A 144,179-nucleotide genomic window follows, 5' to 3' on the forward strand; every position below is an offset into this window, starting at 1 on the left:
CGTTTAGAATCAACTCAGAACAAGTCTGGGAGTTGCATCCCAGGTTCCTAACATAACTGAAAAAAGCCTTATGATTGTCTTTGGTGTCCTGTGCAATTTTTCTCTCGAAGCTGGCCTTGGAGGATTTTATGAGGGATTGTAATTTTTTTGCTAGTACTGATCAGCAATGCCTTCCCTATTAGGGATTTTGCTCTATTGTGTAGTAGCTTCCTCCTTCTGTTGTACAGTTTATTTATGGCAGAGGTCCACCAGACTGGACACCTGCCTTTTTGATGATTGGGTCTTTGTTTTGTTTGGGATAGCATGATCCATGCATTCCTGGAGATGTCCGTAGAATGCGTTTATATAGGATTCTGCAGTTTGGGCCGTAGTTTCCACTGGCCCTGGGGCCTTGAAGGATTCTTTGGTTTTGAGAAGTGAGAAGTTCGCTTTTGAGAAGTTTTTCACTGTGGTTTTCTGGGCTGGGTGTGGGGTTGGGATGTGGATATCCAGTGAAATTAATTTATGGTCTGATCTTACCAATAAGGGATATACTTCTGGTGTGGAGCATAGAGTCCCCATGTTGGTAATGATCAGGTCTAGTATGTTGTCCCCTCTTGTGGGAGTGGTGACTAGTTGTTCCATAGCATTTGAGTTTATAATTTCCAGGAACCTTTGGGCTAAGGTGCTGGGGCTTGAGTAGTGCTCCCAGTCAATGTTAGGGTAGTTGAAGTCACCCAATATAATGGTGTTCGGAGAGATCTTCATGTTCTCCAATGTTTTCAGGAAAGCCGAGTGGGACTCCTGACTTTGAGGGGGTGGTCTGTAAGATGCTATAAACTGAAAAGCAGTCTTGCCCACTGTTAGTTGCACATGGATGGTCTCCGATACTTCGTGCAATGCCACTAACCTGGAGGTGTGGATATCCTTGATAAATATGGAAACTCCCCCTCCTTTTGTGGTTCGGTCCAGGTTTTGGGGCTGAAAAGCATGATATGAGGTATAGCCTGGTAGTGCTGGGGTGCTCTCTGGAGCCTTGAACCAGGTTTCTGTCACTGCACAGATATCAATGTTCTCCATACTGAGGAGAGCTTCGAGTGCATGCATCTTGAGGTTAAGACTTCTGGCGTTAAGCAGCATTACCCTTACTTTCTTGTTCCTTGTGCTGTCTATGGGGGTGGGTTTGACCTTTGAGCCTTGCCTAAAAAAGGCACTATGGGGGTGGCAAGAGCCTTTGCCAATATCTGTTTGCCCAGTGGTGACAGGTGCAAGCCGTCCCTAGTGAAGCAACGTGGCTTGTCGAGCATGTCATCCCAAGCTGACAGACACTGGATCCCCTTTGAATGACACCAAAATTTTAGCCAATTGTTAAAATCGATCATTTTGTCTTTGTACTGTGGCATCATTCTAGGTGAGGGTAAGATGCTGCTCAAGGTCAGGGTCATACCAGCCTGGGCTACATGATCAGAGAGCTCCTCTATGTCTCTTTTCATGTAGTCCAGGGAGGTACGTCTCAGGTCATTCACACCAGCATGTACAATGACTGAGTCATATTTGTATTTGCTTTGGAGTGACCTGAGTGCTTGTGTTATGTGGCGGATCCTAGCACCCGACAGGCAGCTCACCGTGACCTTCTCTTATTTCCACGAAGGCATAAATGTTTTGTTCCTAGGTATTTTCATATGCATTTTACTGATAATGTAACTTTGTTATTGTTATCTTATCATCTGTTTTGGAGCTTTTCTCCTTGGGTTTTCACAGAAAATGGGCTCCCAGCCCAGTGGACTAAACCAGTTAAAAAAGACAAACAAATAAATAAATAATACATGGGACATGTGTGTGCTTGACTATGCCAAGCTCTGCCTCTGGCAGTCTTCATGTATTACACAGGAAATGCACATGCTCATGGGAAAACCATTGCTGCAAGCATGACTGTCAGTCTTTGATGGAGAGTTTAAGACCAGGAAAAGATAAATCCTGGGATTCAGTAAATGCCATGTAAGCTTTGCGTGAAGCCTGCATGGAGTTTACATGTGTCGCAGGGATGAGCAGTGAGCAGCAGTGCTAATTACATATTCAGGCTGTGCAGGGCATTTAAATGTAAATAAGCACGTTTTTGTGGCTGGCAGCAGTGTTGAGGGCCAGGAAGACTTGTAAAGCAACACAGATAGCAAACCTGTTTACATCCAAGCACAGTCAGCGTGTTTGCTTGGAATGCCACCGGGGCTTAAGATACAGTTCTCATAGCTCTCAATCTCTTAGTGCAAGAAATCTGGACAAAAGCCAAACATAAAGGGGGGACAATGACCCAGACATAGGGACAGATTTTACAGATTTACTCTTTTAAACTTATAAATGTGCTAGAATAACAACATTTTGTGTTAAGATACATTTTCTGAAGGATTTGAAGTCTGAAACTTAAATGTATGTAATTATTTAGTGATACCAGTCCTGAGATCATCCTAATAATATGGCAGAAAAACACAAATTTTATAAGGAACAGACCAAAAGCTATAAGGCAAAATCTGGACATTAAGTGAATATCTGGACAGTTGAGAGGCATGATAGTTATGTATATGGTCCAAACACAGTATAGAACAGTGTATACAGTGCAGAGTGTTGTGAAATCCCATTCCTGGCATTCTGTATCGAAGTTGTGTAAATGATCTGTAGGGGTACATGGGCTGCCATGTAAAATAAACACTCAGGGGAAGTGTGTATATTGAATAGGGACACACAGGTGAATTGTAGGAATGAACACAGGGAAACAGTACAGGTGAAACTACCTAATGTATAGTAGATGAAAGCATCTGAATGGAAGACAGTTGTAGCAGCAACCCCAAGCACATATCAGTTCGGTACAGTAAGGACTGCACAGTAAAAATGCATATTGTGTGACTGTCACACAAGGTGACATAACAATGAGGAGGATGTCTGTGTAAGATAAGCATCCTTACATGAACAATGAAGAGGACACCTATTAGGAATGTAATATACAATTCGAGTAGGGTGCATATTGTGAATCTGAGCAAACTGATTTGTCTGACTATGAGTGCAATCTCAGCAGAGTTTTCCAGTAAGTGGGACACAGGTAGAGGGTCATGGACAACATTAAAAGCATGAACAATTATGGACAATATCAGAATAATACCAACAGTAATCAAATGCCTCTGACATAGCATATGTGAGTTAGAGTGATCAGAGATGGTTCTGCACAAACTCACTTGTACAACTATTATTACATGTCTGCACTCTATGAGAGTAATCATGCACACTGTCCTGACAATGTAACATCTGCTGGAAGTATTTGGAGGGACACTGCTATACCTGTATGTGATATTATGAGCAATACTGGCTAGTTGACTGGTGTGCATAGCAGATATATATGGCACAATCCACACTATCAAACAGCTATGTATATATTGTGTGCATCACCGGAACAGGTACCACACATGCATCTAATGTAACAACTTGATGGGGGTTCTGCACCATCAGACAGTAATGTTTATGCCACAAACAGAATACTTAGGCATGGCAAGTTGTATCACAGCTTACTGTGGCAAAGATGGTACACTTCAGTTACACATCAATGGAAGATGTGTAGTGAAGTACATGAAAAGGCGTGCATTGTACTCAGTTATTGGTATGATGAAAGATGTGAACTATAGCATGTAATGTGGATGTCCTGCACATACACAGTAGTTGAGTTATATATAAGGGAGTATTCAGCACTATGGCCACATGCTGGTGGACATTGCGCAGAACATCTACCCCAGGAAATAGGTCACATACCTATTGGTCTGATTATAGGAAGTGAGGTCTACATTATACTTGGGATGTGTCTTTGTTTTCATGATGTAACAAATTCCCCCACATTTTTATGCCATTGCCAGTGTTGTCATGGCCGTTGCAGCAATATTTGGTGTGTGTTGCTATTGTCTGGATTATACTAATAGCATAGTTGAAGTCAATGATTTCCCACAATCTGTAGTCCTGTTTTGAAACAGGATGTATATGTCATTTGTGAAGTATGTAACTTAAATAATGGACAGGAAGGGGCCTAGTAGACAGCCCTGATGTACAGACCTCATCAATGAACCTGAACTATAGGTAACATCACAGATTTCAACATATTTAGATGCCATGTATGTGATACAGTGGTCACCCCACTTGATGACTTAGGTGTTTATGGCCACATCTGACAATGTTGAGTGAAATCATCAGTGTGGATTTGTGTCAAATACCTTGGGCTTGTCAAGTTCTTTCAGATGTACAGATAAGATGTGGCATCAACTCACACAGGTCTGTTGCACACAGCTGGGATATTACTAGTATCCATGTAGAGAAAGTACATGATGACATGCTGGTCTACATCACAGATGAGGAGAGTCAGGATGTGTCTATACATGCATGCACTGGTTGCTGTCCCTCCAGCTCACATGGATGCATGTTGATGTACACCCTTTTACAGGACGGTATGTTGAAGTGTGTATTCAACCATGTCAGGAAGGTGTCTGTGCTGAGTTATATCTGTGATGTTGTCACAAATCATTGATTCTGTGTGATGGGCCTGTATGAAGGTAATACAGTGCATACTGCCTATCTTGATCTGGCCTAGGGTTTGGAAAAAATCCCCTATGCAGATATCATTAAGAAACTCTCCCATCTGGGGAGTAACCCTTATGTCACCAGATAGGCAATCAACTAGCTCACTGACAGAAAAAATACTGTGAAAGTTGGTGAATCAACCTGTACAAGTTGAGCTGTCACCTCTGGCATACCACAGGGATCTCTGCTTGGCCCTGTATTGTTTGGAATCAATTTCTTGCCAGTTCAGGCTAAAGTATATGGCCTTTGGTATAAATCATTTGCTGATTCTTGCATACTGGGTGCAATCATTGAGTCCAACTCTGATAATAACATCCTACAGGAGGGGCTAAAAAAGGCAAATGAGTGGTGACAAAGCCAAACAGTCTACAAGTAAATGCAACATTTGTCTTTATTCTGTACTTCTGGAAAGTGGAATTCCCTGCTAATTGCAGCATTTACAACAGTTCCACTATGCTGAAACCTAGTGATGCAAGCACTGAGAACACATGTAGACAGCAATCTGAACTTCAACCACAAAATATCCATACTGGTATTGAAAGCCTATGCTGTGCATATCATAAGTCACTTCATTGAAATCAGGTTTGAGAATTATATTACAGCACTGTACTTGAAATTCATTAGAACACTAATAGAGTATAATGCTCTCTTTTGCACATAACTCATCAGACACACACACCAGCTGGAGAGACCACAGGGTTTTTTCACCAGGAAAACACAGGGTGTAAAAAACATGCCATGATCTATGTGGATAAACTGATAGCCATGTCACTGTAATCTGTATTGTATAGGATGAGTTGACTTTTGCCTGGCTTCCAGGAGAGTCTCTGATCCTACCCTGGTGGCAATAGTGCATATCCACAAATCAGATATAGCTAATGACATCAACAGTGTCTGGTGAGGAAAATATGGTAATAATAGTGTCCCACATGCTGGTGTAAAAGGCTCTCTGTAATGTCAAGCAAGTGTATAAACAGACACACACACACACACACCCACACACACACACACACACACACACACACACACACACACACACACACACACACACACACACACACACACGCATGCACGCACACACACACACACACACACACACACACACACACACACACACACACACACACACACACACACACACACACGCACAATCAGACACACCCAGTTGAGTGCAGTATGAACAGAACCCCTACTATATACTGTAAGTACACAGACTACAGACCTCTCTAAGGCAAGCATCATAACTTAAGTCTGATGTGGACTGTCTCAGACAACACTTTACAGCTGATGACATCAGCCGTGTCTGGTGAAGAGAATATGGCAATAACACTGTCACACATGCTGGAGTATAAACACACACACACACACACACACACACACACACACACACACACACACACACACACACACACACACACACACACACACACACACACACACCAGTTGACTGCAGTGAGAACAAATCCCCTACCTAAGTACACAGACTACAGAACCTTGTATTTAAGGCAAGTACCACAGCTCAAGTCTAAAATTTACAAGGCTGAAGGACAACTTATTGTGGATGTCATCAGCAGTGCATGTTGGAGAAAAGATGTTAGGAGGTCTGCATGAAATGGATGTGTAGACATGTTCAAGTGTCAAAATACTGTCAATTCATTGCACTAGATTGGTAACTGTAAGATGCACACTTTTGCTTTTCTGGTTAGACACACACACACACACACACACACACACACACACACACACACACACACACACACACACACACACACACACACACACAGTTGATTGCAGTGAGAACAAAACCCCCTACCTAAGTATGCAGACTACAGAGCTCAGTACTTTACAAACTGCCACTGCACAAGTTTGACTTTTACAAGGCTGAAAGACAACTTATAGTGGATGACATCAGCACTGAATTTAATAGAGAAGATGTTGGGAGGCCTACATACCTTCATAGCTTCATAGGTTAATAGGAGGACACCATACTAATGGCTCTAGGATCCTTACAAGACTAGCTGTGCAAATATCCAAGTACCATTATTGAGCATAGCTAAATGGTCATTGTTAGCAGAGTGATTTTGTGATCAGCATCGACTGTCCCTGTCCATGAGGGACATAGGTGCCACCTCTGGGATGAATTTATGATCACCCATCCAGTTGTTAAGGTTGTGCTTGAATAGGGTCATTGATCAGCACTGCTTCACATGCAATGGGAAGAACAGAAGAGTAGCAATCTCTGGGAGATATTCCCCAGCATGTACTGTTTATGTCACAGGCTAGATTGAGATCCATGGAGCCAGTTATTCTTGTCCCATTTGATTTGCAGATGTCCAGTATTTTCACTAGGGCAGGGTCTGAGACTGTTCTGTAGGCCAGGCACAGGTTGCCTCTCAGCAGCTTTTATAATGCTAAGTACAGTGACAGGGCTTTCAGTCTTTCCATGTATGTCATGATTTGTAGGCCATGGATTCTCCTGGTCAGAAACCTCTATGGTTTCTCCAGTTGCAAATGATGTCTAATGAGGTACATACAGAAGGGAGCATTGTACTAAATTCATGGTCTGATAAGGGTCAAGTACAGTGGAGCTATGAAATCTCTGGTCTTGGATGCAATGCCTTTATTTTGAGGTGCGCAATGTGGAATGCATATCTTACCAATATGGATGCGTAGTGAGTGAAGTTTAGATTGCTTGTGATCTGTGTCATCACTGTCCATTTACTCTGCTTGCAGCTAGAATGCTTGACATCTTCTCCTATGTACCATTAGGGGCAGCAGCCTCTCCATCTGGTGTAGGCGTACATCAATGGTGCCATCCACAACCCTATGCACCAACCCTGGCATCTCCCAGCAGGACAAAAAATACTTGTGTTTAGAGACCAATTGCCAAACAGTTACCAAAACTTAAAAAGACGAAAGCACTTGTGAGGGCAACCTCCAAAAGATAGAGCCAAAGTGCAAGCCAAATTCTTTATTAATCCATAGTAAAAACAGTCCAAAAATGATACTCACTTGAATTAATCCATACATAGACACCTTAACTTCTTCATCGCATTTTCGTCCACATTTGAACTTCATCAGATGTATGCAAAACCCCTCAACCATCATGTCTTGATATGCAAAGTTAAATTAAAATAAACCAATCTCATTTTTGTTTTAATAAATTAATTAAAATCAATCCTATTATTTAAAAACACACTTCTTAATTTTGTAAAAAAATGTATATAAATATATTCAAAACATTTTAAAATACATATAAAATATATGTAAAATGTACTTGGTTTGTGCAAACCAAACTATTGTTGTGCCCATTTGCAAACAAACATAAATATCATAACTTCAAACAATAGTTTTAAATACCTAAAAAACATGCATATAAATTCATGCATATAAATTCACAATTCCACAGCAGGGAGCTCTATCTAGTGGCCATACTGCCATTTACAACTTTGCTGCTCTAAGCTTCAATACTGGGGCTAGGGAGACTGCATCATTAAGACTAGGAGATTTTGTGCCTTCTAATATTATTTGCCAAAAATAAAGTTCTCTATACTCTAATCTAGTCTCCCATATCACCCCTCTCTGTTCTTTTTGTATTACTTCCAACACAAAAAATTTGAAAGTAGTTGTGTGACAAGTCGTGTAGTGCTTACATAATGCATTGTTTTCATTCTTATTTATAATATCATATGTGTGTTTATAAATTCTCATTTTTAATTTTCTCTCCATCTTCCCAATATAGAATGAAGTGCATTCACCACACAATGCTAAGTACACTACCCCACAGGTATTAACAGTTGGCAAAATTTGTACTACTTATAGACCTGTTCCCACTTTCCAAATCTACACTGTTACCTGTCTTGACAAAGGGGCACTGTGGCACCCCCACATTTGTATGTCCATTTCTTTCTACTTTGTATCACAATATTTCTACTGCTATTTTCCAAAATATTCTTAATAGTGATATTCCTTCTATAAATGCATTTCAAGGGTTTGTTAAGGATAACTTCAAGCTTTGAAATTTCCTTAAATTTATTCCATTCATTCTCTATGGTACATCTAATGACCCCTGTATCTCCAGTGTAATCCATAATATAGGCTTCCTCAAAATTGATATTGCTGGGATCTGAACGCTTTCCCTCTCCATCATCAGTAACTTCAAAATGGTGTACTTCTTCCCCTAATATGGGTGCAAACCTTGTTTTCTTACCTTCAACCACTTCCTGCTTAATTTCATTTAATAAATTGTCAGGATAGCCTCTTTCTCTGAACATGTTTATTAATAAGGCACATTCCTCTATGAAATCTAATTCCTTGGAGATCATCCATCTAATCCTTACAAACTGCCCTTTCACCAGTCTCCTCTTCTGATGAAAGGGATCACCACTAGTGTAGTAAAGGTAGGAATTCAAATAAGTATTTTTCCTATATACCTTTGATGTAAAACTACCATGGTCCTTACTAATAGTTATGTCTAAATAGGTCATACGGTCATTGTCTATATTATATGTAAATATTAGGAAGGAGATTGTACCTACTAGGTAATCCAAAAACTGTAAAAACTTTTCCTCAGTATCTTTCCAAAAGAGGCAAATGTCATCTAGGTATCATTTGTATAGGAACCAGCACTCAGTGTACTTAGTGTTGAATACATATTTTTTCTCCCACCAACAAAGAATAATATTGGCGTGGGTGGGGGCACACCTTATCCCCATTGCTACGCCCTTTAACTGCAGATAAAACTCTGGAAAACACTGTGAAGTTAAGGCATTTATGTGTGGATTAATTCAAGTGAGGATAATTTTTTGGACTGTTTTTACTATGGATTAATAAAGAGGTTGGCATACACATTGGCTCTATCTTTTGGAGGTTGCCCTCACAAGTGCTTTGATCTTTTTAAGTTTTGGTAACTGTTTGGCACTTGTTCTCTAAACACAAGTGTTTTTTTGGTCTACAAACTGAGATGTAAGGTCAACCCAAACAGAGCTAAGGGTGGAGAAATGGGCCAGATCAAAAAGATGACTGGCCAACTGTCGCAGTTGGTTGAGTTACTCATGCCCACTTGTTAATCAATTATTACATTAGCTTCCAGTCATCCTGGGAACCAGGGAATGCAGGCAAATGGCCGAGAAAGGCGTAATGGCAGTTTGCAAGTAAATTCTGAAGGAGAGGAACATGTGGAGGCAAGGGGAATTGAAGTGGACAAGGAATATGAAGGATTTCCTAATATTTTGCTTGGCAACATGACGGAAAGAGATGGTGGAGGGGATGAGAACATTTCAGTTTGTCCGAAAACTAACACAACACAAGGTGACTGTAATATTACTTCTATGCAATCTAAATTTGACTTTAAAGCTGTCATCAACAAAAAATATACTATATAACAGACACTCAGAGGAAGATGGTAGCTATGTCAATAACTTGGACAAACTTCATTTTTGTTTATAGAAATACAAAGCAATAGATTTGGATAATGTATATTTAAGGGAATGTTTGAACTTAAAGATAGTGCCTAAGGGCTTATGTGTAGGCAAATACCCCAACAAAGTAAATGAATTTTCTGAATTTCATCATGAATTGATACAGGCTTTTGATAGGTTTGGCTTTGATATTGTTAGAGATATTATAAAACAAAATGAGAGGGAAATTGAAATTTTGTTCAGAGAACTTGAACAAACCAATAAAAATTATCCGAATGATTTAATGTTTACAGTGAAAAGTGAAAAATGTAAGTATTATGAAATACTGGAAAAGGTTGACTCGAAATGTAAAAACATTTTTAATAGAAAAATGAGAAAATTGGATAGGGACCTAAAAGATTATAGGACATAGACAGCTTACCCTAAACCTAGGACTCACCAAAATATGGCCAGAAAATGGGAACCAGGGTATTATGCCCAGAATAGTTTTATACAGGGGGAGGATTATGAAGAAGGACACAACACACATAAGCTGCGAGACCCTTCAGAGTATCCACCTCTCTGAAGATTGACGAGGATAAAAAACAGGGAACTGGTGTATTACAACCACAACAGGGGCAACGAAAACCCCAGGAACAACAACTGGAACTGGCGGTGAGGACACAAGGGCAGGAGAGAATAATTGCGCAGGACACTAAATATAGTTTTAAAGGGTTCAATATTTATAACTATAGTAATGTGCAGATTAGAGAACACCATTTCAGTTATTCCTTAAAGGTTTCAAATTCATTCCTAAAAGAAAGGCAGATATTAGTAAAACAGTTATAGATTTGAAGCTCTTATTAAGGAAAAATAATTTGGAACTGTGGTTTAGAGGGCAAAAGAAAACTATCAATAAGCAAGAGGCACTTTGTAGAAAGAGCACCTTTAACCTACCATTTCATCCACAGTTAAAAGATTTAGAAATGATAATGGAAAGGGAACTAAGAAAAGGTGTAGAACAAAACAAAGTGGTTCCTAATTTGTCAAAAGAAGAGAGGTTAATTTTGGATGAGCTGAAAAAAGATAAATCTATTAGGGTAATGAGGCCAGACAAAGGGGGAGGGACAGTATTTTATATGAATCTAAAATGAAGGACATATTGAATGATGAAAACAAATACATTAGGGCATCACTTAATGAACTAAATATTGCCAACAGGAAAATGTCATTACTTTTAAATTATTTGTTGCTAGAGAGGACCATTAGTATTGAAATCTTTAGATACTTTCAGAATAATAAACCAAGAGTCTTTTCTATATTTGAGATTCCAAATGTTCACAAGGAATGTTTGGATCCCCCTTTGAGACCTATTGTCTCATCAGACGCTTCTATTACTGCCCCTTTGGCCAAATTCCTTGATACAAAATTGAAGGCCTTATCCAATAAAGTAAGTGCAGTGTTAAAAGATTCATGGGACATGTTGAGAAATGTCAAACACAATTTATATGATGAAAATATATTATTCATAACTATTAATGTTATTGACCTTTTCACCTCTATACCACACAAGGAAGGTATGCAATGGTTCAAGGAGGATCTGGTAGATTATGGGAAACTCAATGTGAATGATTTTAAAGCCTGCCTTACACTTATGGATGTAGTTTTAAAAACAGCTACATATTTTATGAAGGGAAGTTTTATCAGCAGTTAAATGGCATAGCAATGGGGGCAAGGTGTGCCCCCACCTATGCCAATATCATTCTTTCTTGGTGGGAGAAAAAATATGTATTCAACATGAAGTACACTGAGTGCTAGTCACTATACAAATGATATCTAGATGACATTTGCCTCTTTTGGAAAGATACTGAGGAAAAGTTTTTAGAGTTTTTGGATTACCTAGAAGGTACAACCTCCTTCCTAAGATTTACATATAATATAGACCATGACCACGTGAATTATTTAGACATAACTATTAGTAAGTACCATGGTAGTCTTACATCAAAGTTATATTGGAAGAATACTTATTCGAATTCCTACCTTTACTACACTAGTGGTCATCCCTTTCACCAGAAGAGGAGTCTGGTGAAAGGGCAGTTTGTAAGGATTAGTCGGATGACCTCCAAGGAAGTAGATTTTATACAGGAATGTGCCTGATTAATTAAAATGTTCAGAGAAAGAGGCTAGCATGACAATTTATTAAATAAAATTAAGCAGAAAGTGGTCGAAGGTAGGAAAACAAGGTTTGCACCAATATTAGGGGAATAAGTACACCCTTCTGAAGTTACTGATGATGGAGAGAGAAAGCGTTCAGATCCCAGCAATAACAATTTTGAGGAAGGCTATATTATGGATTACACGGGTGATGCAGGGGTCATTCGATGTACCATAGAGAATGAATGGAATAAATTTAAGGAAATGAAGGTTTTACCTTGAAGGTATCTTTAACAAACCCTTGAAATTTATTTATAGAAGGGATGTCAATATTAAGAATATTTTGGAAAATAGCAACAGAAATACTGCGACACAAAGTAGAAAGAAAGGGACATATAAATGTGAGGGGTGCCCCTTTGTCAGGACAGGTAACAGTGTAGATTTGGAAAGTAGGAACAGGACTATAAGTAGTACAAGTTTTGCCAGCTGTAATACATGTGGGGTAGTGTACTTAGCATTGTGTGGTGAATGTACTTCATTCTATATTGGGAAGATGGAGAGAAAATTAAAAATGAGAACATGTGAACACATACGATATTAAGAATAAGAATGAAAATAATGCATTATAGAGGCACTACACGACTCATCACACAACTACTTTCCAATTTTTTGTTTTGGAAGTAATACCAAAAGAACAGAGATGGGGGCTATGGGAAACTAGATTGGAGTAGAGAGAACTTTATTGGCAAATAATATTAGAAGCCACAAAATCTCCTTGTCTTAATGACGCAGTCTCCCTAGTGCCACTATTGAAGCTTAGAGCAGCAATGTTGTAGTTGGCAGTACGGCCACTAGATAGAGCTCCCCATTGTGGAATTATGAGTTTATATGCATACTTTTTACATATTTACAACTATTGTTTGAAGTTATGATATTTATGTTTGTTTGCAACTGGGCACAACAATAGTTGGTTTGCACAAACCAAGTACATTTTACATATATTTTATATGTATTTTAAAATATTTTGAATATCTTTATATACATTTTTTACAAAATTAAGGAGTGTGTTTTTAAATAATAGGATTGATTTTAATTAATTTATTAAAAAGAAAATGGGATTGGTTGGTTTTAATTGAACTTTGTATATCAAGACATGATGGTTGAGGGGTTTTGCATACATCTGATGAAGTTCAAATGTGGACGAAAACACGGTGAAGAAGTTAAGATGTTTATGTCTGGATTAATTCAAGTGAGGATCATTTTTTGGACTGTTTTTACTGTAGATTAATAAAGAATTTGGCTTACATTTTGGCTCTATCTTTTGGAGGTTGCACTCACAAGTGCTTTGGTCTTTTTAAATCTCCCATCAGGTGGTGAAATCTCCACCTGCGCTACTGCTCCTGGAGGGAACCATAACGCCAGCTTCTAGGCAGTTCTGAGGGTGCAGGTAGTGAAGGGGCAGCAGAAGCAGTGCTGCCAGGTTGGGTCTCAGACATGCTGGGCATCAGTACTGAAGTCAGTGGATTGGGGCATACTGATCCACTGGGGCTGGGCTAGCTCACTGTACTGTGTAGCATTCAGTAATTTAATACACATGGATGATATGGAGATATTTTGACAAAAAAATAATAGAAAATAAAAAAAGAGATAAGGGCTGGGGTGAGAGGGGAAAAAAAAAAGTTAAAATTAGTGCCATCATATTTGACATACAATGCATTACCATAATTATACAACTATTTTATCTGAAGTATTACATTTAAGTATACATTACACTATAACTACGGATTGCTGAAATTATTCCTTGAAATATGCATTTATTGCACATATGCATATTTCAGTTATACAGATTACAGTTGACAGCAGGGCATTTATGACATATATATAGAGTTATTTTAATGTGAATATAATTAAAGAAATAGCAGTATAGTTGCGACTAGTGGTATTTAAACCCACAACCTCTGACTACAGTGTTACATTGGACTTGTGAAGTTGGATTGTGCTACAGACTAATGGCATGCAAACTTGTTGCAGTTACATTTAGGATATGCATGCTCAACTTGCTACAACTGTATAAAAAATAAAAATCTATATTTAACTTTTAAAGCTACAATAATACTTTTTTATGCCGCATACATACCACTTCCTTCCCTTATTCTCTCCATTCTTGCAGCATGAGCCCGTCTGTTGAACTCTAGTTGAGCGTTAGCTGGAGAAAGAACAGAAAAGAACAGAAGAGCATTATGCATACCAGTCTTGCCTATATTTAGCCTTCTAATTATTACAAATACTCTCTTGTTATATTTATACAGCTGTGGGATGCCCACAATTTCAAATTCAGTCAACCAACGGTTGAGAGTATCCCTTTTGAACCTCTGTAAGTCAGTAAAATCATCCCTACACTGTTCTCCAGTGTGTGGGATGCCAGTAGCACTGGAAACAGCCTGAGCCAAACTACTCCATGCCTCAGACCTGAACTGGCAGCCAGACTAGCCCTCCTGCAAAAGCCTTTGGCTGTGGCACTTTACCAGGAGTCCAATAAATATCCTGGACTCCTGACAACCCCACCTCTGTGTGCTAACCTAGCCAGCTTCCTCACTAACTCCAGACATGTCTAACACACGAATTAGAGTAATGACAACTAATGCCTTCCCCTCAATTCCAGTTATCTCTTTTACTGGGAGTGAGCAAACCCAAGCAATGATGCCAACCATGTTTGTATGATATTAAGTGGACAGCAACAATGCCAAGCAGGGATGAAATAAATATTTGAAATAGGAAGGTTAATCTGACACTTGACCTTAGTTTGAGGGGTGTCTGTTAATATAGCTTGGAAATATATATTGAAAATAGGAAGGTAACTGTTAGGTGAGTTAATTTTTCAGGCAGGCAGTAACAGCATAAAAGTCATGACCTGACACATTTGTTTTTGGCTTTATACTCAGATAAAATTGATTTTAAAGCATGGAATTCAAGCCTAGACATAAGGGACAAAATATTTTCTTCCACAGAGTTGATTTTCTATCTTTGCCACAGAAGAAGTACTGCTCAGACGTAGTCAGGAATCATTCATAAATATAGCTGACAGTTTGAGGTGTTGCACAACTATGCATGTGACCTGACAGGGTTCTTGCATATCGATCCATTTGTGTATGTGACTTATGTAAATGTGAAGGCCATGCAAGTCCAGATAGCAGAATTATATTTATATAATTACAGTTGACAGTGTATCCATGGTCATACATCTGAATACACAAAAATGGTGTATTATCCCTCATGCATATCATTCATAACAGCACCAGTATCTAAAGTGTTATGAGATGTAATATAATGGAAAGTGGAACAACAGTAAAAATGTCTATAATATCCTGCATTAGAAGCCAGGACCATATAATATCCTGCATTAGAAGCCAGGACCATGTGTATGGCAGTCCCATACTTACACCATCTATGGAGCAGGCTCCCCATCCATGTGATGCAGAGTTCCTCTCTAACTCAATTCATGCGCAACTTGGACAACTGGATGGAAAATCAGAAATTCATCCCTGGTTTGACACCTATGTCTCTAATGGACACAGGTAACCTGCAAATGGTTCATCTCCCAGGCCCATGCTTACACTTATCAAGGGTATCATAACTTATCAGAGATTTGGGATGCATGACTAGGCATAACAAAGACCCTTGTGGTCATTAGCTTAGTAAACACCTATGGACCTGTTGCCACAAGAATGTGGAAATAACACTTGTCTGTTTTTCATTTAATTGCTATAAACTGCTGTGTCATAACAGTAAAAAGCGGTTGCACACCCTGTACTACAACCCAGGACCATCTGTACTCCAGCCCTACATTTACACATGCTGCCACAGGACTAGTTACTGACATTTCCATAATTTTCTACTAATTTTTAAGTTCTCTGTGTTAACTGCCATACAGCGCCACTTAGCATTTTTGTGCGGTGTCCAACAGAACTATCTAAATGCATCTGTTTTCAGTTATTGGTTGTCTGTTTCCTGTCTGCAGGTATTGGATGACTTCAGGTGTTGGGGGAACATTGCTAACCAACTTGAAATGGGTTTGTGCACTGCTAAGTGTTGTGCAAATGAGATAAGCACAGCCAAACTTGACATTCATTTTCTCCACTTCCCTTATTTGCACTAGCTGCACACCACACAAACACTGGCAAAAAATAAATAAATATAAGGAAAAATAGTTGAAATGATGAAAAGCAATCTATGAAATAAGCACTACAAAATGTTTGTTAGTACACATGAAATATTTCTACATAGTTCTGAATTTGAACACTCACTCCAATGAATCTTCAGAACAGAGTAAGGGTGCTTTATCCTTCTTTGTCACATAAACAGCTTTGCAAGAGGGAACTGAAATCATTCTGCATACAACAAACTGCAACATCATCCACAGTAATCTACATAATGTTATTTGTACACAAATTAATTTTGGATGTAGTGCACTGAGTAATCAAACAACCATTTATGACTATTGCTTGCAAAAACTAATCTTTGTCTCAGCTATCTGTTTTTTTTTTTTTTTGCTTCTTGTCTCATCTGACCAGTAATCTGGGACATGCAGTCTGTAAGGCATTCTATATCATTGTCCTTAAAATGTATGAGGATATTAAATGGCAATGATATGCAGCTATCAACAAATGAAGGGAGGTTCACTGTTAATGAACAGAACCTGTGAATTGTGTGCTGCTTACTACATTGTCAACCTTGATAAAACTATATACTTTGTAAGTATAACCTGACACACCCACTGGAGGTAGGGCAGCCTAAATAGCTGTTGTGATTTTCTTCTCCCTACCAGTAATCATTCACAGTTGCAATCCATTAGCAAAAAATACTGAGGGAGTGCCTGTACTATGTTTACATCTGATACACAGAGCCAATTATTTGGGATTCAGCAATTCTAATTCGAGTCCACACCTCATTTGCATCTTCACCATGCTAACAGCCTTGAATCTATACCATAAGCTAAGGAACCTGAAGGTGAGGAGACTTGTTTATGTGGAGAACACATAAGAGGTTATTACTTTGGGATATATCTTCACAGAAGACTTCTGAACTAGAGAAGGCACACTTGCATTTTTCAACTATATAGATGCTGAAATATCATTAAGAAAAAATCTGTTACAAAATGTGTCATTTGCCTGCTCTCTTGGGGATAGGGGAGAATGCTGCATTTCTGCTTTGGCACAGAGAATGATATGCTGCTATTGTTATTCTCCCTTGTTTTGCATCCAGCATTGCTTTGTGTGTGAATGCAGTATGCTGCAACCACACAATTCCTGTTGTTCATATTTCAAATATCTAGACAGTTTTATATTTCTCCACTGGGGAATATTGAAATGCTACATTTTCTATTTTATGTGGGAACAGATATTTTTAGTATGTGACACTTATGTGTATTATCCTTCTGTTGTGTTTTAAGACACCTACAACAATGGAACCCAGGCATCTCAATCCCCAAAAACACCTTTCATTGACCCTGGGAATGAGGTAATTGTGGAAGCTTTTAGCCAGCATGATGCCTTTTTACCTGAGAGGAGGATGTGAAGACATGTCAGGCAGAATGCAAATTTGGCAGCAGATAGTTGCAGATGTGAATGCATTAGGTAGTCACAGTAGGATATATGATCAGGTATATCATGGGGCCACTGACATGATGTCACCTGCACAAAGGAGAGTAGCTGCAGCGACCAATGATTGGATGGGTACCAGAGGGGCCTCTAAAGACACCACTAACAGCAAATGCAGAGTTCCTGTCCACTGTTATGGATCCAGACAGCTCTCTGAAAAGTGCAGACCAGCATGCCCTTCACATTGGTGCTACTGTTACAGGGACAGCAACATTTTTCCCCAGAAGGAGCTTCCAGGTACGCTTATGTGTCTCAGTTGTTAAATACACTTATATAGCAAAATATTTACATCAATACATTAATTCTGTTTAACAAGAAATTGGTTGGGGGGATTGTATATTTCTACAGTTAAGAACACAGTCTGATTGATTATACAAGGTCTTAGGTTGGACTTGTCATCCAAGTTCTTGTTGAACGTATAGTTAATGGACATATAAAGGGAAAACGTTTTACCCCTTGTGTTACTGTAAATTGTGCTAATGCTGTCCTTACCTTTTGCTTAACTTTTTATAGAACCATCCAGCATAGGGAGCCTACAATCATCTGAACATGTTAAGCCAAACATTTGTATGTCAGTACTGATGAGAAGTTCAAAGAAATATTTAGTTTGTGATGTTGCTGTCGGACCTGTTGTGTATATTGCTGTGCTGTCCATAATAGTGACACCAGTGTTAGTTTGTTAGCATATACTGGACTATACTAGTGTAGGCATTCATTTTTACCTGTGTTTGTTGGTTATTATCACAAGTGATCCTGAGAGTGGAAGTGTGGGACTTCTACCACCTGATGTCAGAGTATCAGCAGACTCTGATGATGGTGGTGGCCAAAATGAGTCACAGTCTAGGGATGTAGAGGATGAATCTGACACTAAGGTTGACATACAGCCATCAACTGTAATTCCTTCAGTCACAGCCTGTAGGCCTAGGCCTACCCATTCCAGTGAGCTCAGATATTGGACAGATGGATGGTGAGACAATTGATCAGGGAAGTGTGGTCACTATGGCTCCAGTGCTTGTTGATTCTGACCATAGCTAAAGTGTGGGGAAGGTGCCATGCAGGAGGCTTGCTAGGGGTGTTCAGTGGATGCCTGCTGACCATCATCCTCCTGACTCTGGTGTCTCTTCCTGTGCCACTCAGCATATGTTTGGGGCCATCATTTACTTGCTTACACTGCCAAGTAACAATATCATGGAGGTACAGACATGTTTCCATAGGTTCTCCAGAGAAATGCTTATGGTTGGAGATGTAGCATAGGGTGACATGCATAACTGCCTCCACTGTGTTTCAGAATCAATGGATTGGATGAATGACACATTGGAACAGGCAGTGTCTGTGAAGGAATGTCTGTTGAGAGGGGAAACAACATCTCTGTGGGTGTAATCAGGTGCAACATCTGCTGTTAGCTGATGTGGCCATGTCCGATGCCTCCGCCATGTTGCAGATTCAATGTATTGGATGAATGACACATTGGAACAGGCAGTGTCTGTGACGGAATGTCTGTTGGGAGGGGAAACATCTTTGTGGGTATAATCAGATGCAACATCTGCTGTTAGCTGATGTGGCCATGTCCGATTCTGCTTCCATAGTGGCAGAACTTCCAGTACTCCATCAGAGGTTAATCTGTCCACACCCAAGTGGCTGGCCAAGGGGTCATGGTCCTGGTCATCCTCATGAGGGGAGCTCATCAGAAGCATCAGTGTCATTCAGGTAGCAGCAGTGCATCTGACCATGGGTGTGGACATGTCAGTGCAACATCTGGCAGAGCCAGTTCTTGTGGTTGGGTACGACAATGATGATCTGCCACTGCTACCATGCATGGCTCACACCTGTCCGATATACCAAGACATAGAGCTAGCACAGAGCTTGGCTGTGTTCATGCAGACACTCACACACCAGTTTCACTTGGAGGTCCCATACAGATACACACACAACAGTTACATAGTTCAGCTGTGAGGCTTAAAGCTCCTTTTTTTCTTGCTGGTTATTTGTTAGTTAATCCAAATGTCTGCTTGCTTCTCTTTCTTACTCACACACACTCACCAACCTTTTGTGTCAGCTTAGCCCCCCCCACACACACACACACACACAACACCCTGTGCAAGTGATAATAACTGTGCCATATCCCCAGCTTCTGTCTTTTGGATTCAGGAATACATAACATTTGCGTTTGATGCTCAGGGTGCATAGCTGACTTAGTACTTAGTAAATCTGCATTTGTGATGTTGAATTGGAATTTGTACCTTTGACTTATGTTGATCTTAGAAAGTTAGACAGTTGATAGTATCAAACATTTTTGCATCTGTATTGTTAATGATCTTGGGAGGGTTGTGAAGTCTGAAACTGAAGTGTGTCTCATTACTTTCTAACTTCTCTCTTTAATGATTTTCCATTACAAATGTATGGTGCTAAACTGAGGATATTCATTTATCTTCAGTACTTTTGAAAGGCATTACTGTGTGAATATTTGATGCCTGAGGCCTACTACTTGATAATAGACACACATAAGTCTCTTCTGTCACATGTTAAAGTCATTTCTGTACAAATCACCCATCTTTTACTTGCTTACACTGCTAAGTAACAATATTCAATTATATGCCATATATTTGTATTATTACACAATACACTCCAGGATCAACACTTAACTTGTAAATCCAGCAGTTCCAACAGTTTTTATTCAGGGCTGACTCTATGTGATGTTAGCATTACATTGCCATTACATGGGTAGGTAAAAGTTGTGGGTGTTACCTTGCATCAATGTTACTATATGTATGTGCATAGGAGGAAGGGTTTAGCCCCTTAGGTAGTGAGTGAGTGGGCTATGCATTGCCTCATAGGAAATGTAAGGGCATACTGGGCATGCCTACATCTGCCTACACCCACAGCAGCTGCTGGTTCCCCCTCTGACTCCTCAGCTGTTTGTGGCTGTGGAGACCTTGCCATTGGTGGTGAGATGTGTGTCCACCCCCTTGTTAATCCTGCTGAAGCTGTTTTCTCAGCATGATGTTGTGTAGCATGACATGCACAATGAATATTTCAGTACATGTAAGTGGATTGTACTGCAGATCTCCCCCAAATGTACTTAGGCACTGGAACCATGACTTCAGCAGCCCAAACACATGCTCTATGATATTTCTGGTTTGAGTGTGTGCCTCATTATGGTGTTCTTCGCTAGGTGTGTGTGTGTGTGTGTGTGTGTGTGTGTGTGTGTGTGTGTGTGTGTGTGTGTGTGTGTGTGTGTGTGTGTGTGTGTGTGTGTGTGTGTGTGTGTGTATGTGTGTGTGTGTGTGTGTGTGTGTGTATTTCTGATGGGTGTCATCAGCCATGGTTCCAGTGCAGAATCAACATCTCCCAGTAAATGGCTCTGTGTGATATCCTCCCAGTGAACATCTGATACAGTTGAGAGGCATGCCAGATGTGTGAGCTGTGGTAATTGCCTGGGTTACCAGCACACATTCAAAATGATTCTCTTGGCATTACACACAACTTGGCAGTTTGAGTGGAAGCCATCTCTATTTATGTAGAGCCTTCCCTGTTCCCCAGGTGCTGCCTTAATTTCCATATACGTGGAATCTATGGCACCCAGTACTTCAGGGTAGTGTGCTACAGGGTAGAACTCCTGCATATTTCTGGTCCTGTCCTCAGGAGTACAAGGAAATTATATGTGGTCTCTGGCATGTTGCAGCATAGGATAGGATTCAGGAACTGAAGGATGATCCTGGATGCTGATGTCTGTGACACCCCCAGCATGTCCCATGTTGTTGGTAACTATAGTTAAAATTATAAAAGTTACACATACCTTTGTCTCCACTAGTATAGGTTCCCATTGGCTTGCCCTGGCTCTGGGTTGAGGATGACAGAGTTTGCAGAGTTCCTGTGGTGTGTCTCTATCCACCCTGTAGTGGTCTACAGTTTCCACATAATGTAGATTGTAATAAGTTAAATGGGGTCTGAAAACACTTCTCCTTCTTGACCATGGTCTACTAGCAGCAGGAGCAGCATACACTTCAGCCTGTTGCACATACACATGAATTAAAGCAACAGCAGCCCCTAACATTGTTTCTGTATAGACTCCTTTCTGTGGCTGTATTCTAATAGGTTTTGGAATTCACAAGGGAAAAGCAGCACTGAGTGCACATGGTTGCCCTATAGCTTGTTGAATAGCTTCTCCATCTTGGATTGGTTGATTAACATACAATTCAGCTGCTTATGTAGTAATTACCTTATTTGTGTGGCTCTACACACTGTGTACAATTGCTTACTGAATCTAAAACAGTGTGCTACCATGTGCACGCTGTGCCACGACATGCACACTGTATAAACGGACCATATAGGCTTTATTAAATCTGGTTGAAAATTCCTAATGCCTACCTATAGGATACCTGCTCTATAAATATCTCATATCCTAGGGATGCAGGAAATGGGTAAACACACTGCAGAAACATAAAACCATACAAAAAAATAACATTTTGCACAACTATTTCAAGCCTTCATGCAGGACTTCTTTGGAGTCCTTCTCTCAGTTTATTTTAAGACTGAGTCCCACTTTATATAACAATGGTGATATCATAACTTATTTGTGACACATTAATTGAATTAAAATTGTTTGTGAGGAAGTTAAATTTAAAACTCTTATTTAAAGATTCACAATACACTAAGGAAAGAACAAATGTTTGTGTTAAGAAAAAGAGTTGTTTCAACCCTCCACTACACCCTCTATTAAATTCTTTTAAAAATGTATGCTCTCAAGAGATTTATCATAAGATTAGTGAGCACAAGTCAAAAGTTTTCAATTTAAGTAAGACAGAGAAGTGTCTTTTGGATAGGTTCAGAGGTAACACCGATATCAGGTTCATGAAACCGGATAAGGGAGGGGGCATGGTAATAGCAAACACAGAGGATTATAACAATAGAATCTTTAGCATGTTGCAAGATGAAACAAAATACAAATGTGTTTCTAGGAACGAAATTAACATTTCTTACAGAAAGATTAGATTACTGTTGGAGGATTCACTATACCAAGGTGCAATTAATGAGGAGGTATTCAATTTTTTGAATGTTGAACATCCTACTATCCCCATAGCCTTTGGTATTCCTAAAACACATAAGGATGTTTATGACCCCCCTTACAGGCTCATAATTTCTGGCCCGAACAGTATTACCTACCCATTAGGAGTATTTATTGACCGTATGGTCAAAGAGGCATTGGTACCTATTGACCATATTTTAATTGACTCATGGGATTTTCTCAGGAGGATTAAGGGACAGTACTACGACAAAAATGTTTGTTTTTCCACCATAGATGTGGTTGACCTTTTTACCTCAATACCACATGACAAGGGGCTTGAGTTCTTTTATGATGTTTTGGTGGAAAAAATGAGTTTGAGTCACAGTATGATTAACTTCATTCTGGAATTTATGGAAGTGATTCTTAAAAACAACTTTTTTTTGTTTTGGTGGTGAATTTTTCCAACAAACAAGGGGTGTAGCTATGGGAAACAGTTGTGCCCCACTGTTTGCCAACCTTGTTATGTTTAAATGGGAAACAGAGTACATTTTTGGGTCACCTTACAATGGAAATTGGTCAATTTACCTCAGATTTTTGGATGATGTTTTTATTTTATGGAAGGGTGGTGACTTACACGATACATTCTTGGACTATTTGAATGGAATTTGTGATTACTTTAAATTCACTGGTGACAGTGTAAATTCTTCCATCAATTATTTGGATGTGAAACTAATGAAAGAAGATAGTATTAACAGTTTCACTTCATGTGTATATCGAAAACCAATATTTTCCAATGACTATTTGGAATTTTCAAGTAGCCACCCCATATTTGTGAAGAGGAACATAGTAAAAGGGCAAATGGTGCGAGTTGCCCGTATGTGTTCAAATTTTGATCTATTCAAACTAGAGGTGGAAAAACTGGTCAACATGTTTGGGGCTCAAGGTTACCCATTGAGTTTTATTAACAACATAAAGGACCAGGTGTGTTTCGAATGGGGTACTAGATTTAAACCACTATTAGGTGAAGATGAGGAGAAGGTTAGTCAAGATATACGTGTAGATACAGATTTTAGACAAACTATGGTATTAACCTATGGTGAGACATCACAGTATGTTAAAAATATAATTAAAAACAACTGGACGATGTTTAAAGGGAATACGGAGTTGCTTAAAAATATTGCTGATAGCCCTCAATTTACATATCAGGTGAATAGGAACCTAAAGAGCCTTTTAGAAAATCCAACATCTGATAAAAGAAGTTTTAGAAGAGGTACTCACAAATGTGGGGCCTGTGATTATTGTAAATTTATTATTGACACTCCCTCTGTTTCACTTGGACCTAACCAAATAATAGTCAACTTTGTGGCAGGTACATGTACCTCTCAGGGCTTAGTATATTTAGCCATTTGTCAGACCTGTGGTCACTTTTATGTTGGAAAAACAGAAAGGCATTTGAGTAGGAGAATATACGAGCACATGTATAGTATTTTGAAAAAGGATGACAACAACGCCCTATACAAACACACTAATGTTAGCCATGCTGACCATTTTTTTAGATTTGGTATTTTGGAAATTGTAGGTAAGAACTTTAGGGGGGGGTGACCGGGGAAATCAGTTACTACGGGCTCAGGTTAGATGGCAGTTGAGGTTAAATGCAACAGTTCCCCCAGGTTTAAACAAACACATCAGCTTAAAACCTTAATTGAGATATCGAGCAACACAGTTTTGATACTGGTTTTAACTTTTCATTTAACCTTGACAACCTCAGTTTTTTTTTTTAAACTTTATTTTTTTTTTAAAAACTTTATTTTTTAGAATAATACATTTTTTATTAGAAAGATTATTTTATTAAAAAGATTTTTACAATTGAATGAATGTTTTATAACATAAATAGTTTTGTTTGGGTAGTTTAAGTTTTTAAGGTTGAAAACACACTGTCACTTTAATTTTGAATTGGTTCTTGTCAATTGATGGTACTAGGTGCATATAAAAATGGTGTTAGTACCTACTATTAATTGTTCTGATGAAGTCTATCAACAAAAGCGCTTGACCTATCCTGTGGATTATTTTACCATTTTGGATTGTTGGATTGCTGACTCGTTTTGTGTACAGTGGATCATTTTATGTGGCCTGAATAAAGGTGTTTGTTATACGGTGGTCGTAGGTTTTTGGCTCAAGGAGTGGTTCATTGATGTTATGAGTCCCACTTTATGTAACAATGGTGATATCATAACTTGCTAGATGTTTGCAAATCCATGGGTTCCACAGTGTTGCTGTGGCAATATTTTCTTTATTGCATCTCTTAAATTAGTTCCACGTTGTGTTACTTTCCATGTGAGGTCTGCATTTACTCACTCTCTATAGTTTTATTTTCCTGTGGTTTCTAATATTACGTACATCCCAAATACAAGCTGATGGACAAAATGTTGAGCCTCTAATTTGCCAACAGGTGTGAACATTTGTCTATTTGTGCGCGTATGCATGCAGGCATGTCTGGCATTTATGAAGGCACATGAGCACATCCTATCCAGGATTAGTTCTGTGTCCATTATATGTTGCTATAGGATCTCCCTCATCACTAATTTTGAAAAAGATAAAATGAATACTTAAAAATGAATGAAAGAATAAATAAATGTACCTTTATGTATACATTAAGTTTTACGACCTCATGCTTTTCACTGACATTCTAACCACTTGACCTATGCAGTGTCTCAGAAGTTAGTCTTTAAAAAGTCAGGCATTCACATAGGTACAATGATTTAGCAGTTGCTGTCAAATTTTCCTCCAACATCTATCCAGTACAGCCAGGATGGATATTATTATCGCATGGTTATGTGACTACTTATTAAAAAATGATATACTTAAAATCATAATACTGAACACAAAATTCTGAAATGTCAAAATGTTGAAACTTTACAATGTTGAATTCAAAAAATACCTAATAACAGCATACAACATGCTACCTACTTACAGTCAGTCAGCACACAGTTAGTCAGTCAACAATAGCACTCTCCTCTTAGTGAAATACAGAAACAAACACTAACATGAGTCTTTCATGCTAGCAGCACAGGAGATTGGGGCGCTGTGCACATGTAGGAAAGTGGCTAGTTTGATTTCAATATTTTATTATTTCAGCATTGTGCACTCGGCATTATAACTTTCAGTTCATTGCTTATCAGTAAGTTGTCATGAACTTGTATTATATACACACACACACATCCTTTGTAGTGTCTTCCGTGCCATGTGGGACAGAAATACCTAATCCACTGCATATATGTGCATTCTCTGAACTTTTTAAGTAATGGGAAGCTGGGTGACCTAAAGTTTAGCTGTGTTTTGTGAATGTGGAACAGTTGTCTGCAAAAGGATACCTTACGTGTAACAAGATGTTCTATAACAATATAATAACAGCTATGAAGGAAAAACTGTGAAGTGTTTTTTCCTGTCTACCTGATGAATCTGGGCATCTTGGGACAATGCAGCAATTGCCTCATGTACACAGACAACCCTCTCCTCCTACCACCCAACACTACGACCTGTGAGAGATGCACTTATATAGCCAAACTGGAAGCAAAGCTCTCTTCACCAACGACTGGCCTAGACAGTCAAGAGGAGAAGGTAAACACTTACACTGCACCACACTCATCACATAGTCCCTCAAAACCTACACCACCAAAACATACACACAGAAGCACAAAACACACAACTACATTGTTGGAGGCTCTCAGTACAAATCTGCCCAAACAACAGAGGCCTCCAAAGCAGAAATGCAAGCAACCTCCACCCCCCCAACACAGCCCAAATGACACATAGCCTACATACTCAGTGTGCCACTCAACTACAGCCCATAAGGCATAACGTACCTAACACTTTAGTCATAGGTGACTCTATAGTCAGGCACACTGATGTTCCACTCACTAGGCTAAACAAGGAAAAAGTTACTGTCAGCTGCCTGTCAGGTGCCAGGATCCACCAAATAACACACATACTCAGGTCACTCCACAACAAGTACAAATAGGATTCTGTCATTATCCATGTTGGTGTGAATGACCTGAGACATACCTCCCTGGACTACATGAAAAGAGACATGGAGGAGCTCTTCGATCTTGTAGCCCAGGCAGGTATGACCCTAGCCCTGAGTAGCATCCTGGCATCACCCAGAATGAAACCACAGTACAAGGACAAAATGATTGACTTTAACAATTGGCTAAGCTTTGGGTGTCATTCTAAGGGAATCCAGTATCTGTCTGCCTGGGGTGACATGATCGGCAGACCACATTGCTTTGCCAGAGATAGCCTGCACCTGTCATCCTTGGAATTATGGATACTGGCAAAGGTTCTTGCCACACCTATAGTGCCTTTTTTAGGCAAGGTTCAAATGACAAATTCACCACTGTAACAGGTACAAGCAAGCAAAATCTGTGGATAATGCTACTCAATGCTAGAAGTCTAAACCTCAAAATGCACTCACTCGTGGCACTCCTTAAAATGGAGAACATTGATATCTGTGCAGTGACAGAGACCTGGTTCATAGCTCCAGAGAGCATCCCTGCATTACCAGGCTATTATTCATGCCACACCTTTTGGCCACCAAACCCGGACCGAAACACTAAAGGTGGAGGTGTGTCCATATTCATTAAGGATATCCACACCTCCAAGCTAGTTGCTCAGCATAATGCATCTGAGATTATCCAAGTTCAACTAATCCTGGGCAAAACCGCAATCCAGATTGTAGCTTGCTACAGAGCCCCCACCATGCCCCAGGATTCCAACTCCTCTTTTCTTGATGCACTGGAAAATATTAAGGTACAACCCAACACTCTAATAATGGGTGATTTCAACTACCCTACCATTAACTGGGAAAACTACTCATTTACCAACTCTTTTACTCAACGTTTTCTGGAAATCATCAATTCCAACTCTTTGGATCAACTTGTCCACACCCCCACCAGGGGTAGCAATATCCTAGACATGGTCATCACCAACATGGGTGACCGGTGTTCCACACCAGAGGTCAGCTCCTCGTTGGTCAGATCCAACCACAAGCTAATCACCCTAGATATCCACATCCCGCTCCCACCCCTATTAGGAAAACAACCATAAAAATTTCTCCAAAGCCAACTTCACGCTTCTTAAGACAGAAGTGGCAAACTTCACGACACCCATGCAGATGTGCAATAAAGGTACAACTGCTGAATCCTACACAAATGCACTTTATAAGCACTTACACGAGTGCATGGATCATGATATCCCTAACAGAACCAAGATGCTATCCTCCAAAAAAAGGAAGCCAATCTGGTGGTCTTCTGCCATAAACAAACTCTACAACAGAAGAAAGAAACTGTTGCAAAAAAGAGTAAAATCCCATGATTGGAGGAACTCCTTTGTCAGCCTCAGTAAGAAGCTGAGATCTCTCATAAAATCCTCCAAAGCTAGTTATGAAAACAAAATTGCCACTGATTCTAAAGACAACCACAAAGCATTCTATAGCTATGTCAAGAATCTCAATGGCAACACTCAGATCTGCTCTGAGTTACAGCACAACAACACTAAATATACAGAACCAACTGATATTGCCAACATCCTGGCAGATAGGTTCAGTGCTAACTTTACCCCCCTCTGACCCCCTAAAGGGCCCATCTTTATACCAGAAGAATGCAAAGTTCCTGTAATAACAGCTGCACAGGTAAAAACATCACTCTCCAAAGCCAAGAACACAGCATCCATGGGACCTGACAACATCCCAGGCTGCCTTCTACATTAACTACAGAATGAACTGGCACCCCACCTAAGTACCATTTTCAATCATAGCCTCACTTCAGACTTTGTGCCCAATGAATGGTGCACCGTGACAGTTATCCCACTCCACAAAGGGGGGGGGCACAACAGACCCCAGGAACTACCACCCCATTAGCCTGATGAGCCTGGTCTGCAAGGCCATGGAATGTATCATCATGGAATTCATAAACAAAGACATTAGAGATCTCCAAACTCTAGACCCCACACAATCTGGGTTTGTAAAAGGCAGATCATGTCTCCTAAACCTGATAGACTTCTTTGAAGTAGTCACCAAAGCCATAGATGAGGGTAAGGTGGTTCACACATCCTACCTAGATCTCGCCAAGGCATTCGACACCATCCCCCACTCTGGAATTATAGATAAACTCACTAAAGTAGGTATAAATCCCTATGTCAAAAGATGGGTTGCCAACTGGCTTACTGACAGAAGCCACACTGTGAAAGTAGCAGACTCCAAATCAGACTTCAGATCAGTGACAAGTGGAGTACCACAGGGTTCAGTCCTGGGTCCTCTCCTGTTTGGTATCTACTTCTCTGAAGTACAGGCTAACACAGAAGGTCTTTGGATAACTAAATTTGCAGATGGCTGCAAACTAGGAGCCATAATTGAAACTCCTAATGATGTGGACATCCTACAAAAGGGCCTCACTGAGACAGATGCCTGGTGTCAAAGACATGGTCTCAAGCTTAATGTCAAAAAGTGCATTGTCATCCCCTTTGGTAAAAACTCTGTACCATGAACTACAACACAGGCGGTAGTCTACTTAACACAGAAAGTGTGATAAGAGACCTTGGGACACAGGTGGACAGTAGTCTCTCCTTTGATAATCACATCGCCACAGTAGTCAGGAAATCCTTCTATGTGGCTCATCTCATGACAAAAGATTTCTCATCCAGAAAAAAAGAGGTCATTATTCCCTTCTACTCATCACTCATTAGACCCATTATAGAGTGCAACGCCCCTTTTGGTATGTACCTCACAGGACATCTGCAAAAACTGGAAAGGCCGCAAAAATACCTCACGGAGAGGATTACTGGCCTTAAACATATGCCTTACTCAGATCGTCTCAAAAAACTCCAGCTTTACTCCATCGCATATCGCCTACTCAGAGGCGATCAATGCCTAACATACAAAGCTATGTCAAACCCAGAGCTGTTAGCTATGCTCCACTTAAAGAAATCCCAATCCCTCTGAGCTACATGCTCTAGGGACCTAAACCTTGTCACCACAATAAACAGAACATGCTGGAGGGATAGATTCCTGTCCCAGAGACTTCCCGTACTCTGGAACAGACTACCTATCTATGTCAAACAGAGCTCCTTATTAGCACTCTTCAAGAAAAATCTTGATGATTGGATGGGTAATAGGAAATTCACCCCGGGGATCACTTCTGTGGTTCTGCTTGACAGGGGTACAGGAAAATAATTTTCTTGGGTGGCAAAAGCCAAGGTACCTTTTTGGCTAGGCTTGTATAGGCCCTAGGGCCAATAGCCTAGTACCTACCTATGAACCTACCTATGAATCTATATAAATTTAACTTCAGCATTTGATTAGGTCATACACAAATCACTGATCATTAAATTAGAACAACTAGGTATTGATGTACTCTTGATAAGATGGATAGCTGCATGGCTTACAAATAAAACATGGCAAGTGTTATATAGCACTTGGACAGGTGAAATTCTTGATTATAATCAGGGTGTCCCACAGGGATCAATCCTAGGCCCATACTTGTTTAGACTGCATCTTTCAGATCTATTTTTTTATCTGAGGTGTTCAACAGTCTGTATGCAGATAACTTGTAAAAGGGTAAACTGATTACATGTTTTACGAATATGGCATGTCTGCAAAAGAACTTGACTAAATTGACCATTTGGGTCAGGGAATAATATGCTGATACAGACATCAAAAACTAAGCATATGAGATTTGTGAGACATAAACTGAAAGGTGAATATTTAATATAGCACGCAGTGATTGAAACTGTAGTTTCATTTAAGGAGCTGTGTTTATGGGTAGATCCAGCTTTGAGTTTTTCTAATATCAACCAATTGGTTAATGATTATTATAGAACTATAGATTGTATATAAAAATGTATAAAGTCCAGAAAATCAGAAACGATGAAGTCATTGTTTGTTAGTTACATTAGATTCAAACCTAAGTACGGAATAACAATATGGAAACCATATACAAAACAAGAATGAGTAAACTGAAAATAGTACAGTAGAAATATACCAAGGGCATACATGGATGTGAAAAGGTAAGTTATAGTGTAGTGATGTCTGTGGTGTATCCTGTTCACAGTGTTGGGTTGTTTGTGAATGCTGTGTTTTATCATGCTATATTTCACCAGTTAGAAGGTATGGTGTCTAATACAGATATTTCATAGGCTCATAGGTTCATAGGTTGGTACTAGGCTATCGGCCCTTGGGCCTACACAAGCATAGTCATAACAATTCCCTGGATATTTCTTCCCACAATATTTACTTCCTTGGACCCCTGTCTAGCAGGGTGACTGACATGATCCCTGGGGTGAATTTCCTATCGCCCATCCAATCATCAAGGTTCCTTTTGAAGAGGCCAAGGAGGCGCTCTGATTGACATGTATGGGCAGTCTATTCCAGAGTATGGGGAGTCTCTGGGTCAGGAACATATCCCTCCAGCATGTTTTGTTCATTGTGATGACAAGGTTTAGATTCCTGGAGCATGTGGCTCTGAGGGATTGGGATTTCTTTAAGTGGAGCATGTCCAACAGCTCAGGGTTTGACATGGCCTTGTATGTTAAGCAGAGATTGCCTCTAAGTAGACGATATGTGGCAACAGAGTATAGCTGGAGTTTTTTTAGATGGTCAGCATAGGGCATCTGCTTTAGGCCTGCGATTCTTTTAGTGAGGCATTTCTGTGGCCTTTCCAGCTGTTGCAGATGTCTTCTGAGGTACATACCAAATGGGGCATTGTACTCTATAATTGGTCTAATGAGGGATGAGTACAGTGGGACAATGACCTCCTTTTTTCTCGATGAAAAGCCCTTAGTGATGAGGTGTGCCACAAAGAAGGATTTCCTGACTGTTGTGGCAATGTGATTATCGAAGGTGAGACTACTGTCCACCTGTATCCCTAAGTCTTTCATCACACTTTCGGTGTTTAGTGTACTGCCACCTATGTTTTTAATTCATGGGTACATGGTTTTTCCCAAAGGGGATAACAAAACATTTCTTGGCATTAAGCTTGAGCCCATGGGTCTGGCACCAAGCATCTGTTTCTGTAAGGCCCTTTTGTAAAATATCCACATCATTTGGGGATTCAATAATGGCTCCCAGTTTGTAGTCATCTGTAAACTTTGTTAGTCAGAGTCCCTAAATGTTGGCCTGTACTTCAGAGAAGTAGATGCCAAACAAGAGCGGTCCCAGGACTGAACCCTGAGGTACTCCACTTGTCACTTGTCTGGAGCTGGATTTGGAGTAGGCTACTTTTAGAGTCTGGGTTCTGTCAGTAAGCCAGTTGGCAATCCATCGAGTGATGTAGGAATTTATGCCCAGCTTAGTAAGTTTATCTATGATTCCAGAGTAAGGGATGGTGTCAAAGGCCTTGGTGAGGTCCAGATAGGCTGTGTGGATGCCTTAACCTTGTCCACAGCTCTGGAGACTGATTTGAAAAAGTCTATCAGGTTCAGAAGACAAGTTTGGCCCTTCACGAACCCAAACAGGGTGGGGTCCAGTATTTGAAGGTTGCCAATGTCTTTGTTTATAAGTTCCATGATAATGCGTTCCATACCCTTGCAGATCAGGCTCATCAGACTGATGGGATGGTAGTTCCCGGGATCTAAAGTGGATCCCCCCTTGTGGAGTGGGATAACTGTAGCTGTGTGCCACTCAGTGGGCATGAAGCCTGAGGTGAGGCTATGATTAAACATGACATTTGGGGAGGTGCCAGTTCATTTTGTAGTTCATGTATTACACAGCCCATGATGTCATCCAGTCCCATGAATGCTGTATTCTTAGCTTTGGAGAGTGTGGTTTCTACCTGTGTGGCTGTGATTACCAGAATTTGGTAATCTTTTGGTATTGAGATGGGCCCTTTCGGGGATGAGGGGGGGTAAAGTTGGCACTAAATCGATCTGCCAGGATATTCGCAATATCCTTGGGATCGGTATATTTAATGCCATTCTGTTGTAGCTCAGGGCAGATCTGAGCATTGCTATTTAAATTCTTGACATAGCTATAGAATGCCTTGTGGTTGCCTTTGGAATTTCTGGCAATTTTATTTTCATAACTAGTTTTGGAGGATTTTATGAGGGATCTCAGCTTCTTACTGAGGCTGGTAAAGGATTTTTTTGCATCCTGGGATTTTCCTCTTTTCTGCAACAATTTCTTCCTTCTGCTGTATAGTTTGTTTTTGGCAGGGGACCACCAGATTGGCTTCCTTTTTTTGGAGGGAGCATCTTGGTTCTATTTGGGATAGCACGATTCATGCACGAGTGGATGTGCTCATACAGTGCCTCAGTGTAGGATTCAGCGGTCAAAATTTCAGATCCCGTCTGCATGGGTGTCATGAAGTTTGTCACTTCTGACTTGAGTAGCATGAAGTTGGCTTTGGAGAAGTTTTTTATAGATGTTTCCTTACTGGGGGGTGGGGGTGGGATGTGGATGTCAGGAGGGATTTGCTTATGGTTAGTCCTGCCCAATGAGGGTGTGACCACTGTTGTGGAGCATCTATCTTCCATGTTGGTAATGACCAGGTCTAGGATATTGGATCCCCTGGTGGGACAATGGATTAGTTGATCCAGGGCATTGGAATTTATGAATTCCAAGAACCGTTGGGAAAAGTTGTTGGTACCTGAGTAGTTTTCCCAGTTAATGACAGGGTAGTAGAAATCACCCAGTATTAGGGTGTTTGGTTGTATTTTAATATTTCCCAATATGTTTAGATAGGTGTAATGAGAATCATGGGGCATGGTGGGGGATCTGTAGCAAGCTACAATTTGGATTGCAGTCTTACCTAGTGTTAGTTGCACCTGGAGAATTTCAGATGCATTGGGTTGGGTAACTAGCCTGGAGGTGTGAATATCCTTGGTGAATATGAACACTCCTCCACCTTTAATGTCTTGGTCTTGGTTTGGTGACCGAAAAGTGTGGTAAGAGTTGTAGCCTGGTATTGCAGGGGTGGTCTTTGAAGCCTTGAACCAGGTCTCAGTTACTACACAGATATTGATGTTCTCCATTTTTAGGGGTGCCTCAAGTGAGTGCATTTTGAGGTTTAGACTTCTAGCATTGAGTAGCATTATCTTCAGATTTTGCATGCTTGTATTTGTTATGGTGGTGGTTTTGTCCTTTGAACCTTGCCTAAAAAAGGCACTATAAGGGTGGCAAGACCTTTAGCCAGTAACCTGAATCCCAGGGGTGACAGGTGCAGACCATCTCTGGAAAAGCATTGTGGTTTGTCGATCATGTCTTCCCAGGCAGACAGATACTGGATCCCCTTTGAATGACACCAGAAGCTTAGCCAATTGTTGAAGTCAATAATTTTGTCTTTATACTGTGGTATCATTCTGAGCAAAGGCAGGATGCTACTCAGGGCTAGGGTCATACCTGCCTGGGCCACATAATCCGAGAGCTCTTCCATGTCTCTTTTCATGTACTCCAGGGAGGTATGTCTCAAGTCATTCACTCCAACATAGACAATGACAGAGTCATATTTGTACTTGTTGTGGAGTGACTTGAGTGCATGCGTTATGTGGCAGATCCTGGCACCCGACAGGCAGCTGACTGTAATTTTCTCCTTTTTCAGCCTGGTGAGTGGGACATCAGTATGCCTGATTATAGAGTCACCTATGACTAAAGTGTTGGGTACATTATCTTGCCTTAGGGGCTGTGGTTGGGTGGCACACAAGTGTTGTGAGCTATGTGTCACTTTAGTTGTGACTGGTGTTTGTTTGCGTTTCAGCTTCGGAGGTCCTTGTTCCTTGGGCAAGTTAATGTTAAGGACCTCCACATATGTGGGTTTAGTGTTGCTATGCGTGGGTGTTGATGGTGTGGGTTTTGAAGGGCTATGTGTTGCTTGAGGTGTAGTGCAGGTGTTAACCTTCTCCTCTTGACTGTCTAGCACAATCTTGGCTGGAGAGAGCTTTGTTTCCAGTTTGGCTATCTAAGTGCATCTCTCACAGGTTGTAGTGTTGGGTGGTAGGAGGAGAGGATTGTCTGTGTAAATGAGACAGTTGCTGCATTGCCCCAGTATGTCCAGATTCACCAGGTGGACATGAGAAATCAACGGAAGCTAACCCTTGGACATGCCTGTTTAGATGCTTTTTTTGTAACATACAAGAGCTGTTTTCCCTTACCTTTCAAGGTACTTTGCAATTATAGGCTGTTTAGTGCCTACGATTAATTTCTCCTTATTGACAAGGAGAGTTGAGTGCTTGTATCAGTTTAAGGTTTTCTAGTGCATTCCAGCAGGTTCTAGAGCAAGTGCTAGTCACAGGAGTTCAGATTTTAGTGCTACTACCGAGAAACCAGCAAAGAAGAGACCTTATTCAGGTATGTTGTGCATTTACAGACAACTAATATTGAAATGTTTGGGTTAATAAAAGGCAGTAGAGAACCATCAGACAACCTATGAAGAAGATTTTATAGAAATGAAAAGTTTCCTAATTGGCTTTATGAGATAGCAGCTGATGCATGGAACAGACTGTCAAGTTACATTAAAGCAAGCACTAGTTTAGATATTTTTAAGAACAGTCTGGACACTTATTATGGGAATAATTGGTATCATATACTGGCAGTCTAGAAGGCTATTATTACCCGTATTCATATATATATATATATATATATATATATATATATATATGTGTGTGTGTAAAGGATGTGAACAAGCTATGTATACATTTAAAAGACATAGACTAGTATCAGATTCATAGCTCACAATTCCCGCACCCTGTCCCTTTCATCCCATTCAGCCAATCTGGTATCTCTCTGAACATTAAGATGAAGAGCAAAAAAAAAAAAGGTCTTCAGAATCGTATATAAACCACTTGCTGTATTAGCTTTGTACTAGCATTGGCTTGTTACAGTTTACAGAACACACAAAGCAATAAAGTCCTGAACAGGAAAACTACGTATGAATTATCAACATTCAGTTCTAAATGCCAGTATTGAACTAAAAACAATCAACATCTGCCAATCTCTCTCCTTAACCCTAGGGCAGCTGTGCCCCTTCTTCCAACCTAGCTATGCCTCTGGCCAGTATTACCTTTAAAGCATTTACAGATAGCTGAAAATATTTTGGACTATTGAAGATACACTTGTCAAGCTATTGATGTTAATAAACTTGTTACGTGCAGTATTTTTGAATGCCTTCTACTCGGTGAAACACAGCATGATGTAACACAGTATTTACAAACATCCCAGCACTGTAAACAGGATACACCACAGACATCATTACACTATGAAAAGTTTGCAAAATCTTAAGCAAAGACAGCAGTCTCTGACTCATGATGGGCTCAGGTAATTTATATTTCTTTGATATATCTTTATGTTACAAAACTCCATTGGAATAGGAAGTCGGTATACAAAAGTATATCCCCTTCTGTTGTCTGAAAATGACTGAAGTCCTCTACTCCATGTACAGCAGAGACTGAGGTCCTTCTTTGCATTTCATATTCACTCTGGCAGTAGGTTTTCTGTACTCCACTTTTGTGCCTTAAGTGCAAATGCTATGTATCGCTCTCATCTACTATATGAAAAATCTGCTTACCAACCACCCTATGACTTTAACTGTGACAGGTGTATACTACAAACTGGTATGTTCCCTGTCAACCATCCAAATAACTAAGCAAAAATAAGTTAACTCAAAGTAGCAGTGTGCTGGAAGAAGGATGTGCCCCATGTAATACATGTTCTTTGTAAAGTGTTGCTCTTTCCTTGTTTTTAATAATGCGTGACCTGGTCCTTCATTCTGACCTTCAGTTGTAGACTGTTTTCTACTGATATGAACAGCAATTTGTTCTCAAGAATCACATTTTGAAGGACTGTGTTATGCAGCAAGCCTGTAGATTACTCAGCTGTGCCCCATACAGGCGATATAGTAAAGTTTCACCTTAATCACTGTTAACTCATTAATGTAAAACAAAGAAGGGTAATACTAATCATCATTTATTAATAATCTGTATGTCACTACTAATCATCATTTATTTGTAATCTTCATGTTAGTACTAATCATCATTTATATATATATATATATATATATATATATATATATATATATATATATATATATATATATATATATGTATAATTTATGTTACTACTACTCACCATATATTTATCTACGTTACCACTAATTGTTATCTGTTTATGCTCTACATATTGCTATTAAAAATCATTTCTTTATAATCTCCATGTCATTACTAATCATCATTTAAAATCTACAGGTTACTGCTAATCACTATTTATATATAGGTGGGAATTCAGTAAAACTTACAAGATAATTTTTACAATGTGTGTGTCACAGCGCGATGTGTACATGGGTGTAGCAAGTTTTAGATTCAGTAAACTCCATGTAACAGCACACAATCACGTGCAAACATGGAAACATTTGTGGAATGTAAATTTTAGGATAATTAGCTTAAAGTTATGCTAATGAAGCACTCAACATGCTTGAGTGATCTAACAACCTATAATGAAACCATGTAGACTCTGTGTACGTGTTGGCAGTGTACTCAGAAAAATTCCAAATATAGGAGTCTGCACAGAAGCAAGGGCAAGTAAAAGTCCTGAACTATTTTCTGGACTGACCCTAAAAGGTAACACCACACGTATTATGGCCTAAGTACACACTGTGGATGCTCGAACATCCCCCCCCAAAAAATGTCACTTTAACTGTCATGACATAAATGCACGTTTGGTCCCAACCCCCCCAAATGAAGAATAAACTTGTATGTTATGCAGGCTGGTAACATGTTCAAAAAGCATGAGACAGAGTATTGTAATGTACTGTAAGCATAATATGTATCACATATTTAGGGAAAGCAATGTTTATTTATTTATTTAATTATTGACGTTTGCTGACTGGGAAAGTCCACTGGGTCAGAGACTCATTTTCAGTGGAGGCCCAGGAAGAAAAGTTCCAAGAACTGTACAAACTTTTTTTTTTTTTACATCATTGTCCAACATAGTATAATACAAAGGAGATAAAATTAAATTTTGATACAGACTGAGCAATACAAGTTTTTTTTTGTTTTTTTTTGTAGACAAACATTACAATAAATGATAAAAAACTGTATCATAATAAACAATATAAAAATTATATAATAAATATGAAAGGTAAGAAAGTTCAAAGAGGGAAAAACAGGCTTGATCTGCCAGTAGGCAGATTAAAGAGTTGGTAGTCGGAAAGTTAGTAAGGGAAATAATCTGAGTCTTTTGAAACTGCTCTTACAAGGGCTAGTAAAGAAGGCTCAGAATGAAACTTGGTATAGTTTTGTATGTATAAGAAGTGTATAGGATGGTAAACTTTATTCAAGGAGGCTTACAGGTATGCATGCATGGGCAGGTATAATGGTTAAGGTAGTGGTTTCTAAGTGAAGATTTAAAAGGTTTTATAGTGTCCAGAAGAGTGATTGAGGAAGGCAGTGCATTCCATAGTTTCGCAATAGAGTATGAGTACAGGCATTGTCTAGCTCGATTGTTGGGTTTTGTTATGCTCATTGCTAGAGTGAAGATTTCTGGGAGGGGTGTAAGGTTCTAGCAAATTCTGGAGGGAATGGCACATTTCAGGATTATAGATCAGTTTGTCGGCAAGAGTTAATTGGGTGTATGTAAAGTAATGGGGGAATTCAAACCAGTTCAATTCTTTTATGGCAAGGCAGTGGTGTGTGTGATTAGGCTGTCTAGTGGCAAATGTTGCTATTTTATAGTAGCATGATTGTAATTTGTTCAGGGATGAAGAGTGAAGGTTGGTGAAAATGAGGCATCCATAGTGGAGGGAAGGAAGTAGCAGAGTGTTTGCCAGTTTTATCCTGGTGGGCTTGTCCATGTAAAGTTTATGTCTATACAGTTTGTCAAGTTTAAAGTTGGTTTTCTTTACTGTTAAGAATATGGTTGGCAAAGGAAAGTTTGTCATCAATTTCTATGCCTAGCAATTTTGCTATTTTTATTACTTCAATTTTAGTATTGTTTAGTGAAAAGATTTGTCTTGATTTGTTGTTTTTGCAGGGAAAAGTAAGAGTTTAGATTTTTGGTGTTTAAGGAGAAGTTGTGCTTTGTTTAACCAAGATTCAATAGATGTAAAGGAGTTTTGAGTTATCCTTAATAGATCCAATAAGTTACTGGAAGAGGATATAAAGGTGGAATCAGCATACTGGATGAGTGTACTGTGTCAGGATGCTGTATGAAGATTATCGATGAACACATTGAAGAGAAGGGGACCCAGGACAGATTTCTTGGGCACCTCTGTATTGTTGACAAGATATTCAGAGTGCATGTTTTGCCATCTGACAGACTGTTTTCTATTGTTTAGGTAGCTAGAAAACCAATTTAGAGTTTGTTGTGAACATTTTAGAGTTCTTAGCTGTTGTAGTAGTTTTGGGTGGGATACAGTGTCAAAAGCTTTGGATAGGATGAGCAGAATGACTGAGGTTGATAGACCTGCATCCAGAGCTTTGTACACTCATTGGTAAATGAGAGTAAGGTTGTAGTGGTGCTGTGAGCGGGACAAAAACCATGATGAGTGGGAGCAAGGAGGTTATTGCCTGTGAGGTGGTTTAGTAATTGCATATGTATACATTTCTCTAGGATTTCAAATAAAAGAGAGTAAAGAGATGGGTCAGAAGTTAAAGAGATCTTTGGTGCTACCACCTTTGTACAAAGGAATAATAATAGATTGTTTCCAGAGTAGGATTCAGAGATAGACCGGTTAATAAGGATGCTGATGAGATATGCTATAGCACTGGCAGATAGTTGTCAGTATTCTGCTGGAAGGTTATCAGCTGATGGAGAGCATGGTCTCAGTTTAGTTAGTAGTTTATGTATAAGGCAGGTGGGAACTGGTTGCAGAGTAAGAGCTGGGGCAGATGACAAATTATTGTTTTCCGTGGAAGGGGAAGTGTGTGAGATTAGAATTCCTTGCTATTTGAGCTATTTTTTGTAGTTGGGGAGGATTGTTTGATAAGGTTTTGAATAGTTTCAATAAAGTGAGAGTTAAACATTTGGGCAATTTCCTGTGGATCTTTATCTAGTGATGGTGCGTGATTCTGCTGGTTTCTGGGATTAAGAAATGAGGAGACAGACTTCCAGAATTTTTTGGGTTGTTCTTTACGGCGGATAATTTTGTGGAGAAGTATGTTTTTTTGTCATTAATAACTAGCTTCTTCACTGTATTATGTAGTTGTTTATAAGTAAGTTCATTTTGTTTGCCTTGTTTTGTTAGCCAGGAGGCATGGTTATGTTTTATTCTTTTGGTATGAATGGGAGCTAGAGTATTTAGAGTCTCAAGAAAGATTTTATTAAAATAGATTACGCTGTCATCTAGTGGGAATGTTTTTAGAGGGGACCAATTCTGGGCTTTTAAAGTATCTAACAGGAAATTTTGACTAAGGTGGGTTGAGTTTTTACATGTTCTATAGGACTGTAGTTTTGGAATATGAGTATGGGTTCTATAGGTGAAGGCTGTTGAGTTATAGCTTAGATTGTTGGGGAGGGTACCAGTGTTTGAGCATTTTTGGAGGGGTCAGAGACTAGGATCCAGTCTAATGTAGACTTGGTATGGTTATTGATGGTATGTGCAGGGTCTGTGATAAGTTGAGTATACCTGTACATGTTTATAATATTTGCTGGGGAGTTGGAGATAAACTTATGCCAGTTTATATTAGTATCTCCAAGGATGATAGTTTCACTGGAAATGTTATGAGTAGTCCAGGATAGGAAGTCTTCCAAAACAGGGATATTTTCACCTGGGGGAATGTTTAATGTAGCAATGGATAATTGCTTATTGCTGTTAATGTGTAGATTTGCTACTAGTATTTCATAGGTTCATAGGTTAGTACTAAGCTAACTGCCCTTGTGAGCCATTTTAAGCCTAGCCAGTTATCTCTTGTGAGACTCAAACCCTGCACCTTGTGTTTGTAAGGCAAACACCTTAACCATTAGGCCACCCTCCCGACCCCCATGATGGACCTATTTAACAAATGTATAAAGTATCTGCGTAGCCTACATTCTTTTCTTCTCTCAATACATCATTACTATGTTACCAAAGGATGGTATAGGTTTGGGAAAATGGTGTAACAATGAAGGAATCATGGCATATCAGTGCTACTTTCCTGCCTTTTTTATGGAATTCATCATTACGAAGGATGTTGTAGCATGGTGGAATAATTTCTGCATTTACTAGGTATGGTTTTAACCAGGTTTCTGTAGCTGCTACAATGTCAGGGTTGTTATGGGAAAGCCAGGTTTGGTATTCCATAATTTTATTGCAGATACTGAGAAGATTTATTTTTATTTTATATATAGGTTTTGAGAGGTAGAAGATTAGAAGGGGGATAGAGATTCTTGTGGTCAGGATTGGATTTATTTTTATTTTATATATAGGTTTTGAGAGGTAGAAGATTCGTTAAGGGATAGAGAATTCTTGTGGTCAGGATTGCTGTGAATATCCCCACACTGTGGGAAAACCTGGACATGAGGTCTAAGGATATGATGATGATGTAGGGTTTTTAAGAATGTCCGGTGGCTGTAAGGAATCACTTTTAACTTGGTATAGAGATGAGAAAGTTTCAGTTTTGAGGGGTATGCATGGTGGCAGTTGAATAAGGACAGTAAGATGTCAGAGAAGCTATTTGAAGTTTGCAAGGGAATTGACAAGGTGACAGGTTTTGATGAAGATATGTATAGTTGGCTGTGGAAGGAGGTGGCTTGGAATAGTATAAGAAGAGGAGTACTAAGGGGAAAGTAGGAATACCCAGAGTTGTAATGTGTGCCTCATAATGAGAAAGGAGGTGATGTGCTGGTAAATGAAGAGGGTTTGGTAAGTGTATTTTGGTAGTAATGTGTGTTAAAGGGGTTACAAGTGCGGAGTGGATGCTGGAGGTGTGGACAGAGAAGGAAAGTAAGGGGAAGTACTTGTTAATTGGTAGGCCGAAGTGTATTCACTAAGAGTGATAGAGGGGAGGAGCTATAGTAAGTATAAATGTAATGAAAGAGGGGGTGGGTGGGAATGGGGGGAGGGTAGCGTAGGGGAGCAGAGAGAACCCGAGTGAAGCGGGGGTAAATGGAGTGGAAAGAGCCTGGATTCATATGGTAGCAACAGTGAAAAAAAATAATCAGTCACACAAGCTATAAAAATAGCACTACGGTATAATTAAAGGTAAGAGTGCTGTTTTACAGGCCATGCAATGTTACTGGGGAGATGGGAAGAGGCACCAAACTAAGACAGCTATAAAGGAGGTTTAGTATATATGCCAAAAAACTTGCCAACACATTACAAGGGCAGTTCTATAGTGAAGAATTAGATAAATATGCAGGGGGGTAGAGAGTGAAGGTTACCAGAGATGTTCTGGTGATGAGTAGCAAGTAGGCAGGGATACACTTTGGTACAGTAAATAATACCCTGCCTTGTGTTTACAACATTGTGTTCCTGTGCAATTTGCCTGCTTACATGGCTGTTAACTGTGTAGATTCCAGGCTGTCAGCATGGTCATTATGCAAATGACACCCAAAGCCAGTAGACTTGTTGAATCACAAAAAATACTAATCTCATTCGCATCATATAAGCAGCTACATGGTGTTTTTGTTTCCAATGGGTGTCATCAGTGAGTGATGACACCAGTGGGGTGTGTCAGCTTCTCTTTTTTTCTTAACATGTTTGCATGTTAGTGCACTTAGTGCACCCATGGGAAAAGGAGCAATAAAAGGTTAGTTTTAGTATGTTTGTTATGTAACTATTCCTGTGGCAGCACATGCATGTGTAAGGCTATAATCTTGATGGTCTCGGATTCAAGTATAGAATGTACAAGCTTTTCTTCACATTTTATGTTCCATGTTTGAGTGCTATCAGAAAAACAGAGATAAAATATGAATTTTGTTTATGCTTACCTTATTTATGCAAAGGTGTGCATAACACACTATAAAACACTTAAGCAGGCATGTTACATCATGCTAATTACAGCCTAAGCAGGTGAATTGCATCTTAATTAGCCAATCCCACATGATGGACCTATTTAACAAATGTATAAAGTATCTAAGTAGCCTACATTCTTTTCTTCTCTCAATACATCACTACTGTTGGAGTAAAGACTTGGAAATTTTAACTGAGATAATCCTAGGAGATGCTGCAGCCATTCTACATCTGTATCTGCTACAGCTTGAAGCCAGTGCTACTGGCACTGCTGACAATAGGCCTAGGCTGAGAAGGAAAAGAGTGTTCAGGCCTAGGGTAACTTTCCAGGTGCTACATGAGCTGGAGATTGTAGAGCACTACAGTGTGGACATGGACACATTACAAGAATTCTGTGAGTTCTGCAGTCTTCAACTCAGAGCCAGAGACAACCTAGGGGAATTCATCCTAGTGGAAACTAAGGTATATGTAGCCCTTATAATATTAGCAACAGGTACTTTTCAAAGATTGACAGGGGACATGATAGGTGTGTCTCAGGCATCAACATCTCCTGTTCCTGGATACTATGGTCATACATGCCAGTGAGTGCATACATTTCCCCCCTTTTGCTGAGGAGAGGGCCAGCAATATGCAAAAGCTCTGCCATGTAGCTCACTACCTGAAGTACTGGGTGCCATATATTGCACTCATGTACACATCAAGGAACCACTTGGTGAGCAGGGTAGAATCAACATTAACTGCAAGGGATACCACTCCAACTGCCAAATCATGTACAATAGCCTGAGGATTATCTTGAATATGTATGCTGGCAACCCTAGAAGTTATTATGACTCCCAGATCTGGCACACATCACAGCTCTACAAGAAGTTTACTAGAGTGGACATCCCACAGGTCCATTTACTGGAGAATCCTGGCTACACCTGAAATTCTGGATGTTGATGTCCATCGGAAATACACACACACACCCATGGAAGAAAGCCATAATGAGGCACATGCTCAAACTAGAAACATCATAGAGAATGTGTTTGGGCTGCTGAAGTCACAGTTATGGTGCCTAGATATATCTGATGGAGGTCTGCAGTGTAATCCATGCACATATACACATATATTCACAATATATGCTATGCTACACAATCTGATCCTGTGCAAACAGCTGCAGCAGGATCAGCAAGGGGAAGGGCAACGCATCCCCCCACCAATGCCTAATTCACCACAGCCAAAGTCAGAGGAGGACTCTGAGGAGTATCCACCAGCTGCTGTCCCTGTAGGCAGATGTAGCAATATGCCCTTGCTTTGGTTAACAGACTATGCATAGCACATTCACTGGACACCAAGGGACCTAATGCCTTTCTCTTACTCACATACATATATTAAAATTGATGCCAGGCAGCTCACACAACCTTTACCATTCCATGTATTGGCTGTGTACTTCTTGCATCAGACAGAGTCAACCCTGAACTAAAGGTGTGTCAACTGTTGCATTTGCAAGGTAAGTGCTGAACTAGGCTGTGTTCTTGAAGATTATTATGACATATTTTTGTATCTCATAATTTCATACAGTAAGCAAGTAAATAGTGGTGAATTTGTACAGAAATTACATTAACATGTGACTACAGATACGTATTTTACTAATATGCATCCATTTATAAATAGTAAGCCTTAGGCATGAAACATGTCAACAATAATGCTTCTGCAGAATACTGGTAAATCATTCAAGACAAAGATTAGAAAGTGAGACTACACATTGCAGTTTCTGATTTCAGACTTGTTTGTGTCATAAAACTAACTGTGCCCCAAAAGAGGAGTGTACCTTTGTACCTGTCATAACAGTAACTCAGCTATGCTACCCCTTCCCCCAAAACCACAGTATATTAGCCTCAGATAACACAATGAAGCAATGTGCCTAGGCAGGCCTCCCAAGCTGTTGTCCCCCACGTGGCATACTGATATCATCTACTATAAGTTCACCTGCAGTCTTATATAAATCAGACTTGTGCTATGTTGCTTGTGTTAAGCACTGTGTTCTGTACTATGTGCACTTAAGTAGGTAGAGGTTCAGTTCTCCCTGCAGTAGACTATGTGAGTGTCTCCATAAAGAAGAGTGAAAGTGTGTATCCTAAACTGACATCTCCAATGGCATGCTTTTGCAGTGTTTCGTACTTGCACAAATATCCATTTCAAGCAGGCCTCCAACCTCTTGTTCCCCCATGTGGCCTGCTGATGTCTTTTACTATAAGATCATTTTTAGCCCTGTTAAAATGGACTTATGCTGTGGTGCATGTGTTAAGTACTGTGTCTTGTAGTCTGTGTACTTAGGGGTTCTATTCTTCCTGCAGTCAACTGGGTATGTTTGTGTGTGTCCATAAAGAAGAATGGAAGTGTGTATCTCTAACTGACTTCTCCAATGGCATGGTATTGCAGTGTTTTGGTGCTTGCACAAACATCCATTTCAAGTAAGCCTCCAACCTCTTGTCCCCCACATGGCCTGCTGATGTCATCTACTATAAGATCACCTGCAGTCATGTTAAAATCAGACTTGTGCCATGGTGCATAAGTTAAATACTGTGTTCTGTAGTCTGAGTACTAAGATAGGGAGGGGTTCTATTCTCAATCCAGTCAACGGGGGGATGTGGTGTGTGTGTCTGCACTGTTACTGATCATTACACAGAGAGTGTTTTACAGCAGCCTATGGAACACATTTCTATGCACATTCATGATGCCATTGATTTTAGCCACTTTTATAAAGTGAAAACCCTGCAGTATGTCCAGCAGCTGCTTTTAATTATGTAAGAAAAAGTATAATTAAATTTTGTTTGTGTTACTATTATTACTTTTGCAAAATATTGTACTGCTTTTCACTCTGTTGCCTATGTAATGTTATGAACAAACAAATTGTCAATTACTGCTTTTATTTTGTTGCAGTTGTACTGCCTGCACTATACACTGGATTCACACTAGATTAATCCAATTCAGTTCAACTATTGATAAGTAAACATCATGACACATGATTTGTGAGAAAACACCCCTGTACCTTCATGCCTGGAGTAAACACTAGGACTATATATTTGATGGCAACTGTTTCTGGTCTCATTTTGAGCTTTAACAGCATTTCATTGTCTTAGCTGCTCTGCTCTTGTATTCATGCAGCGAGCTTACCTCATTGTGGCTGTAGATGCAGAAAATACAATACAATTATTTCCCATTCCAATTGTCCAATGCTATCAAGCAGAGCAGATCTTCAACAGTTCAACATAGCTGGGCAAATGTCTTCAGTTAAGCAGTAATATCACATCTTATCTGTCCACAACAGAACTATAGATCCCACTTTGGATAGACCTCCCACTATGCACCCCATATGTTAGTTTCCTAAAATAGCACCATATTACATACCAACATCCTTTTCTCATTCTCTATACAGATACCAGGAACACACCTCACATTATGAGCTGTCGGTTACCCTCTTTTCTTCTCCTAGCCTATTTGACATGTTTTTATTGACTCAGTGTAGATAATGCCTCAGGACTGTACTATGACATCAATGAAGTACCATCATGGGCAGAGATACTCTCCAGGAACCCATATAAACAGCAGAGACAACCAAAAAAAGGGGCACCAGTGTCTCACAAAGGAAGTGCTTAAGGCAATAGTTTTCTATTGCAAAGATTATCATTATAGTTGATTATACAGTGAGTAATATACCACCCACACTCCACTTTAAGCAAGCAGAAATTTAGGGGCAGCTGTGTGGCACAAGTAGTTGTCACATCACACATGCAATCAAGTTTCTCCACAACAAGTCCCACTATTAATCCAACATAGTTGTTGTTGGTATGACCAACTTGAGATGCATCTCTAGGGAATATATGGAGAACAGACATAATTGAGCTCTCCATATTTGTGTCCCAGGCATGTATGTCTATGTTTGACCAGCATTATAAACGCCTAGGATGAGACAGCAATGTAAAAAAAAACAAATGATCTTCTGAAACTGGTTATGTGTCTAGTGTCATTCTAAGGGGCTCCAGTTCCTGTCAGTGTGGGATGACATTGCGGATAGATCACACTGATTGGCAAGACAGGGATTTCACCTGGCACCTCTAGAGCTTTTGTTTGCTGGCTAAGGCACTTGCCTCCCACCATAATGCCTTTACTAGGGAAGGTCACAGATTACTATGAGGAAAATATATAACTTCAATAAGGTAGGGGTCATGTTGCTAAACTGTGAGTTAGCATCAGAAACAGCACACTATGTCAGTATTTTATCCTAGTGGATGTGGTGGGCATCTGTGCAGTCACAGAAATCTGATTAAAAGCTGCAGGAAGCCTTGTGAGACTAAAACACCTTCCACACATTCAGACTACAATTTGAATATATGGAAACCACAGGAGTTAGATTATCTCTCTTCCTTGAAGGTAATTCCTCTTCTACAGGGGTTAGACAACATAAGTCTATGGAGATAATATAACTCTAATTTACTGTGGCTAAGAAACACCTTAATGTTATTTCCAGTTTTATGTCCCCTTCCATGAACATGAAGGGCCACACAGCCTATTTATAAGTACTTGTAACAATTAAAGTTGAACAAAGCAACCTACTTAGGGAGGATTTCAACTACAACTACATTGATTGTAAAACATTTATGATGCCAAACTCACTTGCACAGTAGTTCCTGGACTTTGATAACTCATATGGTATGGAATGAAGACTGCACCACCCCACAGCTGTCTGTAATATTCTAGATCTAATCCCCACAAATAACATTGAACAATGCAGCCCTCATGTGTAGGGTCTGCAATGCTTTCCCATCCAGCCATAGGTAGTTTTTAGAATTTGCCATATGCACAGAATTTAAAAAATGTGAAGTCAACTGAAAATACAACTTCCAAAGGTAACTACATCATTGACAACTATAGTTAGGTATAGCCTGATGCTCTGTATAAATATCTACACAAATGAATAGGCAGAGACATACCTGATGGGATCAAAGATGGCACAGTGGTGCAGCGGTTGCAATGTAAGCCTCAAAGCAAGAGGTTCTCCAATTCAACTCTTGACTGGGGTGCCTTCTGTGCAATGTCTGCATGTCCTCCTAGCATTCATACATAAGGATCAAAGAAATATCCTTATGAAAATAATAACCATGCTGATAGATATCTGACATTACTTGATTATACAGTGGCGAGCAAAGCTGAAGTCTGCAAATACAAAAGTAAAATCCAAACTGCAAGATTAACATCCCCAGCTTAAACAAGGCAATAAGATACCTTGTAAAATCCTCACAGACCAGCTATGAAATGTCACAAACATATACATTAGAGCAGGATGTTGAGAATGCTAATAGAAATGCAAACACAATGACAAAAATGAAGAACTGCATGCAGACTATATTTTGTAAAACTACTCTGACAGAATGAAAGCAGAGAGGTATAGCAACAGAAGTTTTGTGAGGGCAGAAAAAATGGGTTCCCTATGCGTGATTGAATATTGTAAGCGGCAAATCCGATTGGTTGAAATGTTGAAATGTCACGTCGTAACACCAGAAATCACCGTAGGGAATATTTTCTCTTTACTTCAATGCAGTGCGATCTGAGGTAGGAATATTTCAATAGCGATTGGTGTGGGGGGTGCAGGGGGCTTCCCCTGCTCTGTATTTAGGTAAGTATAATTTTTTATTTTTATTTTTTTATTATATTTTTGAAATTTCAAACATCGCTCATATGGTGTTGACAATATGGTGTTCGATGTTTGAAACTTTAATATAATATAGACCGAAAGAACAATATGAAGAAAGCAACATACTGTATATATGTAAGCTATAGTACTGATCCTGTCAAATGTCTGCAAATACTTTTTAGAAAATTCCTGTTGAAGAGCAAATGCAGCATGCAGAGAGAAGGGAGCTTGTCTGCAGAAGGGGTGCAAGGTTTCAGTTTATGAATGAGTCTATATATGAAAGAAGTAGATATGGGTTTTAGAGAGAAGTTAAAGGAGGAGTTAGCTATATTATTTGGAATATAAGAGTTGTTGGTGTTCATTTGTTTGGCTAGGGATTGAATAGTTTCAGAGAAAAAGAGTTGAAAGCATTAGCAGTCTGGAGAGGGTTTCTGGGTCAGCATTAATTGGGGATGGAGTTTTAGCAATTCCTGGGAGAGAAGTTTATTTACTGATGACCAGAAGTATTTAGAATTGTTAAGATGAGTTTCCTGAAGTTCACAGTAGTATTTTTCTTGTCAGAGATTATTGATTTTTAGCTAAGTTTCTAAGCTGGCGAAAAGAATTAAATCAGGGTTTTGTCTATGGCATCTCCATTTTGTCCATGCTCTGTTTCTAGTTTGAATGATGTTTTAGTATTGTTGGTAAGCCATGGGGCTGTTTTGGTTTTTACTCTAATAGAACGTTCAGGAGCATGTTTATCAAGTATGGATAAGAAGGTAGTATTGAAATATGAGACTGCCTCCTCCAGGGGAAGTGATTTTAAGCAATTCCAATTGCATGCTCTCAGTTCAGCTTGGAAGAGGTCTATATTAAAATGTTTGATGGATCGAATTAGCCTAGTATTTGGGAGGTTAACACATTCTGATTTTTGTCTAGTAATGTAGGTTAGGAGTGGTCACTGACATCGTCCGGCATAGTACCTACTTGATACTGTTTGTTTACTTTATTTGTGAGTATCCAGTCTAATATACTCTCTCTTACTGGGCTTATGGACCCTTGTAGTTGAGGTAATGGTTTGGGTGAAACCGTGTAGGTTAATATGAGAGGAGGGATTGACATCATTGATAGTGTTCCAATCTATGTTAACGCCAAGAATTATGGTTTCTTGGGGGTAGGTAGTAGAAACCCAGCTTAGAAAGTCTTCTAATATTGGAATGTTGTTGCCTGGAGGAAGATACACATATAATGTAAAGGGCTTTTGGCATTTAGTTGGAGTTTAATAATGATGGCTTCTATTTTGCTATCTTGGTTTGGACATGCTGGTTGGGTAGAGATGTTAAGTTGATTCTTGAAAAGTATTGCTACTCCGCCACCCTTACGTTTTAAGCGGTCATGTCTTACTACATTATAACCTTGGGGTATAATCTCTGAGTCGTTTGTGCCTGGGTTTAGCCAGGTTTCAGAGAGGCAAAGGATGTCAAAAGAATGGATATCTAAGAGGGCATGGATGAATGGTATTTTCTTGTGTATGCTTTGAATGTTGAGGTGCCCTATGAGGAAGTTTTTGTTATAGTTAGGTGAGCAGTTTTGGGGAGGAGGGGAGTTAGGGCCAGGGTTGGGGTGTATGTCCCCATCTTGTAGGGTAGGATTAACTAGTTTAGTTAAAAGATTGCTCTTTAGAAGTGTGAGAGGTTTGGTTTTTGTGTGATTGTAGGAGGTAAGTAAGGTGATGTAGCCTGTGGAATAAAGGTAGATGATAGCTAGGGGTGGAATTAACATTAGAGTATGATGTGAAAGTAAATAAAGTAGAAGTATGTTTTGTGAAGCATTTTGATAGTTATTAAGTGAAATTTCAAAGAAGGTTAGATGGTATGTGGAGAGAAGGGTGGTTAAGAGTAAGATTGAGAGTAAAGGCAAAGATGGTATATAGGAGTCATTATTTAGTTATCAAGAGGTGAGGAGGAAGGAGGAAAGTACAAGTGAGAGAGGGTGAGTATGTCAAGCAGGAGAGGGGTGGTAGATCTTTTGAAAAGTAGGAAAAATGAATTGATGCTAGAGAGAATAAAGAATGAGTGGAGTAGAGAAGATAGAGTAGGGTAAAAGGATAAGTATAAGTAAGGGAGAAAGGTAATGTAAGAAATTTAGGTAACTGGGTAAAGAAAGTGATAGGGGGAGTGGAAGGGGTGTGTTAAGGCTTGGTAGTAATGTGGCGGGAAGGAGAGAGATAGGATGGGAGGGAAAGGGGTGTGGTTATAGGGCTATAAGATTAGGACCCCTGGGGGTGGGTGGGAATTGGGGGTAGGGTAGGGGAGCGGAGTGAGCCCGTAGGGCGAACGGAGCGGGAAAAACCAAGGAGAAAGGCATTTGATGGCAACTGTTTCTGGTCTCATTTTGAGCTTTAACAGTATTTCATTGTCTTAGCTGCTCTGCTCTTGTATTCATGCAGCGAGCTTACCTCATTGTGGCTGTAGATGCAGACAATACAATACAATTATTTCCCATTCCAATTGTCCAATGCTATCTAGCAGAGCAGATCTTCAACAGTTCAACATAGCTGGGCAAATTTCTTCAGTTAAGCAGTAATATCACATCTTATCTGTCCACAACAGAACTATAGATCCCACTTTGGATAGACCTCCCACTATACACCCCATATGTTAGTTCCCTAAAATAGCACCGTATTACATACCAACAACCTTTTCTCATTCTCTATACAGATACCAGGAACACACCTCACATTATGAGCTGTCGGTTACCCTCTTTTCTTCTCCTAGCCTATTTGACATGTTTTTATTGACTCAGTGTAGATAATGCCTCAGGACTGTACTATGACATCAATGAAGTACCATCATGGGCAGAGATACTCTCCAGGAACCCATATAAACAGCAGAGACAACCAAAAAAAGGGGCACCAGTGTCTCACAAAGGAAGTGCTTAAGGCAATAGTTTTCTATTGCAAAGATTATCATTATAGTTGATTATACAGTGAGTAATATACCCACCCCACACTCCACTTTAAGCAAGCAGAAATTTAGGGGCAGCTGTGTGGCACAAGTAGTTGTCACATCACACATGCAATCAAGTTTCTCCACAACAAGTCCCACTATTAATCCAACATAGTTGTTGTTGGTATGACCAACTTGAGATGCATCTCTAGGGAATATATGGAGAACAGACATAATTGAGCTCTCCATATTTGTGTCCCAGGCATGTATGTCCCTATGTTTGACCAGCATTATACGCTTGCCTAGGATGAGACAGCAATGTAAAAAAAAACAAATGATCTTCTGAAACTGGTTATGTGTCTAGTGTCATTCTAAGGGGCTCCAGTTCCTGTCAGTGTGGGATGACATTGCGGATAGATCACACTGATTGGCAAGACAGGGATTTCACCTGGCACCTCTAGGCTTTTGTTTGCTGGCTAAGGCACTTGCCTCCACCATAATGCCTTTACTAGGGAAGGTCACAGATTACTATGAGGAAAATATATAACTTCAATAAGGTAGGGGTCATGTTGCTAAACTGTAGGAGTTAGCATCAGAAACAGCACACTATGTCAGTATTTTATCCTAGTGGATGTGGTGGGCATCTGTGCAGTCACAGAAATCTGATTAAAAGCTGCAGGAAGCCTTGTGAGACTAAAACACCTTCCACACATTCAGACTACAATTTGAATATATGGAAACCACAGGAGTTAGATTATCTCTCTTCCTTGAAGGTAATTCCACTTCTACAGGGGTTAGACAACATAAGTCTATGGAGATAATATAACTCTAATTTACTGTGGCTAAGAAACACCTTAATGTTATTTCCAGTTATATGTCCCCTTCCATGAACATGAAGGGCCACACAGCCTATTTATAAGTACTTGTAACAATTAAAGTTGAACAAAGCAACCTACTTAGGGAGGATTTCAACTACAACTACATTGATTGTAAAACATTTATGATGCCAAACTCACTTGCACAGTAGTTCCTGGACTTTGATAACTCATATGGTATGGAATGAAGACTGCACCACCCCACAGCTGTCTGTAATATTCTAGATCTAATCCCCACAAATAACATTGAACAATGCAGCCCCTCATGTGTAGGGTCTGCAATGCTTCCATCCAACCATAGAGTAGTTTTTTTAGAATTTGCCATATGCACAGAATTTAAAAAAATGTGAAGTCAACTGAAAATACAACTTCCAAGGTAACTACATCATTGACAACTATAGTTAGGTATAGCCTGATGCTCTGTATAAATATCTACACAAATGAATAGGCAGAGACATACCTGATGGGATCAAAGATGGCACAGTGGTGCAGCGGTTGCAATGTCGCCTCAAAGCAAGAGGTTCTCCAATTCAACTCTTGACTGGGGTGCCTTCTGTGCAATGTCTGCATGTCCTCCTAGCATTCATTCATAAGGATCAAAGAAATATCCTTATGAAAATAATAACCATGCTGATAGATATCTGACATTACTTGATTATACAGTAAGCGAGCAAAGCTGAAGTCTGCAAATACAAAAGTAAAAATCCAAACTGCAAGATTAACATCCCCAGCTTAAACAAGGCAATAAGATACCTTGTAAAATCCTCACAGACCAGCTATGGGAAATGTCACAAACATATACATTAGAGCAGAGGATGTTGAGAATGCTAATAGAAATGCAAACACAATGACAAAAAATGAAGAACTGCATGCAGACTATATTTTTGTAAAACTACTCTGACAGAATGAAAGCAGAGAGGTATAGCAACAGAAGTTTTGTGAGGGCAGAAAAAATGGGTTCCTATTGCGTGATTGAATATTGTAAACGGCAAATCCGATTGGTTGAAATGTTGAAATGTCACGTACGTAACACAGAAATCACCGTAGGGAATATTTTCTCTTTACTTCAATGCAGTGCGATCTCGGAGTAGGAATATTTCAATAGCGGTGGTGTGGGGGGTGCAGGGGGGGCTTCCCCCTGCCTACAGCATTTAGGTAAGTATAATTTTTTATTTTTATTTTTTTATTATATTTTTGAAATTTCAAACATCGCTCATATGGTGTTGACAATATGGTGTTCGATGTTTGAAACTTTTGAAAATATAATATAGACCCGAAAAAACAATATGAAGAAAGCAACATACTGTATATATGTAAGCTATAGTACTGATCCTGTCAAATGTCTGCAAATACTTTTTAGAAAATTCCTGTTGAAGAGCAAATGCAGCATGCAGGGGATGTGATACCTTTTTACCTTTTACTGGACTGAAATATGTTTTACAGTTACTTGAACCTTTGGACTAAGAGGAACCTTTCTTCAGAACTTAATAAGTTTCTGATGTTAGAGTTGTAATACCCACATTTACATAGGAAGAGAGAAGTGAGCTTATCATGTATTTCAATCTGGCTAAAAACACTTAAGATAAACACAGTAAGTAATTAGTAAGCAAAACAACAGTATAGCCTTCATATGTGCATAGTGTCATGGTTCCAAGTATACCAGCATATGTATCTATTAAATTAATTACTGAATACTTAATATTTAGAGCCAGTAGTAGCTTAGATAGCTTAATAGATGGCTAGAAACAGACAGCTTTTATGAAAATCACATGGTTTCTGCAATGACACTAAGCAAGAATCTGACATTGCTGGAATGGTTTGTCGACATTGATTCAAAGGGGAGCTGTTGATAGCTGTCTTTCTTGGTTCAAAGGTACATTCTGGTTTAGTAACATAAGCAAAAAAATTCAAAGCAATCTGGTCTGAACACAAAAAAATGTGCATAAACCAAAGCGGAAAGTGTTGCTTCACAAGTGTGGTCAACCATCCTAAGTCTCATGTTTACCATTCAGCTTGGATAAACTTGTGAATAAATCCACCTGTCACCATGTCTATAATTGAGGTCATTAAAGCACTCTGCTCAGTTTGCAAACAGACTGGTAGAAACTAAAAAGAAGCCTCCAAAAAATTAATTTCAAATTACCAGCACTCATTAGTAATTTATCACATGCAGAATATAAAATCAGTAACCCAGTTATAAAAGGTGAAGCTTACATTAAGCTTACATGAGGGACATGTACTATTCTTCAGAATTTTTCATAACTATAATGGTCATGCATTTTGAACATGAATGATCCTTTTTTTTGTGAAACAGAACCTTTACAACCAGGAGTAATATGTGCAGTTAGTCTTTTTTTTGTAAACATTTTACCACCTGGTGGCTACAGGTATTCAGGCTCAAACACTGTACCTTCAGTACAGGATAAAAAGAGCCTAAAGTCCCTAGCCACCACCATTTGTGAGTTTTGTCCACTTTTTTTGTGCTAAGAGTTGAGAGCTATAGTGAGTGAAAAGTAAAAACTGAATTTGTATTCTCCCATTATTGGCTTTGATCAGTTTTTTTGTGCTAAGAAAGCTATGGTGGGAAGTGAGAACTGAATTCACTAAATGATAGCCATTACATTTCTGTCTTCCTATCTTTCAGGCAACTATTGATTTGGCATAGTGGTATGTTGTTCTGACTGTAGTGCATAGGGTCCTGTGTTCAAGAGTTGCCAGTGATATGCATGATGGCAACACAACATTTTATTCTAGCAACCTTCCAAAATTATACAAGCAATCAATGTTTAAAATGTGCCCCTGGTTTCCCATTATTGGCTTTGCCCAGGTATTTTGTGCTAACAGGTTGAGAGCTATGGTGAGAAGTGAGAACTGAATTCACTAAATGATAGTCATTAAGTTTCAGTCTTCCTATTTTTCAGGAATCTGCTGATTTGGCATAGTGGTATGTTGCTCTGACTGTAGTGTATAGGGTCCTGAGTTCAAGACTTGCCAGTGAAATGCATGGGGATTACATAGCATTTTATTCTAGAAACTTTCCAAAATTATACAAGCAATGTTTAAAATGTATCCCTGGTTTTTGAACTTTTGCCCCCCCCCAAAAAAAAAACCTGAAATTGAAAATAAGTGTGAAAAGCTGTGCAAGATGCCTATGGCTTTCATTACTGTCATTCTGTGTATAGTGTGGGTGTGGAAGTAGACTTTTATGATGGAAATGTTCTGAATTGGGCAGTTTTGTAATTATTGGTTCATGCATTTTGTTTCATTGCCTACAGTACAGCCTACAGGAAAAATGTTCAAACAATACATTTAAAATGCACTCTGTCTAGCAAGGGTGCTGTATTATACCAGGAATATAACTTAATAAAGTCAGGAAGGTGTATCAAAGAAAAGACACATGTATGTTTTATGTGCAAGGGGCCAATGATTTGAAAACAGGCCAAAAGTAATCTTTATTCACCACTGGCCAGATGCATTTTCTTTGGATGTGGTATGGGTTTCAATGCTGTTTCAATGAATGTGAGTTTCAAGGGCAGAGAAGCCAAGTCTATTTTCATGGTGAGACAGTATTGCTTTGTTTAGCAGATGTCTGTTAGTGTTTGTGCATTGTTGTGTTGCAAAATGTAAAAATAAAACCTAAATAATCATTGTAGAAGTAAAGCAGTATGCACACATTACTGTTTATGGTAAATGGAGTGAAATAGCCAGGTAATGGGGCATTGGAATGGCTGCAGGGGGACACTGGTGTCATACTTTGATTATCTCTTCTTCAGTTTATGTTTGAAAGTTGGTATCCCACAAGTCCATTGGAGGGGGTAGGGTTACATAATTATGTATGCAAATTAGATGTTAATCAGCATACAGATTTGTACCTATTTTTCATCAGCCTTGTCCAGATTTTTCATGTTTCCAGGTTGAGCGGTATGGAAATATGTCAAAACCATAACATTGGCTCACAGCAAATGTAGTTGCTAACCAACCTCCATGAGGCTGACGTTCCCCTCTCAGCAGATGTTCCATGACAGACAACATGCGTTCCATGACAGACACTCCACATTACATCACAGACACACCTCACTCCAATGTGTTGTTCATCCGATCCAGGGAATCAACAAAAAGGTGGAAGCAGTCATTGATGTCAGACTGTGCCACATCTAGAACCCTGAGCATTTGTCTGGAGTGCCTTTCTGAACATGCCTGTGCCTCCATTATGGTCCTAAACATATACCTTGAGTTACAAGTGAAGTGGCACCTGCACCAGGTGGAGGAGGGATAGCAGGCCTCCTCTGAGCATCCCTATCAAACCTCCTGTGTGGTACCTCACTAACAGTTTGCCTACAGCCAGAGTCAACAGGCTCTGAAGCAGCAGTAGCTACTCTTCTCTGGTCTATGTCCTTGCCCTCCACCTGTCCAATATATGTGACCTCAGTGGACTGGTGATCAGTAGACTTACTGGCTGTGTACAGGGAAAATGGGCGGGTCACTGTCAACCTCTGTGTCAGATTCAGCCTCTACAATCCCTCGGCTGTGCCTCACTTTGGCCACCATCATCATCAGTGTCTGATGAGACACTTACAACAGGTGGTGCAGGGGGACACAGAACCACTTTCATGATCACATGTGATAAAAGGAAGAAACACAGGAATACAGTAATACCTGCACTACTATGCTGCAATATATGTTAAACAATTTACTTTCACTATTACAGTCAGTCATACCTCTCATTCTCTTAGAGCAAGAAATCTGGACACAGCCATGAATAATGGTTGGGCAAAGGCCCAAGAATAGAGACAGTTTTGCTCTTACAAACTTAGAAAATTGATAGAATTACAGGTTTAGCATGACAGTTCCAAAGGCTTTGAAGCCTGGAACTCAGATCTCTGTCATTATTTAATGTCTTTAGTCTTTAATGACTTGTCAATAATTTGGCAGAAAATCACTATGATATGAACTACGGGCAAAAAATATGAGTCAAAAAATCAGGACATTTTGCAAACATCTGTACAGTTGACAAGTATGCAGGCAGTACAGCAATACATACAGCAGGCCTGAGAGGACACATTATCAGATATATTGGAATTGATCTACAGTACTGACATTAGTGCATTAGGCCTACCAACTGCAGGAGCCCTATATCTCTGAATTCCTGACAGTCCTAAAAACAGTAAATGAAGAGGTAATAGCAACAGCACCACATTTAACAGTATAACAGAGGATAATACCTTTACTAATTTATATCTGCATTAACTCAAATATTAACAAGAATGTGGCTGACAACTTCAAAATAAGCTTGAAACTGCAGCTATCTTAAATTCCCCCACCCAAAAATCAACTCAACACTGTTGTGATCTGGCAGTCACATGCCACTGCAGCTGCACGCCTCCTTGCAGCTGTTATCATATCTGTGGCTCTGTGACCCACCTGCTTAAAAGTGCTACTGTGTCACCCAATATCATTTATGTTGCAGACTAATTTGTCCCACAGGGCTGTACATTAAGCCATATTGGCTCACCCTCTGGACAGTAGTATTGCATGATGTTGAAATAAGCCTTCTATGATGCCGTCATTCTCCAACTCACTAAATAGGGGCCTATGTTAAACAGACATTTTGTGTCCTGAAAGACAAAATAATGATAACACATATAGGGATTGCATAAGTACAAATAAACTGTTTACAGATAAAGCAGTAAAGGAAGGCTGACAGTATTCCCCACTTGATAAACTTTGAAGATTCAACAGGGGTCAAAAACTTACAGGGAGGATACAAAACAAGGAGAGTAGCAAGAAAAACATATCCCTGTTTGGGCCATAACAGATCCTCAACTATGCTCAGCCACCCAATATAACAGTCCATTCTAATTTGTGCCATAGCAGGAACTCATCTTTGCCCCCTCCAAAAAAAAACGAAATGGACCAATTGTGCTAACTAAACGCTAAAAGTGTTATCAAAGGACCTTTCTATGAAGCATGCGTACATAGTTATCAGACAGCATTATATTTTCAAACTACTCTACATCCCCTGTACCGCTGAAGTGTATTGTAAAACAAGGCCATACCATGATTACAGTTCTAAAAAATGCATACAGATTAACATCACATTATTCTTAACTACATTCCAGCATGCTCATACATGTTTCAGTTTCAATAATTTCACATTTTTTGGGCTTGATCAGGTAGAAGCAGGTGCCTTTGTTTATGATAGGGAAAACAGACTTCTACATAGTCAGACGTATTGGCAGCTGGCTTTAGATGCAGCAAATCCACCTGGATTGAATGACTATATTTCCAATGCTAGAGAACTTAAAGAAAAGCCAACATAATTTAAGCAAAAATTTACAACTGCTATAGCTTTCTGTAGTATTTTCACATTCTAGATTTGTTTTTATCCATTTTTATTTGGTTTAATGTGGTAGTTTTTTTATTTTTTTTTTTTATTTTTTATTTTGGTGTCTGTATACCTTTAAGAACTTTCCCAGGCTTTGTTCAGCCTGCTTGTTGATTGACAGTTCATGGGGGTGTGGTTTACTTCTCTGATCTTTTAAATTCTGTGTTTAGAGGAGTTTTCATGGTTCAGAAGTCTATGTTTAGACAAAAGTGCTTAACTGAATTGCAGTGGTTACTGGAGTGGTTTCTACCATTGCTGGATTCATTTGCTGTGGTCTTTGGCTTCCTGGTCAGTTGTTTGCTCTTTTTTACTTTCCAGCATATGCATTATGTAAGTATCAAAATGGATACATACCTGCTGGAGTGCAATACTCCTCTGTAGAAAATACTGTTCAAAATAAATGTGTCACTGAGTTAAACAATGCAATAACTCTAATCCACATCAATTTGTTTAGCTACACACTTGCTTTTCTATAATGGAGTACATTAGTAACGGATTGCACATGTCTCATTCTGTGCTTCAGAGTTGCTAATTACAACATAAGCAGCTGAACTGCATGCTACACAACCAATCTTGGGGAGCTAGTCAACAAAATGTAAAGCATCCATGTAGACTCAATGCTGTTTTTTATGTGGATTGAGAAAATAGTGGAATACAGACACAAAGTAATCACAGACAGATTATTAGTAGCTGCTGTTTTTAATACATTTGTCTGTGCTACAGGCTGAAGCCAGTGTTGCTGTTGCTGCCAAGAGCCATAGACAGAGAAGGTGAAGACTTTGCAGGCCATGGACACAGTACAGTAACTGTGCGACCTCTGGCAGCCTTAACTCAGAACCAGAGCCAAAAGCAGGGAGTGCATCCCAGTCAGAAAAAAGGTGTGTTGAACTTAGAATCTTAGCCACAGGTACCTTTCACAGACTACCAGGGGACATGCTTGATTTGTAATAGGAATCACCATCCTGGATCTTCCAAACATTCCTGCATTCCATGCTACAACATGGCAGATAGCACATATATTTTATCATTTTTACTGGGGAGAGGGTCACAAGAATCCTACAATTGTACCATGTAATGCACTACACTGAAGTAGTGTGCGTCATACATCGCACTTGCAGTCATGTACACATAAAAACAACACCTGGGGAACAGGGTAGGTTCTGCATTAATTATAAGGTCTACCACTTGAACAACTACCAAGTCATGTGTAATGGCCTGGGAATCATCTGGAGCACGTGTGCTATGGAGGATATCTCACAGTCTCATTTAGGGGCGGTGCATGCAGTGGAGTCATGGCTGATGAAACCCATCCAAAACACACACACACACACACACACACACACACACACACACACACACACACACACACACACACACACACACAAAGAAGTGCACCTTAATGAGATACACAGTCCAACCTGTAACATCATAGAGCATGTTTTTGAGCTACTGCAGTCACCATGCCAGTGCCTACATACATCGGGTCAATATTAGGACATCAAAGTTTTCAAAACTTTGAATGTTCTAATATCGAACCCTATTCAGCGAAAGCTGAAAATACCGAAGCAACAGAAAATATTTTTTTTCCTAGGGAAAGAATTCAGTTGTCCGTTTCTGTTGTTTCAGAATTTTCAGCGCTGTGGTGGAAAGTTACGGGTCAGGTTCAGGTAAGTGTGCAATTGAGTGTGGGTTAGGTTAGTTAGGGTTAGGGTGCAAGTTAGGTATGTGTGCAATTGTGTAGACATGAGGGTTAGGGCGGGTTAGGTGAGTTAGGGTTAGGGCGTGGGTCAGGTAAGTGTGCGATTGTGTGGACATGAGGGTTAGGGCGGGTTAGGTGAGTTAGGGTTAGGGCGTGGGTCAGGTAAGTGTGCGATTGTGTTGACGTGAGGTTTAGGGCGGGGTAGGTGAGTTAGGGTTAGGGTGCGGGTGAGGTGACTGCGCGATAGTGATGGACCTTGGGGTTAGGGTTTGGGTTAAGGAAAGTGGATAGTTAATGGTGTGTGTATAGTTTAGTGTAGGGTTAGGTGTAAGATTTTAGGTGTATGTGTGTGGATTGCTGTTTGTTTGGTGTGCTTGTGTTGTGTGTATGTGTTTTGGAACAGCACATTTTTTCCCTAGGAAAATATTCGCTGTTCTGTATGTTCGATGTTTTCAGCATTCGCTGAATAGGGGTCGATATTAGAACATTCGAAGTTTTGAAACTTTGATGTTCTAATATACCCCATACATCTGGCCAAGACCTCCATTGCAATTCACTTGATATGTCCCACAATGCTTGTACTATGTACTATGCTACAAAAGTTAATCTTGTGGGAACAGCTGCAGCAGGGATAGTAAGGGGAAGGGGAACATCTCCTCCTGACAATGCTAATGTCACCACAGCCACAGGCCAATGATGAATCAGAGGAGGAACCAGCAGCTGGTGTAATTGTAGGCAGACATATGCATGCTTAGTATGTGTTCTCTGTTAAGTTTAATGAGGTTGGATGTTTTCATGGACTGTATTTTTGTGGCTTACAATTTTGGACTACAGTACAGGGTTCTCTACTGCACTTCTGCATCACCAAGGATGGCAGTCATGAAGGATAGCACACTACTTGTGTCTGGATCGTGGTGGAGGCTTGGATGGTGATGGGACTTTTGTTTGCATTACAGCTTTCAAATAAATGCTTTTTAAGGCCAGGTTTTCAATGTTATGGGCGTTCAATCTTTTGTGTCCCGCTGTTTTGCACTTTCAGTGCTCTGTGGATTTGCTTTTACAGTCTCAAGATACTGGGTTTTGATATTTTGGTATCTCAAGCTTGTAAAGTGAATCCATTTGCAAGCAAGAATCATAACAGTGTATATAATCTCACTATGAGAAGTATTTTCAAAGATGAACATTTCACTAAATGTGCAACTAACATGTAATGGTTTACTATAACTGTACATTATGGTTAATTTGTGTGCTGAATGAATGTTGTTGCTTGCTACAAAGGTGTTTTTGTGAAAAATATGGTTAAGGTACTCAACCTGTGTTCTGAATGTGCATTGGATGATGATTTGGATTCCAGACCTATATAGGCATATTTTATATGTACTAACATATTGCACTGTGTATGTCATACATTGATTTCTGTTTCTGCCTGTTTTTACTTGTTTTATTCTTTTAATTTTGGGCCACTGTTTGAGTGGTGCTGTATTTAGCACAAACGGCTTTGCCTATGCTCAGCTGTTTTTCATGCACAACTGCAATGCACAAACTGGATGATTGGACAAGCCAGGTAGCAGACAGGACATAGACATCTAAAAATAGACTTTAGATGGATTCTGTTAACGTAATTGTGCATAGAGCAAACCTGCTAAGTGCTGTTGTGCTGTGTTTAGCAGTGTGAACTTCAAAATAAATACTATTCTAGGAGATGGTTATGGAATTTCTCCTGTGGCTTCAGATGTTAAGTGTTGGGCTGAAGTACACATGGTTGTGGGTTTGACTGCAAGTATTGCAGCCTTTATTTTACTATTAAGACCTTGCATTACATAACAATGAAATTAAACATAGGTTCTTAGATTAGTACTAAGCTAACTGCCTTTGTGGGCCATTTTAAGCCTAACTAATTATCTCATGTGAGAATCAAGCCTTGCATCTGCAAGGTAAATACCATAGCCATTATGCCAAGCTCCCACCTCTCATAGACAAGTCATCCACTGCAAATCCAAACTAATAAAAAGTAGAGAACGATAAGATGCCACTGAGCAAAATACTTTATTTAAATTTAGCGCTTTCGTCTGGCGTTCGCCACTAGACTTCTTCAGAATTGATTAAACAACATGTATTCCTGGCCAATTAAATACTAAATGTTCCCATCACACAATGAAATGGAGTCACTACATTGGTTAAACCTTTCACTCTGCACTTTCAAACAAACTTATAAACACACAAAATAGCTATTTTAAACCATTCAATAATATATAAAAAATATATAATGAAATAACAAAAACCTAATAAACTTTGCTTCCATATTTAAATAACAATAGAATAATTAAAACCCATAGATGTATGAAGACGCACACATATATATGTATGTACACACCAGTAATGCTGCCTGCTCAACTTAGCATAACAACCTGCTACTTTGTAAAATGTGTTTCACTAAATTTCTTTGCCCCATAATAAATCGACATCATAATGATAATCATCAAATGATAAAGTATAAACTCTTAAATAATATCTAAATCAACATTACTAATAAACTGCCCCTGTTTTTACTAAGAAAAATGAAACTCAGATTTGAGTTTCAAATAACTTGAGATAGACAGTGTTTCATTCAAGCCATAGTTGTTTGCATTGCACCTCAATTGCCAGAGCAATTCTCTAAATTCTAAAACCACCTACACTGGCCCACCCCTTGTATCATCATTTTGAACTTGTTCCAACACGGAAAATTTAAAATGGTGTTGTGGGTGCTCTAAAATATGTTTTGCCAGTGCATTCTTAGAATTACCTTTTCTGATATCATAAAGGTGCTGGTATATACGTTTCTGCAATCTGTTAATGGTTTTACCAATGTAAACTATTTCACATAGCTGGCAAATTGCTATATAGACCAACCCTCTGCTCTGGCAATTAAACTTTTTATTGAGGTGCACTTTTACATAACCTTTTATATGAACACACATGGTCTGCTCAATAAATGGACATTGTGCACAGTGCCCACATTTTCGCATCTGTCCGACTTTTCTATTAGTGTAATTAGACTCCAATATATTCTTGATACATCTGTCTCTTTTGGAAATCACTTTAGGTTTCTCACTTAAAATAGATTTACACCTGTCATCTGATGTCAAAACTATCCAATTATTATATACAATTTGTTTGATGTCAAAAAATACACTATTGAAAGTAAGTGTCATGGCATCAGTGTAGGGGCTAGCAATCATTCCCTGCTGATTAATAATGTGGGTGTCATCAAAACGGGAACCATTATTGTCACATACAGTGCCTAGAAGTGGGTAAAATTGCCCAGTCCTTCTTTTATTAGTGACCTCATCCACAATGGGGTCTATAAAATTAATAGGATAGCCTCTCCTTGTCAACATATCCCTCAGTTCTCCCATCTCACAGATAAAATTAGAAAACTCACTAACCATCCTGGAAATTCTAACACCCTGTCCCTTAACCAATTATTTATTTTGGTATATTGGATGGTGACTATCAAAGTGTAACAAGGTGTTAGAATATGTGGGCTTTCTGTACAATGTTGAAGAAAATATCTTCTTGTGTACATTCTTGCTTATAGTGATGTCTAAAAAAATTGATGGACAAGGGGTTGCTTTCCATAGTGAAAGAAAGAAAACCAGTGCTTGTATTGAGAAAGTTATAAAATTCATCTAGCTGTTCTAATGTACCGTCCCATAACAAGTGGTCATCGAGGAACCTGCCATAAAATTTATAGTGTTTGAATAAACCATGTTAAAAAACATAGTTCATTTCCCATTGAATGAGAACAGTATTGGCAAATAAGGGGGAGCAAGCTGCCCCCATTGCGACCCCCACTTTTTGCCTGAATAACTGATTTTCAAACAACAGAAAATTGTTTTGTAAAATTAATTCCATCAGTGTTCTATACATCAATATTCTGGGTGCCCCTTATGTAGTGTAGGAACACAAATATTCATAAAACATATCCACACCTTCATCGTGGGTGATGGTGGTAAACAAGTCTCTAATGTCCATGGTGACTAATAACAAATGGTCACCATGCATCTCATTCTGAATTTTTTTAAGACAATCCCACAAGTCCCTCAGAACATGTGCGCTGCTGCAATGTATATTTCAAATTACGGTCAATAAACTTGGCCAAATTGAAAGTTTTGGATGGTTTGGCATCCACTATGGGTCAAAAAAGGGGGTCATTTATACACTTATGGAGTTTGGGGATACCAAAGATGGTAGGAGTCCGGGGATATTTCTGCTTTAAAAAAGTGTGTTCACCAATAGAAATCTGATTATTTAACAATAAATCTTGTAAAGTAATATCTATGTTTCTATATGATATATTTAATTGATTCTTTGAAACTTCTTCATATGATTCTGTATATAAATGTGCAAATATTTTTTCCACATATCTATTTTGATCCATAATAATCAACCCCCCTAATTACACTAATAGAAAAGTCAGACAGATGTGAAAATGTGGCCACTGTGCACAATGTCCCTTTATTGAGAAGACTATGTGTGTTCATATAAAAGGTTATGGGAAAGTGCACCTCAATAAAACGTTTAACTGCCAGAGCAAAGGTTTGGTCTATATAGCAATTTGCCAGCTATGTGAAAAATTTTACATTGGTAAAACCATTAACAGATTGCATAAACATATATACCAGCACCTTTATGATATCAGAAAAGGTAATTCTAAGAATGCACTGGCAAAACATATTTTAGAGCACCCACAACACCATTTTAAATTTTCCATGTTGGAACAAGTTCAAAGTGATGATACAAGGGGTGGGCCAGTGGAGGTGATTTTAGAATTTAGAGAATTGCTGTGGCAATTGAGGTGCAATGCAAACAACAACTATGGCTTGAATGAAACACTTTCTATCTCAAGTTATTTGAAACTCAAAGCTGAGTTTAATTTTTCTTAGTAAAAACAGGGGCAGTTTATTAGCAATGTTGATTTAGATATTATTTAAGAGTTTATGCTGTATCATTTGTTGATTATCATTATGATGTCTATTATGGGGCAAGGCAATTTAGTGAAACAAATTTTACAAAGTAGCAGGTTGTTATGCTAAGTTGAGCAGGAAGCATTACTGGTGTGTACATGCATATATATGTGTGCGTCTTCATACATCTGTGGGTTTTAATTATTCTATTGTTATTTAAATATGGAAGCAAAGTTTATTAGGTTTTTGTTATTTCATTATTTTTATTTATTTATTATTGAATGGTTTAAAATAGCTATTTTGTGTATTTATAAGTTTGTTTTAAAGTGTAGAGTGAAAGGTTTAACCAGTGTATTGACTCCATTTCATCATGTGATGGGAACATTCGGTATTTAATTGGCCAGGAATACATGTTCCCCCGGATTCACAAATCCTCTATGTAAGACTAAATAAGTCTTACTCAGAGGCTACAGTTGAACGGTATGATGTCAGAGTGCCATGAATATTCATGAGGGCATGCTGACTCAACCGCAAGTCTAACACGGACTGTGTAGGAAAGCAGTGGGTGTGTCCGACTGCCGAGCAGTCTAAATGTCCACGTCCCTGCAAGGGTTTGAAAAGAAAAATGTAAACACAGAAGAGCGAGTCAGGTCAAATGTCCATGCACCCAACACCACACTCCCTGACATTATAAACCCCCATCACAGGTATAAAAAGTAAAACATTAATTTTATTTTTTTTATATTCCCAAAATAGCTGCCCGTATTTGCGCATGAGTGCGCAGGTGTGCCCATTGCTTAGCTGCAGTTAGCAATCCCGACATGGAAGAGCATAAGAAAGAATGTTTATGCAAATCACACCAAATGGCAATAGCGTAATGGTAGAGCGTTCGCACAAAGAGGAGGCATTCAAGATTCGAGTCCCACCACTCCCCTTCCAGTTTATGTTTTTAATCAGTATATGAAATAATACCTGACATATATAATTAAAATATTACTAAAAAGCAGTGAAATGGCCCATGTATCAGTGAACAAAATATATATTTTTAAAGGATCCTGATATACAATTGCCCACAGTTAAGTAGCGCTTTACCCAGCACAATATAGGTGCCTGTAGTTTGGCAGCACTTTAACCAGCGCAATAGAGTTGCCCATAGTTAAATGGCGCTTTACCCAGCGACATCGGTTTACACGGACGTGCACACTGCACCAACCAGCGCACCGTAGGGCAACGTGGAGCAATGTAGAGCAAAGCTGCTTAAACAAAGCCACACCCCCTAGCCTGTCTGGACAGTATTAAAATAAAATGAATGACCAGGTTCGAACAGGACTCTGTGCACCATAATCAAAGTACTGAACCACTAAGCCATGACAGCTTAGGAGAAACAGCCACTGTTAACATACATATACTTAGAAATGGTAGATTAACCATTACTAAGCAGGTCTGCAGTCAGCCGAGAATTTTCAAAAATGGCCAATCACAAAAAAGTGCGAGAAATGCAGCATATTTAAGACCCATAGGTGGGAATACTCACCATAACTGATTGTAGCTCACATCTGCAGTTAGAATGGCTGGTGCTGGAGAGGGTACATGCTTCCGAGCACAACATAGGGGCATCGAGGAGTCAAAATACATGGTTTGGCTCCTTGTCCACCATCATGAGTCAGAACTCCTTCAGGGCCAGTTCCAAGGGATGGAGTAAAAGGCAGAGGCTTGGAACCGGTTAGGTCATGACCTCACCAGTGTCACAGGCATTCCTCGGACTGGTGAGCAGGTCCATCACCACCATGCAGACCTGAAGAGATGGAAGCAGGACCTCCTGAACCAATGGATACAGGAGGCCCGTGGGATGCAAGATGCCCCACAACTGAGTAGGTAGCCATGGAATGCAGTATGTAAGAATTGATAATTGATTCTGTATAATGGATAGGTATGTCTCAATATCCCTTAATTTACTTCACAGCTGCAGGTGACTGTGCTCTGAATCAGCAAACCTATGCAGATAGGCTGCTAAGGCTTTGCCACCAGACAGGTTAGTGATTATTCTGCATGTATTGTAATATAAAATAGGGGAGAGAGCATGAAAGAAAGTGTCGTAGTCCAATAATACAGCCATAAAATGCCATGAATAAGTCCTCTGCATGTACTGTCATATAAAAAAGTCAGAGAGACAGAAAAAGAGTGTAGTAACCCATTAAGAAAGGTAAAATATGTCTAGAATAACATCCCTGCTGGTACTGTCATATAAAATAAGTGATCGAGCCTGAAAAAGAGTGTTCTAACCTATTAATAAAGGTATAATATGTTCTGAATATGTCTTCCATATGCACTGTAATATCAAATAAAGGAGAGAGCCTGTGGAAAAGTGTGTAATGTAATTAATAAAGGTATAAAGCCTGGAGTGTGTCTGTGTCACTTACTTTGAAATGCTGTTGTACCCTTGCATTATACAAATAGTACTGTTTTAATAATTGCTGGCAACCCACAGTTGGGCAGTCCCATCTAAAGTGGGTCATGGAAGTGCTTGTATCTGTGAAGTATATATACAGTCCTCAACAGTCAGTGACTGGCTGGCATGCATAAGTAAATCTGGCACATGAGTAGCTTGTTAATTTGTTCCCCAGAAATGTGAGTGTGCTACAAGAAATGCAGGGGTATGTATAAACTGAACTGAAAATGTCATGTGAACACATCCAGATATGTAGATAAAGAAATATAAATAAAAGCAAGAAATATATACCAGTAACATCTGCATCTTGGACAGTTAGTATGTCAGATATAGGACAGGTATATAATGAACTAGCCAAAGCTATTACACAACATAAAGCATGTTGGTAAGTGTAATAATACATGTAGGGGATATACACCTGCAGTCACTAGGAATGTAGTGTAGACTAAAAGTACTTATAGGATGTTAATGGAGGTTTCTTTCTACACCCTACTGTACGTGCATAAACCATGCAATTCCACACCTCAATGGGTATGTGTAATCTCAAACATTTGTTGGGACATATGTCCTATTGTTCTATAAATATCTGCATTCACTTTGATGCATGTGCCCTGTTCAAACACCACAATCCTGGTGGCCTGTTGCTACCAATCATCCCTGCATGCTGTTGGAATGTCCACTGTCATTCAATATATTCATCTAGTCAGACTAGTCCAGGAAAACTGTATATGCATTTGTATATTGCCTTATTACATTATTCTTATTGTTAGTTTATTAGTGACCTCGTAAACTGTAGTGTCATAGTCTGATAGTGGAGCTTTTCTCCTCGGGCCTCTGCTGAAAATGGACATGTATCCAGCCAGACTAGCCCGGTTAACAAATGTAAAATAAAATAAAAATAAATAAATAAAATAAATGTGTTATGCTTGCTGTTCAACTGTTGAAACCTTGGTGTTTTGGGTTAATGGGATTATTACTGCATGCTGTTACAACTAATCTTGAATGCTGTTGTTTATGTTGTAATTAAACACACCTAATCACAGAACGTATGGGAAGGCTGGTCCCAGCAGACCCACCTGTCCCTCCTTAGTTGGTGAGTGCACCAGGCAGGAGCAGGTCCGGTGCCCAGCCCGGGCTCCCCTCCTCCGTTGGTCCGGTGCCACCTTCAGGTGGAAGTGCTGCAGGGTATGGGGCTCATCCCCCCCGTGCAAGCGTGGGCAGAGAAGGGCCACCTGTCATCCTTCGAAGGGTCCGGGTTGGGCGTAGGGAGATCCAGCGTTCAGTCTCTGATCCCCTACGCCAGCTCGAGGTGAGAGTGGTGCATCTCACGGGTGAGCCTGCCCGTCCTACGCAGCCCCCAGCACAGCCACCCTTGGGGCTGTGAAGGTGCAGTGGTGACTGCCCATGGGTGGGGATCTCAGTTCCACTGTTACCATCTGTGGGCTCATGAGCTTGCGATTTCCAAACATCCATCCCCGTTAATTGTGTTCACCCACCCCATGTGTCATACACCACCCCTGTATGCGTCTTGTTTGTCTTGTCTGTTTACCTGCCCATCCTACCTCCCCAAACATACCTACTTCCTCTACCTCACTTTCCACTCTCACCTGAAAAAAAAAAAAAATAAAGAGCAATCTGTACTCACAAAAAAATTACGCCCCATACATAGCTGCCCATTTCACACACATGTCCGCTGGACATGTAAACTGATAATTATAATTGGCAGTACAACATACTTTGTTGTCCTCATCCCTCTCTCAGGGGTGGAAGGTTTCAAATTTCACTCCAAATTTATTGCATATGCACAGCTGTTGCTGGTAAAGAAATGGGCAGCTATGGACCTTCCCTACACCCTTCCTGCACATCCCGAGCTTGTTTACCTACTGTCTGTCCCTCTTTGTGCCCCCTTTTTCATCACTTTCCTATCTCCCCATTTTCTTTTCTTTCAAAGAAATTAGAGCGGGGGTTAGCGGGAGTAAGCACTTTTAAGCAGTAGTTAGCGGGTTTAAGCGAGTGTGCGCATGTGTGCACTTAGCTAAGCGTCGCCAAGCGTCACACAAACCCATGCAAACCCGCTTACAACTGCTTAAAATGCCTTAGTCACTCTATGTCAGGGCCCTTGTTCTGCTCAGCAGCAAAAGAAAAAACCTCTGTTAGTCTCGAACCACAGACCATTGACACAATAGACTGCATGAATTACCACTAAGCCTCAGCAAATATGCAAATGACTTGGTGCTGAAATAAATATATCAATGCATTGCAATGAGGGAATGTAAATGGAAATTAGCAATGGCATAACACAAATCCTGTTCTGTGGGTCTTTACCAGCAGTTGTGGAATTGCATGACATGACTGTGAAAAGAGAACCAGCCATCCTAGCAGGGAATAATGTTACAGTAGCACCTTACAAACACCACACAGTATCAGACTAGGATAAACACTGGCAAAGTTGAATAGGGCAGAGGCCAGACTCCCCAACTGTGACTGCTTTACAGGGATGTCCCTGATTTGTAAACAAATGTTAGCTGGACCCCTCTGAATCACTCTGAAAAGTACTAACATTAGGCAGAAACGTGGGGAATCACACTTAATGGATAATGTTAATAGGTGAGAGTAGACACTGCTTGCTTGTCAGAAAAGGTGTAGTAATACATATGCTCCGATTCCCAAAAATGTTTCAACTGAAATATGTCTGTAATATATTACAGGTGTATCTCACTTATATGCACCTTTCACTGAGGCTGTTCAAATATATACCTGAGAGTATCTGAGGCCTGGCAGAGGCAGAAACACACAGGCATATCAGCATTCCTGCTGTTACACACTCTGCAAATAGCTTTGGAAGGAGTTCCACAAGCATGTCTTTATATAGGAGTACAACACAGAAATATCACAGGATGTAGCCATGTACTGCTAGCAACCAACTGTGACAATGCCATTGTGCCAGTGCTGAAAAGACTGATGTGGTGCACAGACAAATAATAATAGGCTAACCTCTAGCTACCATCTGGATATGTCCAAAGGTGGGAGCTACGCAGACAGACCACTTGCCTTGATAGACTAACAGGTACACAGCAACCCTGTATGTTCAGAAAGATAAACCTCACACGATAATAAAAAATGCTCTTTGCAGTTCTGCACCCCTAACCAAAGGTACGACATACCTGTGTATTCAGGCAAAACCAAGGGTGTAGGTAGGCATACTCAGTACTGAAATATGTCCAGTTGTCTTGAGCAGCCTGTGCTAATGTCAACACAAACAATCCACAAACTGTTCAGAAGTGAGTAACTTAGTAATTACAGTATAGCAGTTCACAAACAGTGCATGTGCCACAGGAATACATTGCAATAACTACATTTGTATGGCAGTTAATTGTCTAATTCATAAAAAAAGTACATACTCCCATGTATCATGTGTTAGCATTTGGAAGGGTGAGTAAATGTCTACACTGAGAAGTGTGTACTGGAAGCAGCAACATTCAGATTTGAGTACAACATGTATATCACTGGCTACAACCCTAGCTTCAGATAAGAGACATATACCAACCTTCTGACTGACACAACAGTGTCCAGAGCAAACAAGCATGGGCCCCACCTTGGAAAGCTGAAAGGTCTACGCCTACCTAACCTAGCATTTTATAGCAGTGGGCTGCAATCACAGTGAGTACTGCAATTACCACACAGCAGCCTGCATGCAATTACTTAATGGTGGGCACCAATTGGTGCAGAGACTGTCACATGCACATGTGCAGATACCTAGAAAAGCAGGCTGTACCTGCTGTCCACACATGCAATAATATCATTGCAGGAACAGAGAGAAAGAGAGCGAGAGTGAGAGAGACACAGAGACACAGACAGAGACAGAGACACAGAGGAAAGAGACAAAAACAGAAACAGACAGAGAAAACCCAAACAAAGCAATCAAAACAAAAATAAATAAATAAACAACAAAACAGTAACAACAGACGGAGCAGAGAAATACAAAGGTAAGGTATGTTACTCATATGTATGTGCCAGCATGTAGTAGATGTTCCTGCAGAGTACTCTACACACTGTAAATCATCCATATGTGGCAGCAGTACGTATCTATCTGTGTCTGCACATGTGCATAGGGCAATGGACATACTGCAACTGTTAGTGAAGGGTAGACACATATATGTTGAAGGCTGTTATGTGCATATATCTATGTAGTTTGTAGTGTGTGGCATAGAAAACAGCATGCAGTGCTGATATATGTCATGTGGTGGTTAAAAGCTGTGGGACTGATTTGTCAGATCTGCTGTGTTACAGCCAGTGAGGCCTGCTAAAGCTACATGGGCCGAGGACACCAAAATGCATTTGCACACACTGTGCAATATAATTACATAACTGTACATCTCACAACTGTCGCATAAGTGATATCCCCACCATGAAAGGTGGACTGTACATGTGCCTATATGTACATCTATATGTACAGCAATGGATGTGTACATGTATGTGTATAGATATGTATATATTTATATATATATATATATATATATATATATGTGTGATATATATATATATATATATATATATATATATATATATATATATATATATATATATATATATATATATATATATATATATATATATATATATATATATATATATATACACACACACACACACACACACACATATATATAGAGAGAGAGAGACAAGGGGTCATATGTACCGCAACAGGTGTGTGGTGACCAAGGCATGGACTGTAGACAGGTGTTGATACTGCTGTGCCATCCCTCCTTTCCAAAACACTGTACCCATTAACTACCACATAGTTAGAAATCTACCTAACACTGACGGTGTGATAAGGGAACATGGGACACAGGTGGACAGTAGCCTCCCCTTTGATAAAGACAGTGACACACTAGACTTGTAATCTGTCTATGTGGTATGTGTCATCACAATATAGGTCAGTGTTCCCCTCTACTCATCACAATGCCCCATGTGGTATGTACCTCACATGACAACTACAGCAAGTGGAAAGGCCACAGACATACCTCACAAAGGGTAATACTGGCCACAAAAAGATGCCCTATGCAGACTGAGTCATGAAACCACAGCTAGACTGTATTGCATACCACCCACACAGAGGTGACCTCTGCCAGACATACAGAGGTATGTCACACCCATAGCTGTGTGACAATCACCATGACAACATATCACAATCCCTCTGGGCTACACGCTCTAGGGCCCTAACCTTGTCAGCTCACTAAACAGCACATGCTGGAGGGATAGGTTCCTATCTCAGAGATATGCCATACTCTGGAATAAACCACCTAGCAATAGCAAACAAGGCTCCTCATTAGCAGTTGTCATAAATACCCCTGATGATTGTTTGGGAGATAGGTACTACACCTTGGGAATCACCTCTGTGGTTCTGGTTGACAGGGGCAAGTGAAATCAAAGTACATTTGTGGCAAAGGCCAGGGTAGCATATGGCTAGGCTGCTGTAGGCCCTAGGGCCAATAGCATATTACCTACCTATGACACTATGTACTCACACATGTACTCAATGCAATACCTGCTATGTGAGGTTGAATGAGTGTAACGCTGAATGTGTGCAAGGTCTGTAAAGGTGTGATAGTTTAGTGTCAAGTTGTATCTGACATGGTATTGTCTGTCCTAGCTGTGAGGCCAGCAAAAGATGTGTATGTTATTGCTAGGCAGACATAGTAGTATGGCATACATTGTGACGTAGTTCCTTGTTGATGACTGTGGTGTCCCATTGTAGGCTAAAGCAATACTTGTATGCTTAGTGAGTGGTACTGCTGGTGAATCCAACTCCCATATGAACTGTAGTACTACCTGAAGCTGTAGACCTAAACAGCACAGTATGGTGTATGTTCACGTTGCTTGGAAACACTGTCTTGTGTGTTTCCTGTAGTCTGCACAGAGTACATACCTCAGGCATAAGGGTTTGTAAGTAGTGGCACACAATACTGTATGGTACAGAGGTAAAGCTTATCTGTGTTGGCATACAGTGGTGAGTTGCATGTTTGTCTGATGTGTGTGTAATTATGCCTGTACCATGCCCGCAATCATGTGTGTTACAGGATATACGTGTGTATCTAGCAACATATATACTCTGTTACAGCAGTATGCCACCTATATTAACAACTGTGCACATATGTTAGGCAGGGGTATGGCATCAACGACTAGGGTTGTTTACTGGTACTACTGTAACTGTACTTTACATTAATTGCAATGGATGACATCTTTGTTCGTGCATTAGTGTGATATATACCCCTGTGGTGAGGTTGTGCCTTGTGTCACAAACAGTGTGCGGGTACTGTTATATAGTGATTTGATATATAGAGTGTGCCAGGCACTGTTAGTCAGCTGTGGCCTGAGATCCAATATGTGGTATTGAACATGTGTATCCTCTGACAGACAAATGGATGGTATATATGGCAGTGAAGTGATATCTGTGGGTAAGGGTGTAAAGGGTGCCACAGGACTCGCTCACACATATTGTTAATTTCTCTTTCAGACTGATGGCCCACCAACGTAACCCTTGTTACACAGCAGTGGAGGAAGAGGTAATCCACCACAGCCTGGTGCAGCACTACTCACTGCTGTTTTCCAGAAGCAGCCAGCACCAGCATGAGTGGACTGCACTGTGGCAAGATCTTGTTCGTCGTGTAAATGACATAGGCATGCATAACCGGACATATGAGCAGGTACGCCATCACTGCAGTGATTTAATTAGACGTGTCCAGCAGCATGCGTCTGATATCCATAGACAACAGCTTGCCAAAGGTGGTGGGGTGGACATACACCCCCCCTCACCAGAGTGGAGGAGCTGCTGCTAAGCATGATGGCTCCTGGACAGCCACAACAACTGCCATAGATATGTGTCGTTATGGAGGCCGGAGCCACCCAGCATGTTGACATGGAGCATGCAGGTAACATGCCCTATCTGTAGACTACAGTTACCTGTATTGTTAGATTATGTATATGTGAGATGTGTACTGTGTGTTTAGCAGTTGTGCTGCCTAGCGTTGTGCAATACTGATATTTGGAATATTATTTGTACACCTGTGACTGTCAACTGTTGTTCTACTGTAGTTTAGCAAACCCACAGTAGCAATGCCACAGTTGTGGCCACTGACGTACTCTCCCAAATCCTTGTAGGTCCCTCTGGTGTGACAGCAGAGCATACGATCCATGCTGGTGAGTGTGGTATAACTGCAATATTGGTAATGAAATGTGCATGTCATAGGTGAGGTGTAGGCCATGTACACGTAACACACCTACGCATAATTCTTGCTGTGCATGTTTGCTGTAAGACATTGCACAGTTCAGTAATGTTAGTAACTGCCTCAATGACATGCAATACGAAGAGCATCAGACACACTTGTGGCAACACCGTACTGCACATTGGATAGGCATAGTCACACAGATAACACATGCAGCCATGGTATGTATACATGTGAGTGATGGTGCACAGGATATTGCAGAGCTGATAATACTTGCACAGCAATGTTGTGTCCATGTACACATTGTGTTCCAGGGTGTAGCCAATCACTGAACAACTACACACATGCATCAAAGCCATGTATACTATTATTAACTAGGGCCATCTACACTCGCACTCCATGGTCTTGAACAACACATATTCTGCATGCTGACACGTGTGAGGTGACTGTTTGCCTTGTGATACTGTCTCCCACCTTCACCCACTATTGAGTATGTGTTGGATTGCTGGTGTGTGTGTGTGTATCTGCTGTAATGAGGAGTGTATTTGTGTGCATGTGCTCATGTGTGCATGTGTGCATGTGTGCATGTGTTCATGTGTTCATGTGTACATGTGTGCATGTGTGCATGTGTTCATGTGTGCATGTGTGCTAACATCATGTACAGATTGTAAAGTGTGTTTCCTGTCTTCCTCTCATAGGTACTGAGGTTGGGTTTGCTGAATGTGAATGCAGCAGGGAACCTGAAGTCACTGTCACACATCATAGTGGAGATGATGAGACATGTATTTTGGCACAGGCAGGTTTGACAGGGTCTGTCGTTGGTCCGCCGATTGACAGTACACAGCTTCCCCCCCATCTATGCGCACACTCATACTGCCAATACATCCCTCATCACCAATGGCCTTAGCCGAGGGACAGCATACAGTTGGCATTGACTAGGATAGTGTGGTATCCATGGCACTTGCATCCCCTCACAGCAGCCATACCTGGATTACTGGAACGCTACCACATAGGCGGATGTCCAGAGATTCTCATGGGAGCACTGGTGGTTGTAATGCCCCTGGCAGACGTGTCCCCACAGGTCTTACGACCTCAAGTATGTTCTCGGCTGTAATGCAGGCACAGGCACATATGGAACGGTACACCAGACAGGAACTAAGGGCGCAGAAGGCCCATTACACCGCTATCAATGACAGCATCTGTGACCTTGCCGGTGCCATCTGGAATTACACAGAGGTCATTGATAGATGTTGGGGGGAGACATTAGATGCCCTCCACAATGTGTTTTCCATGAACCAGGATTGCGCAGGACAGTTGAGATGTCGACGCAGACATATGCCAGCAACATCAATGGCTGGCAGTCGTCGCGGAAGGCCCAGAGATCACAGCCACTCCCATAGTGGCAGTACCAGCCCCAGCAATGCTGGGGCTGGCCTGCTGATTGACCGTCTTAGTAGACCACGTGAACGTGGCTCTGGCCAATCCAAGCAGGGAAATGGGTCCACTTGACATACCTCTGCCTCTGATGATAGTACCCAGTCAGGGTTCATACCCGATACTGTCTGTAGCACCCCTGCCAGGCACAGGTACTGTGTCCATGGCCAGAGACAATGATCTGTACAGCCTGGCAGGTACAGTCTGTGGCTGTCCCACAACCTCCCGTATATGGCAGCCACATGGTGTGGCTGTGTGCATGCAGAAACACACACATTAACCAAACAACTAGGACTCACACATACACACACACATTACATCAACATTGGCCCATGTTGTACTGTTGTCCCTCACACACACACACACACACACACACACACACATACATGTCGATTGGATGGATCACTGTCGGGCTCTGGTAAACCAACAACACACCCTGTGCATATGATGACACCTGTGCCACCTCTTGTCATCTGTAACATTGATGCAGGAACAGGCTAACATGGTGCTGATGCACAGGGTGACATTATATCAGTGTAGCAATATTAGCATGTTGTCAACAGGAAAGTGTAATGATATCCTTGTAGGTATATCTGAGCAGGCATGATGCATCAAAGCTATGACTGTGAATGTAGCATTGTTTACACCAGTGTTAAGTCTGAGTATGTATTGTCCACCCATGTGCCACGTGGCTGAAGTGTATAGTGTTGCCAGCATGTGTCAGTGCGTGGACAGTACATGTGTGATGTGTGCAGTACAGATTAGCAGGTGTACATCTGTGTACATGGTGGGTGCGCACTGTCTGCATATACGTGCATAGTGGACACATAGGACATGTGACATACCCTGTATTACACATTGTTAACTTCTCATAGTATCTCTCGATGGCCAGTATGCATTCTACTATAGATATGTTCTAACATGGGTACACGTGTGTGTATGACATGGTTTGACACTATGCTGTGGGTGATACTGTTAATATCTGTCAATGTTTTGCATTCTGGTAGTCTACAAAACCTCAGCAACTTGGCCATAACCAATCATTAGATGATGTCCTGACAGCTGACACACAGATGTGGGGAACTCAGTAACAGTTGGATCCTTCCGGTACTATACTATAACAGTAACCAGTGGTATTGACCACCACCTGTTCCAGGGACCACACCTGTTTGGCATATAGCCCTCTTAGGTACATGCAAACACACTAGGGATATGTCCATCCACATCTGTAAATGCATGCATTGGCCTACAATGCATCCTGTGGATGGGACACATATCCTACACAAGGGTATCATACAAGGTCATCTGTGCCACACACACCTACCTGTTGTCCAACACATGCTGTATAGCTCTAAGCCAACTATAGCATAGTCATCCACATTTACTATACATACTATCCTGACAGTATCACATAGGTGGTAGCTCCCAAAATGTATGTTGGGTAGCAGTGTGTACATACAGCCAAGTGTTATGTCATCTGTCCCTTGGTATCTACATATCCAGAGGTATTGTGGAGTCCCTCGGTGCATCACATAATACATTAGGGGCCTGTATGCATATCTACAAGGCTGTTGTACACCTATAATGACTGTCCATTATTGCCAGACATTGTTGTGTATGAACATGTCTGACGTATACCCCAGGCATGTACCCTCACTCACACTACTCTATAGTAACTGTCATGGGTGTGTGTGGCACAGATGACCTTGGCCCCAGATCACTACAGTGGCCGGCCTTGTCACATATATACATATGTGACCTACAATCTGAGAAGCAGCGGCACAATCTGTCAAAGGAAACAAATGTATTCCTGTAGTATGCAGGCTTCACACCTATGTACTAATTGAGGTCACGTGTACATATATTTATTTGCCACACACATACCTGATGTGTGCAATGCACATACTGTTTTAATCCTGATATGTCATGCCATAGTAAAAGCAAAACCCACACCGCATTGACCAACAGTGTCACACACACACACTCAGCAATTGCAGGATTCAAACCCCTACCTAACTATGTTATGATACTAGAGAGATACGCATTAACATGACGCACTATGTGCTTTACTGGGTGATTTATTTTCTCCTGCTATATTTGTAGGATGTTGACATCAGCACACTTGCCTGTCAAAGGTATTCACACACATACGCACAGGATTCAGACCCCTACCTAACTATGTTATGATACTAGAGAAATATGCATTAACATGATGCGCTATATGCTTTATGGGTGTTCTGTTTTCTCCTGCTATATTTGTAGGATGCTGACATCAGCACACTTTCCAAAGAGGAATGTACCTCTTTTGATGTGTTTTCCCAGTCCCAAAACGGGCACGCCTCTCAAAGGTATTCACACACATACACACACTGTCAGCAGGATTCAAACCTCTACTTAACTATGTTATGATACTAGAGAGATACGCGTTAACACGACGCGCTATATGCTTTGCTGGGTGTTTTGTTTTCTCCTGCTATATTTGTAGGATGCTGACATCAGCACACTTTCCAAAGAGGAATGTACCTCTTTTGATGTGTTTTCCCAGTCTCCAAAAAGGGTACGCCTCTCAAAGGTATTCACACACATACACCCCCCCCCAAAGAGGAATGTACCTCTTTTGATGTGTTTTCCCAGTCTCCAAAAAGAGCACGCCTCTCAAAGGTATTCATACACATACACCCCTCTCCTCCCCACACACACTGTCAGTGCTTGCAGGATTCAAACCCCTACTTAACTATGTTATGATACTAGAGAGATACACATTAACACAACGTGCTATAGGCTTTATTGGGGTTTTTGTTTTCTCCTGCTATATTTGTAGGATGCTGCCATCAGCACACTTTTCAAAGAGGAATGTACCTCTTTTGATGCATTTTCCCAGTCTCCAAAAAGGGCACTCCTTTCAAAGGAAACACACACACATACATATATACACCCCCCCACATGCACACTCAGCAATTGTAGGTTTCAAACCCCTATCTATGTTATGATATTAGAGAGACACGCATTAACACGACACGCTATATGCTTTACTGGGTGGTTTCTTTTCTCCTGCTATATTTGTAGGTTGCTGACATCATTAGACTGGACATGGTAATGTGTGTGCACTTTGTTTTGTGCAATCACAGGAATGAACCATGTGGGTCAGCAGGTGTTAACAGTTTGAACAGGACCCCACAATTCTTAGCTTGTGTGATCTATCTGTGGACAAATTGCCATTCCTTCATATGACAACACATATTTATGCACAGATTGTTGATTTTGTGGATACGACATGTGTATGGGATGTTGATAAAGAGCTATTCAAAGTCTATGTGGGACATGTGTAGCTCCGTTCAGTGATGTATGTCCTTGGTGGCTGCCTTGCAAATAGTCTAGCATGTTTGGGAACCATGATCTGCCCATGAAGATACCACAGTTGGTAGGGTTGTGTGTTTGTCAGCTTCCAATAGCTCTGTTTATGACTTAAATCATGATGGACTCCATGGCCTTGCATCAGACTTCATAGGCTTATTGGACGATACTTCCCATGGTGTGTTGTGCACCAACACTTGTGGTGAGTGCCATATGTTGCTGTAACACATTCAACGGTTTCAGATCCTGTGGAGAGGGTGAGGCTCAACAGACTGTTCATGAGCAGAGTCTGTTTGTTCTGTAGTTTACTCATGACACATATAGGGAAACAATGTAATCTGATTGCTGCCATACGTTTGGCTTTGGGGGGAGCTGTTTACCCATTCTACATATGATATCTCCTGGTATGATGATGGGGCCTTTTGTCAGTGGGAGGTGGGTATGTATATATGGGCCTGTCTGACAGGATGTCAGTATTGTCAGTCAGGTATAGTTGGCCCTGATTCAGGACATATATAAGTGTACATTGCTATTTATGAAATAGCTGAAGGAGGTGTCATGTTTCAGTCTGGACTCCTTCGCAGCTACTCTTTACAAAACACCGACAAACCTGAGCACTAAACCCCTGTTATACTCTTGTACACACTTAACACCCTACTGATCCTTTTTGATCAGTCAACAGAGTATGTCATCATAATATCCTGGCATGTCCAGGGGTTGGTTTCGTGTGTACTCTCCAGTCCTGCTGGTGAATATTGGAATTTTGACACAATGTCACAACTGCCTTATGTACAACGACAACCCTCTCCTCCTCCCAACAAACTCAGATATATGTGAGAGATGCAACTATATAGACATACAGGAGGTTGAGCTCTCTCGACCCATGACTGGCGCAGTCTATCAGGTGGTGAAGGTAACCACACACGCCACAAATCCAGTCTCACATAGACCTATAGCGACAGCAATCAAACTACATTATCACACATAAACATACTCAGAGACTCTAAATAAACTCTGCCTAAGCAGCAGAGACCTCCAAAGCAGACACACAAAAAAGTGCTACCCCACTACAATACCCAAGTATCACATAGTTCACAAAGTCAGTGTGCCACACAGTCACTGCCCTTAGGGCTAAACAACACAACTAATACACTTGTAATAGGTGACACTTATTGTCAGAATCACTGACGTCCCACTCACCAGCCCAAACAAGGGGATGGTCACTTTGAGCTGTCTGTCGGGTGCCAGAATCCGCCACATAACACATGCACTCAGGTCACTCCAAAGCAAGTACAGAAATGGCTCCATCATTGTCCATGCTGGTGCGAATAACTTCAGATGTTCCTCCCTGGACCACATGACATGATACATAGAAGAACTCTCTGATCATGTAGCCCAGGCCAGTATGACCCTGACCTTGTGTAGCATCTTACACTCACCAAGAATGATGTCACAGTATACAGACAAAATGATCACTTTTAACAGTTGGCTAACATATTGGTGTCATTCAAAGGGGATCCAGTGTCTGTCAGCCTGGGGTGACATGCTCGACATGCCACATAGCATCTCTATGGACAGCTTGCACCTGTCACCCTTGGACTTTCGAATACTGGCTAAGGCTCTTGCCACCCCCATAGTGCCTTTTTTAAGTGAGGCTCAAAAGACAAACCCACCTCCATAGACATTACAGGGTAAAAGAAACTAAGGGTAATGCTGCTCAACACCAGATGTGTTACTCTCAAAATGCGCCCACTCAGGACTCTCCTCAGTACGGAGAATATCGATATCTGTGCAGTAACAGACACCTGGTTCAGGCTCCCAAATGCACACCAGCACTACCAGGTTATACTTCATACCATGCTTTCTGACCACAAGACTCATAACAGCCAACACAAATAGGGGGAGTATCCATATACATCACAGATACACACACCTCCAGGTTAGTAGCACTGCACGAAGCATCGCAGACCATACATGTGCAACTAACAGTGTGCAAAACTGCCTTTCAGTTTGTAGCCTGCTACAGACCACCCTCCCAAACTCAGGAACCACACTTGGCTTTCCTGGGAACACTGGAGAATATGAAGGTCTCCCCAAACACCATTATATTGGGTGACGTCAAATACCCAAACTGGGGATACTACTGAAGCCCCAACAACATCGCCCAACAGTTGCTACTATTTGTAAACTCAAATGGTATGGCACAACTGGTCACCACACCCACAAGAGGGGAAAACATATTGAACCTGATCATCACCAACATGGAGACTCTATGTTCCACACCAGAGGTATACCCCTCATTGGTAAGGTCAGACCATACATTTATCTCACTGGACATCCATATCCCGTCCCCACACCCATTGTTGGTAATCTTGGTGAACTTCTCAAAATCAAACGTCACACTTCTCCAAACCAAGGTGGTATCGTTCAAAGACCCTGGGACAGTGGTAAATATGGCTCAGACCTCTGAATCCTTTACAAACGCATTCTATGGACACCTAGTGGACTGCATGGATTGTGCTATCCCAAATAACAACAAGACTCACTCCTCCAATGGCAGGGGACCTGTCTGGTGGACACTGGCCATTAATAAGCTAAACAATGTAAGGAGGAGGCTACTACATGATAAAGCACAATCCCAGACAGGGAAGGCATCTGTGATCTGTGCTAGCAGAAAGCTATGATCACTCATGAATTCATCTAAGGCCCGCTTCTAACGGACAATTGCATCAGACACTTAGGACAATCATAAGGCCTTCTTTAGTTATGTCAGGAACCTGGGTGGACACTCACTGATATGCTGTAAGTTACTGCATACTGACTAAACATACCCTGAACCCACAGACATTGCCAACATCCTGGCAAACAGGATCAGTGCATATGTCCTCCCATCCTCCCTAAGGAGCAACTGTCCATCCTAACAGAGTGTAACCTCCCTGACATCACAAATAAACAGGTGAGTGCTGCCCTCCCCAAAGCAGACAACACAGCACCAATGGAACCAGACAGTGTCCCGGCCTGCGTCTTACACAAGCTTCATGATGAACGTAACCTTCACATTAAGTCACTGTTCAATATCAGATTTACTACAGGATATGTACCCAAGGAATGGCATACAGTGACAGTGGTCCCGCTCCACAGACGTGGTACCACAATGGACCCCGGACAATATCGCCCTATAAGCCTAACTAGCCTGTTCTGCAAAGCTATGGAGTGTATTATCATGGAACTCATACACATAGACATCAGGAACCTACAGACACTGGGTCCTACACATTTCAGCTTTGTTGTGGGCAGATCTTGCCTCTTGAACCTGTTTGTATTCTTTAAGCAGTTACCAGGTTCATAGAGATAGGGAAGGTTGTCCAAACAGCCTACCTAGACCTTGCAAAACCCTTCAACACAATATCCCGCTCGGCCATTATGCATAGGCTCACCAGCGTCAATATCAACACATATCTCACAAGATGGATTGCTAACTGGATCAGGGATAGCACCCACATGGTCAGTATTGCAGGTGCCATGTCTGACTATACATCAGTCTGACTATACATCAGTCCTGGGACCTCTCTTGTTCAGTATATATTGGTCTGACGTATAGGCTAACACAGGAGGAATATGGCTGACCATGTTCGCAGATGACTGCAAACTGGGTGCCATAATCAACTCTCCAGCTGGCACATGCATACTCAAACAGGGTCTCACAGAGATTGGTGACTGGTGCCAGAGCCATGGCCTACAGCTAAATGCCATTAGATGCATAGTCATCCCCTTTGGGAATAACAACATGCCCACACATTACCACATAGGTGGTAATCCATTACATATGGTAGGAGTTGTTAGGGGTTTGGGGACACAACTTGTTCGTACTCTCGCCTTTGACAATCACCTTGCCAAAGTGGTTAGACAGACCTTCTATATAGCCCACCTTATCCCATATGGTTTCACATCTAGATCAAGTGAGGTCATTGTGCCCCTATACTCATCACAACCATGCTTGGTTACAATGCCCCATTTGGGATGCACCTTACCTGACACCTGCAGCAACTGTAATGGCCACAAAAGTTCCTCAACAAGCACATCTAGGCACTCACACAGATGCCCTGCGCAGTTTAGATACAGTAACTCCAGCTCTACTCAGTCGCTTACCGCCTACTCGGATGTGATGTGTGCCTGTTGTTTAAGGAAATGTCCAACCCAGAATTAATGGACATGCTCTACCTCAGGATATCCGAATCCCTTGGAGCTACACACTCCAGGGACATAAACCTCAGCACAAATGTTAATAGGAAATGCTGGAGGGACAGATTCTTACCTCAGAGGCTCCACTCACTCAGGAATGTAATCCCGGTTTCGTATAGGCAGAGCCACCCACTGACCACCTACAGGAGACATCTTGACAAGAGGATGGGTGATCATATGTTTACCCCTGGGATATCTTCTGTATCCCTGCTAGACAGAGGCACAATAGACTAAATGTAAATGGGCTATCTTGTGTGACCCACTATTCACAGGCACAGTGTACTAATCTGACAGGGTTGCAAAAGCCAAACACACTCTGGCTAGGCTTGTACATGCCCTAGGGCAAATAGCCTAGTATCAACCTCTGTACTTATGATAATGTTCGGGATGCACAATGTTTATTGATGATACTGATTGCAGGTTTTTATCGTCTTTGCTTTCCCACTTTCTATGAACAACTTAGGTATCTGCAGAACATATTTGATTATGACAGGGTTCCACCATATTATATGTGTCTGTTGTCATATAACTGTGTGCACAGGGCGGATTGATGAATAGTGAGAGGTTCCTGGGTTAACACTTGCAACTGCCGGATATGTGTGGCCCACTGCTGTACTCAGACATGACCTAAGTGTGTGAGCATGCCCAGTTCGGACTTTCAGTGTTTTGCTGCCAGACATTTTTCTCATTTATTCAAGTGTGTGAGCAAGCCCAGTGTGATCTTTCATTATGTTGCTGTCTGAGGTCCAGTACATTTGTTGATGTGTGTGAACATGACCAATATTAGCATTTATACTGTATGTGTTGAAAGTCAGGTTCTATTCTTACTGCAGGACTCACCTTTGTGTTATAACTCGACAGGGATTATGCTGTGCCTGCAGGGTTTCCATGAGATACTTTGCATAGACTTATCAACATTTCTTCAAACAGGTTGACCATTGCAATACTGTCATGATTTAGTGGTTCAGTACTATGACTATAGTGCACAGTATCCTGGGTTCGAGGCCCATTACTGCTTTATATTTTCATACTGAGCAGACCAGACTGCTTAAGGGCCAGTAGAGCAAATATGAGCATGTGACATTGCTCACTATTAACCAGCATTGCTGGACGTTGCCCAGTATTATTCAATATTGACCACAGTTGTGCTAGTTGGTGTGTGCGATTTTGTTTACATATACTACATGGTGGTAAATGCTGTTTAGCACTGCTTTATATTGCTTAACACATGGCAGTCATGCCTCAGGTGGTGCTACAGGGCTGCCTATGTCGGATGCACATACTACACTCCCTATACATGTTTGAAAACAGGTAGTGTCAAGTTAGGCATCCCTTTTACTATATGTGCGAGTCAGAGAGAGGTATAATTTCCAGAGTTCCTTCTGAGCCAGTGTATGTGCTATGCGTTGCCTTTTTGCCAAGGTGAAAGCATACTGGGCACGCCTCCTTCTGCCTACTGGGGCAGGCTCAGGTTGTTCCTCCTCTGAGTCACGTTCTGCCTGTGATGGCCTTGGCAATGGTGGGGGGCTCTTTGGCCCGGGCCTATGCTGGTCCTGCTGCAGCTGTTTTCGCAGGATCATATTATGTAGCATAGCACATACCATGACAATTTGGGTACATATAGTTGGTGAGTACTGCAAGGCTTCACCAGATGTGTCCAGGCACCGGAACAGTGACTTGAGCAGGCCAAACACACGCTTGATTAGATTTCGTGTTTGTGCGTGTGTCTCATTATGGCGTTCCTGTTCAGGTGTGCTTGCGTTTCTGATGGGTGTCATCAGCCACGGCTCCAGTGCATAGCCAGCATCCCCCACTAGGTGACCAAGTGGGATGTCCCCATTGGCAAATGTCTGGTACAGCTACGTCAGATGCCAGATATGGGAATCATGATAGCTTCCAGGGCTGCCAGCACACACATTCAGTATTTTGCCCTGGGCATCACACATGACCTGGCAGTTGATGGAGGGGAAGGCCTTGCAGTTGAAGTAGACCCTACCCCGCTCACCGGCTGGTGCTTTGATGCATATGTGTGTGTAGTCTATTGCACCCACTACCTCAGGGTATTCCGCTATTTGCTGGACGAGATGCATATTGCTGGCCAATACCTCATGGGAATTGGGGAAATATACATGATCACTGACATGTGCTGACATGGCATCCAGGAACTAGTGCAGTACCCTGGATGCTGATGCTTGTGATATTCCCATCATATCACCAGTTGGTCTCTGGAAGGTACCTGTTGCTAATATTCTTAGGCCAACATGTACCTTGGTTTCCACTGGGATGGGTTCCCCTCTGTTGGTTCTGTGTGTGAGGCATGGCCTGCACAGCTCAACAATTTGCTGCAAGAGGTCTCTGTCCACTCTATAGCGCTCCACTATCTCCAGCTCATATAGCCACTGGTAGGTTACCCTGGGCCTGTACACGCTTCTCCATCTCCTCACTGTGGGTTGTCCAGCAGCATTTGCATTGTTACCACCCTCAGCATGTTGCATATGTCGCCTTTTAACAGCAATGGCAGCCCCTAACATTTCTTTGTCTCAGTAAAGCTTTTTCAGTTTTCACTTCTATTAGCTTACTGCAGTGTTGCAGTGTCTCTTGAGAGAAACATAATGGGCTGTTGTTTGCAGAGTTTTAAATGCTAGGCTGGGCTGGGCTAGTGTACTGCCTGTGTAATTGCCTGATTCTGATTGTTTTCACCTGCTAGCTCTGCTAGTACCCCCTGGTAACTTCCTACTATTTGTTGTGCTTCCTTTTTCCTTTCTGTTTCCTCGGGGGGGCAGTGCCATGCACACAAGGGCAAACACGTGCACAGCAACTCACACGCATGCACACATGCTTACACGGACTAAAACTTGCTTATTCTTGTTAAAACACGCGCACACCAGCGCAAACGCACTTACAACTCTTTCAACAGCCTTATACATGCTTACTCTGGCTTAAACGCATGCACTCATGCTTACACGCACATACACAGTCTTACTCAGGTTTACAGGCACGCACCCGCGCGCATTCACGCTCAGCAAGAAACTTTAGTGTTATCCATGGCATACACCTTCAATTTCTTGCATTTACCTAGCCTACCTGTTGACACACCTCTTTCATTGATGTGTAAATGACGGCTGACACATGCCACTCTGCTCCAATGAGCTTCACTTCTTTCATACATACCCCCCTCGTGATGTCACCTATCTTCTACTCTATTACTCCCCTTATTCTACTCCTACACTCCACTGACTGTGCTCATTTGCTATGTAAACTTGCGATTCACTATCCTAACCCTCATTTGCATAGGATTGCCTACTAATGCTTGGTTACATCTCTTAGACTGAGCTTCCACACTTAGTAACCTCTACTTGGTGGCCATGTTGTCTTCAGCCTGCCATTCCCTCACATTGTAAATTCATATTAGCAATAAAATCCACGTTTGTGTATCTTAATTATTGATTTTCTGGTTTTTAGGGTGCAGCGCATTTGCGCGGCGCTGCGCTACACTTAAACCCCGGAGATCGGGATGAAAAAAAAAAGTTATTTTATTTTTATTTTGCATCACTGAATGTTGCCAATGGCCAAATTTTTGGCCATTGGCATGCTTCCTCATGTAAATGCATCCTTTTTTTGGAGCTGTCACAGCTCTGTTTTGCTATTTGCAGAACCATACTCAGTTGTCAACTGAGTACATTTCTGCAAATAACACTACTCCTACTCAGACAGGTTTGGGTTTCCTGGATCGCAAATTTACCTCATTTGCATAGCTTTCGCCTGCAATTGAGGTAATTTGCATATCCAAGCCCTGTCTGTGTAGGACTCATTTTGAGAGCTTTGTTGCACTCCCCTACCGGCTGTTCCTGGATCACTCCATGGACATGTTGGCTGCATGGAGTCTTACTCTACTCTTAGACTCTGTGCAAGCCTTCGTGAATCTGGCCCATTGTTTAATCAATTCTGAAGAAGTCTAGTGGCGAACGTTTGATGAAAGTGCTAAATTTAAATAAAGTATTTTGCTCAGTAGCATCTTATCGTTCTTTCATAGACAAGCATTTTTTCATTTTTCTTGTGACTACAGGTATATGTGTAGGACTACCATACATAAGGTTAAGGGTTTGAATACAGCAGATCAATCCTTTTTTTAATGGTGTCTCACTTCACATTATAGTCACTCTCAATTATAGCAGCTGACCTAGTATTTCTTATATCATAATTATTTTCCTGATGGCTGACACACTACTATTGTGTCAGTTATATACTTATGTATTAATGTCTGTATTGGTTATCATCTCCATATTGGTTACAATTGCACAAACCTATTGCCTCTATTTGTGCTATGTTAAGAGATGTGCACCATTTTCAAATGTTGCAAAATTCAAAAGTGAATGCTGTCAGTATATGTGATAACTGGAATTAGTGGGAAACATCATTATGGCTTGGTCTTCATCTGCATTAGACATGGCTGGTGTTTGTGGGGAGGTTTTGAGATTTTGGTCTCAAAGGTGAGGTGTGCAGGAGTCCAAAGTGTTTGTTGATCTCCTAGTGAATGACTGTGATCCCCAGCTGTTACAGGAGCACTATAATGGATCTGATTATAAATCAGATGTATGGAATAGTTTGACCCAGGAATTGTCCAGCACTACCAGTATCCTTTGCAATGGTAAGCAGTGTAGAAATCAATACAGAGACCTCAGGATGAGGGAGAGGGATACCCTCAACCACTGAATGAAGGAATGTTGGACTGGAAGCACTCTACAGATGTGCAAGTATCGCTTCCAGTCACGGCTTGTAAAAGTTAACAGCTGCATTTGCTTAGGATTGGTATTCTTATTGGTATTCTGTTGTGTTGTGCTTTTTTGATAACTCATCCAGATAGACTGCTGCATCTGAGAACCTATGAAGCAAGAGTGACATGGATGTGAGATGCAAGTGGTATGTATACCTCTAAACAGTACTGTTATTGTAGCATTGAGTAAATACAGATTATTGTGTTAAACACTTGTATCACATAGATTATGCATTTGTCATTTTTAAAGGAAAAGTATGAATGCATTTGTCTGTAGGATAAAACTACAGTCCAGCATTAAAGAGTAGTCAGATTGTCGGTTCAAAGAACCACACTTCCACATTGTTGATACAATACTGTTTAAGTTTACATCAATATTGCAATGTAAAATAAGACCTATAAAGCAGGGACAAGAATAGCCTGCTGAAGGTTGTCATTAGTATAACTGGAACATGCATATGTACGATATATGCATATACCCATGATTGCTTGATGCAATCAATAATATACTGTGCACCTTTTATGAACTTGGTTGTCTTAACAGTGTAAAAGTTATTTGTTAAGAGTTGGTAGTGTTAAAAGTAAGGGTAGCATAATCATACCTCTCAACTGTTCAGATTTTTGCAGACTGTCAAGATTTGTATTTCATATCTTAGGTGTATGTTCCTCATAAAATGGGTGGTTTTCTAACAAATCACTGAGATTATCTGAGGACTGAAGTCACTAAATAATGACATACATTTGAGTTTCAGACTTCAAATCATTCCTAAAAATGTATGTTCCTAGAAACCCTGTTACTCTAGCAACTTTCTAAATTAATAGGAGTAATATTTAAAATATATCCCTGTCTTTGGGTCTTTGTCTTCCCATTTTGTCAGGGTTTGTCCAGATTTCTTGCACTAAGAGATGGAGAGTTATGAACAGAATAGAGTCAGAATTGTATACATGCACATTGTATGCCACATATGATGTTAGTAATTTTCTTTTTTTTTTCTCACCCCACCCCTTTGCTTCTTTTTTTTGTTTGTTTGTTTTTGGTTGTTTTTACTTACTTTTTGTGTTATGTATAATTTTGTATTTCTTAATTACCTATTTTGTATTTGCTATTATTTTTAATTGTGTTTGTATTTTCTTATAATTATTTATATTTGTTTTTCTTTGTTATCATTTAGTTTTTTATTATGTACATTTTTCTGGTTATGCCTTATTTTATTATTGTATTTTAATGTTTTATTTTATTACTACAGCACAGAAGGATAGGCCGGCTCCCAGTGATCTGTCTATACTACCTTCACTGGCTACAGCACAAAGGCCCAGCATTTCTGGACAGAGTATAAAGAATACAATATAAAAATAAATGACACTCAAGATGACAAAGTTTAGTATACACAACAAGCTAATACTATAGGGATAAAGTACAGTCGTGTGATCTAACACTGCAGTCTTTTAATATTGCAGAGCTTTAGTATAGTGTAGGCATACAGAAAACAATATTTGCAGTATGTACAAGGAGAAGAAAAGAAGGAGTGTAATACAGTATTATGTGTTGACTAAAGCATAAAGGGGACCTTCATTCAGCAGTGTGGGAGTTCAGGGAGGTCTATTGCAGTTACATAACTGGTTGGTGTATAGATGGGATTTTAGGTGGGTTTTGAAGGTGGAAGTAAATTTTTGAAGCCTTTTGGTACATGCCTACACTGAGTGGAGACACTGCTCTCCATCATTGTTCTCAATATCAAAAGGACATGCAGACATCAGGCACTGCAGCCATTGGTGCAGTGAGGTGACAGTGATGACAGTCCAGTGGGTGATGATTCTATTCTCACTGTCACCATCCTTGATGTCCATAAGTTCATGATTTTCCCACCCTCACCCCAACCATGGTGTTGACCACCATCTTGTGTCCTTTACCAATCCTGTCTCTTCTCTCATATGCCTTGCCTGTCAGCAAATGCTTCCTGCCCCAGATATGCCTATGTCCCTTCCCCAACATTCCTCTCTCTCCTTACAAAAAAAAAAAAATAAGTTAGCACCTATCCCAAAAAAAAAAAAAGTCATCCCATACATAGCTCTCCATTTCACAAATCTACTTGACACACTTAATTTGGTCCAATTGGCTTCACAACAAAATGATGTTCTCACCCCTTTCTCTGGAGTTGACAGTCCAAATTAAGCTAAGATTCTGTACATATATAAAATATATGGAAACAATAACCAAAACACAAACAAAATATCATGACTCAGCCTCTTTAATGTTCCACAAAACAGGTCATTCAGTAAGGGCTTTCATCTAATGCTAGACTTCTTCAGACTCATCTACTCTACTTCTGCTAAGATTCTGTACATGTGATTAGTTGTCACTGTTGAAGAAATGAATAGCTATGCTTCTTTCCTATGCCCTTCCTGCACATTCCTGCCTTCCTTTCACTTTGTTTTTCTCCCTGTTTGCTCCCACTTTCATCACTTTCCTGTCTCCCAGTTTCTTTTCTTTGAAGAATCTGTGCATAATGGTGCATGATGTGCAGCATTGCTAAGCAATGATAAAAAGAAGTATTATTAGTTATATAAACTTTTATTTGATACCACTTTCATGTAGCACCAATTTTTCATTATTACTCCATTGAGTGCATAAACAGCTGATGACACAGATTCATAAGTATCACAATTTATAATCTTGATTTATACATACAATTATTTGTAAGTGATAAATACATCTGTATTTGAACTCTGTACCATCTGAACCAAAACAAGATAGCATCAATGTATTTAACAGATGGTGCTATAGAGTCAGTCGGGTTATAAGTGCATTTTACACATTGAAAAGATAATTGCATACACCTGCTACTTAAGCAAATCTTTGGCTGCAGGTTGCAATTGACTTCAAGTAGTGTTAAGCACCTTTTTTTGACCACACATCAGTTTTGGAATGCAGGTATAGGTAATTTATTTCAGTAATACTCTCATTCCTGATATTTAATTAATCTTTTATTAGCCTTGCTTAGCGCAACATCGCACAAACATGCTTTATAGAGAAAATGTGATAATTACTATTGATTGTATAAAATACATCTGCCAATTAGCTGATTCTATGGCTGGACAGATTAATGCATTGTTGATGAAGACATATGGTACTGGGTTCAAAATGGGGTGTAGGCATAATTTTTACAAGTGTGCATGATACTTTTAAATAATTCACTGATACTACTACTGTTTACCGTTGCATAGCAATGCTGTGCATTGTGCAGCATTGCACACAAATTCTTTAAAGAAAAGAAATGGGGAGACAGGAAAGTGATGAAATGGGGAGCAAGCAGGGAGGAAAACGAAGTGAGAGGAAGGCAGGAATGTGCAGGAAGGGTGTAGGAAAGAACCATAGCTAACCATTTCTTCAACAGTAACAACTGATCACATGTACAGAATCTCAGCTGAATTTGGACTGTCACCTCCAGAGAGAGGGGTCATAACAATATAATTGTGTTGCTGTAGCCAGTGGAGTGAGTGTAAGTGGATCACTGGGAACTGGTCTTCCCTGCTGTGCTGTTGTAATAACATAAAAAAATAAATAAAATACATTAATGAAATAAACCATAAACCCAAACAAATGGAAATCATAAAATTAAAAAAAATATAAATTATTACAAAAATAATAAGTAATATAATTCAAACATAATGATAAATAATAAGAAATGAAAAAGATATATAACAACAAAGCAATAACAAAATAACCATAAAAACAAACTAAGAGAATGGGTGGGTGTGAGAAAAAAAGGAGAATATTATAACTTCAGAGTTAATATACAAAACTTTCTACAATTAATTTTTACTCTGTTCTGTTACATTTTACTTTTAACACTACCAACTGCTAAGAAATGTCTTTATTACTCTGAATACTACCTTGTTCCTAACACATGCACACTATAGTGCAGATCAGATAGCATACATCAATCATTCATGGGTGCATATATTGCACATATGCTTGTTCCATATACACTGACTGCACTTGACAGCTGGCCATTCAAGCCACATAATTATAAACATGTAATAGTATTGTATATATAATGATGAAAACATAAAACAGTATTGTAAACAAGTACATTTTATAATTGGGGAAGTATGGTATTTGAACCCACAACCAGTGAATACTGTAAACTGTTTTTTTCTTTTGGCCTACAACATAATGTATGCACAGTTTCCTTTTGCTCTTTATAGATTCATGCTCACTGTACTCTGAGAATGTGCAACTGTTGCTTAGTGGTACAGACCATACCTGTCAACCTCGTAGAGCAAAATATCTGGACAGATCATAAAATAATGGGGGTACAATGACCCAAAAATAGGGACATATTTTAAATATTGCTATTAAACCAGCTTAGATGTAAACCCATATGTCACAAGATGGGTTGCAAACTGGCTCAAGGACAGAACACACAGGGTTAGAGTTGCTGGTGTCATGTCAGACTCTAAGCCGGTCACGAGCGGTGTCCCACAGGGCTCAGTCCTGGGCCCCCTCTTGTTCGGCATTTATTTTTCTGAAGTGCAGGCAAACATAGGGGGATTGTGGTTGACAAAATTTGCAGATGACTGCAAACTGGGCACCATAATTGACACTCCATCAGACACAAACATCCTCCAGAAAGGTCTCATAGAAATGGATAACTGGTGCCAGAGCCATGACCTTAAGCTAAATGCCAAAAAATGTATAGTCATACCCTTTGGGAAAAACAAGGTAACCCCTACCACATAGGTGGTAATCCATTAAACACGGAAGAAGTTATCAGGGACCTGGGGACCCAAGTTGACAGTAACCTCTCTTTTGACACTCACATTGCCAAAGTGGTTAGGAAAACCTTCTACATTGCCCACCTGATCAAGAAGGGATTCACATCCAGATCAGGAGAGGTCATTGTACCCCTGTACTCTTCACTTATCAGACCAATGATTGAGTACAACGCCCCATTCGGAATGTACCTTACCCGACACCTGCAGCAGTTGGAAAGACCCCAAAAGTTCCTCACGAAAAGGATAAAGGGGCTCAAACATATGTCATACGATGCCTGACTGAAGAAACTCCAGCTCTATTCAGTCGCATACCGTCTGCTCAGAGGTGATCTGTGCCTGACATACAAGGCCATGTCCAACCCGGAATTAATGGACATGCTCCACCTCAAAAAATCCAAATCCACCAGAGCCACGAGAGCAAGAGACTTAAACCTCAACACGGATATAAATAGGATGTGCTGGAGGGACAGATTCATCACCCAGAGACTCCCTACACTATGGAACAGAATCCCAGTCCATGTGAGGCAGAGCCCTCACTGACTCTGTTCAAGAGAAATCTTGACGAGTGGATGGGAGATCGTAGGTTTACCCCGGGAATCATCTCTGTATCACTGCTGGACAGAGGCACAGCAAACTAATGGGTATAGTATTCTCATCCTAAGGGGTGGTAAAAGCCACACACACTCTGGCTAGGCTTATAAATGCCCTAGGGCAGATAGCCTAGTATGAACCTATGAACCTATAAACATGAAAAGTTGCATAGGATTTGTGTTAACATACATTTTGAGACTCATTACTTAGTGACTTCATTCTCAGTTATTTGCCAGAAACATCATAAATGTTATGAGGAACAGACCTAAACAGTGAGTCAAAAATCTGGATATGGGCAGTTGAAAACTATGCTACAGACTAATGCATGCATACTTGCTTTTACAGTTGAGATATGCATGCTCAGTTTTATATAACTGCATGATATAACAAGTAATCCATCTTTAACTGTTAAGGCTAGAATAACAGTACTTTTTATAATTATCCTTACATACCAATGCTTCTCTCATCCTAGTCAGTCACGATGCGTGGGACCTCATAGTGAAGGCCTTCTCTTCTGCAGCTGTGGAAAAAGAAAAAAAAGAATGCCATTATGAATGCCAGTCTTGACTATATTCAGCTTTAATATTTACAATTAGTCAATGCAATTTATAAATATATATATATCTGTGGGGTGTTCCCTGCTTGACATTCCCTGATGTAACGATCAAGGGTATCGTGTTTCCTCCTTCAGAGATCATCATAGTGATGATGGCAATGTTCTCCAGTGCATGGGATACCTATCACACTAGACAAATCCGTAGCCACACTAGTCCAGGCTCCAGACTTGTACTGAGAGCCTGTATAGTTACCTTGCAAGAGTTGAGGGCCATGCTGCTTAACTAGGAGCTCAACAAACACCTTGGACTCCTGAACTAGGGTGTTCAGGAGTCCAAGGTGTTTGTTGGGCTGCACTCAGAATTGCACATCCTCTTCAATGACACCAGCCATGCCTACAAAAGATCAAGCTCAATGTCTAATGTGCATTTCCTTCCAATTCTATCATAAATATAATGTCTTCCCACAAATTGCATGTATTGCTCTTACTGACAGTGTGCACTGTCTGCATTTTGATACATTTGAAAAAGCTGTGCTCCACTTACCATCATGCAAACACGGTAAACCAAGTGTGTTTGTTTGTGTGATGGTAAGCGAAGCCCATTTTTTTAAATGTATCATAAACTATAAAGTGCGCATTCTCAAGCAATGCAATGCAAATATTCAGACAAGATATCCTATATGATAGTTTAAATAATTACACCACATATGATTTTAACTTTAAAACACTGGTAATAGATGTACATTCATTCAGGCCAGGGAAGGTGGTAGTATCCAGCCTTAACTGCCACCTAAGCTCCTCGGTTTCCATGAGATCTTCTATATTTTTATATATTTATATATTCATATACGTTCATGATAGTTTTAGAAATTTACGTATTTGTAAGTGTGTAGATTATCAATTAATTTCATATTAAATGCTTTTAGTGAGAATGTATAGGTGAAGGTTAAGTTACATATTTTTTTTATAGCTTTACCTATTTTTCCTTTTTAGCAGTCATAGCTTGGATAATGATTTTATTAATTTCATTGGATAATGCATCAAGGGTGGGGTATTTATGAATGCTGGATACTATATGTTTTTGTGATTCTGATGAAGTACATATGCAAAAGCACTTAATAAACCTTGTTTTTGTGGATTAATAAATACTTTGGATATTTACTCCAGTGTGGCTGGTCTCCATTTTTCAACCCATCTTGTTCCAGAGTGGTATATAATTATACAAATGCTTGATAGATATGTAGAATGAGATTTATTGCTGTAAATACTATCACAAAAATGTATTAATACATTCGGCAAGCAGAAGAAATTTCCTTAATTTATACACTGTAAAAGATTAAAGATGAAAGACAATGGGCCGGATTCACGAAGATTTGCACGGAGTCTAAGAGTAGAGTAAGACTTCATGCAGCCAACATGTCTGCCGAGCGATCCAGGAACAGCCGGCAGAGGCGTGCAAGAGAGCTCCTAAAACGACTCTTACACGGACAGGGTTAGGTTATGCAAATTACCTCATTTGCTGCCAAAAGCTATGCAAATGAGGTAAATTTGCGATCCAGGAAACCCTAACCTGTCCGAGTAAGAGCAGTGTTATTTGCAGAAATGTACTCAGTTGTCAACTGAGTACCGTTCTGCAAATAGCAAAATGGAGCCATGACAGCTCCAAATAAAGGATGCATCCAGTTGAGGAAGCATGCCAATGGCCAAATATATGGCCAGTGACATTTTTTCCCTTTGCAAAATAAAAAAAAAATTTTTTTTAACTCGATCTCCGATGTTTAAGCGTAGTGCAGCGCCACGCAAACGTGCTGCGCTCTAAAAATCAGAAAACCAAAAAATAGGCACAAATAGGGAATTTATTCAAAATATTAATCTGCCATGCAAGTGAATGGCAGGCTGAAGACAACATGGCTAGTGAGTAGAGGTTGCTAAGGGGGGAAGATCAGTCTAAGAGATGTAACTAAGCATTAGTAGGCAATCCTATGCAAATGAGGATAAGGATAGTGAATCCCAATATTCCCTGCTATGTGAACCATGTCCCTAGAGTGTAAGAGTAGGAAAAGGGGAGTAATAGAGTAGGAGATGGGTGACATCATGAGGGGGTATGTATGAAAAAGACTGTAAGCTTATTGGAGCAGAGTGGCATGTGGTTGCTGTGAGTTACTCAGGCCTAAAAGAGGTGTGTCTACAGTTGTCTAAACTGAAATCAATAAACTGAAGGTGTACGCCGTGGCTATCACTAAAGTTTCTTGCAAAGCTGCTTACACTGTGTGCGCACGTGTAAACCTGTCTAAGCCTGTGTGCATGGGTGTGTGCCCGTGTAAGCCTGTGTAAGGCCGTCTAAGCTAGTATATACGAATGTGCACCCACCTTAGCCTGTGTAAGCCTGTTTAAGCCTGTCTGCTCATGTGTGAGTGTGTTTGCACTTGTTTGCGCAGCACTGCCCCCTGTGGAAACAGAAATAGGAAAGGAAGGAAAGGAAGTAGTAGGAAGTTAACCAAGGAGAAGTAGTAGAGCTGCCAGGTGAAATCAATCAGAATCAGCCAATTACACAGGCAGTACACTAGCCCAGCCCAGCCCAGTACCTAAAACTCTGCAAACAACATCCCCCCATGTTTTTCTCAGAAACACTAAACACTGCAGTCAACAAAGAGAAGTGAAAACTTAAAAAGCTTAAACTGAGACCTAAAAATGTTAGAGGCTGCCATTGCTGTTATAAGGCAACATGTGCAAGATGCTGAGGGTGGTGCCATTGCGAATGCTGCTGAACAATCCACAGTGAGGAGACGTAGAAGAGTGTACAGACACAGGGTAACTTACCAGGGGTTACATGAGCTGGAGATAGTGGAGCGCTATAGAGTGGACAGAGATCTCCTGCAGCAAATTGTTGAGCTGTGCAGGCCATGCCTCACACGCAGAACCAACAGAGGGGAACCCATCCCAGTCGAAACCAAGGTATGTGTTGGCCTAAGAATACTAGCAACAGGTAACTTCCAGAGACAAACTGGTGATATTATGGGGATTTCACAAGCATCAGCATCAAGGGTACTGCACCAGTTCCTGAATGCCATGTCAGCACATGTCAGTGATCATGTATATTTCCCCAATTCCCGTGAGGTATTGGCCAGCAATATGCGTCTCTTCCAGCAAATAGCGGAATACCCTGAGGTAGTGGGTGCAACTGACTGCATGCACATACACATCAAAGCACCAGCTGGTGAGCGGGGTAGGGCCTACATCAACCACAAGGGCTTCCACTCCATCAACTGCCAGGTCATGTGTGATGCCCAGGGCATAATACTGAATGTGTGTGCTGGCTGCCCTGGAAGCTACCACGATTCCTATATTTGGCATCTGTCACAGCTATACCAGACATTTGCAAATGGGGACATCCCTGATGGTCACCTAGTGGGGGATGCTGGATATGCACTGGAGCCATGGCTGATGACACCCATCAGAAATGCACACACACCTGAACAAGAACTCCATAATGAGGCACACGCACAAACATGAAATGTAATTCAGCGTGTGTTTGGGATGCTCAAGTCACGGTTCCGGTGCCTGGACACATCTGGTGGAGCCTTGCAGTACTCACCAACTACATGTACCCAAATTGTCATGGTGTGTGCCATGCTACACAAGCTGATCCTGTGAAAACAGCTGCAACAGGAACAGCATGGGGCAGGGCCAAACAGCCCCTCACCATTGCCAAGGCCTGCACAGGCATAGTGTGACTTGGAGGAGGAACAACCTGAGCCTGCCCCAGTAGGCAGAAGGAGGCATGCCCAGTATGCCTTGTCCTTGGCAAAGAGGCAACGCATATCACATACACTGGCTCAGTAGGAACCCTGGAAATTATACCTCTCACTGACTCGCACATAAAATAAAAGGGATGCCCAAATTGACACTACCTGTTTCCAAACATGTATAGGGAGTGTAGTATGTGCATCCAACATAAGCATCCATGCAGCACCACCTGAGGCATGATTGCCATGTTTTACGCAATATAAAGCAGAGCTAAGCAGCTTTTACCAATATGTAGTATATGTAAGCAAAATTGCTCATGCAATGTTGGCCAAGGTCAGCGAAAGCTGAGAAAAGTCAGTTAAACATGCTCATATCTGCTTTACTGTACCTTAAGCAGTCTGGTCTGGCCAGCATGAAAATAAAAAGCAGTGACAGGGCTTGAACCCAGGATACTGTGTACTATAGTCACAGTACTGAACCACTAAGCCATGATAGCATTGCAGTGATACAGACACAGCAGGACAATTGTACACTAATGCAAACACAAAGCAATGCTGTATCATGCCCCTAATGAGGCAAATGGGTAACCTCACCCACATGCCTATGTAGACAGAGAACATCAGGCCAGGCGTTGTGATGTGGGTTGTGTAGGCTATGAAGTTGCAAGGTAATATATGTGGCAATGGATGCTAAGACCTGTAGTATACTAGTATGCCTCAAGGCAGTATGATAGGCAACAGTACAGACTGTAATGGTGTCCTGTACATAGTAGTGCAGGCACAGCAAATGTGTATAAGTGTCAGATGAAACCCACATCTTATGTACACCCACAGTAACAATCTGGTGTACCCACGGTTAGAAATGTGCAAAGAATAGCTGTCCCCCCGTATGTAGAAATGTTGATAGGTCTATGCAAAGTGTCTCATGGAAGCCCTGCAGGCACAGCATGATCCCTGTTGATCTATGACACAAAGGTGAGCCCTGCTGTAAAAATACACCTTGATTTACCATGCACATATGGTATAAATGTGTATACTGTGTGTGCTCACACACTCCAACAAATGTAGTGGATTTCAATCTGCATCACACTGAAAGGTCATACTGGGCATGCTCACACACTTAGGCTAAATACGGATGTGATGATAAGGGATCTATGGACAAACGTGTATAGTCATCTCTACTTCCAGAAACACATTCACAAAGTGGTCTGAAAATCCTGCTATGTGTACACACAAACTGCCAAGGTCTGTGCATGTAGGTCAAAGGAGGTTGCCACTACTCAGCAGTCATCAGACCTGTCAGAGACTACCACAACACACTTGTGAGGAATCTGACTAGGCACGTTCATCAACTAGAAAGAACAATGAAGAACCTTAACAAGAGGATTACTGGCCTCATATAGTTGCCCCATGCAACAAGAATGAATGTAACCCAAGCTGTACTCAGTGGCATACTGTCTATGCAACAGATCTCTGCTCAACAGACAGGCCCATGTCATGGTTATACTCAGATCTGTTCTGAGTTACAGCTCAATGGCACTAAATGTACAGAGCCAACTGATATTGGCAACATCCTGGCAGATAGGATCAGTGTTAACTTTACTCCCCTCTCACCCATGAAAGAGCACATGTCTATAATGGAAGACTGCAAAGTTGCTGTCATCATGGCTGCACAGGTAAAAAACACTCTCCAAAGCCAGTATCACAGCAGCCATGTGACTAGATAACTTCCCAGGCTGTGTAGTATTTACTTCCCTGAAGTAAACAATAACATGGAGGTTCTGTGGCTACTATCGTTTCCAGAGGACTGCAAACTAGGAGCCATCACTGTAAACACTAAAGATGTGAACATCCTACCAAAGGGCCTCACTGAGACAGATGGCTGTTGTCTAAGCCATGGGCTGTAGCTCAATGCCAAAAGGTGCATTATCATCACCTTTGTTAAAATCTCTGTAGTCAAGAACTACAACATAGGTAGTAGTATACCTCACACTTTAAGTGTGACAAGAGACCCTGGGCCACAGGTGGACAGTGGATACAACTGTGATAAGCACATTCTCACAGTAGTCAGGAAACCCTCTTATGTGGCACACCTCATCACAAAATGTGCCTCATGCAGAATAAAAGAGGACATTGTTCCCCTCTACTCACCACTCACTAGAACTATAAAAGAGTACAATGCCACTGTTGCTATGTACCTCACAAGACAACTACAACAACTGGAAAGCCAGCAGCAATACCTCACAAAGAACATTATTGGCCTGAAATACATGCCATACACAGACCATCGCAAAATTCTCCATCTGTACTCCCTTGCATATCGCCTACTCATAGGTGTTCACTGCATAACATCCAAAGCTATGTCAAACATGCAGCTGCTGGATATGATCCACGTAAAACACTCACAATCACCCTGACCTTAGGACCCAAGACCATGAGTGAAATACAAAAGGAAGTGGTGTAGCCATTTACCTTATGGATATCCACACCTCCAGGTTACTGCCACAGCATGAGGCCTTGGAGACCATGCAAGTGCAACTAACATTGGGCAAAGCTGCCCATCAGATCGTAGCCTGCTACAGATCATGTACCTTGTCTCAGGAACCTCACTAAGTATTCTGGAGAACAATGGCAAATATAAAGGTCATGTCAAACACCATTATATGAGGAGATTACAACTACCCAAACAATGAGTGGGTGAATTACTCATATACAATGTCCTTTGCCCAATGTGTCCTAGAGTTAAGAAACTCTAACACCCTGGAACAGCTGGCCAGCATGCCCACTAGAGGTGACAACATACTGGACATGATCATCACCAACATGGGGTACCAGTGTTCCACAACAGAGATAAATCCCTCGCTGGTAATATCAGATCATTAAGTAATCACACTGGGCATCCACATCCTGCCCCCACACCCAGTTAATGAAACCACTGTGAAGACATTTTCAAAAGCAAACAGCACACTTCCCAAGACCAAAGTGGAAAGTCCCAAAGCCCTCTTGCTATAGGATAATGGTATACAATCTGCCCAGTCATTTACAAGTGCATCATATGAGCATCTACAGGGATGCATGGATCGAGACATCACAAATAAAAGCAAGATGCACTCCTCCAAAAATAAGAAAACAATCTGGTGGTCATTGCCCATAAATAAGCTAGACAACAGAAGGAGGAAACTAACATCTGATAGAGCCAACTTCACTAAAGGAAAGGCATCACTGATCATTATTAGGATGAAACAATGATCGCTCATTAAATAATCCAAGCACAGTTTCTAAAGACAAACTGCCAAGGAATGTAAGAATAACAACCACAAAGCCTTCTGTAGCTATATCAGACATGTAGGTGTCAACTTCCAAATATGCTGTCAGCTACTGAAAAAAGTAATGACATACACCAAACCAACTTTCATTGCCCACACCCAGGGAGACAAGTGCAGTGTAAACTCCCCCCCATCACCCCCAAAAGGGCCTGTGTCTATCAGAGAAGGATGCAGAGACACAGACATCACGGACATGCATGTAAAGACAGCCCTCACCAAAGCTAAGAACGTAGCATCAATGTGACTGTAAGTTGTCCCAGGCTCCGTCTTACACTAGGCCCACAAGGAACTATACCCTCACCTACATTCACTATCCAGACTCAAGCATATCACAGGTTATGTACCCAAAGAATGGCATACACTAACAGTCATCCAGCTCCACAAAGGGTGTGCCAAAACAGAACCTGGAAACCATTGCCCAACATGTGTACTCAGCTTGTTCTACAGAGCTATTGAGCAAATTGTCATGGAACCTATACACTGAGACATTGGAGATCTCCAGACACTGGACTCTACACAAATTTGCCTTGTTAAAAGCATAGCCTGGCTCCCAATCCTAGTTGGCTTATTTAAAACAGTTACCATGAACATAGATGGAGGTGAAAGTAGTCCACACAGCCCACCTGGACCTCACTAAGGGCTTACCACACCATTCCCCACTCCGTCATCATGGACAAGTGTACCAGATTGAACATGAACAGCTATGTCACAGGATGGGTGGCCAAGTGGCTCACAGATCAAACACACATGTGCATTGTTGCGGGTTCCATGTCCAACTCTAAGCCAGTCACACATGGAATCACACAGGTCTTGGTCCTGGGACCCCACCTGTTCAGTCGATACTGCTCAGAGGTGCAGGCGAGCATGGCAGGTGTAAGGCTGAACAGATTTGCAGATGACTGGAAACTGTGGTCCATAATTGACTGTGCAGCTGACACAGACATCCTCTAGACGTGTCTTACAGAGACAGATACCTGGTGTCAAAACAATGCCCTCAAGCTGAATGGCAAAGAATGCATAGTCATCCCCTTTGGGTAATACAAAGTGCACACAAATTACCACATAGGTGGTAATCCAGCATGTACAGAGAAAGTAATTATGGCCCTGGGGACACAGGTAGATAGTAAACTCACATTTGATGATCACATGGCCAAAGTGTTTAGACATTCGTTCAATGTAGGCCAACTAATGTCATCTAATGTAACGCACTTTGTATAGTCTGATGATGTCACCATCCTACAAATATACCTGTGGAAAAAAAAAACCCTAAGTAGCCTGTATAGCATGTTGTGTTAATGTGTACTCCTCTAATATCATGAAGTAGCTAGGTAGAGGTTTGAATCCTGCATTTGACAACTGTGTGTTTGTGTGTGTTTTTCTTGGGAAAGAACAACCTTTTAGGAGAGTAGTGAAACACCTCAAAAGTGGCAATCTTACCTTTGTCGTCTGATGATGCCAGCACCCTACAAGTATACCTGTGGAAAATAAAACTCCCACCAATCTGTATAGTGTGTCATGTTAATGCATACTTCTCTAGTATCATTAAGTAGTTTGGTAGGGGTTTGAATCCTGCAACGGGGAACTGTGTGTTTGTGTGTGCTCATCTTGGAAAGGAGCAGCCTTTTAGGCGAGTAGTGAAACACCTCAAAAGTGGTAATCTAACCTTTGTCAAGTCTGATGATGTCAGCATCCTACAAGTATACCTGTGGAAAACAAAACTCCCCCTAATCTGTATAGTGCGTCATATTAATGCATACTCCTCTAATATCATTAGATAGGTATTTGAATTCTGCACCAGTAAATTGTGTGTGTTCCCCTTGGGAAGGAACAACCTTTTAGGAGAGTAGTGAAACACCTCAAAAGTGGTAATCTAGCCTTTGTCAAGTCTGATGATGTCAGCATCCTACAAGTATACCTGTGGAAAATAAAGCTCCCACTGATTTGTATAGTGCATCGTGTTAATGTGTACTCTTCTAATATCATGAAATAGTTAGGGAGGGGTTTGAATCCTGCACTGTGCAAGTGTGTGTGTTTGTATGTGTTCTCCTTGGAAAAGCGCAACCTTTTAGGAGAGTAGTGAAACACCTCAAAAGTGGTAATGTAACCTTTGTCAAGTCTGATGATGTCAGCATCCTACAAATACACCTGTGGAAAAGAGAGCTGACAGTAATGTGCATAGCGCTTCGTGTTAATGTGTGCTCCTCTAGTATCATGAAGTAGTTACGTAGGGGATTGAATCTTGCACTTGGTGAGTGTGTGACACTGTTGGTCAATGTGTTGTGGGTTTTGTTTTTACCACTGTATGACATATCAGTATGCATTGCACATGTGAGCTAGCTGTGTGTCAAATACATATCTGTACGTTACCTCAATGATTGCATGTGTGGGAACCCTGCTTTCTCCAGGAACACAGCTGTCATCCTTGCCAGACTGTGCTGCTGCTCCCGAGACCTTAGGTCACATCTGTATGCTTGTGACAAGGCCAGCCACTGCAGTGATCCCTGACCTAGGTCATCTGTGTCACAAAAAGTCATTACGATTCCTATTGGAATGTGTGAGTGAGGGTCTATGGCCGAAGTATATGTCAGACCTGTTCAAACGCAGCAAAGTGTGTCCATGATGACTATTCATAGGTGTAGAACAAACTGTGGATATGCATGCAGACCCCTTATTGCTTATGTGATCAACCAAGGGATTCCAGAATACCTTTGGAAATGTGATTAACAAAGGAGAGATGACATAACACTTGGTTGCATGTACACATCGGTACCTGTTCATCATGTTGGTGTCTACTACCTATGTGGTACTGTGGGGATAATATGTTCCTTATAGGTGGATGACAATACTTAGTTTGGCTTAGGTCACATTTGTATGCTTGTGACAAGGCCAGCCATGGCAGTGATCCCTGGTCTAGGTCATCCGTGTCACACATACTCATTACGGTTTCTATTGAAATGTGTGAGTGAGGGTTTATGGCCGAGGTATATGTCAGACCTGTTCAAACGCAGCAAAGTTTGTAAATGATGACTATTCATTACAGGTGTACAACAACCTTTGTGAATATGCATGCAGACCCCTTATTGCTTATGTGATCCACTGAGGGATTTCAAAATACCTTTGGAAATGTGATTATCAAAGGAGAGATGATGCAACACTTGGTTGCCTGTACACATTGGTACCTGTTCATCATGTTGGTGTCTACTACCTATGTGGTACTGTGGGGATAATATGTTCCTTATAGGTGGATGACAATACTTAGTTTGGCTTATAGCTTTACAGCATGGGTTTGATAACAGGCTTCTGTCTGTATGATACCCTTGTGGAGTATGTATGGGTCATCTGGAAAATGCATTATAGGCCACAGTATGCATTACCAGACGAGGACAGACAAATCCCTACTGTGACTGCTTGTACCTAAGAGAGCTATATGGCAAACAGGAGTAGTCTCAGTAATGGGTACAGGTGAATACCAGTGGTTACTGGTATTGTATAGTACCTGAAGGATCCAAATGTTCCTGTGTGTCATACATTTGTGTGTCGGTTGTCAAGTCATCATCTAACGATTGGTTATGGTCAGGCTGTTGAAGTGATGTATACCACCAGAATGCAAAACAATGACAGATAGTAACAGTATCACCCACAGCACAGTGTCAAACCATGTCATACACACATGTGTAGTCAGGTGCTGGAATGTGTGTAGTACAATGCATACTGGCCACCAATAGAAACTATGGAGTGTTATTGTGTAATACAGAGCATATCACCCTGGCCATGTGTCCACTATAGATGTACATGCAGACAGTGCACCTCCACCATGTTCACAACTGTACACTTGCAAATATGTTTTACACACATCCCACACATACTGTCCACTCTCTAACACATGCTGCCAATACTGCGTACATCAGCCAAGTGGCACATGGCCAGACAATACACAATTGGAACCAACACTGGTGTAAACAACACTACAATGACAATCATAGCTTTAATGCATCATGCCTGCTCAGCTACACCTTCAAGCATATCATTACACTCTACAGCTGACAACATGCTAACATTGCTATACTGCTATTTAGACACCCTGTGCATCAGCACCATGGTAGCCTGTTCCTGCATCGATGTTACAGATGACAGGATGTGGCACAGGTTTCATCATATGCACAGGGTGTGTTGTTGGTTCGCCAGAGGCCAACAGTGAGCCATCCAATTGACATGTATGTGTGTGTGTGTGTGTGTGTGTGTGTGTGGGGAGGGGCAAGAATACTGTAATGGGCCAATGTTGTTGTAATGTGTGTGGGTATGTGTTAGCCCTAGGTGTCTGGCACATGTGTGTGTGTCTGCATGCATATAGTTACGCCATGTGGCTGCCATATATGGGTATTTGTGGGACAGCCACAGACTGTACCTGCGAGGCTTTACAGTTCACCGTCTCTGGCCACAGATATGGTACCTGTGCCTGGCAGGGGTGCTACTGACACTATCAGGTACTAAGCCAGACTGGGTAATATCCCCAGAGGTGGATGGATGCACACTGGACACAGGTCTCTGCTAGGACTGTCCACAGCTACGTGCACATGGTCTTCTAGGACATTCTATGGGCAGCCCACCCCCAACATTGCTGGGGCTGGTACTGGCACTATGGGAGCAGCTGTGGCTTGAGGGATGTCCATGGCGACTTCCAGCTGCTGATGTTGCTGGCATACATCCACGTCGACATCTCAACCATCCCACACTGTCCTGTCACATGGACATGACATTGCAGAGGATATCTAATGTCTCTCCCCAATGTTTATCAGTGACCTCGGTGTAATGTCGGATGGCCCCTGCTAGGTCATGGATACTGTCAATGACAGCAGTGTTATGGGCCCTCTGTGCCCTTACTCCCTGTCTGGTGTACTGTTCCATATGTGCTTGTGCCTCCAGGACAGCCTGGAACATGCGTGATGTCAGACCTGTGGCACATCTGCCAGTGGCATGATGAGCAGCAGTGCTCCTATGAGAACCCCTGGAAATCTGCCTATGTGGTACTCTTCCAGACATCTGGGTATGGCTGCTGTGTTGGGATGCATGTGCCATGGATACCACACTGTCCTGGCCAATGCCAACAGTACGCTGTCCCTCAGCTATGGGCATTGGTGATGGATGTATTGGCTGTATGACTGTATGCATGGATGGGGTGGACAGCTGTGTACTGTCAATTGGTGGACCAATGACAGACCCTGGCAAACATGCCTGTGCCTCAACACACCTATCTTCATTATCACTATGTGGCTCAGTGACATCAGTTTACTTGCTGCAGTGAACCAGCCCTAACACAGCACCTGTGGGAGGGAGACAGGAAACACACTTTATGACCTGTACATGATGTCAGCACACATGCCCACATGCACACATGCACACATGAACACATGAACGAATGAGCACATGAACACATGAACACATGCACACATGCACACATGAACACATGCACACATGCACACAAATACATTCTTCACTACAGCAGATACCCACACACACCACCATCAATCCAAAACATACTTAATAGTGGTTGAAGGTGGGTTATAGTATCACAAGGCAAACAGTCATATCACACATGTCAGCATGCAGAAAGTTTGTTGCTCAAGACCATGCAGTGCGAGTGTAGACAGCCTGTGTTAATAACAGTATACATGGCTTTGATGCATGCGTGCTGTTGTTCAGTGATTGGCCTCATAGCCACTTGTTTCATGGGTTTGTAAGGTGCCCAAGAGGGAGCATTGACTAACATGAATGTGTTATGTGTTGAAGAGTGTCACACAGCCCAATGGTAGGCCTCTACCCCTCAGGTATATTATGTGTGCTGTGTAGATGACATGTGGGATACTGAAGTGTGACCTTACAGCGGGTGTCTGGATATGCTATGTGTAGCATGTTAAGGTGTACTGCATATGACAAAGTTGTATATGTTGTGTACATGTGTATCAGCTATGCCTATCCAATGTCCAGTATGGTGTTACCACAATTGTGTGTGCTGCTCTGTGTTTTGCATGTGATTGAGGCAGCTACTGTCATTACTGAGATGTGCATAGTCTCACAGCAAACATGCACAGCATGCATTATGCGTAGGTGTGTTACATGTACATGGCCTACACCTCAACTATGACATGCACATTTCATTAGCAATATTAAAATTATAACACACTCACCGGCATTGACTGGCTGCCTTGCTGTCACACCAGAGGGACCTACAAGAATATGAAACAATTTGTCAGTGTGCCATTGCGACTGTGAGTTTGCTAAAGTACAGTAGTACAACAGTTGACAGTCACGGGCGTACAGATTATATTCCAAATATCAATATTGCACAATACTATGCAGCACAACTGCTAAACACAATGTACACATGTCACATATGCATAATCTACCAATACAGATAACAGTAGTCTACAGATAGGTCATGTTACCTGCACGCTCCATGTCAACATGCTGAGTGGCTCCAGCCTCCATGATGACACATGTCAGTTGCTGTTCCTGTGGTTGGCCAGGAGCCACCACACTGAGGAGCAGCTCCTTCACTCTGGTGAGGGGGGGAGGGTGAATGGCCAGCCCACCTCCTGTGGCAAGCTGTTGTCGACAGATATCAGATGCACGCCACTGGACATGTCTAATTAAATCACTGCAGTGATGGCGTACCTGCTCATATGTCCGGTTCATAGGTTGATACTAGGTTATCTGCCCTAGGGCATTTACAAGCCTAGCCAGAGTGTGTCTGGCTTTTGCCACCCTTCTTAGATTTGTTGACAGTGCCTCTGTATAGTAGGTCACAGAAGATAGCCCATTTAAGGTTAGTTTACTGAGCCTCTGTCTAGCAGTGACACAGAAGAGATCCCAGGGGTAAATTTACGATCTCCCATCCAAACGTCAAGATTCTTCTTGAAGAGGGTCATTGAGGGGCTCTGTCTGACATGGATTGGGATTTTGTTCCAGAGTGAGGGGAGCCTCTGGGATATGAATCTGTCCCTCCAGCTTATTCTATTTATTTCTGTGCTGAGGTTTAAGTCACTGGAGCATGTAGTTCTGATGGAATTGGATTTCTTGAGGTGGAGCATGTCCATTAATTCTGGGTTGGACATGGCTTTATACGTCAGGCACAGATCGCCTCTGAGTAGGCGGTAAGCAACTGAGTAGAGCTGGAATTTCTTTAGCCTAACTGCGTAGGGCATCTGTTTGAGTCCCTTGATCCTCTTGGTGAGGTACTTTAGGGGTCTTTCTAGTTGTAGCAGGTGTCGGGTAAGATATATCCCAAATGGGGCATTGTATTCAATTATGGGCCTGATGAGTGATGAGTAGAGGGGCACAATGACCTCTCTTGATCTAGATGTGAACCTCTTCGTGATAAGGTGGGCTATATAGAATGCTTTCTAACCACTTTGGCAATGTGATTGTCAAAGGAGAGATTGCATCTACTTGAGTCCCCAAATCCTAATTACTTCTTCCAGCCAATGGATTACCACCTATGTGGTAATTTGTGGGCACTTTGTTTTTCCCAAAGGGGATGACTATGCACTTTTTGGCATTTAGCCTAAGGCCATGGATCTGGCACCAGTTATCCGTCTCTGTGAGACCTTTTTGGAGGATGCTTGTGTCAGCCGGCGAGTCGATTATGGCCCCCAGTTTGCAGTCATCTGCAAACTTTGTCAGCCATAGTCCTCCTGTGTTAGCCTGTACCTCACAGAAATATATACTGAACAAGAGAGGTCCCAGGACTGAGCCTTGTGGGATGCCACTTGCAACTGGTTTAGAGTCTGACATGGCACCTACAATTCTGACCATGTGGGTTCTATCCCTAAGCCAGTTTGCAACCCATCTTGTGACATAGGGGTTGATATTTAAGCTGGTGAGCTTATTTATGATGCCCGAGTGGGGTATTGTGTCGAAGGCTTTTGCAATGTCAAGGTAGGCTGTGTGGACTACCTTCCCTTCGTCTATGGTCTTGGTGATTGTTTCAAAGAAATTGACCAGGTTCAAGAGGCAAGATCTGCCCTTAACAAAGCCGACTTGGATAGGATCCAGAGTTTGGAGGTTCCCAATGTCTTTGTTTATGAGTTCCATGATGATACGCTCCATAGCTTTGCAGACCAGGCTAGTTAGGCTTATAGGGCGACAGTTATGCATTCCTATGTCATTTACCCGACGAACGAGATCTTGCCACAGTGGGATCCGCTCATGCTGGTCCTGGCTGTTTGTAGAGAACAGCAGGGTGTAGTGCTGCACCAGGCTGTTGTGTATTTCCACCTCCTCTGCAGCTGTATAAGATGGGTTTCTTTGGTGGGACATACCCCTGGAAGAAAATTAAACAAGATGTGTGAGCAAGTCAAGTGGCACACTTATCCTAAAGTACAGATATCAATTACCTGCCATATTTTGCATTTGATTGGTTGTCAGAGGATAGACATGTTCAATACCACATATTAGTGCTCAGGCCACAACTGGCTGACAGTGCCTGCCACACTCTATATATCAAACCATATTCTGCGTAGCAGCAAAGAGAAGCCAGTATGTAAGACTATACACCAGTACATGGCACACTGTATGCAACACAATGCACCACCTAGCCACAGGAGGTATATATCAAGCTAATGCATAAAGAAAGATGTCATTGATTGCAATGAATGTAAAGTACAGTTACAGTATTACCAGTATATCACAATAGTCTTTGATGCCAAACCTCTGCCTAATGTATGTGCACAGTTGTTGATATAGGTGGCATACTGTTGTACTAGACTATACATGTTGCTAGATACACACGTATACCCTGTAACACAGATATGATTGAGGGCATGGTACAGGCATAATTACACACACATCAGACATACATACAACACACAAATGTATACCAACCCAGGTGAGCTTTACCTGTGTACCATACAGTACTGTGTGCCACTACTTACAAAACCTTATGCCTGAGGTATGTAATCTGTGAGGACTACAGGGAACACACAAAACAGTGTTTCCAAGCAATGTGAACATACACCATACTGTACTGTTTAGGTCTACAGCTTCAGGTAGTACTACAGTTCATATGGGAGTTGGATTCACCAGCAGTACCATTCACTAAGCATACATGTATTGCTTTAGCCTACAATGGGACACCACAGTCGACAGCAAGGGACTATGTCACACAGTATGCCATACTACTTTTTCTGCCTAGCAATAGCATACACATCTTTTTCCAGGATCACAGCTAGGACACAGACTACCATGACAGAAACAATTTTACACTAAGCTATCACACCTTTACAGACCTTGCACACATTCACCAACACATTCACCATCACACTCAGTCAACCTCACATAGCAATTATTGCACTAAGTACATGTGTGTGGCATCATGTCATGGGTAGATAATACGCTATTGACCCTAGGGCCTACAGCAGCCTTGCCATATGCTACCCTGGCCTTTGACACACATGTAATTTAATTTCACTTGCCCCTGTCAACAAGAGCCACAGAGGTGATTCCCAGGGAGTATTTCCTATTTCCCAAACAATCATCAGGATTATTTATGAGAACTGCTAATGAGGAGCTTTGTTTGCTGTTGATAGGTGGTTTGTTCCAGAGTATGGCATGTCTCTGAGTTAGGACTCTATTCCCTCCAGCATGTGCTGTTTAGTAAGCTGACAAGGTGTAGGGCCCTAGAGCGTGTATCTGGGAGGGATTGTAATATGTTTGCGTGGAGGATGTCCAACAGCTATGGGTGTGACATAGCTCAGTATGTTAGGCAGAGGTCACCTCTGGGTAGGCGGTATGCAACACAGTGTAGCTGTGGTTTTGTGAGTCGGTCGGCATAGGGCATCTGTTTGAGGACGGTATTACTCTTTGTGAGGTATGTCTGTGGCCTTTCCAGTTGCTGTAGTTGGCATTGTACTCTCTAATGGGTTTTAAGTGTGATGAGTAGAGGGGAACACTGACCTGTATTTCCCTAGATGACACACCTTTTGTGATGACGTGTACCACGTAGACAGAGTACATGACCAGTGTGGCACTGTGATTATCAAAGGGGAGGCTACTGTCCACCTGTTTCCCATGTTCCCTTATCACACCTTCGGTGTTAGGTAGACTACCACCCATGTGGTAGTTAATGGGTACAGTGTTCTGGCAAGAAGGGATGGCACTGCAGTGTCAACACTGAGCTTCAGTCCATACCTTGGTCGCCAGGCACCTGTCGCAGTAAGTATGCCCCATGTCTCTCTCCTATCTATATACATCTACATATCTATATATAGATAGCTAGATAGATCTCTCTCTCTCTCTCTATATATATATATATATCTACATATCTATATATATATATATATATATATATATATATATATATATATATATATATATACATACATACATAAACACATACGTATAAACATCCATTGCTGAACATATAGATGTATATATAGGCACATATACAGTCCACTATTCATGGTGGGAATATCAATTATGCGACAGTTGTGAGATATACAGTTATGTAATAATATTGCACAGTGTTGTGCAGACTGCATTGAAGATGTCCTCAGCCCATGTAGCTTTAGCAGGCCTCACTGGCTGCAACACTGCAAAACTGACAGAGCATACCCACAGCGTTTAACCACCACATGTCATATACCAGCACTGCATGCTGTTTCCTTTGCCACACACTACAACCTACATAGAAATATGCACATAACAACCTTCAACAACGTATATATATATATATATATATATATATATATATATATATATATATATATATATATATATATATATACACCCTTCACAAACAGTTGCAGTATGTCCCTTGCCCTATGCACATGTACAGATACATAGAAATATGTACTGCTGCCACACATGGATGATTCACAGTATGTAGAGTACTCTTCATAAACATCTACTACATGCCAGCAAATACATATGTGTTACATACCTTTCCTTTGTATTGCTCTGTTCCGTCTGTTTTTAAAGGAAATATTTTTTTATTTTATTTCTTTATTTTTTTTCTATGTCTGTTGCTGTTGCTCTTTCTTTTTCTGTGTCTCTCTGTTTCTGGCTCTTTGTCTGTCTTTGTCTGTGTCTGTATCTCTGCCTCTTTCTCTGTCTCTCTCTCTCTTGCTCTCGCTCTCTCTCTCTCTTGCTGCAGTGAGATTATTGCATGTGTGGACAGCAAGTACAGCCTGCTTTTCTAGGTAACTGCACATGTGCATGTGATGGCCTCTGCACCAATTGGTACCCACCATTTACTAATTGCATGCAGCCTGCTGTGTGGTAATTGCAGTACTCACTGTCATAGCAGCCCACTGCTATAAAATGCTAGGTTAGGTAAGTGTAGCCCTTTCAGCTTTCCAAAGTGGGAGCCATGCTTGTTTGCTGTGGACACCGTTGTGTCAGTCAGAAGGTCGGTATACTTCTTATCTCTGAAGCTAGGGTTGTAGCCAGTGATTTGCATGTTGTACTCAGACCTGAATGTTGCTGCTTCTAGTACACACTTGTCAGTGTAGAATTTTACTCACACCTCCAAATGCTTACACAAGATACATGGGAGTATGTACTTTCTTTTATAATTAAACAATTAACTGCCATACAAAAGAAGTTATTGCAATGTATTCCTCTGGCACATGAACTGTTTGTGAACTACCTATACTGTAAATATTAATTACCTCACTTCTGAACAGTTTGTTGTTTATTTCTGTTGACATTAGCACAGGCTGCTCAAGACAACTGGACACATTTCAGTGCTAAGTATGCCTACCTACATCCTTGGTAGCGCCTGAATACACAGGTATATTGTTCTTTTGGGTAGGGGTGCAGAAGTACAGTGAGCATTATATATTATTGTGTGAGGTTTATCTTTCTGAACATACAGGGTTGCTGTGTACCTGTTAGTCTATCAAGGCAAGTAGTCTGTCTGCGTAGCTCCCAATTGTGGACATATCCAGATGGTAGCCAGAGGTTAGCCTATTATTCTTTGTCTGTGCAAAACACCGGTCTTTTCTGCACTGGAACAATCGCATTGTCACAGTTGGTTGCTAACAGTACATGGCTACATCCTTTGATATTTCTGTGTTGTACTCCTACATAAGGGTATGCTTGTGGGACTCATACCAAAGCTATTTGCAGAGTGTGTAACAGCAGAAAAGCTGAAATGCCTGTGTGTTTCTGCCTCTGCCAGGCCTCTGATACACTCAGGTATATATTTGAACAACCTCAGGGAAAGGTACATATAAGTGAGATACACCTGTAATATATTACTGACATTCCCCCGGATTCACTAATCCTCCATGTAAGACATAATAAGTCTTACTCGGAGGCTGCAGTTGAACGGTTTGACATCAGCGTGCCATGAATATGCATGAGGGCACGCTGACTCAACAGTAAGTCTTACACAGACCGTGTAAGAAAGCGGGGGCGTGTCCAACTGCCGAGCAGTCTAAATGTCCACACCTCTGCAAGTGTTTTAAAATGAAACAAAGCACACACACACACGAGTGAGTCTGCTCAAATGTCCCTGCACCCAACACCACACTCCCTGATATTGTAAACCCCTATCACAGTTCTAAAACACAAAACATTAAATATATGTATTTAAATCCCCAAAAATAGGTGCCCGTATTTACGCGTGTGTGCATGGGTGTGCCCATTGCTTAGCTAGTTAGCAATTCTGACATGGAATAGCATAAGAAAGAATGTTAATAAAAATTACACCGAATAGCAATTGTCTAATGGTAGAGCGTTCACACAAAGAAGAGGCATTCACGGTTCGAGTTCACCACTCTCCTTTGTATTTATTTTTGAAATCAGTATATGAAATAATACCTGACAAATATGTTTACACATTACCAAAAAGCAGTGAAACCGCCAATGTATCAGTGAACAAAATAAATATTTTAAAGGATCTGATATAAAATTGCCTGCAGTTAAGCAGCGCTTCACCCAGCGCAATAGAGTTGCCCGTAGTTGAATAGCACTTTATCTAGCGCAATAGAGTTTCCCATTGTTTCATGGTGCTTTACCCAGCACAATAGAGTTGCCCATAGTTCAATGGCGCTTTACCCAGTGCAATCTGTTTCCGCGGAGGTGGCCGCAGCACCAACCAGGGCACCATAGGGCACCGAGGAGCAACGTAGAGCAAAGTTGCTTAAATGCAGCCACACACCCTAGCCTGTCTGGATAATATGAAAATAAAATGAATGACAAGATTCGAACCCAGGACTATGTGCACAAGAAGCAAAGTACAGAACCATACGGTTCCGAGTGCAACATTGGGGCATCGAGAAGTCCAAATACATGGTTTGGCTCCTTGTCCACCGTCACGAGTCAAGACTCCTGCAGGGCCACTTCCAAGGGACGGAGTACAAGGCAGAGGCTTGGAACCGGTTAGCTCGTGACCTCACCAGTGCCACAGACATTCCTCAGACTGGTGAGCAGGTCCGTCACCACCATGCAGACCTAAAGAGATGAAAGCAGGACTGCCTGAAAAAATGGATACAGGAGGCCCATGGGATGTGGGATGCCCCACAACTGAGTATGTAGCCATGGAATGCAGCATGTAAGAATTGATAATGTAGTATGTATAACGGATAGGTATGTCTCAATATCCCTTCATTTACTTTACAGCTGCAGGTGACCATGCTACGAATCAGCAAGCCTATGCTGATAGGCTGCTAAGGCTGCACCACCAGGCAGGTTAGTGATTATTCTGCATGGATTGTTATATAAAATATGGGAGAGAGCATGAAAGAAAGTGTCGTAGTCCAATAATATAGCCATAAAATTCCCTCAATAAGTCCTCTGCATGTACTGTCAGATAAAAACGTCAGAGATGCAGAAAAAGAGTATAGAAACCCATTAAGAAAGGTAACATATGTCTGGAATAATATCTCTGCAGGCACTGTTATATAAAATAAGCGAGTGAGCCTGAAAAAAGATTGTTGTAACCTATTAATAAAGGTAATATATGTCTTGAACATGTCTGCCATACACGCCGTTAAAACAAATAAAGGAGTGAGCCTGTGGAAAAGTGTGTAATGTCATTAATAAAGGTCTAAAACCCAGAGTGGGCCTGTGTCACAGAGTCTGAAATGTTGTTGTATCCTTGCAGTATACAAACAGTACTGTTTGAAAAGGTGCTGGCAACCCAGAGTTGTGTAGTCCCATATAAAGTGGGTGATGGAAGTACTAGTAGCTGTGAAATATATATACAGTCCACAACAGGCAGTTACTGGCTGGCATGAATATGTAAACCTGGCATACATGTAGCATGTTATTTTCTCCTCAGAAATGTGAGTGTGTGTCAAGAAATGAAGGGTTCTTTACAAATCGAAGTGAAAATGTCATGTGAAAACATCCCAGATATGTAGATAAAGAAATATAAATGCAATCAAGAAACATGTAGCAGTAACATCTGCATCCTGGACAGTTAGTATGTCAGATATAGGTCAGGCATATATTGAACTAGCCAAACCCAGTACACAACCTTATGTATGGTGGCAAGTGTAATAATACAGGTAGGGGATATACACTTGCAGTCACTAGGAATGTAGTGTAGACTAAAAGGTCATTATAAGATGTTAACTGAGGTTTTTTATACACCCTGCTGTATGTGCATAAACCATGCAATTCCACACCTCAATGGGTATGTGTAATCTTAAATATTTGTTGGGACATATGTCCTATTGTTCTATAAATATTTGCATTTACGTTGATGCATGTGCCCTGTTTAAACACCACAATCATGCTGGCCTGTTGCTACCAAACACCCCTGCATGCTGTTGGAATAACCACTGTGGTTCAATATATGCATGTGTTATGCTTGCTGTTCAACTGTTGTACCCTTGGTGCGTTGGGTTAATGGGAATATTATTGCATGATGTTACAACTAATCTGGAATGCTGTTTTGCTTATGTTGTAATTAAACACACCTAATCACAGAACGTATGGGAAGGCTGGTCCCAGCGGACCCACCTGTCCCTCCTCAGCCGGCGAGTGCACCTGGCACCAGCAGGTCCGGTGCCCAGCCCGGGCTCCCCTCCTCCATTGGTCCTGTGCCACTTCAGGTGGAAGCACTGCAGGGGATGGGGCTCGTCCCCCCGTGCAAGCGTGGACGGAGAAGGGCCACCTGTCACCCTTCGAAGGGTTCGGGCTGTGGTGCATAGGGAGATCCAGCATTCAGTCGCTGATCCCCTACGCCAGCTCGAGGTGAGTGTGGTGCTTCTCACGGGTGAGCCTGCCCGTCCTACGCAGCCCCCAGCACGGCCACCCTCGGGGCTGTGAAGGTTCAGTGGTGACTGCCCATGGGTGGGGATCTCAGTTCCACTGTTACCATCTGTGGGCTCATGGGCTTGTGATTTCCAAACATCGACCCCATCAATTGTGTTCAGCCACCCCATGTGTCATACACCGCCCCTGTATGTGTCTTGTCTGTCTTGTCTGTTTACCTTCCCAACCTACCTCCCCGGACAAACCTACTTCCTCTACCTCACTTCCCACTCTCACCTGAGAAAAAAAAAAAAGGGCAATCTGTACCCTCAAAATAATTACGCCCCATACATAGCTGCCCATTTCACGCACATGTCCTTCGGACAAACATGTAAGCTGATAATTATAATTGGCAGTACAACATACTTTGTTGTCCTCACCCCTCTCCCAGGGGTGGAAGGTTTCAGATTTCACTCCAAATTCATTGCATATGCACAGCTGTTGCTGTTAATGAAATGGGCAGCTATGGACCTTTCCTATACCCGTCCTGTACATCCCTAGCTTGTTTACCTACTGCGCGTCCCTCTTTTTGCCCCCTTTTTCACCACTTTCTTATCTCCCCATTTTCTTTTCTTTAAAAGAAATTAGCGCAGGGGTTAGCGGGAGTAAGCACTTTAAGCAGTGGTTAGCGGGTTTGCACCAGTGAACGCATGTGTGCGCTTAGCTTAGCATCGCGCAAACCCACACAAACCCACTTACAACTGCTTAAAATTGCCTTAGTCACTCTATGGCAGGACCCTTGTACTGCTCATCAGCAAAATAAAATACCCCTGTCAGTCTCGAACCCAGACCTTGGACTCACAAGACTGCAGGAAGTACCACTAAGCCACAGCAGATATACAATAATTTGGTGCTGAAAGAAATATATCATGCATTACAATGAATGAATGTAAAGGTGAATAGGAATGGCATAACACAAATCTTGTTCTGTGGCCCTTAACCAGCAAGTGTTGTGGAATTGCATGACATGACTGTGAAAAGAGAACCAGCCATGCTAGTAGGGAATAATGTTACAGTAGCACCTTACACACCCCACACAGTATCAGAACTGGATAAACACTGGCATATTTGAATAGGTCAGAGGCCAGACCTCCCAACTGTGACTGATTTACAGGGATGTCCCTGATTTGCAAACAAATGTTAGCTGTGCCCCTCTGACTCCCTGTGAAATGTACTAACAGTAGTCAGAAAGGTGGGGAATCTCACTTAATGTAAAATGTCAATAAGTGAGAGTAGACACTGCTTGCATGTCAGAAAAGGTGTAGTAATACATATGCTCGGAATCCCCCAAAGTCTCAACAGGAAAATATCTGAAATATATCACCGGTGTATCCCACTTATATGTACCTTTCCCTGAGGCTGTTCAAATATTTACCTGAGAGTATCTGAGGCCTGGAAGTTTCAGAAACACACAGGGATATCAGCTTGTCTGCTGTTACACACTCAGCGAATAGCTGTATAATTAATTCCACAAGCTTGCCCGTATGTAGGAGTACACCACATAAATATCAAAGGATGTAGCCATGTACTGCTACCAACCACCTGTGACAATGCCATTGTTCAGGTGCTGAAAATACTGGTGTGGTGCACTGTCAAAGGATACTAGGCTAACCTCTGTCTACCATCTGGATATGTCCACAGGTGGGAGCTACTGAGACAGACTACTAGCCTGCATAGACTAACAGGTACACATCAACTCTGAATATTCAGCAAGATAAACAGCACATGATAATAAATAATGCTCTCTGCAGTTCTGCACCCCTACCCAAAAGTACCATATACCTGTGTAGTCAGGCACACCCACAGGTGTAGGTAGGCATACACAATACTGAAATATGTCCAGTTGTCCTGAGCAGACTGTGCTAATGTCAACACAAACAAACCAAAAACTGTTCAGAAGTGAGTAATGTACTAATGACAGTATAGCAGTTCACAAACAGTGCATGTGCCTGATATTCATAATTGGTAGTACAACATACTTAGTTGTCCTCACCCCTCTCTCAGGTGTGGAAGGTTTCAAATTTCACTCCTAATGTATTGCATATGCACAGCTGTTGCTGGTAAAGAAACGGGCAGCTATGGACCTTCCCCACACCCATCCTGTACATCCCGAGCTGGTTTCCCTGCTGTCTTCCCCTCTTTGTGCACCCTTTATCTCCACATTCCTATCTCCTCATTTACTTTTCTGTGAAAGAAATGAGAGTGGGGGTTAGTGAGAGTAAGCACCTGTAAACAGTAGTAAGCGGGTGTGCACCAGTGTGCGCATGTGTGTGCTTAGCTAAGTGTCTCTAAGTGTTGTGCAAACCCGTGCAAACCCGCTTACAACTGCTTAAAATTGCCTTAGTCACTGTGTATGACAGGGCCCTTGTACTGCTCAGCAGCAAAATAAAATACCCTTGTCAGTCTCAAACCCCACACCTTAAACTCACCAGTCTGCATGAAGTACCACTAAGCCACAGCAGATATACAATAACTTGGTGCTGTAAGAAATATATCATGCATTACAATGAGTGAATGTAAAGGGAAAATAGGAAAGCCATAGGAACACATTGCAATAACTACTGTTGTATGCCAGTTAATTCTCTAATTCGAAAAGAAAGTACATACTCCCATGTATCCAGTGTTAGCATTAGGAGGTGTGAGTAAACTTACACACTGAGAAGAGTGCACTGGAAGAAACAACAGTCAGGTTTCAGTACAACATGCATATCACTGGCTACAACCCTAGCTTCAGATATGAGACATATGCCAACCTTCTGACTGAGACAACAGTGTCCACAGCAAACAAGCATGGGCCCCACCTTGCACAACTGAAAGGGCTACTCCTACCTAACCTAGCATTTTGTAGCAGTGTCCTGCAATCACAGTGAGTACTGCAATTACCACACAGCAGGCTGCATGCAATTACTAAATGGTAGGCACCAAATGGTGCAGAAGCCATTATATGCACATGTGCAGATACCTAGAAAAGCAGCCTGTACTTGCTGTTCACACATGCAATAATATCATTACACCAACTGAGAGAGAGAGAGAGAGAGTGAGAGAGACAGACAGACAGAGGCAGACAGACAGATGAAGACAAACAGGCTGTAAAAGACAGACACTGAAAAGAAAGACCAACACACAGAGGAAACCAAAACCAAAAAAAAAAAAAAAGCAACAGCTACAACAGATGGAGGTGAGGAATACAAAGGTAAGGTATGTACCAGATATGTATTTGCAGGCATCTGAATGATGTGTCTGAAGGGTACTCTACATACTGTGAATCATCCATATGTGGCAGCAGTCCGTATCTATATGTATATGCACATGTGCATAGGGCAAGGGACATACTGCAACTGTTAGTGAAGGCTGGATATATATATGTCGTTGAAGGTTGATATGTACAGAAATGTATGTAGGTTGTAGTGTGTGGCATTGCAGACAGCAAGCAGTGCCGGTATATGTCATGTGGTGGTTAAACGCTCTGGGACTGAGCTACAGGCAGTGAGGTCTGCTACAGCTATACAGCCTGAGGACAGCAAAATGCATTCTGAACAACACTGTGCAATATTATTACATAACCATACGTCTCACAACTGTTACATAATTGACATCCCCACCATGAAAGGTGGGCAGTATATGTGACTATATGTGCATCTAAATGTACAGCAATGGATGTATACATGTATGTATATATATATATATATATATATATATATATATATACATATATATACATATAGATATAGATATATATAAATATATAGATATATAGCTTATATATATATATATATATAGACATATATATATATATAGATAGATAGATACATATATATATATATATATATATATATATATATATATGTATATATATATATATATAGATATATATATATGTATATAGATATATATATATATATATATATATATATATATATATATATATATATATATATATATATATATATAAATAGAGAGAGAGAGATAGAGAGATGGAGACACGGGGTCATACGTACTGCAACAGGTGCCTGTTGACCAAGGCATGGACTGAACACCAGTGTTGGTACTGCAGTGCCATACCCCATTCCAAAACACTTTACCCAGTAACTACCACATAGGTGGTAGCCTGCCTAACACTGAAGGTGTGAGAAGGGAACATGGGACACAGGTGGACAGTAGCCTCCCCTTTGATAATCACAGTGCCACACTAGTCTTGTAATCTGTCTACGTGGTATGTGTTATCACAAAAGGTGTGTCATCTAGGGAAATATTGGCAGTGTTCCCCTCTACTCATCACAATGCCCCATGTGGTATGTTCCTCACATGACAACTACAGCAAGTGGAAAGGCCATAGACATACCTCACACAAAGTAATATTGCTCTCAAACACATGCCCTATGCAGACTGACTCACAAAATCACAGCTAGAGTGCGTTGCATACTGCCCACCCAGAGGTTACCTCTGCCAGACATACAGAGGTATGTCACACCCATAGAAGTCGGCCAACCACCATGTCAACACCTCACAATCCCTCCAGGCAACATGACCTAGGGCTCTAATCCTCGCCACCTCACTAAACAGTATATGCTGGAGGTACAAGTTCCTATCCACAGATATGCCATACTCTGGACTAAACCACCCAGCATTAACAAACAAGGCTCCTAATTAGCAGATGTCAAACATATCCCTGATGATTGTTTGGGAGATAGGTAATATGCCCTGGGAGTCACCTCTGTGTATCCGGTTGACAGGAGCACGTGAAATGACATTACATGTGTTTCAAAGGCCAGGGTAGCATATGGCTAGGCTGATCTAGGCCCTAGGGCCAATAGCGTATTACCTACCTATGACACAATGCACACACACATGTACTCAGTGCAATACCTGCTATGTGAGGTGCAATGAGTGTGACAGTGAATGTGTGCAAGGTCTGTAAAGGTGTGATAGCTTAGTGTGAGGTTGTTTCTGTCATGGTAGTTTGTGTCCTAGGTGTGAGGCCAGAGAAAGATGTGTCAATTATTGGGATGCAGACATAGTAGGATGGCATATGCTGTGACGTATTTCATTGTGTACGACTGTGGTGTCCCATTGTAGGCTGAATCAATACATGTATGCTCAATAAGTGGTACTGCTGGTGAATACAGCTCACTTATGAACTGTTGTACTACCTGAAGCTGTAGGCCTAAACAGCACAGTATGGTGTATGTTCACATTCCCTGGTAACACTGTCTTGTGTGTTTCCTGTAGTCTGCACAGATTACATACCTCAGGCATAGGTATCTGTACATAGGGGTACACAGTACTGTAAGGTACACAGGTAATGCTCATCTGTGTCGGCATACATTTGTGTATTGTATGTATGTCTGATGTGTGTGTAATGATGCATGTATCATGCCCACAATCACATGTGTGTTACAGGGTATGTGTGTGTACCTAGCAACATGTATACTCTGTTACGGCAGTATGCCAGCTATATTAACAACCGTGCACATATGTTAGGTAGGGGTATGACATCAATGACTAGGGTGGTATACTGGTAATACTGTAAATGTACTTTACATTCATTGCATTGGATGACATATGTCTTCATGCATTAGCTTGATATACACCCCGTGGCGAGGTTGTGCATTGTATCCCAAACAGTGTGCTGAGTACTGGTGTATACTGGTTTGTTACATGGAGTCTGGCAGGCACTGTCAGCCAGTTGTGGGCTGAGCACTGATATGTGGTATTGAACGTGTGTATCCTCTGACAGACAAACAGATGCTATATATGGCAGTTAAGTGATATCTGTACTTAATAATGTTAAGTGTGCCACATGACTTGCTCACACATATTTTGTTTAATTGTCTTCCAGGGCTATGGCTCATCAACACAATCCATCCTATACAGCTGTGGAGGAACAGGAAATACATGACAGCCTGGTGCAGCACTGTACACTGCTGTTTTCTATGGCCAGCCAGCACCAGCATGAGTGTACTGCACTGTGCCAAGATCTTATTCGTCGGGTAAATGACATAGGCATGCATAACCAGACATATGAGCAGGTACGCCATCACTGCAGTGATTTAATTAGACATGTCCGGCTGCATGCGTCTGATATCCATGGACAACAGCTTGCCACAGGTAGTGGGGCAGCCATACATCCCCCTCACCAGTGTAGAGGAGCTGCTCCTAAGCATGATGGCTTCTGGCCTACAGCAGCAACAGCATCACACATGTGTCATCATGGAGGCCAGAGCCACCCAGCATGATGACATGGAGCGTGCAGTTAATATGCCCTAGCTGTAGACTACTTTTACCTGTATTGTTAGGATATGCATATGTGAGATGTGTACTGTGTGTTCAGCAGTTGTGCTGCCTATTGTGTGCAATGCTGATATTTGGAATAGTATCTGTACACCTGTGACTGTTGACTGTTGTTCTACTGTAGTTTAGCACACTCACAGTAGCAATGCCACAGTTGTGGCCACTGACAAACTGTGTCATATTCTTGTAGGTCCCTCTGGTGTGACCCAGGGCAAACGATACATGCTGGTGAGTGTGTTAACACTTTAATATTGGTAATGACATGTACATGTCATAGGTGAGGTGTAGGCCATGTACACGAAACACACCTACCCATAATGCATGCTGTGCATGTTTGCTGTGAGACATTAAACATCTCAGTAAAGTCAATAGCTGCCTCAATCACATGCAATGCACAGAGCAGCAGACACATTTGTGGCAACACTGTACTGCACATTGGATATGCATAGTTGCTACAGCTGTACACAACAGAACATGTTTATCATACGCAGGACAGTAAAACATGCTACATTTGGCATTACCACACACCCGCTGTAAGGTCACACTTCAGTATCCCACATGTCATGCACACACACATGATGTACCTCATGGGTAGAGGCCTATCATGGGGCTGTGCAACACTCTTCAACACATAACACAGTCATGTTAGGCAATGCCCCCTATTGGGAACCTCACACACCCATGTATAAAGTGGCTGTGTAATTGTGAATGTAGCCACGGCACTACAGTTCAGGTACAGCATGCTGGGCATTGGTCTTGCACACATTAGAAGCTGTGAGTGACCACATGATGCATGATGATGATGGCACAGGGTACTACACCCCATCCTGTTACAGTGACCACAGTACTACTCATAGCAGTCATTGCTGTGCACCTCAATGTTGTGTGTGTGCAAACATATGCACCTATACACAATATGCATAGCATGTTGTGTGTGTGCTTACATATGCCAGTATACACAATATGCACAGCAGTTGCCATCCGAACAAAGTGTCGCATATATGTCCAGGAATGCTAGTGGGTGTATAGGTCACATGACACACATTGGGTATGTGTGGTGTTTAATGTTGCAGTCGTGTAGCATGCCATGCCATGGCTGGAACCGACATATCTGCAATATGTCCCACACTCACCATAACCACTGTACACTGGCCATGTCAAGCATTGGGATTCCTTCACGTCAACATGCACCACTCATCCCGTGTGTGTACATAGCATGCATGTGCTACACCTGTGCCCACTATTATTTACTATGAACACAGACACTGTATTCAGACATGGAAATCTATGTGTCATACAGATAACACATGCAGCCATGGCATGTATACCTGTGAGTGATGGTGCACAGGGCATTGCAGAGCTGATAATACTTGCACAGCAATGTTGTGTCCAGGCACACATTGTGTTCCAGGGTGTAGCCAATCACTGAACAACTACACAGTTGCATCAAAGCCATGTACACTGCCATGAAATAGGGGCGCCTACACTTGCACTGCATGGTCTTGTGCAAACATATTCTGCATGCTGACACATATGTGGTGACTGTTTGCCTTGTGAAAATGGCACCCACCTTCACCCACTATAGAGTATGTGTTGGATTGCTGGTGTGTGTGTATGTGCTGTAGTGAGGAGTGTATATGCGTGCATGTGTGCATGTGTTCATGTATGCATGTGTGCATGTGTTCATGTGTGCATGTGTTCATGTGTTCATGTGTGCATGTCTGTATGTGTGTACGTGTGCATGTGTGCATGTGTGCATGCACGTGCAGACTGTAAAGTGTGTTTCCTGTCTTCCTCTCACAGGTGCTGATTTAGGGGTGGCCGAAAGCAGCAGGCAACCTGAAGCCACTGCTACAAATAGTGGTGATGATGAGAAATGTAGTCTGGCACAGGAAGGTTTGACAGGGTCTGTTCTAGGTCTGCCAATTGACAGTACACAGTGTTCAACCCCATCTATGCGCACACTCATACTGCCAATACATCCCTCATCACCAATGGCCATAGGCGAGGGACAGCATACAGTTGGCATTGACCAGGAGAGTGTGGTACCCATGGCACTTGCATCCCCTCACAGCAGCCATAGCTGGATTCCTGGAATGGTACCACATAGGCGAAGGTCCAGGGGTTCTTGGGGGAGCACCGCTGGTCGTATTGCCCCTGGCAGACATGCCCTCACAGGTCTTACAACGTCTCATATGTTCCGGGCTATAATGCAGGCAAAGGCACGTATGGAACGGTACACAAGACAGGGACTTAGGGTGCAGAGGGCCCATTACACTGCTATCAATGACAGCATCCGTGACCTTGCCGGTGCCATCCGGAATTACACCGAGGTCATTGATAGACATTGGGGGGAGACAGTAGATGTCCCCCACAATATGTCTTCCTTGAGCCAGGATTGTGCGGGATGGTTGTGACGTCGATGCGGATGCATGCCAGCAACAGCAACAGCTGGCAGTGGTCGCAGATGGCCCACAGTTCACAGCTGCTCCCATAGTGGCAGTTCCATTGGCCATCCCAGTAGACCACGTGCACGTGGCTCTGGCCAGTCCCAGCAGGGACGTGGGTCCAGTCGTCATACTTCTGCCTCTGATGACAGTACACAGTCGGGGTTGGTACCCGATACTGTCCGTAGCACCCCTGCCAGGGACAGGTACTGTGTCCGTGGCCGGAGACAGTGATCTGTACAGCCTAGCAGGTACTGTCTGTGGCTGTCCCACAAACTACCATATATGGAAGCCACATGGTGGAGCTGTGTGCATGCAGACACACACACATTAACCAAACAACTAGGGCTCACACATGCACACACACATTACATCAACTTTGGCCCATGCTGTACTGTTGTCCCTCAGACACACACACACACACACACACACACACACACACACACACACACACACACACACACACACACACACACACACACACACACACACACACACACACACACACACACAGACATGTCGATTGGATGGGTCAATGTCAGGCTCTGGCAAACAACAACACACCCTGTGCATATGATGATACCTGTGTCGCCTCCTGTCATCTGTAACATTGATGCAGGAACAGGCTAATATGGTGCTGATGCACAGGGTGACATTATAGCAGTGTAGCAATATTAGCAAGTTGTCAACATGAAAGTGTAATGACATCCTTGTAGGTATGTCTGAGCAAGTATTATGCATTAAAGCTCTGATTGTCAATGTAGCATTGTTTACACCACTGGTAGGTCTGAGTATGTATTGTCCACCCATGTGCCACTTGGCTGAAGTGTAATGTGTTGCCAGCAAGTGTTAGTGAGTGGACAGTACGTGTGTGATGTGTGCAGTACAGATTAGCAAGTGTACATCTGTGAACATGGTGGGTGCGCACTGTCTGCATGTACGTGCATGGTGGACACATGGGACATGTGGCATACCCTGTTGTACACATTAACATCTCATAGTAACTTTCAATGGCCAGTATGCATTCTACTACAGTTATGTATTAACATGGGTCCACATGTGTGTATGTCATGGGTTGACACTATGCTGTGGTGATACTGTTAATATCTGTCAATGATTTCCGGTCTAGTAGTATACACAACCTCAACAGCATGACTATAAGCAATCATTGGATGATGTCCTGACAAATGACACACAGTTGTAGGGAACTCAGTAACAGTTGGATCCCTCTGGTACTATACTCTAACACTAACCAGTGGTAGTGACCGCCACCCATTCTTGGGACCACACCTGTTTGGCATATAGCCCCCTTAGGTACATCAAACACACTAGGGATGTGTCCATCCACATCTGGAAATGCATGTATTGGCCTACAATGTATTCCCTGGATGGGATGCATATCCTACACAAGGATATCATACAGGCAGACACCTGTTGTCTGATACATGCTGTATAGCAGTAAGCCGGCTATGGCATAGTCATCCACATTTACTATACATACTATTCCGTCAGTACCACATCGATGGTAGACCTCAACATGTATGTTGGCTACCAATGTGTATATACAGCCTCGTGTTATGTCATGTGTCCCTTGGTATCCACATATCCATAGGTACTGTGGAGTCCCTCGGTGTATCACATAAGACATTAGAGGCCTGAATGCATATCCACAAGGCAGTTGTACACCTATACAGACTGTCCATTATTGGCAGTCGTTGTTGTGTATGAACATGTCTGACATATACCCCAGGCATATACCCTCACTCACACTACTCTTTAGTAACTGTCATGGGTGTGTGTGGCACAGATGACCTTGGCCACAGATCACAACAGTGGACATCCTTGTCACATACATACATATGTGACCTATGGTCTGAGAAGCAGTGGCACAACCTGTCAATGGAAACAGATGTATTCATGTAGTATGCAAGCTTCACACCTATGTACTGATTGAGGGGACATGTACACATATATATTTGCCACGCTGATACCTGATGTGTGCAATGCACTTACTGTTTTAATCATAATATATCCTACCATAGTAAAATGAAAACCCACACCACATTGACACACACACTGTCAGTGTTTGCAGGATTCAAACCCCTGCCTATGTTATGATATTAGAGAGAGACGCATTAACACGGCGCACTATTTGCTTTATTGGCTGGTTTCCCTTCTCCTGCTGTATTTGTAGGATGGTGACATCATCAGATTTTCCAAAGAGGAATGTACCTCTTTTAGTGAGTATTCCCAGTCTCCAAAAAGGGCACTCCTCTCAAAGGAAACTGCACAATTACACCCCCCCCCACATACACACACAGTCAGTGTTTGCAGGATTCGAACCCCAACCTAACTATATTATGAAACTAAAGGGAGATGCACATTCACACACACACACACACACACACACACACACACACACACACACACACACACACACACACACACACACACACACACACACACACACACACACACACATACACACACACAAACACAGTGTTTGCAGGATTCAGACCCCTATCTAACTATGTTATGATACTAGAGAAAGAGACGCATTAACACGGCATGCTGTTTGCTTTATTGGTTGGTTTCTCTTCTTCTGCTGTATGTATAGGATGGTGACATCATCAGACTGGACATGGTGATGTGTGTACACTTTGTTTTATGCCATTCCAGGAATGGTTTATGTGAGTCAGCAGGTGTCAACAGCTTGAAAAAGACCTCATAATCCTTACCTTGTGTGATCTCTCTGTCAACACATTGACATTCCTTCATATGTTAACACATATTTGTGCATGGCTTGTTGGTTTTGTGGATACTACATGTGTCTGGGATGTTGATAAAGGGCTATTCAAAGTCTATGTGAGACATGTGTAGCTGTGTTCAGTGATGTATGTCCTGGGTGGCTGCCTTGCAAACAGTCTAGCATGTTTGGGAACCATGACCCACACATGAACATACCAAAGTTGGTAGGGTTGTGTGTATGTCAGCTTCCAATAGCTCTCTTTATGACTTCAACCATGATAGACTCCATAATCTTGCAGATCAGACTTCATAGGCGTACTGGACTGTACGTCCCATTGTGTGTTGTGCATCAACACTTGTGTGGAGTGCCATATGTTGCTGTAACACATTCAACGGTTCCACGTCCTGTGTAGGAGGTGAGGCTCAGCTGACTGTTCGGGTGCAGGATCTGTTTGTTCTGTAGTTTATGCATGACACATATTGGGAATCAATGTATTCCACTTGCTTCCATGGTTTTGGCATTGGGGTAGCTGCTCATCCATTCTACATGTGATATCTCCTGGTATGATGATATGGACTATCATCAGTGGGAGGTAGGTATGTATATATGGGCCTGTCTGTCAGGATGTCGGCATTGTCAGTCAGGTACAGTTGGCCCTGACTCAGGTCATATATGGGTGTACACTGCTATTTATGACATAGCTGAAGGTGGTGTCATGATTCAGTCTGGACTCCTTCTCAGCTACTCTTTACAAAACACCAACGAAACTGAGCACTAATCCCTGTTATAGTCTTTTACACACTTAACACCCTACTGATCATTTGTGATCAGGCTACAGAGTATGTCATCATAATATACTGGCATGTCCAGGGGTCGGTTTCATGTGTACTCTCCAGTCCAGCTGGTGAATATTGTGATGTTGACACAATGTCACATCTGCCTCATGTACACAGACAACCCTCTCCTCCTCCCGACAAACTCAGATATATGTGTGAGATGCACCTATATAGGCATACACGGTGCTGAACTCTCTCGACCCATGACTGACACAGTCAATCAGGTGATGAAAGTAACCACACCCACCACATATCAGTCTCACATATCCTGTAGCGACAGCACGCAAACCACATTATCGCACATAGACATACTCGGATGCTGTAAATGAACTCTGCCTAAGCAGCAGAATCCTCCAAAGCATGCACACACACAACTGCTACCCCACTACAATACCCACATATCACATAGTTCACAATGTCAGTGTGCCACACAGTCATTGCCCTTCGGGTTATACAACACACCTAATACACTTGTAATATTCAACACTTATTGTCAGACACACTGACGTACCACTCACCAGCCCAAACAAGGGAATAGTCACTTTGGGCTGTCTGTCAAGTGCTAGGATCTGCCACATAACACATGCAGTCAGGTCACTCCAAAGCAAGTACAGGACTGGCACCATCATTGCCCATGCTGGTGCATAAAACCTCAGAATTACTCCCTGGACCACATGACATGATACGTGGAGGAACACTCTGATCATGTAGCCCAGGCCAGTATGACCCTGACCTTGTCTAGCATCTTACACCCACCAATTATGATGTCACAGTATACAGACAAACATATCACATTTAACAGTTGGCTAACAAATTGGTGTCATTCATAGGGGATACAGTGTCTGTCCGCCTGTGGTGGCATGCTCGACATGCCACGTAGCTTCACTATGGACAGCTTACACCTGTCACCCTTGGACTTTCGAATGCTGGCTAAGGCTCTTGCTACCACCATAGTGCCTTTCTTAAGCAGGGCTCAAAAGACAAACCCACCTCCATAGACATTACAGGTTAAATGAAACTAAGGGTAATGCTGCTCAACACCAGATGTGTTACCCTCATATTGCAGGCACTCAGGACTCTCCTCAGTATGGAGGATAGCGATATCTGTGCACTAACAGATGCCTGGTTCGGGCTCACTTATGCACAACAGCACTACCAGGTTGTGTGTCATACCATGCTTTCTGACCACAAGACTTGGAACAGACAACACAACTAGGGGGAGTATCCATATACATCACAGATACACACACCTTTGGGTTAGTAGCACTGCACAAAGCATCACAGACCATACATATACAACTACCATTGTGCAAAACTGCCATTCAGTTTGTTGCCTGCTACAGACCATCCTCCAAACTCAGGAACCACACTCGGCTTTCATGGGAACTATGGAGAATATGATGGTCTCCACAAACACCATTATATTGGGTGACTTCAAATACACAAATATTGACTGAGGATACTACTCAAGCCCCATCCCCCTTGCCCAACAGTCGCTACAATTTGTAGACTCATATGCTATGGCACAACCAGTCAGCACAGCCACAAGGGGGAATACATATTGGACCTGATCATCACCAACTTGGGGACTCTATGTTCCACACCAGCGGTATACCCCTCATTGGTAAGGTCAGAACATACATGTATCTCACTGGACATACATATACCCTCCACACACCCATCCTGGGAAATCTTGGTGAACTTCTCATGAGCCAATGTCTCACTTCACCAAAGCAAGGTGGTATCTTTCAGAGACCCTGAGACAGTGGCAAATATGGCTCAGACTGCTGACTCCTTTACATACACATTCTAAGGGCAACTAGTGGACTGCATGGATTGTGCTATCCCAAATAACAACAGGACTCACTCTTCCAATGGCAGGGGACCTGTCTGGTAGACCCCAGCCATTAATAAGCTGCACAATGTCAGGAGGAAGCTACTACATGATAGAGCACAATCCCAGATGGGGAAGGCATCTGTGATCTGTACTAGCAGGCAGCTACGATCACTCATGAACTCTTCTAAGGGCCGCTTCTACCGGATAATAGCACAAGACACATAGGACTATCACACGGCCTTCTTCAGTTATGGCAGGAACCGGGGTGGACACTCACTGATATGCTGTGAGTTACTGCATACTGACTAAACTTACCCTGAACCCACTGGCATTGCCAACATCCTGGCAAACAGGTTCAGTGCAGATGTCTCCCACCCATCACCCCTAAGGAGCAACTATCCATCCCAACAGAGTGTAACCTCCCTGACATCACACAGTAATGGATGAGTGCTGCCCTCCAAAGCGTACATTGCATCAATGGGACCAGACGGTGTCCCGGCCTGCATCTTACACGAGCTTCATGACAGACGTAACCCTTACATTACAGCACTGTTCAATATTGGAGTTACTACAGGATATTTACTCAAGGCATGGCGTACAGCGACAATGGTCCCATTCCACAGAGTTGGTGCCACAACAGACCACAGACAATATTGCCCTATAAGCCTAACTAGCCTGTTCTGCAAGGCTATGGAGCATATTGTCATAGACATCGGGAACCTACAGACACTGTGTCCTACACATTTCAGCATTGTTGTGGGCAGATCTTGCCTCTTGAACCTGTTTGTATTCTTTAAACAGTTAACATGTCCATCGACATAGGGACGGTTGTCCACACAGCCTACCTGAACCTTGCAAAAGCCTTCTACACAACAACCCACTGGGCCATTATGCATAGGCTCACCAGCGTCGAAATGGACACATATCTCACACGATGGATTGCTACCTGGATCAGGGATAGCACCCACATGGTCAGAATTGCAGGTGCCATGTCTGACTATACACCAGTTACACATGGAATCCCACACAGCTCGTTCCTGGGATCCCTCTTGTTCAGTATATATTTGTCTGACGTACAGGCTACCACAAGGGGACTATGGCTGACCATGTTCGCACTTGACTGCAAACTGGGTGCCATAATCAACTCTCCAGCTGCCACATGCATACTCAAACAGGGTCTCACAGAGATGGATGACTGGTGCCTGAGCCATGGCCTACAGATAAATGCCATTAGCTGCATAGTCATTGTTGTTAGGGGTTTGGGGACATGAATTGTTCGTACTGTCACCTTTCACAATCACGTTGTCAAAGTGGTTTGACAGACCTTCTATATAGGCCACCTTATCCCATATGGTTTCACATCTAGATCGAGTGAGGTCATCGTGCCCCTATACTCATCACAACCATGCTTGGTTACAATGCCACATTTGGGGTGTAGCTTACCCGACACCTGCAGCAACTGTACTGGCCACAGAAGTTTCTCACCAAGCAGATCTAGGGACTCACACGGATGCCCTGCACAGTTCAGATGCAGTAACTCCAGCTCTACTCAGTTGCTTACCACCTACTCGGATATGATGTGTTCCTGTTGTTTACAGATATACCCAACCCAGAATTACTGGACATGCTCCACCTCAGGATATCTGACTCCCTTGGAGCTACACACTCCAGGGACATATACCTCAGCACAGATGTTAATAGGACATGCTGGAGGGACAGATTCTTATCCCAGAGGCTCCACTTACTGTGGATTGTAATTCCAGTTTCATATAGGCAGAGCCACCCACTGACCACCTACAGGAGACATCTTGGCGACTGTATGGGTGATCGCATGTTTACCCCTGGGATATCTTCTATGTCCCTGCTAGACAGAGGCACACTAGCCTAAATGTACATATGCTATCTTGTGTGACCTACTATTCACACGCACAGTGTAGTAATCTGACAAGGTTGCGAATGGCAAACACACTCTGGCTAGGCTTGTACATGTCCTAGGGCAGATAGCCTAGTATCGACCTCTGAACCTATGCTAATGTTCGGGATGCACAATGTTTATTGCTGATACTGTTTGCAGGTCTTTATCATCTTTGCTTTACCAGTTTCTATGAACAACTTAGGTATCTGCAGAACATATTTGATTATGACAGGGTTCCACTATATTATATATGTGTCTGTTGTCATATAACTGTGCACACAGGGTGGATTGCTGGATAGTGAGAGGTTCCTGAGTTTACACATGCAACTGCCAGATATGTGTGGCCCACTGCTGTTCTCAGACATGGCCTAAGTGTGTGAGCATGCCCAGTTCAGGCTTTCCGTGTTTTGTTGCCTGACATTTGTCTCATTTATTCATGTGTGAGCATGCCCAGTGTGACCTTTCAGTATGTTGCTATCTGAGGTCCACTACATTTGTTGATGTGTGTGAACATGACCAATATTAACATTTATACTGTGTGTGTTGGAAGTCGGGTTCTGTTCTTACTGCAGGACCCACATTTGTGTCATAACTCGACAGGGATTATGCTGTGCCTGCAGGGTTTCCATGAGATACTTTGCATAGACTTATCAACGTTCCTTCATACAGGCTGACCACTGCAATACTGTCATGGTTTATTGGTTCAGTAATTTAACTATAGTGCACAGTATCCTGGGTTCGAGGCCTATCACTGCTTTATATTTTCATACTGAGCAGAACAGACTGCTTAAGGGCCAGTTAAGCAAATATGGGCATGTTGGCATTTGTTCAGCTATGCCCTATTTAGACCAGGCTTGTCCGACATTTCTCAATATTCACCAACATTGCTGGAAATTGCCCAATATTACTCAACATTGACCACAGTTGTGCTAGTTGGTGTGTGCGATTTTGTTTGCATATACTACATGGTGGTAAATGCTGTTTAGCACTGCTTTATATTGCTTAACACATTGCAATCATGCCTCAGTTGGTGCTGCAGGGCTGCCTATGTCGGATGCACATACTACACTCTCTGTACATGTTTGAAAGCAGGTAGTGTCAACTTAGGCATCCATTTTACTATTTGTGCAAGTCAGAGAGAGGTATCATTTCCAGAGTTCCTACTGATCCTGTGTATGTGCTATGCGTTGCCTCTTTGCCAAGGCCAAAGCATACAGGGCACGCCTCCTTCTGCCTACTGGGGCAGGCTCAAGTTGTTCCTCCTCCGAGTCACGCTCTGCATGTGATGACCTTGGCAATGGTGGGGGGATGCTTGGCCCAGGCCTATGCTGGTCCTGCTGCAGCTGTTTTCGCAGGATCATATTATGTAGCATAGCACATACTATGACAATTTGGGTACATGTAGTTGGTGAATACTGCAAGGCTCTACCAGATGTGTCCAGGCATCGGAACCGTGACTTGAGCACCCCAAACACATGCTCGATTACATTATGTGTTTGTGCATGTGCCTCATTATGGCGTTTCTGTTCAGGTGTGTGTTTCTGATGGGTGTCTTCAGCCACGGCTCCAGTCCATAGCCAGCATCCCCCACTAGGTGACCATGTGGGATGTCCCCATTGGCAAAAGTCTGGTACAGCTGCATCAGATGCCAGATATGGGAATCATGGTAGCTTCCAGGGCAGCCAGCACACACATTCAGTATTATGCCCTGGGCATCACACAAGACCTGATAGTTGATGGAGGGGAAGCCCTTGCGGTTTAACTAGACCCTACCCTGCTCGCCGGCTGGTGCTCTGATGCATATGTGCGTGCAGTCTATTTCACCCACTACCTCAGGGTATTCCGCTATTTTCTGGAAGAGACACATATTGTTGGCTAATACCTGATGGGGATTGGGGAAATATACATGATCACCGACATGCGCTGACATGGCATCCAGGAACTGGTTCAGTACCCTGGATGCTGATGCCTGTGATATCCCCATCATATCACCGGTTGGTCGCTGGAAGGTACCTGCTCCTAATATTCTTAGGCAAACACATACCTTGGTTTCCACTGGGATGGATTACCCTCTGTTGGTTCTGTGTGTGAGGCGTGGCCTGCACAGCTCAACAATTTGGTGCAGGAGGTCTCTGTCCACTCTATAGCGCACCACTATCTCCAGCTCATGTAGCCCCTGGTAGGTTACCCTGGGCCTGTACCCTCTTCTCCGTCTCCTCACTGTGGGTTGTCCAGCAGCATTTCCATTGTCACCACCTTCAGCATGTTGTGTATGTCATCTTATAACAGCAATGGCAGCCCCTAACATTTCTTTGTCTCAGTAAAGCTTTTTCAGTTTTCACTTCTATTAGCTTACTGCAGTGTCTGTTGTGAGAAACATAATGGACGGTTGTTTGCAGAGTTTTAAATGCTAGGCTGGGCTGGGCTAGTGTACTGTCTGTGTAATTGCCTGATTCTGATTGTTTTCACCTGCTAGCTCTGCTAGTACTCCTTGGTAGCTTCCTACTATTTGTTGTGCTTCCTTTTTCCTTTCTGTTTCCTCAGGGGGCAGCACTGCGCACACAAGTGCAAACACACTCACAGCAGCTCACACGCATGCACACATGCTTACATGGACTAAAACATGCTTATTCGGGTTAAAACTCGTGCACACCAGTGCAAACGCACTTACAACTCTTTAAACAGCCTTATACATGCTTACTCCGGGTTAAATGCACACACTCACACTTACACATACACACTCTGTCTTATTCGGGTTTACAGGCGCGCACACACGTGCATACCCGTTCAGCAAGAATCTTTGTTGTTATCCACGGCATACACCTTCCATTTCTTGCCTTTACCTAGCCTACCTGTTGACACACCTCTTTCCATGATGTGTAAATGACAGCTAACACATGCCACTCTGCTCTAATGAGCTTCACTTCTTTCATACATATCCCAAACGTGATGTCACCTGTGTTCTTCTCTGTTACGCCCCTTCTCCTACTTCTACACTCCACTGACTGTGCTCATTTGCTATGTAAACTTGCGATTCACTATCCTAACCCTCCTTTGCATAGGATTGCCTACTAATGCTTGGTTACATCTTAGACTGATCTTCCCCCCTTAGCAACCTCTACTCAGTGGCCATGTTGTCTTCAGCCTGCCATTCCCTTGCATTGTACATTAACAATTTAAATAAGATCCACATTTGTGGGTTTTAATTTTTAGTTTTCTGTTTTTTTAGAGCGCAGCCCGTTTGCACGGCACTACGCTATGCTTAAACATCGGAAATCGGAGAAAAAAAATAATTATTTATTTTTAATATTGCATCGGGAAACATTGCCATTGGCAGTATATTTGGCCATTGGCATGCTTCCTGCACAGGATGCAACCTTTATTTGGAGCTGTCACGGCTCCGTTTTGTTATTTGCAGACCGGTACTCGGTTGTCAACTGAGTACATTTCTGCAAATAACACTGCTCTTACTCGGACAGGTTTGGGTTTCCTGAATCACATATGCACCTCATTTGCATGCCTTTCACCTGCAATTGAGGTAATATGCATATCCTAGCCCTGTCCATGTAAGAGCCGTTTTAGGAGCTCTCTTGCATGCCCCTGCAGGCTGTTCCTGGATCGCTTGTCGGACATGATGGCTGCATGGAGACTTACTCTACTCTTAGACTCTGTGCAAGCCATCGTGAATCCGGCCCACTAAGTTGAGACTGTGAGAGAATCAGAGCATATGTATTAACACACCTTTTCTGATGTGCATGCAGTGTGTACTCTTACTTATTGACATTATTCATTCAGTGTAATTCCCCACTTTTCAGCCTATAGTCAGTACTTTTCAGAGGGATTCTGAGGGACAGAGCTAACATTTGTTTACGAATCAGGGACATCCCTGAAAAGTAGTCACAGTTGGGAAGTATGGCCTCTGCCCTATTCAAATATGCCAGTGTTTATCCTGCTCTGATACTGTGTGGGGTTTGTAAAGTGCTACTGTAACATTATTTCCTGCTAGAATGGCTGGTTCTCTTTTCACAGTCATGTCATGCAATTCCACAACAACTGCTGTTAAAGATCCACAGAACAAGATTTGTGTTATGGCATTCCTATTTTCCTTTTACATTCATTCATTGTAATGCATGATATATTTATTACAGCACCAACTTGTTGCATATCTACTGTGGCCTAGTGGTACTTCATGCAGTGTAGTGTGTCCACGGTCCAGGTTTTGAGACTGACAGAGGTGTTTCATTTTGCTGCTCAGCAGAACAATGGCCCTGCCATGCAGAGTGACTAAGGCACTTTGAAGCAGTTGTAAGGGGGTTTGTGTGGATTTGCACGATGCTTAGCAATACTTAGCTAAGCGCCCACATGCGCACACTCGCTCAAACCCGCTAAATACTGCTTAAAAGTGCTTACTCCCACTAACCCCCGTGCTAATTTCTTTGAAAGAAAAGAAAATGGGGAGATAGGAAAGTGGTGAAAAAGGGGGCACAAAGAGGGAAAGACAGTAGGGAAACCATCTCGGGATGTACAGGACGGGTGTAGGAAAGGTCGATAACTGCCATTTCTTTACCAGCAACAGCTGTGCATATGTTAGTAATTTGGAGTGAAATTTGAAACCTTCCACCCCTGAGAGAGGGGTAAGGACAACAAAGTATGTTGTAGTGCCAATTATAATTATCAGTCTACATGTCCAGCGGACATGTGTGTGAAATGGGCAGCTATGTATGGGACATAATTTTTTTGTGGGAACAGATCACCCTTTTTTTTTCAGGTGAGAGTGGAATGTGAGGTAGAGGAAGCAGGTATATTTGGGGAGGTAGGTTGGGGAGGTAAACAGACAAGACAAACAAGATGCATACAGGGGCATAATATGACACATGGGGTGGGCGAACACAATTGACGGGTTCAGATGTTTGGAAATCGCAAGCCCATGAGCCCACAGATGGTAACAGTGGAACTGAGATCCCCACCCATGGGCAGTCACCACTGCACCTTCACAGCCCCAAGGGTGGCTGTGCTGGGGGCTGAGTAAGAGGGGCAGGCTCACCCGTGAGTCGTGCCGCTCTCGCCTCGAGCTGGCATAGGGGATCAGCGACTGAAGGATGGATCTCCCTACGCACCACAGCCTGGACCCTTCAGAGGGTGACAGGTGGCCCTTCTCCTCCCATGCTTGCATGGGGGGATAAGCCCCATCCCCTGCAGCACTTCCACCTGAGGGTGGCACAGGACCAATGGAGGAGGGGAGCCCGGGCTGGGCACCGGAACTGCTGGTACCAGGTGCAATTGCCGGCTGAGGAGGGACAGGTGGGTCCGCTGGGACCGGCCTTCCCATACATTCTGTGTTTAGGTGTGTTTAATTACAACATAGACAACAGCATTCCAAATTAGTTGTAATGGCATGCAGTAATATTCCCATTAACCCAACACACCAGGGTTCCAACAGTTGAACAGCAAGCATAACACATGCATATATTGAACGACAGTGGACATTCCAACAGCATGCAGGGATGATTGGTGGCAACAGGCCACTAAGACTGTGGTGTTTGAACAGGGCACATGCATCAAAGTAAATGCAGATATTTATAGAACAATAGGACATATGTCCCAACAAATGTTTTGAGATTAGACATACCCATTGAGGTGTGGAATTGCATTGTTTATGCACATACAGTAGGGTGTAAAAAGATACCTCCATTAACATCTTATAAGTACTTTTAGTCTACACTACATTCCTATTGACTGCAGGTGTATATCCCCTACATGTATTATTACACTAAGCAATGTGCATTTGGTTGTGTAATGGGTTTGGCTAGTTCATTATATACCTGACCTATATCTGACATACTAACTGTCCAAGATGCAGATGTTACTGCTACATAGTTATATATTTTATTTATATTTATATATCTACATATCTGGATGTGTTCACGTGACATTTTCAGTTATATTTCTACAGAAACCTACATTTCGTGTAGCACACTCACATTTCTGGGGAACACATTAACAAGCTACTCATGTGCCAGATTTACCTATGCATGCCAGCCATTAACCAGCTGTTGAGAACTGTATATATGCTTCACAGCTACTGGCACTTCCTTCATCCACTTTATATGGGACTGCCCAACTGTGGGTTGACAGCACTTAATACAACAGTACTATTTATATAATGCAAGGGTACAACAACATTTCAAAGTAAGTGACACAGACACACTTCAAGTATTATACCTTTATTAATTACATTACACAATTTTCTACATGCTCTCTCATTTCTTTGATATTACAGTGCATACAGAAGACTTATTCAAGACATATTATACCTTTATTAATAGGTTACAACACTCTTTTTCAGGCTCACACACTTATTTTATATAACAGTACATGCAGAGATGTTATTCTGGACTTATTTTACCTTTATTAATGGGTTACTACACTCTTTTTCTGTCTTTCTGACTTATTTTATATAACAGTACATGCAGAGAAATTATTCAGGGCATTTTATGGCTTTATTATTGGGCTACAGCACTTTTTTTTCAGGCTCTCTCCCCTATTTTATATAGCAATACATGCAGAAGAATTACTAACCTGCCTGGTGGCGCAGCCTTAGCAGCCTATCTGCATAGGCTTGCTGATTCACAGCACGGACACCTGCAGCTGTGAAGTAAATAAATGGATATTGAGACATACCTATCCATTCTATAGACTAAATTAGCATGTCTTACATACTTCATTCCATGGCTACCTACTCAGTAGTGGGGCATCTTGCATGTCACAGGCTTCCTGTAGCTATCGGTTCAGTAGGTCCTGCTTCCATCTCTTCAGGTCTGCATGGTGGTGACGGACCAGCTCACCAGTCCAAGGGACACCTGTGGCACTGGCAAGATCATGAGCCAACCGGTTCCAAACCTCTTCTTTGTACTCCATCCCTTGGAACTCGCCCTGCAGGAGTCTTGACTCATGACGGTGGACAAGGAGCCAAACCATGTATTTTGACTCCTTGATGCCCCAGCGTTGTGCTCAAAAGTGAGTACCCTCTCCAGCACCAGCCATTCTGACTGCAGATGGGAGCTACAATCAGTTATGGTGAGTATTCCTATCTATGGAGCTTAAATATGCCGCATTTCCCACACTTTTTTGTGATTGGCCATTTTTGATCATTCTCGGCTGACTGCAGACCTGCTTAGCAATGGTTAATCTTCCATTTATAAGTATATGTGTGTTAACAGTGCATGTTTATCCTAAGCTGTTATGGCTTAGTGGTTCAGTACTTTGATTATGGTGCACTCTGTCACGGGTTCAAACCTTGTCATAGTTTTTTATTTTACTACTGTCCAGACAGGCTAGGGGGTGTGTCTGTGTTTAGGCCACTTTGCACTACGTTGCTCCACGTTGTCCGATGGTGCACTGGTTAGCACGGCACGCAGCTCCGTTCAAAGGTATTGTGCTAGGTAAAGTGCTGCTTAGCTATGGGCAATTATATTGCGCTAGGTAAAACGCTGCTTAGCTATGGGCAATTATATGTCAATATCCTCAATGCTGCTCACCTTCTTATCTTTATATGTATACATTTTGTTCACTAATACATAGGCCATTTCAATGCTTTTTAATAAAATTTCATTCATATATGTCAGGAATTATTTTGTATACTAATTTAAAACATAAATTAGACAGGGGAGTGGTGGGACTAGAACCATGAATGCCTTCTCTTTGTGCGAACGCTCTACCACTACGCTATTGCGCTTGATTTGCATAAACCTTTCTTATTATGCTCTTCGATGTCGAAATTGCTAACTGCAGCTAAGAAATGGGCACACCCGCGCAAACATGTGCAAATACGGGTAGCTATTTCGGGAATTAGAAAAAAAAAATAGTTTACATTTTACATTTACAAAGGGGTTTAGTATGTGGGGATGTGCACTATTTGCTATGTGTACATTTCAACGGACTCACTCATTGCATTTGTCTTTTTCACTTTATATGGTTGCAGGGGCATGTATATTTGGACTGCTCGGCAGTCCGACACGCCCCCTGCAGTCTTACACGCTCCGTGTAAGACTTCCAGTTGAGTCAGCACCCTCATGCATATATATGCATGATGCACTGACGTCGTAGTCTTAAATGGCAGTCTCTGAGTAAGACTTGGTTAGTCTTACTCGCAGGATTATTGAATCCCGGTCAATATTTGAAATTGATTCCTGGCCATTATTTCTTAAACATTTTTATGATCTTAGAACTAGATTTTATATCATTCTTTTTGAAGCAAGTATACTAGCCAGAAAAAAAAGAACATTATTGAAGCATTCAATTAATTTTTGATTATCAAAATTGGCAGTTAAGTCCTTTGTAATTACAAATGGTATTTTTAAATATAAAAATGAATTTGGGTCCTTATGTGATTGCATGGATACTTTGAATTTCTTAAAGAATAAATTAATTTGTCTTGAATTAGTTGGTAAATTAATTTTAAGCTGTATATAATTTATTAACCAACAGAAACAATTTGCATAGATGTAACATTTCTTCAGAATATTTAATTTTATTAAAATTTATTAAACATTTATGTGGATCTTTTTGGTTCATGTCATATGAGTTATGTAACTAATGTATTATTACTTTTATTTGGACGGCATTATTATATGTTTCCAAATCATTTAATTGTATTGCTCCACTGTTCCATTGTCATATATGATGTTTAAATGCACTTTTAGGTTTCTTTGGGTACCATAAGAATTTTAGCAATGGATTATTAAATCTTCTAATCTGGAATGCATAAGGAGATGAAATTCTAGTTTAAATAATACGAAAGATCTTTGGTAGTAAGACCATTTAAATAAGTTGAAGCCTTTGTTGAAATTTATGTATTCCACTTTGAAATTATCTTGTTAATATTATCTAAAATTACATCATAATTTCTATTCCTAGTATCTACCCAGGATTTTGATAAAATAATGCTTAAATATAGAAATTCACAATCCTCTTCTCTAAAATGGCAAAGTTACTTAGTTGCTAGGTGGGATATTCTTGAGACTATTAGAACCTTTTGTTACTGTTATTTTAAGTATGACAGAAAAGATGTTTGGTCAAATATAATGTCAAGGCAAATTTGTTGTTTGACATTTGGAATTTATTGTTTTCCCAGAAGACAAGCCTTTTAGCAGTTCCAAATTAAATGTGGATTTTTTTATTCAGTTTTAATCTGTTTATTATGTAGCTAATTCCATGGGCATTCAATGAATTTTTGTAGAGTGAAATTTATTTTATTTTGAGTAACTGTCTTGGTGATAGCATCCTCACTGTACTTAATATTTTACTTATTAATTTTATTTTATTTGTTTACTGATGTAGTGTAGTGATCAATTCTGACCAATTTCCGGCTTGGCCTGGGTGAAATACAAAACATTTCACAAGCAAAAATACAGACATGTAAGCAATAACAGAATAGTTCAGACTAGTTAAAGTGCACATATCAATACACACACATACACACACACACACACACACACACACACACACACACACACACACACACACACACACACACACACACACACACACACACATATTTAGATGTCTATAGATATACACTTTCAATCAAACAAGCACAGTGCAATGTGCAATTAAGCAGAGTGTAATGTAGCATATATACATTAGTTTCTAAAGTGGGTCAATCTTCTATAAATTTTTGAGAAAGAAGAAGAGACTATGAAAGGAGAAAGAGATAGTGTTTTAGATGATATGTCCTGTGGTGAAGCAGGATAATTTAGTTTGGATGAAGAAGTGGTTTTTGAATTGCATTCAAAAGGATTAGGCAATTGTTATGGAAAAATACTAGTAGACATGGATCTAGAAAGGGACTTAATACAGAACCTTGGGGGTGTGGCATTTTACTTTGGATACTGTTTTGGTTTACATAACCTTACACATGTTATCAGTTACATAAAACAAATCTCATTAGGCTGGACCTTCAACAGCTGGGCTTCATCTAAATGAGATTCTCCATATTAAATCTAGTTAACATCTTCAAGAGGGTCACACAGGTTATACACACAATGTATCCTGATACTATACCCCATGCTGTTATTGTAAATAAACTAAATACTTTAAATATATATCCTTGTGTGGTAAGATGGACAACAAACTGGTTGAAATACAGAACCTGGACATGTTCATGTGGCTGATGCCTCATCCAAAAGTTTTAGGGTAATCACAGCGGGTCTATATTATAACATCGAATTTTATAAAGTTTGAATGTTATAATATCAAACCAGTTACCAGTTTTGTTGAACGCTGAAAACAGTGAAGGTGCAGAACACCAAATTCTTTCCCAGGGAAAGAATTTGGTGGGCCATTGCTGTGGCTTCGCTGTTTTCAGCATTTGATATGTTGGAGCGTTATGGGTCGTGTTCAGGTAAGTGTGCGATTGTGTGTAGGTTAGGGGGTGGGTTAGGTGAGTTAGGGTTAGGGCGCGGGTGAGGTGAGTGTGCGAAGTTTAGTTTAGGTTTAGGTCTAGGATTTTAAGTGTATGTGTGTAGATTGATTTTTTTGTGTGTGTGTTGTGTTGTGTGTATGTTTCTCGGAATAGCGATTTTTTTTCCCTGGGAAAAAAAAAACGCTATTCTGACTGTTCAATGTTTGCGGATTTTGGTGTTTAGGGTTCGATGTTATAACATTCGATCTTTGTAGATTTCGATGTTATAATATAGACCCAATCACAGCAGCCCCCAGAAGTCTGTGCTTGAATCCATCCTTTTCAGGGTTTACTTCTTTGATGTCCAAACTGAAAATCAGGACCACTAGTTAACTAAGTTTGCAAATGACTAACATTTATGTTAATTCCAAGCCCGCTGTCTTTTATACTCTTCTGAAAAAAAACGTACCTTAGTTAATATTTGGTGTACTCAAAATAGGATAAAATTAAATAAAAAGTCTAGTACCATTTCATTAGACAAAAGAAACACCTAGCCTTCACACATAATATAAACAACACTCTACTACCAAATTTATTTTATTTGACATTTGTCAGGGTGGTCTGACTGGGTCTACAAAACCTGTTTTCAGCAGAGGCCCGGGAGAAAAGCTCCACATACAGTACAATACAAATACAGTATAATACAATACAAATGACATTAGAAATACTACACACAAATAAGTTGA

This window comes from Protopterus annectens, chromosome 8.part0 (assembly GCF_019279795.1).
Source record: "Protopterus annectens isolate FY-2018-M chromosome 8.part0, PAN1.0, whole genome shotgun sequence".
Lineage (NCBI taxonomy): Eukaryota > Metazoa > Chordata > Ceratodontiformes > Protopteridae > Protopterus > Protopterus annectens.